This window comes from Callithrix jacchus, chromosome 10 (assembly GCF_049354715.1).
Source record: "Callithrix jacchus isolate 240 chromosome 10, calJac240_pri, whole genome shotgun sequence".
Classification (NCBI taxonomy): Eukaryota; Metazoa; Chordata; class Mammalia; order Primates; family Cebidae; genus Callithrix; species Callithrix jacchus.
The window spans coordinates 117,880,836-117,989,679 of NC_133511.1; the positions used below are offsets into that span (position 1 = coordinate 117,880,836).

Below are 108,844 nucleotides of genomic sequence, written 5' to 3' on the forward strand. Positions count from 1 at the left end.
TTTCCGCGTGGGGAACATGCCCTCTTTTCCGCCCACCCCAGCACCCAACCCACTGAACCACAGACAGGATCGTGTGTTTCTGGTCTGCACACAGACCATGTCAGACCGTGGTTAAGCCACACTCCGGCTGCAGGCCTTAGTCCCTAAAACACAATCTCCTCCAAGGCTTGGAACTCAACTTCAGAGCCAGGAAGAATGGAGGTCGGGTCCCTTGCTGGGACTCTGGGGCCAGATTGCCAGTGTTTGGATGCCACTGCCACTCCCCAGCTATGAGACCTTGGGCAAGTAACTTCACAGCAGTAAAATATGAACTTTAAAAGCTGCTCCTTCTGCCAAGAAGGGCTCCAGTCCCAGCCCCAAGGGACAGGGTTTGGGGCCCAGATTTCTCTTTAGACTAAGAAAAAGAATCACCCCTTCTCCACCGCCCCGCCCCACCCCACCCCACAGACACATCTCAGCACCAGGGCATCAGGCTTGAGATAAGGCACAGCCCTTCCTCCCGATCTCATCCCACCCCTACCCCCTCCACTGGTGCCCTTGTGCAGTGAACATCCCACACAACCTCTCCTGGCAGCCCTGTTGAGATGCTTCTTTTCTGGCTAAAAAACCCTTACTCATCTGCCCCTTCTCAGCCCTTGTTTCCAGTCCTGTAATCACTGCTGTGGCTCATGTCCAGACCTCTCTGAAGAAAATTTATTGCTAAATAAACAAAAAAAAGTGACTAAGCTTAATGAAGTTACCAAAACAAACCAAAACAGTACTCCAGATGAGCAGGACCCAAAGGCATTTTCTGAAGAAGAAGAAGAAGGCAGTGACGTTCTCGGGCCTCTGGGATGTACTCCCAGTGGAAATGGCCTTCCCACACGTATTCAGACAATCCTGAGTCCCACAGCCTCCACGGTGGAGGACACCAAGGGCAGGAAGTCCGGGGGGCAGGATGTAGGCCTTGCCTCCACCCCTGGGGTTCCAGAACCGAGAGCCAATGCTTGGTCCTCGGAGAGGAGGGGAAGGGTTTTGTGAGTGAACAGCAGCAGTAGGGACCCTGGGCCAGGGCTCACTGGCTGGGAGCAGAGGACAGGAGCCTCCAACCGACCAGGTCACACCTGCTCAGCCTGAGTCTAAGAATAAGAAAAGCAAATCGGCACCTTTGTGGCTATCTCCAGGTGTCAGGCCTGTGCTGGGGATACAAGAAAGGCACCAAGACTGACTCCTTACTCTCATTTGCTGATCAAGCTGCCTGAGGTCACCACCGTCCCTTCAATCTCAGCACCTAATAGATACTCATTAAAACATGTTAAGAACTTACTATCCCCATATCAAGGCAAAGGCACCTCGCATAGGATGGACAGCACAAGCGTCTTCCATTTAGACCTAGGCTTAATGCAGAGCCTAGTAAACTTGCTGAGAGACTCCCATCAGGAGTGGGAAATGGGCCTCACAGAGCTCAGAATCCAGAGGAGGGTGACCGGGCCTTGGACAAGGGTCCCAAATACACAGACAAGGGATTTTCAACTTGAATCTGTATCCAAGTCACTTGCAGGGTTGTTAAGCCCCAGTTGCTGAGCCCCAATCCCAGAGTGTCTGATCCAGCAGGTCTCAGTAGAGCTGCCTGGGAATGTACATCCCTACCAAGTTCCCAGGGACACTGATGCTCCTGACCAGGGACCGTACTGAGGACTGAACCACTAGAATGGAGAACGGTGGGGTCCTCGGGTCTGGGGAACTGCCGTCTCCACCCTGGTCACCAGCAGGGCTGTTTAGCCAAGGAGCCTGCACGACCACCTCCGCTCTCTGAACCTGTGCCCTCGTCTCCACTGTGAGGATTAGAGATGATAAGCCACATGCTCAGCTCCGGGCTAGGCACAGCGTGAGGACCCACGTGCCAGCTGCCATCATTATTTTTTCTTGGGGTCTTCTTTCAGCAAGGACGCTGATGGGAGAACATCAGTGATAAGAGGTTGAGCCTCCCTGGAGCAGTGAGAGAGTAAGTGGGGAGAAGATGACCCAAGCCTTGGGCCTTCTGATCTGAAGAGTAGGCTGGGCTGGGCTGGCCTGAGTGCCTGCAAAACCCTTCAGCCTGGCCTCTCTGAGAGATGGGGGAGAGGGCAGGGTCTGATCTTCATCCTGAGCCATGCCCTGCCTTATCCCCTGCCTGTGTCCCTCAGGACTGGGAGAACGATGCAGCCACACTCAGGCCCTAGTCCCTAAAGCACAACCTCCTCTAAAGCTTGGAACTCAACATCAGAGCCTGAAACAGCAGAAGTCAGGTCCCTCACTGCATCAGCACCATCTTCCGCCACAGAGGAGACAAATCTGAGCCTGTCACTTCCTGGCACAGGGACCTCTGCTGCATCTCTGTTGTCCATGGGAGCTGTCCAGATTCCCAACCTAGCACTGATGGCCTTTCAGGATCCAGTCCACCAACCATCAGTCCCAACACGCCCTTCCTCATGTCCACAGCTACCCCATCCTTTCTTTCCCACCTCCATGCCTTGGCACGTGCTGCTGCTGCTGCTGCTGCTGCTGCTGCTGCTGCTGGGAATGCCTTTCCCTCCACTACTCATCCTGCAGGACCCCTTTCTGAGACCATCAATGTCACTAGGTTCTCAGAGGATACTTACAGCATCAATGTTTAACAAATACAGCCAAGGGAGCGAGGGAGTGGAGAAGGGACTGATGGCCCCCCAGGCACAGGGCCCAGTCCAGATGGGCTTTCTTCTCCCTCTGGCCCTACCTTAGGAGGAGGATTTTAATGTTCCTTTCTGGCCACTTTAAAGAAGTCAGTGAAACAGGAAGTGAGAGGCAAGGCAGGAAGCAGGGTGAAGCCTACCCTGGGATCCTCCAGCCCCTTGCTCAGAGGCCCTCGGGCTACCCACACCCAGCAGAGGAGCAGCATGGCAGGGCCCCAAATGACACCTTGGGGAGGCCCAGGTTGGGTTCCCTGGTGCCACCGTCACCCACAGGACTCGTCGCATGGCCAACAAGCCCCTCGGTGATCTGTCCCACCCAAGCCTCCCCCAGCATTACTGCTACTCCCAAGTGTCAGCCTGTCATCAGCCAGCACTCACCACTGTCCCCTCCTGTTCTAGGCACACCAGGCTGTTTCTGTGCCCTAGCTTATGCTGCCTGTACTCTGCTCTGGAATGCCTTTTCTTCCCTTGGCCTCTCAGTGAACTCCTATTCATACTTCAAAACCCTGGTTAGAGGTTGCCTCCTCTGGGAAGCCTTTGCTGATTCTCTCAGACAGATCCACATGCTGTCCCTCCCTCCCATATCTCCACTTCACTTGACCTGCAGCCCCTTTGTCCTCCCTCGTAACCATTTTTCACACAACTGTTCACCACCCTCATGAGCCACCTGAAGACACAGACTCATTCCTACTTTATCTCCTCACCTCCAAAAGCAAGCAGAGGGCCTGATCCCAGCAAATATTTGCTGAACAGAATGAATCTCTAAAATTGGCTTCCATGTGCAGACCCCAAAGGACCCCCGTCCCTCAACATGACCGATTCTGGAACCTTTTTTTTGAGACTGAGTCTTACTCTGTTGCACTGTCTTGACTCACTGCAACCTCCGCCTCCCTGGTTGAAGCAATTCTCTTGCCTCAGCCTCCCGAGTAGCTGGGACTACAGGTGTGCACCACCACGCCCGGCTAATTTTTGTATTTTTAGTAGAGATGGGCTTTCACCATATTGGCCAGGCTGGTCTCGAACTCCTGACCTCAGGCGATCTGCCCACCTCAGCCTCCCAAAGTGCTGGGATTACAGGCCTGAGCCACCATGCCCGGCCCCATTCTGGAACCTTTCTTGCCCACGGTCTGGTGCGTTCTCCATGGCTCTGTCTTCACCGGCAGTGGGTACAAACTTGGGGATGAATAACTTTATATTCGGAAGGAAGACAAGAAGGCAGAGCAGACAGAGGCAGCCCTGGCCTGGGCTCAGGGACACACGTGTGCCAGGCAATCCTCACAGAAGGTGTACTTGTTTCCTCAGGCTGTCAGAACAAACTACCACAAACTTGGCAGCTTTAAACAACAGAGACTTATTCTCTCACAGTCTGGAGGCCAGAGCCTGAAATCAGATTTCAGCACTTTCTCCAAAACCTCTAGAAAATAAGCCCTTCTTGGCCTCTCCAGCTTCTGGTGGTTCTGGGCGTCCCTTGGTTTGGGGCTGCAGCCCTGTGATCTCTACCTCCTCTTCACCCAGCCTCCCGCTTCCTGTTTTCACGTGTCTCTCAGAGTACTGAGCACTGGACTTAGGGCCCATCTGGGTCATCCAGGGTGCTCTCATTTTGAGATTCTTAAATCAATTACATCTGCAAAGCCCTCTCATCCAAAGAAGGTCACATTCACGGGTTCCAGGGGTTATGTTGTGGACATGTATTTTGAGGGCCACCATTCAACACACTGAAAGCAGTAAGAGCTGCCAGGCGCAGTGGCTCATGCCTGCAATCCCAGCACTTTGGGAGGCCAAGGCGGGCAGATCACTTGAGGTCAGGAGTTCAAGACCAGCCTGGCCAACATGGCAAAACCTCATCTCTAATAAAAATACAAAAATTAGCCGGGCATGATGGTACATGCCTGTAATCCCAGGTACTCAGGAGGCTGAGGCAGGAGAATCGCTTGAACCTGGGCGGTGGAGTTTGCAGTGATCCAAGATTAAGCCACTGCACTCCAGCCTGGATGACAGAGTGAGACTCCATCTCAAAAAAAAAAAGAATTACAAGGCACTTACTATGTGCCAGCATAAGGCTGGGCTTTTCTCATGAATTAGCTCATCAAATATTCATGCCCACCCTCTGAGTTAGGTACAACTATCCTCATCACTCACCAAGGGGAAAACTGAGGTTCAGAGAGCTTAAGCAAGTCTACCAAGGCTGCTCAGCCAGGGAGCAGAGGAGCTGGAGTTCAGAGCCATGTGGTCCAGCAGCAGAGCCCAGCTGTTCCCAGCTGATGAGATTCTCTGAGGTTCTTTATTCCCTCAGGGGAAGCAGGGCTGCCTGTCTGGAGCTAAATGCGCTCCAACAGGCAGGCTGGGCGCAGTGACTCACGCCTGTAATCCCAGCATTTTGGGAGGCCAACATGGGTGGATCATGGGTCAGGAGATCAAGACCATCCTGGCCAACATGGTGAAACCCCATCTCTACTAAAAATACAAGAAAATAAAGAAACAAACAAAAATAGCTGGCGTGCTGGTGCATGCCTATAGTCCCAGCTACTTGGGAGGCTGAGGCAGGGAAATTGCTTGAACCCAGAAGGCGGAGGTTGCAGCGAGCCGAGATCACACCACTGCACTCCAGCCTGGTGATAGAACAAGACTCCATCTCAAAAAAAAAAAAAAAAAACCCGAATGCGCTCCCACTGGTTTTCTGGGAGCATCTCTGGAGTATAATCTGTACACACACACAGCTGGTACTGCCCCTGGGTCACTGCAGGCCCCAGAGTGAGGCAGCCTGCTCCCTGCTGGTTTCCTGGCATGCGTGGATCCCCTGAAAGGGGATCTCATCTTTCCAGCCTAGAGAGGCTCCATCCTCCTCTGGCACCCTCCCTGTGTCCCTGGACTCTATCTGCAAAGGAGACAGGGCAAGGAACTGACAATCTCACAGCACCCACTTAGGTTGACTGTATTCTTGGTCCCATTTTACAGATTAAGAAACTAAAGTTTCATTTAAAAATTTTTTTCATAGGTTAAAAACAGAAGGAAAGAAATGAACAAACGGGTTTACAAAGAGGCCAGGTGGCCAGGTGTGGTGGCCCATGCCTGTAATCCCAGCACTTTGGGAGGCTGAGGCAGGCAGATCGCTTGAGCCCAGGAGTTTGAGACCAGTCTGGGCAATATAGCAAGACCCCATCTCTAAAAACTAAAAAAAAAAAACAGAAGCCAAGTAGGTAAAGCCAAGATTCCAAGTCAAGTCACCTCCGTCTGACCCTTTCTCCTTATCAGTAAAAATAATCGTGGTAGTAACGGCTATCGTGTTCAAAGGATGACCATATGCAGACCCTTTATGCCTGCTTCACATGCTGTTAAATGAGGAAGCATTTTATAGATGAGGAAGGCAAGTCACACAGCAGGGAAGGGACTTTCCCAAGGTCTCGAGTCAGTGAGCAGAGGAGCTGGGAATCGTCCCAGAACAATGAACCTTGGTGTCCATGAGTCTTTGCAAGGACGTAGAGTTGTAACTGAGGGCTCAGAGCGTGCACTCTCTCTCAGTCTGGCACCCTTTTCCCAAAGGTGTTCTGCCCTTGGCCCTGAGGAAGCACCCCTTCTCTTTTCCTGCCCACTTCCAACACTTGGGAGCTGCGCTCTCCCCATGGGTCCATGGCAGGTGGGGAAACACCTCTCCATGTCTTATCTAATTGCATCCCCACCATAATCATTCTTATCCTTACTCCAGATGGAGGAAAAAGGCAAGTAAGTGAGGCCAGGTGCCATGGCACACGCCTGTGGTCCCAGCTACTCAGGAGGCTGAGGTAGAAGAATCACTTGAACCCAGGAGGCGGAAGTTGCAGTGAGCCAAGATTGTGCCACTGCACTCCAGCCTGGTGACAGAGCAAGACGCCAACCCAAAAAAATACAAATAAAAAAGGCAGGTAAGTGACTTCCCAGGGCCCCCGTGCTCATAAACAGTGAGCACCAGGCCAAATCCAGGCCTCTCAACCACTCCAGCTGATGCTTTCTCTGGCCCCTAAAAGCCCCGTTAGGGAAAGTTCTCTGTTACCATAGAAAGCAAATTAATGCCAGGCACAGTGGCTCATGCCTATAATCCCAGCACTTTGGGAGGTGGGTGGATCACGAGGTCAAGAGATCGAGACCATCCTGGTCAATAAGGTGAAACCCCGTCTCTACTTAAAAAAATACAAAAAATATAGCAATAAGTGCCCATATGAGAAGAGTGGAGAAATCCAAAATTGACACCCTATCGTCAAAATTGAAAGAGCTAGAGGACCAAGACCAAAAAAACTCAAAACCCAGCAGAAGACAAGAAATAACTAAGATCAGAGCTGAACTGAAGGAGATAGAGACACGAAAAACCCTTCAAAATATCAATAAATCCAAGAGCTGGTTTTTTGAAAAGATCAACAAAATAGACAGACCACTAGCCAGATTGATTAAAAATAAAAGAGAGAACAACCAAATAGATGCAATAAAAAACGATAAAGGGGAAATCACCACAGATTCCACAGAAATTCAAATCATCATCAGAGAATATTACAAACAACTCTATGCACATAAACTAGTAAACCTAAAAGAAATGGATAAATTCCTGGACTCCTGTGTCCTCCCAAGCCTAAACCAGGAGGAAGCAGAAACTATGAATAGACCAATAACAAGGTCTGAAGTCGAGGCAGCAATTAAGAGCCTACCACACAAAAAAAGCTCAGGTCCACATGGGTTCACAGCCGAATTCTACCAGACACACAAAGAGGGAATCCTTCTGAAACTATTCCAAATAATCCAAAAAGAGGGAATCCTTCCCAAATCATTTTATGAGACCAACATCATCCTGATACCAAAACCCGGCAGAGACCCAACAAGAAAAGAAAACTTCAGGCCAATATCCATGATGAACATAAATGCAAAAATCTTCAATAAAATACTGGCAAGCCGATTGCAACAGCACATCAAAAAGCTTATCCACCATGATCAAGTAGGATTCATCCCGGGGATGCAAGGCTGGTTCAACATACACAAGTCTATAAACGTAATTCACCACATAAACAGAACCAAAGACAAAAACCACATGATTATCTCAATTGACGCAGAGAAGGCATTTGACAAAATTCAACAGCCCTTTATGTTAAAAATCCTCAATAAACTCGGTATTGATGGAACGTATCTCAAAGTAATAAAAGCTATTTACGACAAACCAACAGCCAATATCATACTGAATGGGCAAAAACTGGAAGCACTCCCTTTGAAATCTGGTACTAGACAAGGATGCCCTCTTTCACCACTCCTATTCAATATAGTACTGGAAGTTCTAGCCAGAGCAATCGGGCAAGAAAAAGAAATAAAGGGCATTCAAATAGGAAAGGTGGAAGCCAAATTGTCTCTATTTGCAGACGACATAATAGTATACCTAGAAGACCCATTGCCTCAGCCCAAAAACTCCTGAAACTGATAAGCAACTTCAGCAAAGTCTCAGGATATAAAATCAATGTGCAAAAATCACAAGCATTCCTCTACACCAATAACAGACTTAAAGAAAGCCAAATCAAGAACAAACTGCCATTCACAATTGCTACAAAAAGAATAAAATACCTAGGAATACAACTTACAAGGAACGTAAGGGACCTCTTCAAAGAAAACTACAAACCACTGCTCAACAAAATAAGAGAGGACACAAACAGATGGAGAAACATTCCATGTTCATGGTTAGGAAGAATTAATATTGTGAAAATGGCTATACTGCCCAAAGTAATTTACAGAATCAATGCTATCCCCATCAAGCTACCATTGACTTTCTTCACAGACCTGGAAAAAACCACCATGATCTTCATATGGAACCAAAAGAGAGCCCGCATAGCCAAGTCAATTCTAAGCAAAAAGAACACAGCGGGGGGCATCACACTACTGGACTTCAAACTATACTACAAGGCTACAGTAATCAAAACAGCATGGTACTGGTACCAAAACAGAGATATAGACCAATGGAATAGAACAGAGGCATCGGAGGCAACACAACATATCTACAACCATACAATCTTTGATAAACCTGACAAAAACAAGCAATGGGGAAAGGATTCCCTGTTTAATAAATGATGTTGGGAAAACTGGCTAGCCATGTGCAGAAAGCAGAAACTGGACCCCTTCCTGACACCTTACACTAAAATTAACTCCAGATGGATTAAAGACTTAAACATAAGACCTGGCACCATAAAAACCCTAGAAGAAAATCTAGGCAAAACCATTCAGGACATAGGAGCAGGCAAGGACTTCATGAACAAAACACCAAAAGCATTGGCAACAAAAGCCAAAATAGACAAATGGGACCTAATCGAACTCCACAGTTTCTGCACGGCAAAAGAAACAGTCGCTAGAGTGAATCGGCAACCAACAGAATGGGAAAAAATTTTTGCAGTTTACCCATCTGACAAAGGGCTGATATCCAGAATTTACAAAGAACTAAAACAGATTTACAGGAAAAAAACAAACAAGCCCATTCAAAAGTGGGCAAAGGATATGAACAGACACTTTACAAAAGAAGACATATATGAGGCCAACAATCATATGAAAAAATGCTCATCATCACTGGTCATTAGAGAGATGCAAATCAAAACCACATTGAGATACCATCTCACGCCAGTTAGAATGGTGATCATTAAAAAATCTGGAGACAACAGATGCTGGAGAGGATGTGGAGAAAAAGGAACACTTTTACACTGTTGGTGGGAGTGTAAATTAGTTCAACCATTGTGGAAGACAGTGTGGCGATTCCTCAAGGCCTTAGAAATAGAAATTCCATTTGACCCAGCAATCCTATTACTGGGTATATATCCAAAGGACTATAAATTGTTCTACTATAAGGACACATGTACACGAATGTTCATTGCAGCACTGTTTACAATAGCAAAGACCTGGAACCAACCCAAATGCCCATCGATGATAGACTGGACAGGGAAAATGTGGCACATATACACCATGGAATATTATGCAGCAATCAAAAACGATGAGTTCATGTCCTTTGTAGGGACATGGATGAATCTGGAGAACATCATTCTCAGCAAACTGACACAAGAACAGAAAATGAAATACCGCATATTCTCACTCATAGGTGGGTGATGAACAATGAGAACACATGGACACAGGGAAGGGAGTACTACACACTGGGGTCTATTGGGGGGAATAGGGGAGGGACAGCGTGGGGGCGGGGAGCTGGGGAGGGATAGCCTGGGGAGAAATGCCAAATGTGGGTGAAGGGGAGGAAGGCAGCAAAACACACTGCCATGTGTGTACCTATGCAACTATCTTGCATGTTCTGCCCATGTACCCCAAAACCTAAAATGCAATTTAAAAAAATACAAAAAAAATTAGCTGGGCATGGTGGTGCGCACCTGTAGTCTCAGCTGCTCAGGAGGCTGAGGCAGGAGAATCACTTGAACCCGGGAAGCGGAAGTTGAGGTGAGCTGAGATCGTGCCATTGCACTCCAGTCTGGGTAACAACAGCAAAAACTCCATCTCAAAAAAAAAAAAAAAAGAAAATTAATGCAAAAGGAAATGTGGGGTTAGAGAGCCACCACCCACTCGGCAACCACCACACTCTCTGGTGAACATCTGAAGAGGAGCAGGATAATTACACAGTCTCAAAGCATCTCCTTATAACAATCCTCATGAATTACAAAGAGACACATCATTACTTTCCAGTGGAGAAACTTGGCAGACACCTCCTTAACCAAGCAATCAGTTACATCAGCAGTAACAGGAGGAGCCAGCGGGCTGTGCTCCAGATAGGATGCACTGAGAAGGACACGACATCACTTCCACAGTACTCCTGCCTGTACAGGCTGAATTGTGTCCCCCCCAAAATTAATATGCTAAAGCCCTAACCCCCTGCCCCCGTCCCTCAGAATGTGACTGTATTTGGAGCTAGAGCTTTTAAAGATGTGATTTAAGATTGAGGCCCTTAAGTGGCCCTAATCCCATCTGAGTGTGTCCTTAGAAGGAGAGGAAATTTGCTTTCCTTTTTAAGACGGAGCCTCACTCTCTCTGTCAGGCTGGAGTGCAATCATACCGTCTCTGTTCACTGCAACCTCCGCCTCCCAGGTTCCAATGTTTCTCCCACCTCAGCCTCCCAAGTAGCTGGGATGAGAGGTATGTGCCACCACGCCCAGCTAATTTTTGTATTTTTAGTAGAGACCAGGTTTCACCATGTTGGCCAGGCTGGTCTCAAACTCCTGACCTCAAGTGATCCACCCACCTCAGCCTCCCAAAGTGTTGGGATTACAGGAGTGAGTCACTGCGCCCAGCAAAGGAAGAGGAAATTTGAACATTCAAAGAGGCACCAAGGATGCACCAGCACAGAGGAAAGACCACGTGAGAACTTAGTGAGAAGACGGTCATCTGCAGGCCAAGGAGAGAGGCCTCCGGAGCAACCAGACCTGCCGCCATTTTTACCTAGAACATCCAGGCTCTGGAACCGTGAGAAAATCAGTCTGTTAGGTAAGCCCCTCAGTCTGCATTATTACAGCAGCCGAACTAAGACACTGAATCTAATGCAATCAGGAGGGAACACCAGACAAACCCAAACTGAGGGACATTCTGCAAAGTCATCAGGCTGTACTCAAAAATGTCAAGGGTATGAAAGACGCAAGAAGACAGAAGGGCGGTCCCAGATCGGAGGAGGCCAAGAGGCACACGAGCGAGACTCTGATACTGCCTTGGATCCTGCAGACTCGCAAAACCGCTGTATTCCTTTGCCATGAAAGGCACGGTTAGGACAGGTGGTGGATGTTGAATAATTGATAGAGCAGGAGCACTGCCGTGTGGGACAAACACCGCCACATCAAATTCCAGCTCCCTGTCTAGCCTCCTGCATTTCAAGGAAATCACTTCTCTTCTAACTACAAGCACCCAGAAAGAGCAGACAAGAAAAAACAGATAAGACAGCTCGGGCACAGAGGGAGGTGGGGGAAAGTCTCTTCAGGAACTGCCAAACTTCACCCTCATACAACGGGCCCCAGGAAAACAGTGGACCTTAATAAGCACATTCCTGGCCGGGCGCAGTGACTCATGCCTGTAACGCCAGCACTTTGAGAGGCCAAGGAGGGTGGATCACTTGAGGTCAGGAGTTCGAGACCAGCCTGGCCAACATGGTGAAATCCTGTCTCTACTAAAATTACAAAACAATTAGCTGAGCATGGTGGCACGAACCTGTAATCCCAGCTACTTGGGAGGCTGAGGCAGGAGAACTGCTTGTACTTCGTAGGTGGAGGTTGCAGTGAGCCGAGATCGCACCACTGCACTCCAGCCTGGGCCACAGAGGAAGACTCCATCTCAAAAAAAAAAGCACATTCCTTTCCCTTCAGCTGCACTAAGATACAGAAGCCAAAAAGCAGACTCAGGGAATATGCCTGCAGCTGCAGAAAGGTGTATGTGAACAGACACAACCCTCCCTCCCAGTTACCCACAGCAGACACGGGAGCGGTCCAAGCCTCTGCTAAATTCTCCCACCCTGAATCCTTAAAAACGCTTAGTCTGTACCACAGTGGGGCTCTGACCTAACTCAGCCAGCCGGCCCTCTCAGGTTGATTCAAAATAAATCTGTCCCTGTTGACTGTCGAGCGCCCTTTCATGTTCCTGTCCTCTTTCTTTACTTCTTACAGTAATGTCTGCAGATTAGATCGTTGTGTTTATACCAATGTTGGTTTCCTGAGTTTGATCATTTGACTGTGGGGGTAATTTGCGTTTTTAGGAAATATATACTGAAGTCATTAGAGGTAAAGGGGAATCCATCATTTCTGCAACAACTCTCAAATAGTATGGAAGTGTGTGTGTGTGTGTGTGTGTCTGCACGCATGCACAGAGAGGGGGAGCTACAGCAAATGTAAAAAGTGTACATCTGAGGAATCTGGGAGGAGGCTATATGGAAATTCTGCACATCTGAAACGATTTCAAAATTAGAAGTTTAAAACTTCCATATTGTCCCTCAGGAAAAATCTAATCCACTCCTCCGCCTGCCTCTTTTCCCTCCCCTCCTAGTCCTTCTCTCGCCAGCACCCCCGGCCTGCCTGGAGTCCCTGTCCTGGACCTCCCCGGCCTGCCTGGAGTCCCTGTCCTGGACCTCCCCGGCCTGCCTGGAGTCCCTGTCCTGGACCTTCCCGGCCTGCCTGGAGTCCCTGTCCTGGACCTTCAAAATTATGAGAACGTATGGACACAGGGGGGGAGCACTACACACTGGAGTCTATTGGGAAGAATAGGGGAGGGACAGCGGGGTGTCCAGGCAGGGGAATAGGGGAGGACAGGGACTCCAGGCAGGTCGGGGGAGCTGGGGAGGGATAGCATGGGAAGAAATGCCAGATGTGGGTGAAGGGGAGGAAGGCAGCAAATCACACTGCCATGTGTGTACCTATGCAACTATCTTGCATGTTCTGCACATGTACCCCAAAACCTAAAATGCAATTAAAAAAAAGTTTAAAACTTCCATATTGTCCCTCAGGAAAAATCCAATTCACTCCTCCCCCTACTTGGCACCTCCCCCTCCCCTCCTAGTCCTTCCCCCGCCAGCACCCCCGACCTGCCTGGAGTCCCTGTCCTGGACCTTCGTGTGACCTGCTTCCTCCCTCCTCCAGTCCTGCTCGCCCCAGATCCCCACCGCACCAGCCCTGTCCTCCCCACCTCTGCTCAGGACCCCATTTCTCCAAAAATCCTTCCATGTCCCCCACCCTCAATGCTGTGTTGAGTGCCTCTTCCCACTGTGCTCCCAGAGAGACCCCCATCCCGCCCCACCAAGCTTTCCCAGCATTTCTCTAATCACAATAGAAGTGAATTAGCACCAAGCATTAAATCATGACCGCATCTGGTGCCCATGCCTTGTCTCTTTGTGTCTTCCTGTCCATCCTGCGGGCAAGGAAAGCATTATCACCCCCAATTTACAAACAGGAAACCTGAGGCTCAGAACAGACAATGCATCTGAGTCACAGCTAAGAAAGCGGTTTGGGGCTTTGTTTTTAAAAACAACTTTTATTTTAGGTTCAGCGGTACTTATGCAGGTTCATTATACAGGTAAACGCACATCAAGAGGGATTGTTGTACAGATTATTTCATTGCCCAGATACTAAGCCTAGCACCCAATAGTTATTTTATTATTTCTGCCCCTCTTCCTCCTCTTACCCTCCACCCTCCGATAGGCCCCAGTATGTGCTGTTCCTTTCCATGTGTCATGCGTTCTCATCATTTAGCCCCCACTTACAAGTGAGAACATGCGGTATTGGTTTCTCTTCCTGCATTAGTTTGCTAAGGATAATAGCCTCCAGCTCCATCCATGTTCCTGCAAGAGACATCATCTCATTCCTTTTTATGGCTGCATAGTATTCCATGGTGTATAGGTACCACATCTTTATCCAGTCTACCATTGATGGGCATTTCAGTTGATTCCACGTCTTGGCTATTGTGAATCGTGCTGCACTGAACATATGCACACATGTGTCTTTATGTTAGAACAATTTCTATTCCTTTGGATATAGACCCAGTAATGCGATTGCTGGGTGACATGGTAGTTCTGTTTTCAGCTCTTTGAGGAATCACCACACCGCCTCCCACAATGTTTGAACCAATTTACGATCCCACCAGCAGCAGGTACGCATTCCTTTTTCTCTACAACCTCACCAGACCCGGGCTCTTAGCTACCAAGGTGCTTGCTCTCCCCTCCCAGCTGCTGCTAGTTATGATAGCCACATTTCCTAATGTTTGCTGAGTGCAAACACTGCTGGGCCCCAAGCTAATAACTCGCAGGAATTAGTGGTGACCTGGGGCTGGTGGTAGTCCCTCCCGCAGGGGATGTTCAGGAAGCATGTAAGGAGCTAAACAGCAATGCCCGGCTCTGTGATCATGGCAGATCGCAGGCCATTCTTGTTGTTTCCAGGTACTTTTATGTCTTAGAACTGTTCTAGATTTACAGAACCACTGAGATGATAGTACAGAGAGTTCCCATATACCCCAGGTCCAGGCTGGGCGCGGTGGCTCATGCCTGTAATCCCAGCATTTTGAGATCACACCAGGCTGGAGTGCAGTGGTGTGATCTCGGCTCACTGCAACCTCCAGCACCCAGTTTCAAGGATTCTCCTGCCTCAGCCTCCTTAGTAGCTGGGATTCCAGGTGTGCGCCACCATGCCCGTCTAATTTTTGTATTTCTAGTAGAGTATTTGTTTACTTCATAACTGATCTTACACAAGCACATTTATTACAATGAATGAACAAACCAATGAGGACACATTATTATTAACTAAAGTCCACTTCCTTTGCTTTCGCTGCCTTTTCCTGCTCCGTGACCCCATCCAGATGCCACATTACATTTCGTTGTTTGGTTTTTTTTAAGACAGAGTTTGCTCTGTCACCCAGGCTGGAGTGCAGAGGCGTGATTTCAGCTCACTGCAGTCTCCGCCTGCTGGGTTCAAGCCTCAGCCTCCTGAGTAGCTGGGACTACAGGCATGCGCCACCATGCCTGGTTAATTTTTTGTATTTTTAGTAAAGATGTGGTTTCACCATGCTGGCCAGGCTGGTCTCGAACTCCTGACCTCGTGATCCACCTGCCTTGGCCTCCCAAAGTGCTGGGATTATAGGCGGGAGCCACCACGCGTGGCCTGTTCTTGCTATTTTTTATTAGTAATAGTCATCGTCGTACTTACCGGCTAAATCCTCGGGAAAGCCCTGGGAGATGCTAGTGGTCTGTTTACTCACCTGCAGCCCCCATTCTGCTACCAGCTGTGAGGGCTGTGTCTTGTGTCCTTGCTCTACCGCCCCCAAGGCCCTGCCCGAGAAGCCGTGACTGCACTGACCAGGCCTGGAGCCCCCAGCGGTGCCTGCCGAGGCCTCAAGGCAGGAGGGAGGTCCTGCAGAGTCACACCATCCCTGTCCTTCCCACCTCCTCCCACCTCTGCTCAGAACCCCATTCCTCCAAAGTACTTCCCTGTTGGGGCAGGGAGGGAATGTGGAAAGGCTGGGGTGGGAGGGAGATAGTGGAGGGTCTGCAGGGCCACCTCCCACCCCTGATCCCTCCCCACAGCCCACCTGGAGCCTCAGTTTCCCAGAAAGCTCCCTCCTCCCTTCCAAAGCCACAGCTGAGGGACAGAAACCCAGGGTGAGAGGCCACATGCATTCCTGCCTTCCTCTGCCTTTGGAGCAGGAGTTTCACCACAGTCCCTGGTGGCCAAGTGGGCGCTCCCCCAGGTGGGCGCTCCAGGTGGGCGCCCTTTGCCCTTAGGGGCACCCACTTGCCACCTCCTCCATATAAGACCTGGGTCCTGCTCTAGTGGTGGTGGAGTAGGGGTGTTGCAGATGTCTGTGGTGTCTCATGGCAGGAGGAGCCTCAGCCAAGACACAGCTAGGACTGTGGGATCAAGGGAATGCAGCTGCTGGTGTTCCCCAGGCCAGGCCAGACTCTCCGCTTCAAGGTGGTGGGTGAGTGGTGGGTGAATGCTGGGAGAGTCCCAGCCCCCGCCTCCCTGTCCACGGGCTGCTGCCAGGAGGGAGCTGGGACCCTTCCCCTGGAAAAGGAGCAAGAACAGAGGTCTCCCTCTAGCCTGGGGGTGGCCAGCCCCCAATCCCCTTACCACAGAAAATGGCAAGGAAGAGAATCGTCACCCAGGAAAGCTCCCACGTTAGTGTGCATGGGAATTACCTGGTTGCCTTGTAGAAATTTGGATTGTGATTCAATCAGCATGGGACAGGGCCAAGACTGCGTTTTTTTGTTTTTTTTGAGATGGAGTCACTTCTTTCACTGCAACCTCCGCCGCCCAATTCAAGCAATTCTCCTGCGTAAGCCTCTTTAGTAGCTGGGGTTACAGGCGTGCATCACCATGCCTGGCTACTTTTTGTATTTTTAGTAGAAACGGGGTTTCCCAATATTGGCCAGGCTGGTCTCGAACTCCTGACCTCATGTGATCCACCTGCCTCGGCCTCCCAAAGTGCCAGGATTATAGACATGAGCCACTGAGCCTGGCCTAGACTCTGCACTTCTAACCACACTCAGTCCATACCGTGGCTGAGGGTCCATAAACCACTTTCAGCAGCAGGACCCTAGTGGGTGTGGCCCGGTATGGGTTTGGAATCGGGGTTCGGATGTGCAACTTCTAAACGGTGTGATCTTGGACAATTAACCTGACCTCTCTGAGCCTCTGCTTCCTTTTCTGCAAGATGAGGAAGACGAACTGGGCTGTGTTCATGGAACAGAGGCATGGGGGCATGCCCACACTCAGAGAGTGCCCAGGCTGTTCTGGGCCAGCAAGGGGAATGAACACCTAGGAGGTGTCTCTGAGTGACTGCAGCAGCCAGTTAACCTGACAAATGGGCTCAGGTCTTTCTACAAAGCCCATGATTCGAAACCTCATTCTGCCACCCATTGTGTGCACCTGAGAAAGCTCACGCACCCTCCCTCCCCCAGCTGCCTCCGCCACAGGATGTGAATAAGCTTAAGAAAAGCGATGTGAGGCCGGGCGGTGGCTCACGCCTGTAATCCTGGCACTTTGGGAGGCTGAGGCGGGTGGATCATGAGATCAAGACCATGCTGGCCAACATGATAAAACCCCATGTCTACTAAAAATACAAAAATTAGTCAGGTATGGTGACAGGGGCCTGTAATCCCAGCTATTCATGAGGCTGAGGCAGGAGAATCACTTGAACCTGGGAGGCTGAGGCAGGAGAATCGCTTGGGAGGCAGAGGTTGCAGTGAGCCAACATTGCACCACTGTACTGCAGCCTGGCAACAGAGCGAGACTCCATCAAAAAAAAAAAGGCAATGTAAATAGCCCAGTGCCTGACCCTGAGACCTTGTGTATCCCTTCTCCATCTCATCTTTATGGCTGCCTGCTGCTGTGTACTATAAGCAGGGAACCCTAGCTAGAAAGATCCTAGGACCACCCCCCATCTCCTTACAGCTATGAAAGCTGAGAGCAGAGAGGGGAGGGCTTGCCGGAGACCACACAACAAACTAATAGCAAAGCTAAGGCAAGAACCAGGTCTCCTGCCTGCTGAGTGGGAACTCCTTCCGAGACCCCAGCAGCCTCTCCCTGTACCCTTCAGCATAGCTGGGAACTCCTTCCGAGACCCCAGTAGCCTCTTCCTGTACCCTTCAGCATAGCTGGCCCCTCCTCTTCCCCACGGCAGATGAATTTGGGAACTGATTTGATGTGAACAACTGCCCCATCTGCTACCAGTGGGTCACCTCCAGGCCTCAGGAGCCTGCAGTCTTCTCGGCTGATTACAGAGGCTGCCACGTGCTGGAGAAGGTAGGGTTCTTCATGCTCTGGCACAGGAGCAAGCTTGTCATAGTATCGTGTCAGGCTGCAGAAGGCCCCTCATGGGCCAGACAGGAACCAGAGCCCAAGATCTGTTGAGTTGGTGGGTGAGGGAAACTAAGTCCTGGAAGGGACTTTCTGGGGTCCACCATGAATCCAGCTGTCTGCCTAATGGCCATCTTAGCTCTCGGGGGGCCATTCTCTGCCTGGGATGCTAGGTGGCCTCACCTTGTTGCTCTCTGGCCTCTCACCTGCAGGATGGGCGTTTCCACCTGAGGGTATTCATGGAGGCTGTGCTGCCCAATGGTCCTGTGGATGTAGCACAAGATGCTACTCTGATCTGTCCCAAACCTGTCCACCCTAGACTCTGGACTCCCAGCTGGCACCACCCGCCATGTTCTCTGTCTTGACCCCACAAACCCTTCCCTTCTGCCCCACCTCTGGCCACACCTCCGCAGGCTCTGGCCATGCCTTTCCCAGCCCACTGGACCCAGGGCACAGCTCCGCCCACTCAACCCCTGCTTTACCATTCCCTGGACCTGGACCTGCCCTAGAAACCCTGGCTCAACCTCACTGGGGCCCCATGGAATGCTGGGATGTGAACAAATCAGATTATGTAGGTATGCAGCACATCTGAATGTTCGTACCCTCCGTCTGGGGCCCTCTGGAGTCCAGCGTGGCCGAACAGCCTTTTACTGGGCTCTAAGAAGCCATTTCTTTCTTTTTTCTTTTTTTAGAAAACCATGATTCTTTGTAGTATTTGGAAAAACAGCTTTAAACATGTACAAGTATACTAAAGCTAGAAGAGATCTCGCTAATTTATTTCTGCCTAAACTCACTAAAACCATTGCCAGGAACACCCGGTTCTCAGAAAACATTCTCTTGAGATTTCAGTAATATGCACTTTTCAGGGAGAACACTTAGTGTGCTGGTTAAGAACACAAACTCTGGGCCAGGTGCAGTGACTCATGCCTATAATCCCAGTACGTTGGGAGGCCCAGGCAGGTGGACCCAGAGTCAGGAGTTTGAGACCAGCCTGGCCAACATGGCGAAACCCCGTCTCCACTAAAAAGACAAAAAATTAGCCAGGCATGGTGGCAGATGCCTGTAATCCCAGCTACTTGGGAGGCTGAGGCAGGAGAATGGCTTGAACCCAGGAGGTAGAGGTTACATGAGCCAACATTGTGCCACTGCATTCCAGCCTGGGCAACAACAGTGAAACTCCAAAAAAAAAGAGAAAAAGGCACAAACTCTGCACAGGTTCCCAGGATTCAATTCCAGGGCCACGATTTGCAAACTGTGTGCCTTCAGCCTCATCGCTCTGTCCCAACCCTAGGTACCCACCTGAGGCAGGAGCAGTGCCAGGTGGCCTCGGGGCACCTCCCCTGCCTCATGAGAGGAACTTCAAAGGAAGCCTGTAAGCAGGCTGGCTGCTGCTATGACAACACCACAGAGGTTCCCTGTTACTATGGCAACACAGGTACAACCTCCCACACCAGCACCATCCTGGTCCCCGGGATTCTGAAGCAGGACAGCCACCTCCTCCAGCTGGTGGAAGCTGCTTCCCATCCTCCTCCTGGAGAGCCCAACTCCCAGAGCAGATGGCAGAGGAGACCTTTAGATGAGGCAATCATATGTCCCAGCTGGCCTTATAACAACTGTCCCGGGGAACTATTAATAGATCTACCTTTACACACATCTACCTGTACTTTCAGATCGAAAACACCCTGGTTTGGATGACAGATTCTATGGTGAGGCTACTTTTGGAGTATAGTTCAACCCATTTGTCTCATGGATGAGAGAGTCAGACTGTAAAGGGTTTGCTGGGGCCAGCACCGGCCTAAGTGGAGAGTAAGCATCTAGACTCCCAGGCCAGCACTTAAAGCCTGGCTCTCACACAGCCATCCCGTCTCTGCACTGGGTGAACACCAAATCCCAAGGCCCTCATCTGCCTTTGTCCCAGCTACTGTCCAGTGCTTCAGAGATGGCTACTTCATCCTCATGGCGTCACAAGAAATAGCCTTGACACACAGGATCACACTGGCCAATGTCTGCCTGGCCTACACCCCCCACCAGTTGCTCCCCAACACAGGACAGATGCTTTCGTGGTCTTCCAGTTCCCTGTCACCCACTGTGGAACCACAGTGCAGGTAGGGGTTGGGACCACAGGCTGGGGCCTGGTCCCCCAAGAAGGCCTCACCCAGATGTCTCTTCCCACAGGTGGCTGGCGACCAGCTCGTCTATGGGAACTGGCCGGTGGCCAGCATTCACATCTGAAAGGGGCCACAGGGTTCCATCACGTGGGACAGCACCTTCCAGTGAGGGCGGCCCTCCTCCAACAGGCGTGGCTGGGGGCTGGGGTGTCAGGGCACAGGAGAGCTCAGAACAGTTTTTGGAGCCATCTGGGTCCAAACCCAGGTTCTGCTGTTACCTGGTTATGTGACCTTAGGCAACAGGCCCACCTCTTCCCAGCCTCTCCTGTGGGGCAGGGGAAATGTCCTTTCTCAGGGCAGATGTGTTAAGTGGGGACTTTCCATGCCTGGCCTGCAGGGCTCAGCTAGAAGCCCATGGCCAGTCCTGAGAGAGCGGGAGTTCTGAGACAGCCCTGTCTTGGTCTCTCCAAGAACTAAGCTCAGAGCAACTGAAAGCATCCCCTTCCAGGTCCCAGGAAGAGGCTGAGGTTATGCCTGTTGCCCCTCCTAATGTTAGGTTAAGAAGCCACAGATGAAGCTGAAGATACATTGGGCTGAAGCTGTCTGAGGATGTGGTGGAAGAGGAACTGGGCGGGGGAGGAACCCCTCATTGTTAGGGGCCTCCTGGACCTGCCAATTCAAGAGGCAAAAACCAAGCCAGGTGCTCAGGATGCCCGTGAGGGTGACCTGAGGGAATGTGTCTGTCATACCTGGCTCTGAACCTGTGTGGCCAGGTGCAAAGCACCTACCCTTAGCCAGTTCACCTTGTGGGACACAGCCAGTGCATTAGCCGTGACTTGGAGAAACCCTATGCTTGTTGCTGCGTGGATGCCCAGGCATCTCCTTCGCCCTTCCCTCCCTGCCATGAGGGTTGGGGAGCAGGGAACTGCATCACAGTTCAAATGTATTTGGCTTTAAAGCTCTAAGTACCACAGAGGTGGTAGCTCACGCCTATAATCCCAGCACTTTGGGAGACCTAGGTGGGAAAATTACCAGAAGTTCAAGACCAGACTGGGCAATGCAGTGAGATCCCATCTCTATTTTTATTTTTTTTTAATGTTTAATTTAAAAAAAAGCCTAAGTTCTTACAGCCAAGTGGCGGGGGACAAGTCTGGGTCGAGCCCTAGACTCTCTGATATAAAAGCTATGGGAGTCAGCCAGAGGCCAACACAGTGACTAGGGATTCCTGGAGGGAGGCACAGGTCGGGGAAAACAGCTGTAGCCAGCAGGACTAGGCCAGAGGGCTCCTCAGAAACAAGGCCTTCAGAACAGGGGCAAGCCACTTATACTTGCTTAGCATCTCCTTGGTGCCAGGCCTCTGGGGTACTGAGAGGTTGTGGGTCCCAGCAGAGTGTGGAAGAGCAGCCCCCAGGCCCTTAGGCTGGTGAGAAAGATGCTAGGCACTGTGGCCCTTAGGCTGTGGCAGAGCAGCGGCAACTACAAGGACAACGAAGAGACGGGGCAATGAAGATGACATTATCTTTGATCTCATTGTCTCAGAGCCCTCAGAGGGAGGCAGTCATGGCCATTTTACAAATAAGGACCCTGAGTTTTAGGTGAAAAAGCCTTGCTTGTGGTCTCAAAGCCTGTAAATGTTAAGAAGATTCAAACCCAGGTCTGTCAGGAGGTGGAGTGCCTACGCCCACTTGCAGGCTCGACTGTCAGGCTCCAGGAGCCTTGAATGGCACAGCAGGCAGCTGTGGGTAGCCAGGGCAGACCCAACAAGGTGCCAGCCCCCCAAGGACCCATCTCCATCCTGCCGTATTCTCCCACCAGGTGCAGGGCCTGGCATAACAGGCTTGAACCAGCCCAGGGAGACAGGATGGGGCAGGTTGAGCTTCCTGAGCCCGCCTTGAAAATGCTGAGTGCTGCTTACGCAGCATCCATCTGCCTTGCTGGACAGTACCGTTTGTTGCATCCAGAGTTGATACCTAGTTTCTAACATGAACAGGATGCTCTGATTCTGTGTCTTCTCCCCCACCCTCGTGCACTTCAGGCTTCATGTGTGCTGTGTCTTCAACGCCAGTGACTTCCTGCCCGTTCAGGCATCCATCTTCCCAACCCCGATGCCTGGCCCTGTGACCCAGCCTGGCCCCGTGACCCAGCCTGGCCCCTGCGGCTTGAGCTACGGATCACCCAGGGTATGCTATGCTATCCCTGCGCTCTTCAGGCCCCTGCTTCTCTGACGCACAGCCCACCCTGGCTCATGAGTCGCTCTCCCTGCAGATGAGACCTTCAGCTCCTACTACGGGGAGGATGACTATCCCATTGTGAGGCTGCTCCAAGAACCAGTCCAAATGGAGGTCCAGCTTCTGCAGAGGACAGACCCCAAGCTGGTCCTGCTGCTGCACCAGTGCTGGGGTGCTCCCAGTGCCAACCCCTTCCAGCAGCCCCAGTGGCCCATCCTGTCAGATGGGTTAGTGCCCCCAGGCTCCCCCCACATGCTCTGCCTCCTATAAACAGCCCCTCTGACTTCTCTTTTCACATGCCCTTTTGAGGGTGACAGCTACAGAACCCAAATGGAAGCCTTGGACAGGGCCACACCTTTCCAGTCTCACTACCAGCGATTCACTGTTGCCACCTTTGCCCTCCTGGACTCGGGCTCCCAGAGAGCCCTCTGAGGACCGGTAAGAAGCCCCGGCTGCCGCATGCCTGGCCCCATGTTAGGTGGGGAGGAGCTAGTCACCGAACCCCTCTGGCATCTTGTGAGCTTATATGGACAAAGTTCCGGGGATGGGGCTTGACTTCTACCAGGTGTCATGGAAAGCAGCTGGCTTTGCATCAGCAACAGGTAACCCATAAATGCCAGCAGGAGGAAGGAAAAATGCTGCCTGAGCTGCAATCAGCCCAAAATCTGAACTCTGGCCGTGGCGTTCTAGGGGAGCCTCGCCTCACTTCTGATTCTAGAAATGATAATGTCTTCCACGTAATTCTGCTTTGAATTTTCTTTAACTCAGCAACTTCTCCAGAAGGTAAAAGTAGATAAACTTTAGGTATACTTAGGTTTTCTACATAATACGCAGATGGCCCCAGAGGCAACAGATGCCCTGTAACTCCTGTCTTGTTCAACGACCTTTCACATCGCATACACCAATCTCTGGATGCTAAATCACTGTCTGTTATTTTATGTCACATGTAGACTGATTTCACTAGTAAGCACTGATTAGTTAGGGTGGCTTTGTTCTCATCTCTGCTGAGTGCTGCCTCCTGATCCAAGAGATGCTGACCTGCCTGGATGAGGGGCACCCCTGGGTGAGGCCTCCTGGGTGCTGGGTCGGGTCAGCTCCTCCTGCTTCTACTCCCATAGGGCACTGCCCCTGCCCTGGTGTATCTGGAAGCAGTGGTAATCCGCCCTCCCCTCTTCCCCCAGTCACTGGTCTCCAGGGGTCACAAAGGGAGGGCAAACATCTATTCTCCTGCTGCCTGGTCAAGCCCCACCCCCTCGGAACTTGCTGTCTCCCTCAGTAGGGCAGGTGGAAGGGAGCAATCCAGCTGCCTCCCGCGAAGGGCTGGGGTTCTACAAAGTGCAGTGGCCCCATCTGCAGGGCACGCCACTGCAGAATTGGACCTTGGGGAGGAAGGAAGGTGTGGATTTCGAATCGGGTACACATTCAGCTCCACACTCCCTCAGCATGGGCGGCAGTCATAGTATTGGTCTGCATGCTCAGATTTCCCCCTGCCTGGCCAGCAGCCAGGGGCCCAGCTAGGGAATCCCATGTCCCTGCCTCTGTCCTTCCTGCGCGGTGGCGCTGAGCCAGCCACTCTGATGTTCTTCTCCTTCCACCAGGTTTGCTTCTTCTGCAGCGCCTCTGCCTGCCACAGCTCAGGGCTGAAGACTTGCTCCACCGCGTGCCGCCCTGGGACGGCAAGTGAGTCTGGGGTGAGAGTGGATTTGTTATTTCATTAATCTTCGGGCCTATGTTTGGCTTGGAGGTCACAGGGGCCAGAGACCAGCCCAAGACTTCATTCTTCCCCTGGGCGGGACAGCAACAATCCTCAGGTAATGACACTGCCAGGCCCCAGGACATGCTGAGCTCTCCGGGGACCAGTGGGCTTTGAGGATTCTTATGGGCAGAAGCCCACAGGTATGAGGGCTTCTGGGTGGGCCCCTCAGGCCTTACCAGCTCCCGCACCCCCAAGACTGTGCTGACAAAATGGGATGCTCCAGCCATCGCTGAGGGCAAGAGACGGTGTAGCTGCAGTCAGTGGGGAACTAAGTGAAGACACAGTCCGCCTTACCTGCAGAAAGGCAGCTTTAGCTCTGCCCAGTGTGATACAAAGGTCTGGGGTGGAGGAGCGTGTTGGAGGGGCCTCACCCAGCCTTACCTTTCCCTTCTCTCTGACAGATTTCAATGGGAACTCTAGCCTGAGGCCTCTCCTTTGGGTGGTCCTTTCACTGCCAGCGGTTTCCCTGGTCCTTGGGTTTGGTGTCTTTGTGGGCCTGAGCCAGAAGCTCTGGGAAACAACAGTGAACAGGCTCAATAAATAATCCTTTCAAACCTACTGAAAGCAGTTGTGGAGAAGTTATTCGTGACAACTAGAACAGAACTACTTCGCATGTGAGAAACTTCCTCCAAGTCCGCCCTGTCCTTCCAGAACTGTGATGTCAATTACAAATACTTCATATGTGCCACACCCTGCAGAGGCCAATGTCCCCCAAGGCTCAATCAGGAGACTCAGCCTCTCTGCAAGGAATGGTGGCATTTCAGGCAGAGCAAATAGGACAAAGATACTGGAGGGTAAGACCTTGGCAGTCAGAACAGCAAAAGCTGGGAACTGGGCCCCTGGCAGGAATGAATGGCTTGTGAAGTCTTGTCACCTCCCCACAGACACAGGAGTTCTGATGAGGGCACACTCAAAGCACTCTGAGCAGTTGTGCAGGGCGGATAAGCAGAGCTCTAAGGCTGAGTTGAAGGAGCACTCTGCAGACCCCCTGAGCTGCCAGCCTACTGCAAAAGGCTGCATTTATCACCACAGCCTCCTATCCCCTCCCCTGGCCTCCCAAGACTAGTCCATGCAGGAAGGGTTGGCACCCAAGGAATGGGAGCCTGCTGGCCCTGACCTGCCTGCCACTGTGGGCATGGCCACCAGACAGGTCCGTGCCGGTGCTAGCTATGCTGCTGAGCCCGGTTTTCCCACATGTGGCATGGGCCTTCATCTCTGACTTGGCAGCAAAGCCCTTTCCAGACAGACATGTGGATCTTCTGGTGGAGGGATGGGCAAGGCACTAGGATTCAGCCTCAAGGGGACAGGGAGAAGTATCTGGTAGGGAAGCCTGAACTTGCTTTCAGACACCTTTCTGGGCCTCAGAGCATGAGCTTAGAGAGCTGTTAGAAGGGGAGCAAAGGTGCTTCAGTCAGGCCCGTGGCCTCCATACTTCGTGTACCCCCTACTCACCTGGCTCTGGGCTACTCAGCCTTTCCTGTCTTCAGAATACTGGCCAAGCATGTGGACTCCAGAGCTGGCTTCTTACTAGCTGTGTGGTATTCAGTGAGTTACTGAACTTCCCTGGGCCTCAGATTTCTCATCTGTAAAATGAGGTTAAAGTCTATTCCCATAGACATTGGATAAAATGAGTTAACAGATAAGAATGCTTAGAATAGTACATAACAGCCAACAGTAACTGGGTGCTATTAACTACTAACTAGAACTTCATTTCCTCTTGCCCAAGCCTAATGCTTACCTCGTTTTTGTTGTCAATGTTTGGTTTGGTTTTGTATGCACAAGTCTATATGCCAATGTGAAGAGGGGCTCGAGGACACTGCCGTCTTTGGCTTTTCTAGCTAGAGGGAGAACATAAGAGGGGTAAGGCTCAAACACTTGCCATGGAAACTAAGTGGCTTCCCCTCTCTGGGCCTGTCTTCCCATCTATGGCCAGCAATGGCCAGTCTTGCCCTGCCCAGCTTCCTGGCTTGTACAGGGGGACATAGGATATATTCTGCAGTGTCAGTGTGACATATGTGAGGATTCTTAGCTTGGCTGGTTGGAGGAGCCAAGCTGACTTGCTCTTACTGGCCTGGGTTCTGGTTCCTTCCAGCATCATCTCTTCCTCCTTCCCCTCCCTCCATCATACAAACTCATGTAAGGATTTCAAACTTCCAGAGGTACCAATTGAAATAACACTGTGTAACTGAATTTTCTCTTTAACAAAAGGGTAGGTGTCCTGTGTCAGTTCCTATCATTTCAGATTGATGTCTTCTCTAAACTGTGGTTGAACTATGACGTTTGATCTGTTGATGGGGACCATGTGGGTTAAGGATGACAAGCATTGAACACAATTAAGTACATAGTTCTTTGTGTATTTTCTCGAAAGACAGTCTTAGCACTGCTGGGTCAAGACCACACCTCTTAAGACTGTAGGGCTCTAGGGCTGTCCGAGTGTCTCCCCACGCAGCCCCGCCATGCAGCCTTGCCACCACAGGCCAGTAACACGCTAAATCTTTACCTATCTGAGCAGTGTAAGGCAAATGGCATGACTGTTTCGAAGGGGCTCTTTGATTGGAAGCCAAGCATCTTTCTAGCCACTTGTGTTTTATCTATTCTCCACTCTCTCATCTGTAAAAAGCTTTCACAAATCAAGGGGTCAGCATCCTCATTTTACAAATTTGCCATCTAATTGGCTATTGGCTTTTCTCCACGGGGTTCTTTCATCTTTGAAAGCATTATGTAACAATGAATTTTTCCCTCTCATTTGTAACTTTGAGTATGGCAAAGACTTTCCCCTATGCTATAGAATCATCAAAGTGTCCACCTGTTTTGCTGCGATACTCCAGGAATAAGGCAATTGTTGATCCCCTCCTTCCTAGTGTACACAGGTGCATGATTTCGGCAACTGATAAACTGTGCATCTATGCTGTCAACAATTCTATGTCAAAGGAATCTGTTTACTGAAACAAATGTACAAACTGAATGAACAATGAAGTTCATTGCAGCGCTAGGTTTCTCTCTCAGATTGCGAGAGGAAAGCAATCTAAGCTTTGGCTTTCCTAGGTAACTATCAAGTCTATATTTTGCCCAATGTAAAGCTTTTTTTCCTCCCTTTTTCCACCTCCTGATGTGAGCAGGCCCCTGCTGGGCCTTGAGAACAACTCATCAGACCTGATGGGGGCAATAACCACTTTTGCTGACCAGTAACACGCTATATCTTTACCTATCTGAGCAGTGTAAGGCAAATGGCATGACTGTTTCGAAGGGGCTCTTCGAAACAGAGCTGCTCGTGGCCATCAGGTTTTCTCTCTTCCTGTCCTTCTGGGAGGTGAGGAGGGGCAGAGGCTGTGGCTCTATGTAAGAGCTAAGGGAATCCCCTGCCTTTCCATTCTCCGGGCCCCCACCAGCTCCCATATACTTACATTGTACATTGAGAGTAAATTCACTTCGTGGTGCTTGGTTTTTAATAAAGGGGACAGCATACTTCACCACTTGTTCAGCTGAAGTAGAAATCAACTCCTTGTCTGGACACTTATGTGAGAGCATTTCATGGAAAACTACCACTTCTTTTCCAGCTATAGAAACACCAGATATTCTAATCAACCTGAAGTAAACAACTAAACTGCCAGATTATAAATATTTTTAAAATGCTTGGATTACTGTTGAACTAACATGGGCGGCAGGGGGGTCAGGGGGAGGCATGCAAATAGGCCAAAAATAAAAATAAAAAGCAAAAACTCTGGAAAGTTAAACTCAGCTTCTGTTGTGGGAAGTTCCATAGAACCCTGGAGAGCTTGACCTTCTGCTTTGATGAGATCAAGCCCGGAGCCCGCAAAGGTGACAGGTCCACATGCAGGCCTCCTTTAAACTGGAGCTCCGGAGGGCCCAGTCCTCAGTGTAAGAGTGAAGGAGAAATAAGCCCCTGGCACAGAGCCAGCAGCAAGGAATCCTGCCTATTTTTATCTCGGGGCTGGATGTATTGGAAAAAAACAAATCACCCTGAGAATGAAAAGTGTAATTCCCTCTTCTCTGGTGTGTGCAGTAAAATCCTCAGACCGAGGGGAGAGGAGAAAGGAGAACCCCTCGGGTTCAATCTGGGAAAAAACCTCAAGGGCTGAATTTAATTTAAAGTGATCCCAGGTGAGGTGATAATTAAAGTGGTTCCCAGGCTTCAGGAAGAAACAAATGCAGGTCCTGTCTCAAAGAATGTGATTTCAGCCAAAGCCTCAGAGAATTCTGACAGATAAAGGTACAAATACGATGAGCACCTCGCAATAAGAAATCACAAGACACAATAAAAATAGTGAAGAGTCAGGGCACAAAGTGAGAAGATAACTGCAATACATTCTTGACAAAGGATTACTATCCAGAAAACAGCTATGTTTAAAACTGCCGCCAATCAACAAGAAAAAGATAAGACAAGCAGGAAAACAGGCAAAGGACACTAACAGGCATTTCACAAGAGGAAAAACTCAGATGGTCTGCAAGTGGCAGAAAAGATGCTCAACCTCAACAGTAATCATGAATGTGAAAATTAAACTTGGAGATACTATTATATACCCAGCAGGCTGGCAAAAATTAAAAAGCCAGAAAATACTAAGCACTGGTGAGGGTATGAAGACAGGAGCATTCCACCAATGTTAATCAGAATATAAACTGGTATACCTACACTGAAAAACTGCCATTCCCTAATATATGTCCTCTCCTAAACATCCTAGAAAAACGCTTGCACCACAGTGTCCACAGGAACACTCTAATAGCAAAGGAAAACTAGAAAGAACCCACATGTCCATCATGAACACTAGAACCTATAAATACACTGTGGTATATTCCTACAATCAAATTCTACAATGAATGAGAGATAAGAGTTAACCTGTTTTTCCCTTGCAGGCTGGCCTCCCAGGAAAGGAGTTGGCCTGTTACAAGGTGCCATGGAACCTAGCCATTGCTAAGTGCCTAAGACACTGATCAATTACAAGGTTTGGACCCCAGCCCTTTAATCATGTCAGAGGAAGGGCTGATGCTTCTCCAGCCATGAACACAATTAGGTTAAATCTAACTGCTGGCTGACCACATCAAATAATTGAAGCAGCAAAACTTAGACCCTAGAATCCTGATCACAGTGGGAGGAGCTGTGCTTCCTAATCACGTGGCTTAAAAGCCCCATAGCCCAATGCCAGGGTCCCTCTCCCAGAGTGCAACGTCCTAGAATGAATGGTGACACAGGACCGGCACATCCGCAGCTATTCCTACCTTCAACAAATGCTGTCACAGTACCCTGGTGTGAGTTCTGTTTGGCCATTTTCCTTTGTTTTCTCAATAGTGAATGAACCGGGGCTACACATGTAAATACAGGTAAATCTGAAGCACGATGCTGAGAAGATGAAATAAAAGAAACTAGACTGAATGACTTCATCTATATAAAATTCAAAAATCAGTTCCCAAAGCCCCAGTGTAGTAAAATTGTACAGAAAAACAAAGGAATGCTCAGCTCCAATTTCAGGGTAGTGGTTTTCTCTGCAGCGGGAGGGAGGGATGCATTCACTGAAGAACACACCGATGGCCCCTAATGCTTGCTTCAGCTGGCTGGTGGATACAAAGATGTTTATTATTCTTTAAACTGTATGGGTTCATTTTAGACACTCTGGTGTGAATATTTCAGAAAACTTCTAACTTCCTGGCCTGCCTTTCTACAGTCTGCTGGGCCTGTCTCCAACCACAGCACTGCTCCTACTTCCCCGCTGCCTGTTCCCTCACACCTGACTTCTCACCCCTCCTTACACCCCTCACCCAAACAGTGGGGCTGCCAGCGCCTCTGCTCACACCTGCCACCCCTACTCTGCTCCTCTGTCCTACGTCCACCTAGGGAACTTCCATTTCAAAATGTGGCTATCACCTCCCCCAGGTCCACCTGACTTCCTAAACAGTCGCACGCCCCGACCTCTGCACCGGCACCTCTATCAGAACTCTTAGCGCCATATCTGTATTGCTCTGTTTACTCCTGCCTTCGTGCCTGGATTATGTTCCAGCCACTTTGTGTCAACAGCCTTACGTTTACTAATGCAGCAGAAGGCAGTCAGACCAAGCCTTTATATGATAGGTGTCGAGGATCACCATGACCCTGGCTACGTGTCAATACAGTTAAATCTCAAGGACAATGCCAGTGCAGATAGAGCAGGGAAAGTACATGGTAGTCAACACTTACAGAGTGCCTCGTCTCTACATGTATCAGTTCACTTAATTTTCAAGAGCCCTACAAAGTAGGCACCAGGAACTTATTTTTCAGAAGCAGCTGAGACATAGAGACACACATCACAGAAAGGTGTGCAGCTGGGATTCAAACCTGGTCTGCTGGCTGCAGAGCCTGCATTTAACCATGACTCTACCTCCTGGAAAGCTGTGCAGTGGGTCATCAGCTGCCCATGCCTGTCTTAGCTGATAAGGGTAACCAGCTTGGTCTCTGAAGCCAAGTGGCTTAAAAACCCTAGCTGCAGTATTTATTGGGTGGCCCAAAGCCAAGTCACTTCTCTGAGCTTGCCTTCTCATCTGTAGAATGGGGACACCACCACCTGTCTGGCAGGGTCATTCTGTGGTACTCAAATATAAGGAGCTCCGGCTCCATCGTGGCACCAGCATTACTGGGGAGACTGGTGTGACTACGCTGCCCCCAGGTGGCCTTCTTGATCAGTGCTCCAAGTTCAGGCCCAATAAAGACGCTTCCTCACCTTCAACAGTGGAGGGCTAAGTGGTGCACAAAGGCTCAAGTGCACAAAGGATGCAGCAAGCACCGATTACACCACCGAACAATCTCCCTTCGGACACCTGGGACTACTGACGCCGAAACTCACTGGCTAGGCAACACGGGTGAGTCCTTTAGAATCTTTTCTAAATTGTAAATCTTTTCCAAATTCACCCCCTCAACCAACATCTACTTCCAAAAGGTTCACCTACAAGGCAGCTGAGCCAACATCTGGTGAGCTGTGGCATGGGGTGGCAGCTCTTCATTCATTTTGGCTGATACAACTAACATTAGGTCAAGCTCTCTGCGTTTACTTATCGAGGAAGGAGACAAACATTGCCTGGGCTTTGGACTGAGCCGCAAGGTTCAATCTCTCAATCTACCACTCAGCAGCAGTGTGATATGAGCTGAAGAGGTGAATGGCAGCAATGGATGCACGGTCCTGTCCTTGAGATTAAAATCTAGTTAAGACAAACGCCTTCAAGGTAACACAGAGCTATGCTAAAGGTGTGAATCATGGGCTCCAGGAAAGCTCACTCACCTGGCAGGGCAGCAGTGGGCTCCAGAGGCTTCCAGAAGGATTTGGCCTGTCTCTGGGGAGGGCAGACTCCAGACAGAGGAAACAGTAGAGTAGTAACAGTAATAGTAACAGCAGCAAGTTTAAAAACATAGAGCATTTATGATGTGCAGTCCCTATTCTAAGCACTTGTCATGTTCACTTAATCCTTGCTGTACCTCTGTTAAGTACACTGTCCCCATCTGGATGAAGAAACTCAAACAGAAAAAAAGTTAAATAACCTGTCCAACGTCTTGCAGCTACCAAGTGCCAGAACTGAGAGCCAAAACCCAAGTCCGGCGCCGGGACTATGTTCCCACCTGCTGCTCTGTTCTGCAGAGGAAGAGAGGTATCAAGGCCCACGTGCTATACAGGGACCAAGAATCTGCTCAGAGTTGCTGGACAGCAAAAGGCAAGGTTGTTTTAAGAATTAAATGAGCAAATGTAGGTAGAGGGCCTGCCGCTCTTCTGCTAATCCAACTGCATATATGGAAGGCCAGAGATGCACTGTGGAGCCTCAGGACCCAGACAGTAGGCTCTGGATGCCAGGACAGCACCAGGTGCCAGTTCTAGGGCAATGGTTTGGAACTGGTGAGAAATACAGATTAGTCCCTCTGAGATATAAACTAGGGCTCCCCTTCTCTAGAAAAATGTGCATATGCATAGATGTGCCCCATGCGTCACAAAACTTTAGGATGACTATAGCATCCCCCCAACCCATGGATCCCCCAAGAACCTTTGTCCTTCATTATCTCCTGCTTACTTTTCCTGAAAAGGAAGGCAGAACCGAAATATGCACATTAATACCTAACACCAGAAACTGTTAGAGGCTTTAGTGCTGTACTAGCCCTGAGGTCCCACTTAGCGCTAGCACGTCCCCCAGCCATGCCCTTAACCCTCTCCCATTCGAGTAACCCACTCTACCACCTGCAAACCATAGCTGTTGTTAGCCCACCTTTTACTAGGCAGTTGTCCTAACTTTTTAAGTCTGCCTGCCTCGGGAGAACTGTATGGTCTTTTCTTAATAATACACACTGTGTAAGTTAAGTGGTTTCTATTCAACTTGCATAAGCTAAGTAGTTTCTTTACTGCAGGGTTTTTCAGCTTTCTCTAGCTAGTAGGCATCCTGACCCTCCCAGGCAGATTCGGCATGCCCAAGCTTCCTGACAACAGAACCCTTCCCCAGCAAACATACCTGGAGGTCTCCTGTTGCCGCCACAATATGTGCTACCATACTTTGCCCCCAAAGCTCCCCTCTTGGTAACATCCCATTTCTCAGCTCACCTTCTCAGCACTGCATTTTGTCTATAATCAGATTCCCACACTTCCTCACCTCATATCCTCTCACCCTACTCCAGGCAAGCGGCCAGCTCCGACCTTCCACTGGGATGGCCATAGTCAGGGGACTGTCAATCACCCAGGCTGCACGCCAGGGTCCCCACCCTTAGCCACTATGACCTGCTTCCTGTTCCTCCATACGGCTTGCTCAGTCCAGCCCTAGCACCTGCTCTCTGCCTGCTACACGCCTCCCCTTTTAGGTCCTTGTCATCCCAGCTTCATCGTCACCACCTCAGAGGTCTTTCCTGACCTGCAATCTAAAGCAGCCACATGACCCTACAGGAATTCCCTATAAGGCATATTCATTATCAGATCTTTGTCCCCACACCCGTCCAGTCTCAACTTTTCCATCACCACAGTCAATAAAATCTCCTTTTTGACTTACGCCAGCTGAGAACAGGCTTTCTAGCACCTACAGCTAAAGAACCCTGATGGAGATGCTCAGGCCGCCTCACCAGCAAGATCCAGCCCATCTTCCCTGCAGGGCTCCCTCCCTGCCAGGCTTGTGTAAGAAACCAAGTCCACAAGGCAAGTGGCAGCACCAGTGACTTGAGGCCCTTGAAACAGAAGGTCAAGAACTGCAGGAACATGGCAGAATACATCTGCAGATTTTTTATTCCGCTGTGAAAGCAAAGGAAGATGAGCTTCCCAGAAGCCAATGGCCCACTGTGTGCTCCCTCCCCTTGACCTTCCCGGCCCAGGGTGCTCCTGGTGCAGACAGACACAGGGAGGTAGTTATGTTTATTTTCTTTTTTTAATGAAACTAGATCACTGCTTACAAAACCCTGCAGAAGCCCACCTGCCCTCCCCTTCACAGTTCCCTTGGCTCAGCCTCTCCTGTCTCACAGGAACTGCAACAAAATGGGTGTGGAACAGCCACCACCACGGCCACTGAACGACAGGAAGGGAGAGGTCCTAGGCACCGACCCTAGGCCTTTAAGACGGTGACAGTTCTTCCTTCCACGTCCATTCCCATGGGGCCTGGAGGTGCATGGATGAGGGTGATCCATGCCACCATGGTTCTCATGCCACCATGGTTCTCAGGCCACCACTCAGACCAGAGTGAAATGATGTGAATGTCCCACCCCACAGAGCCCCCTCCCCCCAGAGATTCCCCCCAACCCCCCCAAACCCTAATTCTACCCCTCTACTGAGATGAGGCCCAGCTTCCATCAGAAGGGCCGGGGCCTACAGGCTGTAGAACTTGAGGCTTCTGTCCATGCCTGTTGAAGCGATAAACTTGGCATGATGTCCGAAGGCCACCCCTGTGGTCAGGCCGCTATGCTCTGAGGAGAGAGATAAGAGGCAACTGTGAGAAGGCTTTTCCTCCTTTATCCTCCTTTAGGCTGAACACGGATCCCCGATAACCTGCTCCCATACAACCAGGCCTTCCCTACTTAGCGTTTATCACACTGCAGGCTCCTGTTTGCACTCCCTAGTCTGACCTACACACTACCCCCAGTGCCTCCCTCCGTGCCTGGCACTTTTCACTGGTGGGATGAATTAATAAAGCAATGCCAGCCCCCTTCTCACCTGAGCTTTCTGGGTAACTGCAATTCAGCTCAGTTTAGCTGAAAACCTCAGTGCTCACCTTGTTTATCCCTAGTGCTCACCTTGTTTATCCCTAGTGCTCACCTTGTTTATCCCTAGTGCTCACCTTGTTTATCCCTAGTGCTCACCTTGTTTATCCCTAGTGCTCACCTTGTTTATCCCTAGTGCTCACCTTGTTTATCCCTAGTGCTCACCTTGTTTATCCCTAGTGCTCACCTTGTTTATCCCTAGTGCTCACCTTGTTTATCCCTAATGCTCACTCCCTGCTCCTAAGTGGAACAGTCCATGGGCACATTCCAGCTCATACAGTTCCAACTCCAGTGCACTCAGGCCCCTAACACAGAGCAGGACCAGATAAGGGGCAGATGAGGCTGGGATCATGGGATTGGGAAATTCATGAACATCTTGCCAAACTCCTTCTAGATTTAGGATCACATCTGGAGTACACTAACTCCCCATTAAAAAGCTCACTGGCCGGGCGCGGTGGCTCAAGCCTGTAATCCCAGCACTTTGGGAGGCCGAGGCAGGTGGATCATGAGGTCAAGAAATCGAGACCATCCTGGTCAACATGGTGAAACCCCGTCTCTACTAAAAATACAAAAAATTAGCTGGGCATGGTGATGCATGCCTGTAATCCCAGCTACTCAGGAGGCTGAGGCAGGAGAATTGCCTGAACCCAGGAGGCGGAGGTTGCGGTGAGCCAAGATCACGCCATTGCACTCCAGCCTGGGCAATAAGAGTGAAACTCCATCTCAAAAAAAAAAAAGCTCACACTGTATTTTGAGCTACCTAACTCAGCTCCAAATCAAAACACCAGGTACAGTATAGGTGAAAACCAGCGAGCCATATAGTTAGAATGGACACCTTTGTTACACAAACACACTGAGCAGGGCTCAGGAGAAACTAAGGCAACAAGAAGTATCTTGTATCCTGCTCACAACCTGCTAATGAGGATGAGAATTTCATCAACAGAGACAGCAACTCCCATTCACACAGCATCTGAAATGAGCCCCAGGCACCCTGTTAGCAGCATATTAGCATGCCACCTCCACAACAGCAGCTGTCACACTCTGCAAAGCCATGCCAATATTCCCATTTTCTAGATGAAGCAGTAAAGCTCTAAAAGGGAGAGTCACATAGCCACAGCCACAAGTGTTAGGTAGAAACCATTTTCCATTCTCTCAGCAGCTCATACTTTTCTTCTCTTGCACTTTCAACTGCAGTTAAATGTGTGTGTGAAATCAATCTACATTTGCCTTCCTAACCTGACCATAAATTTCATCAGTGTCCAAATTGGGTCTGTCTTATTCACTGCTCTGAGACACAATGCTGAGTAGGAACTGCAAACCCTGACTATGTGGCAGGCACTGTTCTAACCTACATAGTCAGACAGTCCCCGATTTACCATGCCTTGACGTGCACTATTTTCAGCTTACGATGGATTTATCAGGATATGGCCAAGCGTATGTCAGCAAGCACCTGTATGTATTTTCATCTAAGCCTCAACAACCCCACTGAGTCTGTACAGTCATCATTCCCACTTTTCTGAGGCTCCAGAGATGTTAAGTAATGTTGGGTCTCAGAAAACAATACCCCAAAGTACGGTGGTTTGGCATGCTGAGGGCTGTGAACCAAGGTCTCTATGACCATGTCCTGCTTGGTCTCTCACCCTCTTTCCCTTATCGAAGGGCAGATCATCTGAAAGGAACATTATGAAGCCCCCGAGAATCTCAACCAGGTAAAATGAACTGGTATCACAAGAGAGAAGACAAGAGGCCAGACACCGTGCCAGCCAGTCTTTGTCACAGACTATCATGTATTATTTATCTAAGGTCTGCTCTGAGACAACTTTTATTACCTGAGAGATTTGGAGTGCATTCCTCCTCACACCCTCACAGAAATTGTGTCGCCACCACCCCCTAGGAGCCTCAGGCCCCTACTCCCTTCTGCAGCTCAGGATGCCATAAGGTCGTGTCACATAATGACATGTCAGCGATGGACCACAGAAACGATGGTCCCGTAAGATTACAGTGGAGCTGAAAGATTCACTCCACTGGCCAAATTCCTTCTAGATTTAGGATCACACCTGGGGCCAACCAACTCCTCCTCCACCAAATGATGTTATAGCCACCATCATGTCACAGTGCAATGCATTACTCACATTTGTGGGGATACAGGTATAAACAAATCTACACTACCAGTTGTACAGAAGTTTAACACAGCCGGGCGCGGTGGCTCATGCCTGTAATCCCAGCACTTTGGGAGGCCGAGGCAGGCAGATCACAAGGTCAGGAGTTCAAGACCAGCCTGGCCAACATAGTAAAACCCCATCTCTACTAAAAATACAAAAAAAAAAAAAAAAAAAAATTAGCCAGGTGTGGTGGCATGTGCCTGTTGTCCCAGCTATTTGGGAGGCTAAGGCAGGAGAATCGCTTGAACCTGGAAGGCAGAGGTTGCAGTGAGCCGAGACCGCGCCATTGCACTCCAACCTAGGTGACAGAGCGAGACTCTGTCTCAAAAAAAAACTGTTACACAATTAGTTACAGTACAGAATACTTAATAATCACAAATAAAACTACATTATGGTTATTGTACAGGCATACCTCAGAGATATTACTGGTTCAGCTCCTGACCACCAATAAAGCAAATATTGCAATAAGGCAAGGCACACACATTTTTTTGGTTTCTCAGTACATATAAATTATGTTAGCCAGGCACAGTGCCTCATGCCTGTAATCCTAGCACTTCGGGAGGCCAAGGTGGGTGAATCGCTTGAGGTCAGGAGTTCAAGACCAGACTGGCCAACATGGAAACCCCGTCTCTACTAAAAAGACAAAATTTAGCCAAGTGTGATGGCTGAGCGCCTGCAAACCCAGTTACCTGGGAGGCTGAGGCAGGAGAATGGCTTTAACCCAGGAGGCAGAGGCTGCTGTGAGCCAAGATCGTGTCACTGCACTCCAACCTAGGTGACAGAGCAAGACTCCATCTCAGAAAAAAAAAAAAGTTATCTTTATACTATAGTCTATTAAACGTGTAATAACATTATGTCTAGTAAAACAATGTACATACCTCATCAAAAATACTTTCTTACTAAAATATGCTAACAACCATCAAAGTCTTCAGTGAGTTGTAATCTTTTTCCAGGACCCACCGGGGGGGGGTCTTGCCTTGATGCTGATGGCTACTGACAGGGGTAGTGCTTGCTGAAGGCTGCAGTGGCTGTGGCAACTTCTTAAAATAAGACCACAGTGAAGTTCTCCACATCATCTGACAAGAGTTCTCTGATGGCTGCTGTTTGAGAGCATTTTACCCACAGCAGAACTTTCAAAACTGGAATCGATCCTCTCAAACTCTGCACCTGCTTTATCAACTCAGTTTATGTAATATTCTAAACCCTTCTTTATCATTTCAACAAGTTCATGGCATCTTCACCAGGAGTAGATTCCATCAAGAAACCACCTTCTTTCCGCATCCCTAACAGCTCCTCGGCCATTACAGTTTGAACACGAGACTGGAGCAATTCAGTCACATCTTCAGACCACCTCTTACTCTAGTTCTCTCAGCATTTCCTCCACATCTGCAGTTACTCCCTTCCCGGAGGTCTTCAATCCCTCAAAGTCATCCATGAGGGTTGAAGGCTTGGAATTAATTTCTTCCAAACCCCTCTTAACGCTGGTAGTTTAACCTCCTTCCGTGAGTCATAAACGCTTTGAAGGGCATGTAGAATGGGGAATCCTTAACAGGTTTTCAGTTCACTTTGTCAGATGCATCAAAGGAATCACTACCCATGGCAGCCATAGGTTTACGAACTGTATTTCTTAACCAGTAAGACTGAAAAGTCAAAATTACTCCTTGATCCGTAAGCTGACAACTAGATGTGATCTTAACAGGCATGAAACATCTCCATCTGAGCTTTAGGGTAATGAGGTGCACTGTCATATTTTGAAAGGAATCTATTTTTCTGAACAGTACCTCTTAATGGTGGGCTTAAAAAACAGTCAGTAAACCATGCTGTGAACAGGTACGTTTTCATCCAGACTCTGTTGTCCCATTCACAGGCGCAGGCAGAGTAGACTTAGCCCTACAATCTTAAGGGCTCTACAATTTTCTGAATGCTAAATGAGCTTTGGCTTCAATGTAAAATCACCAGCTGCATTAGTCCTAACAAGGGAGGCATTCTGTCCTTCGCAGCTTTGAAACCAGGCACTGACTTCTACCTGTGAAAGTTCTAGATGTCACCTTCTTCCAACAGAAGGCTATTTCGTCTACACTGAACATCTGACGTTGAGTGTAGCCGTCATCAATTATCTCAGCTAGGTCTTCCAGATAACTCACTGCAGCTTCCACATCACCATCTGCTGCTTCACCTTGCACTTTTCTGTTACGGAGACGGCTTCTTTCCTTAAACCTCATGAACCAACCTCTGCTAGCTTCAAACTTTTCCTCTGTAGCTTCCTCACCTGTCTCAGCCTTCACAGAATTCAAGAGTTAGGATCTTGCTCTGGATTAGGCTTTGGCTTAAGGGAATGTTGCGGCTGGTCTGGTCTTCTCTCCAGACCACTGAAATTTTCTCCAGATCAGCAATAAGGATGTTCTGCTTTCTTATCATTCGTGTGTTGTTCACTGGAGTAGCACTTTCAATTTCCTTCAGTAATTTTCCTTTGCATTGATAACTTGACTAATATTTGGTGTAAGAGGCCTAGTTTTTGGCCTATTTGGCTTTTCACATGCTTCCTCCCTGAGCTTAATCATGTCGTTTAATTTCAAGTAAGAGACATGGGACTCTTTTCTTTCACTTGTTACACTTAGAGGCCATAATATGGTTATTAACTGGCCTAGTTTCAATACTGTTGTGTCTAAGGCAACAGGGAGGTCTGAAAGGGAGAGAGATGGGGAACAACTGGTGGCTGGAGTGGTCAGAACACACACACCCCATTTCATTTATCAATGAAATCCAACATCTTATATGGGCACAGTTCATGGTGCCCCCCCCCAAACAATTACAATAGCAACATCAAAGATCATTAATCAGAGATCACCATAACGGATACGTATCACGAAAAAGTTTGAAATGCTGTGAGAATTACCAAAATGTGACACACAGACACCAAGTGAATAGACACTGTTGGAAAAATGGCACTGACAGACCCACTTGGGGCAGGGCTGCCAAAAATCTTCCATTCACAAAAAACAAAGGATCCACAAAGCACAATAAAGCTGAGTGCAAAAAGACAAGGTATACCTATACTGTACTTTTTGGCATTATTTTAAGTATATTCTTTCTACTTACAAAAAAAAGTTAACTATAAAACAGCACCAGGCAGGCCCTTTCAAGAGGTATCCAGGAAGAAGGCATCATCAAAGGAGATGACAGGTCTATGCGTGTTAGTGCCCCCTGGGACCTTCCAGTGGGACAAGATGTGGAGGTAAAGACAGTGATGTTGGTGATATGGCTGTGCCCCCACTCAAAGCTCACGTTGAATTGTAGTGCCCATAATCCCGACATGTTGTGGGAGGAACCCGGTGGGAAGTAATTGAATTGTGGAGGTGGTTACTCCCATGCTGCTCTCAGGATACTGAGTTCTCAAGAGATCTGATGATTTTATAAGGGACTTTACCCCCTTTGCTCAGCATTTGTCTCTCCCGCTGCTGCTTTCCCTTCTACCATGATTGGAAGCTTCCTGAGGCCTCCCCAGTCACTGTGAGTCATTAAGCCTCTCGCCCTTATAAATTACCCAGTCTCAGGCAGTTCTTCATAACAGTGTGAGAACGGACTAATACAGCTGGTGTTCCTGACCCGTAGGCCTAGGCTAATGTGTGCTTGTATCTTAGTTTTTAACAGGAAAAAATTAAAAAGTAAAAATATTAGAAAACAGAAAAAAGCTTATAGAACAAGGATGTAAAGAGAGACAATATTTTTGTACAGCTGTACAATGTTTGCTTTAAGCTAAATGTTGTTACAAGAGTCAATTTTTTAAGTTTATAAAGTAAAAAAGTTAGCTAAGGCTAATTTATTACTGAAGAAAAAGCGTTTTATAAACTTAGTAGAACCGAAGTGTACTGTGTTTACAAAGTCTACAGCAGTCAGTGTATGGTAATGTCCTAGGCCTTCACATTCACTCACCACTCACTCACTGAAAGCCACTTCCAGTCCTGCAAGCTCCATTCATGGCAAGCACCATTTCCCAGTGCACCATTTTTTAACAATCTCTCATACCTTATTTTTAACTGAACCTTTTCTATGTTTAGATCTGTTTAGATACACAAATACTTACCATTGTGTTATAACTGTATTCAGTACATTTAATACACTGTACAGGTTTGTAGCCTAGGAGCAATAATAGACTCTACTAAGGTTATAGCACTAGCCTTGGTGTGTAGTAGGCCACACCACTAGGTATGTGTAAGTACACGCTATAATGGTTGCACATGGCGAAATGGCCTAACAAGATATTTCTCAGAACATATCCCCATTAAGGGATGTGACTGTATGATCTTCAATCATCTGACCCTCTGCAAGTCTAATGTTTTGTGGGACTCTCGTGCACAGAGAATTAAAATGGCTTTCCTCCTGTCACTCTGTCTAATGTCCATTTATTTCAGATTCAGTTAGCAAACCTTCAGAGGGAGGAGTCTTCTCTTCCTCCAGCAACCTGCCCAATGCCACAAGGCATGGAAGTGGCAGAGCTGGTACTAGCATTTACTGCCATGCAGTCTCAGTCTGCTTCCTTAGCTATAAAGCTCTGCCTTAGGTGGTAACCGAAAGCTGCTTAGGTAAATTCATGCAAGCCTTAGAGATTCCTAACCCAGTGAGGCTTCCCTCCAGGCCTGGGCACCTAGAGACCAGCCTCTACCTGTAAAGTGAAGAATCTCCGTCCATTGTTTGCAGATGTAGATCTGGACATCCGTGCCCCCAAGGGCCAGGTAGGTACCACTCTGGTCAAAGATCAGTGACTTTACCTGTTAGAAACAGAAAGGTCACACGAGGGGAACAGAAACTATGGGGCAATTGCAGATAAGCAGAAGCAATGAGATTAATTCAATAATCAACAAATAAGGAGGCACAATGGGAAGCTGGGGAGGGAGAGGGGCACACCTCGAAGTTGCTATCCAGCTGCAACGTCTTAAAGTTCTTAAGCTTGCGCAGATCCCAAAGCTTAACAGAGGAGTCATCAGCCGCTGTCGCCAGGTAGTAACCATTCTCAGAGAAGGCAATGCTGGTGATGGGGCCCGAGTGGCCAGGGAAGTTGGCCACATTGGTTCGTTCCTACAGTGGCGGTGGGGAGTAAAATATGTCACCCATACATCACGAGAGGAAGAAAATGGGGCTCAGCAAACTCCTACCTGAGATGTCCACCACTGTCCTTCCAGGAAGGACAGCCAGCAGGATGCCACCCAGACCACACCATCATATCACACATGCACAGCCAGTGTCTCTCCACCCTCAAGGCCAGGTGCCACAAGCACCCAATCAGCACTGCACTGTCACAGACGCTCCCTCCAGCCCGGGGCCTCAGATGGAGGCCTACCATGTTCTCCTACCTTCAAGTCCCAGATCTTGATCTGAGAGTCCATGGTTCCCGTTCCAAAGATGAGTCCGTCAGGGTGGAACTGTGCACAGGTGAGAGCTGTGGAAGAGGGAAGACAGACCTGTGATTAGAGCCCACCAGGGAGAGACTAAGAGCAGCAAAGGTAGGTTCCTTGTTCTTCACATTCGTCAGTGCACCCAGGACAAAGCCTGGCACTAGACAGGTGCTGGTGGTAAATGTATCTTTAGAACAAATAAGCAAATGACTAAATAAAACATAAAAATAAATGATAAACAGCAAACAAAAAGCTGAGTGTCTACAAGGCAACTTACAGCAGCCGGAGGTCTCATCTGTCACCTTGGTAAGCACACGCCCTGTTTGGATGTCAGAGAAAGCCCAGTACTGGAAAAAAAAAAAAGAGAGAGAGAGAGAGAGACGATGGAGTCAGAGAGAGAGTGGGTCCTAGGCTTTGGTGGCCCTTCAGGAAGGCAGAGCCCCTGGTTTCGCAAACCCTGGCAAACCTAGCACCTCCCAGCAGAGGAAACATTCCCCTTTGAGGTTCTGGGGAACCACCTGGGGTGGGAAGATGTTCCTGCCACCCAGGATGTTCAAGCTTGGGGACCAGCAGGCCTCTCCAGGGCACTGGCTGGGACCGCACCTGATCATCGGAGGAGCTCAGGAGATAGTCACCAGTGGCATGAAGGCTGAGGCCGGTCACAGCACTCTCATGGGCCCGAACCACCTGTACACAAGACGCATTGGGGACCGACCAAATCCTAATAGTGGCATCGGGGGAAGCAGAAAACACCAGGTCCTAAAAGGAAAACAAATATCAGAGAGTATCAGTCAGAAAAAGGATATAGATCCTAACAATCTTATAAAAGGGGGCTGGGGATGCCCACAACTACCAACAACTGCTTCTCCTTTCAGCCCTGCCCTCCCTGGAACCACCTACCCACCCAATGGTGCCCAAGACAGCCAGTGGTAAACGCTATTAAAATGGTAACTCATACAGCATCAGGACTTGTGTAGGAGGCCTCGCCATCTAGTGGTAAAAAGGCTAACTGCAACATAGAGCGATTTTCCCACCCCATTTCCAGGACCAGAGGAGGAAACATGTAGCTAGTACCATTGAGGGTTTAAATTTTTTATTCTATTTCATTGAAATTTAAATAGCCACATGTACCTAACTGGTACTGTACTGCATGGCACAGGTCTGAGCAGTACTGGGACTGTAAGGGGCTGCACAGTGGTATTTCAGCACATCCCACATTTATGGATTTCCACCGTAAGTTAATTTTCCAAAAAACTTGGGCAGGGAGAGAATTTCGTGTCACTTACCGATTTTTTTGTTTAGTTAGGACATTAAAAACCATGAGGTAAAAATAACTACCATCTTTTTTAGCAATACAATTTCATGAGACATAACTATTGACATCCCATAAGCAAGAAAATAGTGCTTTGGATTTGAATACATTCAGTCATGAAAAATTCACCATGGTATTCTTACATTTCTCATTTCCCTAAAGTCCAAGGGAGAGCTTGACTGGGAAGCACTAACCAACCACCGTCCTGCAGCCCTAAACCCAAACTGTCTTGGGCTTAAAATTCGAATCCCATAATATCATTCTTCTGGTCCCATGAGTTTCCTTTACTCTGTAAACCAGACTTTCTGTTGACAACCCACACCATTTTCAATAGCCAACATGGTTTTTACATCTCTTGGAGGATCATGGGAAAGCACATGTATCTGTCTTCCTCATACCTGTGAGTCGAGACTGTGCTGAATGTTGTTTTCTGTAGTTTGTATTATGAACGCTATAGGATTTTTTTCTTTCCCTAATATAACATTTAAGTGAATATGCTTGTCAGACTACACATTTCCTTTCTCTCCCTGGTTGAAAGACCACTGCTTTAGAAGGTCTCACGCAGAGTTAAGAGCAATCTCCAGAACTCCAAAGTGAAGCCCCTCCAGGTGCCCAGTCTCAGGAGTCAGAGCTCTTTCTCAGCCTCGGTTCACACAAAGACAGCAGGGGACTCAGGGACAAACAGCAGCCAAGGAAAGAAGAACCAAGGGTGGCTAAGAGAAGCCCTTACCTGGGAAGGGTGAAACACCACGCTGGTGACCTTCTTGGTATGGCCTTTGAGGGTAGCCAGGATTTGTTCAGAACTTTTGTCAAACACAACAACATTTTTATCTGCCCCACCTAGAGGAGACACAAAGAGACCAAATAATGAGTCAGGCCCACCCAGGCCCTTTTGCTGAAGTAAATGCTTTGGTCCCGTGCCCATGAAGAGGACAACGAGCATGCGTCTTCCCTGCCACTCCTCCCCACTTTGGCCTGCTGGGCTAGGCCCAGATTCTCACCCGTGAGTATCTTGTTGGTGTCAGACGGGCAGAGGTCCAGGGCCAGGATCCCAGGAATGCTGGCACTGTGCAACCCCTTTGAGAGACACACACCAAACCCTGTCACAGCCAAATCACAGCAGGCCACAAAGCCACAGACCTCCCCTACTGCCATCCCAGTCACTCATGTTCTCAGGGGAGTTCCATTCCTTATCCATACCTCTTAGCTATCTGCCTGGTGTGGCAATTCCCTTACTGCATCGCTGGGAAACCCACAGCCAGGCAGGAAGGGGAGCCCTGACAACCCAGCAGCACAGGTGAGAAACAGTGCCAGAAGCCCGGGACAGCTCTCCACCAGCACTCCCCATGCTGACCTGCCCCTCCAGAAACAAAACAGAAGGGCTGTCTCCAAGACAGTGGAGACCCAGACACTCACCACGTGGGACGCCACCTGTCGGTATTTGCTGAGCTCTTCTGGCTTCACCAGCTCCTCAGGCACAGTCTTCCCCCTCTGAGAAAATGGAAAAGCCCCCAAGGAAGGGCAACAGTGAATCCAAGATTCAGCCATGCCCCTTTCACCTAAGGGGTCAACTGCCTCCCCCCAGGCCAGCTCCTTCTCTTGGCTTCAGAAGAGAACTCACCTTCTTGCGCTCTGTAGTTAGCACAGTGGCCTTGTCTTGAAGCTAGAGAAGAATAGGCTCAATGTGAGAAAAATTATCTTGCAAGGAGAAAAGCACATTGAATGCTGGTCACACCTGTGCTTTCACAAGCATCACCAAGGACTTGTTATCTGCCAACTTCTACATTACAGGTTTACAAGCATTCTCTCTTTTTACTTCCATCCCAGCTTTATGAGGTGGTTGTTGATGACTGTTTTACAGCTGAGGAAACTGAGCCTCAGAGAAATGAAGTCAATTACCCAAGGTTGCAGAAGTGCTAAATGGCAGAGCAAGAAGATAAGCCAGGACTGCAGAGCTCCCATAGGTCTATATGCCTCTAAGACAAGGGCTCAGACACATGCTCATAATTTGAACTGCTCGGAAAGATACTATCAAGCCCTGCAAATGAGAATTCTGCCTCTTAAATGTGCCTTTCACCTGTAAAATAGAGATTATAATTCCTGTCCTATCGCCCTCATAGAAAAAAAGCAAGAAAACATATAACAAAATAGTTTACTAACTGCAAAGAATCCCAATAACAATAAGAGCTAAAAGGTACACTTATCAGTAATTAAATCTTTTAAATTCTCACAACAAGCCCATATAGTGGATATCATATTCTCATAGGGAAATGAGACACAGAAGGGTTGGCTAAGTAAGCCAAGGTCATAAAGCTTCTAAGTGGTGGCATCAAAATACAAACCCAGGCAATCTGGTCCCAGGGTCCATGCTCTGCACCACTCAACTCCCAAAAGCATAGCGATTTTAGTCTTGATGGACTCCAGACAGATGGTGAAAAATAAGCGCCCATCAGCAGTCCCACCAGGAAAGAGCAGGACTTACCTTCTGAATAATCTCTGGGGTCATTCCCACCAGCTCACCCAAATCCATTGGCTCACCTGCACCCTGAAGAGAAGAAAGGTGAAGGTGAGGGGCACAGAGTACCAAAGACACTTGCATGAGGACAGCTCTGTGGGCCACCGCACACAAATGGGCTGCTGGTACGGAAAGGGGGACACTCACCACAACACTTGGTTGGGAACTTGGCACAGCCTGGGGCACAATGAGACCAGCCTGTGGTTTCAGGGTAGCCAGAGCTGAGAGAAAAAAAACTACGTTAGAAATGGGATACTACAAAGCAGAACCAGCCCAGGGTGGGGGATGGCAGGGAAGAGGCTGCACCTTCTCGGGCAGCAGTGACTTCCTTGGTGAGACGGGCAATGACACGGCAGGCGGCATCGTGCTGGTACAGAGCGTGTGACAGCTCCTGGCGGGTTGTCTGCAGCTGCTGGCGCAGAGTGAAGCTGTGAAGCATGACTGCATCCTGGAGGAGGCAAGTATCATTGTGAGGGGAAGTGGGGGCAGCAGGGAGCACCCAGTGGAGTCGGTACTTGAGGAGGGGATGCTGCCTCCTATCCCACAGCCTAGCCCAGTACCGGTGACCCAAATGACATCCCAGCAACCATGAATGTACCGGCAGATGCTCTTGAGCTCCTACCCCAAGCCAAACACTGGCAGAGAGACAGGACGGGGAGCCAGCTCTTTCCCACCCCACCTTCCCTAGTTTCCTGGAAATCCCAGCTGCCATGCCGTCAGCTGCTGCTGCTTATTGATTGCCCTCGCTGTGTCAGGCACTGTGCGCAGGATGTACTCAACCATTCAATTCATATTCCTACAGCACCTACCACGTACCCGGTACCGCTCCCAGTGCCGGGGATACAATGAAGAATAAAACAAGTTCCTGATGTCACAAAGTTTACCCTCTGAATAATGCTCCATCCTTCCCACCCCCAAGTCCTAGCCCAGCGATGCATTCTCTTCAAGTGGGGAAGATGCTGATCCTCTTGCAGGAACTCACCCACTCATCCTGCAAGGCTTTCAGAATGGCCGGGATGCTGGTGGCTGAGGGAGGCTTGGGCCGGATTGGGTGAGCAACTGCCGAAAGGAAAAGCAGGTATGAAAAGCAGAACCCAGGGGATGCCCCCACCATCACATCTTTTCCTTTTAGCCATTAACAGCCCACCATCTCTTCTTCCGGTGCACTCACACCACCCCACCTCCCGTCCTCTCAGGCTCTGAGCTAAGATGGCCCTAGACTAAAGCAGCCAATAGGCACCTTTGATGTCAATGAGCTGCTCCTCGGAGAGAGGCTGGTTGTTGATGGGGTCAGTGCCATTCTCTGCAATGTACTTCTCAATGAGCCGCCGCTCATAAACATGATTAGAGACAGGGGACACACATGGGTGCTCCGGCACTTCATTAGAGACTGTAGAGAAAAGGCCGGCAGTGAGCTTGGAGTGAAGGCAATCTTGCTGTTACGCCCAACAAGACTAAGCATCCTCACAATCAACTAGCAGGAAGCAAGACATCTGACCCTAAGCCAGTTCTGTACTGGCCCCAGAATGCTTTCCAGCTATGGAACTAGCTTCTCCATTAGTCTCCTGACAATCAGTCAACAAATAATCATTAACAACTACTATGTGCCAAGCACCTAGAGAACAGCACTCAATATCCCCGCCCCTCTCATTTTTGAACAATGATCTATGAATACAGTTTACTCCATGACCTGGAGATACACATGAAGCTATTCTAATGCCTGCCATCCATCTTAGTCTATAGCTCCAGAGGGATTATCAAAGAAATTATGAAGTCTGAGAACATAGGAATAACAAACTCAGTCTCTCCTATTCTGTCACAAAACAAAATATTTCTGTGACCTCGGATGTGACCGTCTGGGTGTCCTCCAATTCAATTCTGACACCAGGTACCTGGAGACAGCGTCAGATCACACGGGTTGAGGACTTAGTCCCACGAGACTCCCCTGCCCCTTCAGACGCCAACTGTGATTCCCATGTTGTTTGACCTGTTCGTCTGATCAACCGGCAGTAAATCAGGGTCCCATGACCCCCTTTTTGGGTTCAATTAATTTGCAACAGTGACTCATGGCATTGTGGAAAACACTTCCATTTACCAGTTTATTATAAAGGATATTACAAAGGATACGGACGAAGAGGTGCATAGGAGGAGGTATGGGAGAAGGGTACAGAGCTTCCAACGCCCTCCCTGGGCGCCCCACCCTACAGGGACCTCCATATGTTCTGCTATACAGAAGCTCTTTGAATCCTGTCCTTTTGGATTTTCATGAAAGCTTCATTACAAAGGCATGATTCATTAAATCATTGGTCACTGCTGACCAACTTAACCTCCAGCTCCTCTCCTTACCCAGGTTAAGTGAGGGGTAGGACTGAAAATCCCAACCTTCTAATACCTCCTTGGTCTTTCTTGGTGACTAGTCCTCATCCTGAAGCTACTGAGGGTCTGCCAGCTACTAGTCAACTGATGAGCATACAGACAGACATTTATCACCTGGAATATTCCAAGGAGCAAAGTGGCAATCACTAGAATAAAAATATTTACATGGCACATTACACTGCCAAGCACAATTCTAAGCATACCGTACAGGAATTCGTCCTCACAACAACCCGCAAGAGAGGTATCATTTACACGCTTGCCAGCGTAGTCTGTGCACCCCTTGAGGATAAGGATTACAGCTGGTCTCTCCCTTCCAATATAATGCAGATGCCCTATGGGCACTCGGTAAACATCTAACAAATGAGTGAACCATGCCAGGAAGGACGGTCCTGGGGAACGTAAAAGAAAGCTTCTCCAAGATTGGAAGGAAACAATGAATGTGAAAGTACTTTGCGAGCTGTAATTTCTTCACTGTGAGGGATCCTTTTCCATCATTTCCCTTCCTTCTTCCCCCTCTTTGGATCAATGTACAGGTTCTGAGAAGAGAAGGAAATGAATAGCAAAAGGGAAGGGAAACGAGTAATCTGATGAAACAACGAAAAGTTAAAGGGAAACGTCTGAACGTCATGATAAAATATCAAAGGGAAAGGCAGTGGAAGGTATGGAAAAGGCATGGATTCAGGGTCCAAGCTCCATGTCAGCTAACTACGTCACCCAGCTCTGACACTGACTGACTACGCATCCTTAGATAAGCCCCGGCTCTTCCTGAGCCTTGCATCCTCATCTGCAAAACCAGGATCTTTATTTCTCCTTTAGGGAATTCTTGTGAGGATAAAATGAGATCATAGACTTGGAAGCGCGTTGTAAACCAATAAGGGCTTTATAAATGTGCGACTGTTTTTATCAGTCATACAGTGTAAGGCCGAGAGCCAGAAACCTGGCTGCCAGCCTTGCCTCTGCCTCTAACTCATCATGTGACCTTTGCAAATTGCAAAAGCTCCGACCATCCGAGCGAGACCTCGCAAAACAACCAGTGCAATGCTCCTCAATTTTGCAGATGGGGAAACCAGGGCCCAGAGCCTTAAGCCAATTCACAAAGCCAACGGGAGGCGGACCCTGGAGTTTCCAAACTCCTACATCAAGGCTGTTTCCCCTGCACCAGTTCTCTCTGTCCAGGCTGTTTCCACTCTGTAGAACAAGGCGATTGGCCTCAGTAATGCCTGCGGCAATAAACCTCAGGCACTATGTAAACTGCGGAGCACTGCGCAAACGCATCCCGCTCCGAGGGGAGGGCTGCGAGGTTGACAGGCCTCCACTATGCCTCCCGGGCGCCCCATAACCGCCTCCACCCCGGCCCGAGCGCCGCAGCGGCCCGCACACGGTCCCGCGCCGCTCTCCGGCCTCCTGCGACCCGCGCTCGGTCGCAGTAAACACTCACTGGAGCAGATCAGGGACATGGCGCCTTCGCCGCGCTCCGAGACGCCACACGCCGGACTCCGGGACTAGTTTCTGAGCCTCCGGCACTAGTTTCTGAGCCTCCGCGAGCCACTTCCGGTCCCCCGCTTCTGCCGGGACTGCTCGGCGGCAAGCTGGGAGCCGCTCGCAGAGCGATGCTAGCGTAGCGCTTCACGTGGGAATGGGAACAGCCGCGCGCCACAGCCTTCAGCACCTAACGGAAATTGCCCTTTCCCAGAATGCAGCCGGGCAGGAAAAGGCCAGCCGCGAACACTCGGTTATTTCCGGATTGACTCGGCTCGTTCCGTAAAGCGCCGGCAGAGTGGCGGGGACGTCGGGAGAGAGGAGACTCGAAACTACATTTCCCATGATGCAGTGAGAATTTAAAACCAAATCAGTTGGACAGCACTTGTTTTGACAAGTGTGATTTGGGGCAATTCACATTGACTTCCCTGCCCTTTCATCTTTGTCAAAAGACAAAATCACAACAAATTTAAAGTTTAGTTTAATTTTTTTTTTTAAAGAGACTGGCAATGTTGCCCAGGCTGGAACGCAGTGGCTATTCACAGGTGCAATCACAGCGTACTACATCCTGGAACTCCTGGGTTCAAGTGATCCTTCTGCTCAGCCTCCAGAGTAGCTGGGATTACAGGTGCAATTCTGTAGAACTGGGCGGCGCTCCTCACTATAAAATATAATGATTAGTCCAATGAGCTGAACAGGCAAGCTTGTATTTATAGACCGAAAAGGACTGAGGAAAACAGAACCAGAGACAAAAAAAGCAGATTGGTCGTTTGGTCATGTCAAAATTACTTTTCCTGTAAAGGTTAAAGTGGAGGGAACTTCCTTATCATGCCATCTAAAACTAGCCTGTTTCGGAATTTGGCTATTTTCTCTCTCTCCCACACCTTTTTCCCTCTTTCCCTCAATTTCTCTCTCCTACTCAGAAGATCATAAAGATCCCCGTTTCAGCTCATTAGCATGGAACTTCAGCAGGACTAACTCTTATTGGCTTGGTATGTTGGGCCTAGTGCAAGATCTCAGTCCAAACCAATGGCCTCCTATAAATTTATTTTATATTTGCTATTTCTCTTCCAGCTCAGATAGTGTATGATTCTTTGCAGATATCTGTAAGATAATATACTCTCAGAAATCATGCAAAGGACATGTGGTGTGGACTAAAAGGTATCCAGACAAAAGGGCGGGACGAACAGGATGTGTAAGCAAGAGGAACTTTGACAGATGGGCAGTATTCAGATAGAAGAGCAGGAGAACGAAAGACGTTCCAGAAGGAGAAACAACATAAGCAAAAGCTTGGAGAGAAAAATAAAAGTTACACTTACAAAAGGCAGTATGGCACAGGGGCCAAGGGCATGGACTCTGAAGCCAGACTGTGTGCTAGCACCACCCAGGTGATTGGCTGTATGAACTTCTCTATGCCTTAGTTTCCTCATCTGTAAAACAAAGGGAGCGATGACAAGGGTAGAATTAACTCACTGAACTCTTATGAAGAGCTAACATCTCTCTCTTGCACCAACAAAGTAGCTTCTCACTTGTCCCTTGCTTCCAGCCTGGCCTCCTTCTAATCTACTTTCCACAGAGCAGCCAGTGATCCACTTTCAATGAAACATCTATTCATGTTATTCCCCAGGCATTTCATTCATCCAACAAATATTGATTGGGTGCTTCCTATGTGCTAAGCCCTGTTCTGAAAACTGGAGATAGAAAAGGTCAACAAGAAAGACACAGTTTCTGCTCTCCTGGAGCTTACATTCTACTGGGGGTGGTGGGAAAACAGACAATCAACACATAAGAAGAAAATTCCATAGTAGTAAGTGCTAGGAATACAACAAATCAGAGCAAGGTAGACAGGGGTGCTGGGGATTGGAGGAACCACTTCTTTAGGCAGGGGATTTAGAAAGTACATCTCTGAGGAGCTGATATTTTTGCTGAGAACTGAATAAGCGTATGAAGCAAAAAAGTTTCCCCTCTGCCCTCTAAAGATTTGCTGAAATTAACTGACAATTCACAGAATAACAAGAGAAAAGGCATAAAATTTATTAGTGTGCAAGGGTGCACAGGAGCCATACAAAATATGAGGCTCAAAAAAGGGTCAGGTGGCTGATGCTTACTTAAATGGCACCCAGGAAAGAGGGAGAGGGGAAAGTGTAGGCAATTTTGAGGGGTAGTTAAGAACAGACAATTTCTTGGGACAAAGTTCCTATAAGCTCTGGAGGAGGTGACAACAAACTGTGGGAAGGCGAGGGGCAGAACTCCATTGTGAACAAAGGTTGTCTTAATATGCACATAAAGTCTCCCAGGTAATCTGCTAGAGCAGCCCTCAGAAGAATAGATTAAAAGTCTCTCTAGGTGTGGTGGTGACTTGGTTTTTAGTTTTTATTCTTCTCCAGTTGTTAATCTTTCCTGGTTATTTGATGAGATTCCTGTGGAGGGGGATTTGAGACAATTGCATTTCTTTTGAAAGAAATTTTCTCAGTCAGATAAAGGAACTTCTAGAGAGAGCTTCTCCCTGCACTTAGGGTGGGAGTCAGGGAGCAAGAGAAGGTTAGAAAGTCCCTGGTTCTAAGGCAGCTTCTAAGACCTTGCAATATCTTTTCATTCAAAAGTACTCAGCATGCTGTAACCTCAGGACCAGTCCAAAGTGGGCCTACTCTTTTGATAACAGAATGTCATGTTACTTTGTAGGTATGACAGAGCCAAAACTCCAAGTCATGTCAGCAGAGCATGCACAATACAAAATGCTTTGACCTCTAATAACACCCAGAACTGATGATTCCTCCCCATGGTACCAAGAAGACCTGGACATGACCAGAACCTAAATGCTAGAACGCCTCCAGGAGCAAAGGCGTTTTAGCCTTCTGTTGACCAGAAAGACCGAGGGCTAAAATCCACCTCAACATACTCAAGTAGCCAAATTTGAAGCCCTCCAGTCAGACCCTGCCAAGCCAAAATTCCTAACACTTTTCCTTGCCCTATTAGTCTGTTTTCATGCTGCTGATAAAGACATATCCAAGACTGGGCAATTTACAAAGGAAAGAGGTTTAATTGAACTTACAGTTCCACATGGCTGGGGAAGCCTCCCGATCACCTTGGAAGGCAAGGAAGAGCAAGTCACATCTTACATGGATGGCAGGAGGCAAAAACAAAGAGCTTGTGCAGGGAAACTCCTGTTTCTCAAAACCGTCATATCTCATGAGACTTATTCACTATTACAAGGACAGCACAAGAAAGACATGCCCCCATGATTCAATTACCTCCCACCAGGTCCCTCCCACAACATGGAAATTTAAGATGAGATTTGGGTGGGGACACAGGCAAACCATATCACCCTCTGCCCCTTAAAACTTGACCCAGATTCCAAATTAGGGACACAGATTTCAGCCATGCGTCCAGTCTGCTTGCTGGGTCACCCTGCAATAAAGCCTTTCTTTTCTCAAAAGCTGGTATTGGCTTCTATCTGCATCGGGCAGTCAGCCTATTTGCTCAAAAACAATACTAAAGCACCAAACTTTGGGGTATCATTCTCAGAGCCCAGGGATCATTCCTGAGGCCATCAATGAGGGAGAGAGTTTCTGGCTGAGGAAAGTTGTCCCCAAGTCTTGTATCATCTGGCCCATGCTGACTGTCACAGTCTCACTCTCCAGACACACTGGCCTTTCAGTTCCTTAAACATACCTGCTCTGGCTGGTTTCGGAACGTCTTCCTGGACCACTTTCCTCCGCCCCCTCCCTCTTCTCCCTCCTGTCTCAAACTCTCTAACGTAAACTTCAGTCTCACCTTAAATGTCACTTCCTCTGGAGCCCTTTTCATGGCCCCTGGTTTCAATTTAGTCCACACAGCAAACTGTAATTGTCCTCCAAACCACTTCAAATAACTGTAATCACGTAATGATGTATTTATAAGTATCTGATGTCTGGGTTCTCCACTAGACTGTAAACTTCATGATGGCAGGAACCATGATGTTCTGGTTACTCTTGCTCTCAGAGTGTAAGAGTGCCACATTGTGCCTGGCATGTAGCAGGAACTTTGTAATGATTGTTGGTTGGAAGACAGGTTGCCTGACAGGCCAGGCTTCTCAAGTACTGTACTTGGATATGTGGTAGGAAATAAAATGGATCCGTTTAGAAGAGGCCTTGAACGCAAGCTGGTTACAGTTGGGTGGTCACTGGGCTGGCAGCAGAGCATGTGTCTTCACATTTGATCTGGGGTGATAACCATACTTTCAGAAGTTTCCTCTGGAAGACACTTACTGGATGGGTTGGAGTGGGACGGACTAGAAGCAGGGAGACTCAGTAGTTAATTGTTGGACCAATCTTTATTGAGTACCCATAGCGTGTCAGCCCAGCACAACGCTGGGTTCTGGTAATATCACAATGAGTCAAACCAGAGGTGCCCTCTACCGGGGAGCTTCTGGCTATGACAGCAGAATGCAGGAAAAAGGAAGTCCCTTTTCAGTTTCATAAGCCAGCCTACAGGGAATAGAAAAAATTCAGGGCACTTGATTTTGGAGCAACAGGGAGACTTAAGGGAAAAGAGATACATGCATTGGTGTTGGTGAGTCCCTGAGGAGGGAACTCTGTGCCTTGTTCCCCCTTGCTGCCTGGGAAGCATGGGGACACATTGGCCAAACACCCAGAAGAAGTTCAATTTCCCAGGTAGGTTCAGTGGCAATCGGTGTGGATAAGGCAGGGACATTAGGCAGGGAGAAATTGCCAGCTTAAACAACTAACACTGATAATTAGATGAATTTTCTTTTTTCTTTTTTTTTTGTTTGTTTTTTTGAGACAGAGTCTCACTCACTCTGTCATCCAGGCTGGAGTGCAGGGCAGTTCTCCTGCCTCAGCCTCCTGAGTAGCTGGGATTATAGAGTACACCACCACACCCAGCCAGTTTTGTTTTGTATTTTCAGTAAAGTTGGGGTTTCATCATTTTGGCCAGGCTGGACTTGAACTCCTTGATCTCAAGTGATCCGCCTGCCACGGCCTCCCAAAGTGCTGGGATTACAGGCATGAGCCACTGCCACCGGCCAGGATTAGATGAATTTTCGCCCCCCGCAACTTTGGCCCTATGTTCGTTTTCCAAAAGGCATGTACAACCTGAAAACCAAGGAGGGGAAGAACCCTAAACTGTCTACGATTGTTTCTACCACCCATATGGAAAAGAGAGTTGAAAAGAGATGAATTTGTCATTAAAAGCAAAAAAAATTACATTTCTTTCCCAGGAAAGTCTGTGACCTGAGATTGGTAATCCTACAAATCACAAAGGATCTCACAAGCAAATGTAAAATTGCAACTGTTAGAAAAGCCGGAAGGTGAGGTTCAGGATGCTACCAGAGCCTATTCTAGAAGAAGGACTCTTAGCTGAGGGGCAGAAAGTGACAAGAGCGGAGATGAAGATGGATGAATCTGAGGAACATCTGATGGAAAGAAACAACTGGGTGAGGTGACAGATTGGGAGCCTACAGAGTGTGTAGTCTGGGAGGCAGGCAGAATTGGAAGGCTGAATGATTGGGGGTGGGAGGGAAGAGTTACGTTTTAGAGGGTTGAGTTTGAGAAACAAGTTTTAGCATCAAAAGGAAGCTCTCCTATGACAACTCTTGATGGTGATAAAAACATTCAGTCAGCAACTTGGATTTTTTTTTTTAATGTTCATGCTTGCTACTTCCTTGAAACTTCACGCCTACTGTGAAGCGGTATTTTTAGGTCCTTTTTAGTTCTTGAACGTCAAGCAATGAAGGCCCAGAGAAATGAACTGGTGTGCTCAGGATCACACGACAGGCAAGAGATCGCCTCATTCTGAAGCCCTGCTCTTTCTTTTTCACGGTACCGCTGAAGCGGGATATTTCCCTGACTCCTTCACAGGACTCACAACAGGGGTGCCCTGTTGACTCAGCCCGCTGCTCTCAACAGCCCGCGAGAGGAAATATGCAAGCAAAGAGGAAACTGGAGTGCCCAAGTGCTGGAATCAGGCAGCCGTTTTTCGGCACGAGTGGGATCAAACTCCCCTCACTCAGATTCACTACGTTCCACCCTTCATTGGAGGGAGCATGCAGGTAAATGGATGTAGGAGCTGAAGCGGGCCAGAGCAAACTCCACGCAGGCCCCGTGGCAGCGTCCAAGCGGGTGCCTGAGACTCCCGAAGCCCCAGAGGGCTTGTTACAGTGCTCTTTGGGCTCTGCCATCCGTGGACGCCTTAAGTGTTAACAGCTCAGTGGGCCCACAGTTGCCCTTCACCAGTGAGGGCAAAGGGCCAGCATGACAACCTTTGTACCCACACTCGTGACTCCCAAGCTCTTGTCCAGCGTCCAGGAAAAATAAAGTTGCACGAACAAATTAAAGGATGGTAAATCCCAGGGATTTCATTGCTGACGAAAGTGGCTTTCAGCCGGAAGGGGAGCTGAAAAGGGGGGCAGGGCAGGCGGGTATGCAGTCCAGCAGTCTGTGGCTAGATTCTTCTCCAAAGTTATGCCTCAAGCTGTCCCTCTGAAGACAAGCTGCTTCTCTCTGATGTCTAGCCATTGTCATCCCCTCGTCCAGCGGCTTCTCCTCTCTGCCAGATGAGTCCGGGGTCTTTATAGGCACAGGATGGGGCAAGGCAAAGCCGTAGGTGGTTTAGGAAAAGGCAACATTCGACTGGAAAAACAGGGATAGAAGTTATCACTTTGGGCCACAGTTTCAGGCTTTTTGGCTTGACGGTGGGGTTTCACCAGGGACCTGCCCTTTTCTTTCTAACATTTATCTGATCCCCTGTCTCTACCAGCGCCTTTGTGGCAGAAAAGGAGAGTAGGAGTTGGTTCCTCTCCTTCTCTAAAATTCTGAGCTAACATTTAGGAGCCGTCTGCAGTGTTCAGGTATGAATTCGCTCTCTGGGGGAGCGCATGCGTTTTCCTAGCGCAGTGTGCCTTTAATTGCTCCTTTAATACCTTTCTCTTTTGAGCCTTTTCAGCGCGAAAAGTTTCCAGGAAAACCAGGTACTGCTAAGCAGCCCAATTAGAACTACATTTCCCACAATGTCCCAGGGAACATTTGTAGCCCCCCCCCCAGAACTACATTACCCAAAATGCCAGGCGGTGGCAAGAACGGGAATAGCTTCCACCCTGATATCAAACGTCCAGTTTACCCACTTTACAGCTCAGATATAGTCACTTATTTCCCCTTTCCAGCCAGAGACTTCCGTTCCTAGCTGGAACTTCCGATCCCATTCTTCTCTCGGTGGGAATGCTCGCGTGGGGAAAAAGAAACGCAATAGATAACGCGAGGCGCCTGCGCTTCCGGCACCATCGGCTGGGAGGGAGGCCGGCTCGTCTCCGAGCTCCTCCCGCCTTGTGCATGCGCAGACGGTAAACCAACGCCCCGCGTCGAGGCGCGGGTTTGGTGGCGCGTTTTAGCGAAGTCGCACGTGAAGGATAGCAGTGGCCTGAGAAAGGTGAGTGCGGGCCGAGGCCGGAATGCGGGATAGCACGCGGGAAGGGTCGACAGCAGCCGCTGCAGGCGGGACCAGGCGGAGTCGCGAGGCCTGGAGCGTCCGAGTGGGGAGGGGTCCGCGCGCCCCACTGGCGGAACGAACCGGGGACCCGGAACCTCGTTGCTATGCAACCGGGGGCGTCGTTTCTAGGCAACCCGGAAGGCGCACGTTTCCGGGGAGAAGACGGTTGCAGCAAGGTTCCGAGATGCGGCGGCTCCCTGGCGTGGGGACCAGGCCAGCGCCAAGCCCGAGCCCCCGAACCCCGACCCACCGCCCAGCCTCCTGCAGCCTCGGCTCGAGCCCCTTGGGGGGTCCCGAACTCTTGGGTCGCGCCTTATTTCTTGCCAGCGACGCCACCCCACAGCGCTTGGCAGGGGACGCGACGTTCGAAATAGCACATGCCACTGACACCGTCTCCGGGAGGTTGGGCGCTGGGAAGGGCGCGGAGCGGCCGGGAAGCTGCCCCTTTGCTGTCGCCCTGCCCCCAAACAGTTGCTCGGCAGCAGCTGTCAGGGGTTTAGTGGGAGCTGCCCCCAACCTGCCAGGACGCTGACTTCATTCTCTGCGGTGGCGGCTTCGCCCCGTTTAGTACCTTCCTGTAGACTCAGCTGTGCTTCTCGTGTGGCTGCTGTATATTTGGATCTACTATTAAAATAACCTCCCTCCTCACCTCTCCATGACTTTCTCTTTCTACCCTCACGGTTTCTTGGCGGGTCGCTAATATTCATTTAACAAGCATTTATTAGTCATCTTTTCTCCTAAGCACTGGGGATTCCAAGATGTTAAATTTAACCGGGAGGTGCTCAGTCTAATTGGAAAGGCAGGTTGATAAGCTGCCAAATTATGCTAGTATATATAGTCAGTGGTAATAGTTTACAAAACGCTTGCTGCAGAAATATCTTAACTCCTTGCAGCTACTCTTAACCTGGCTTCACTCCCTTTTACGTTTGAGGAGACTGCAACTCGGGAGGGTGAAATAACAGGCGTAAAGGTAGTGGCTTCTAGTCTGGCACACTTGAGCCTGGAACGGAAGTCTGGAGTCCTTTATAGCTGCTGTACTTTTGAAGCTTTGCTTAGAGTAGACTTTTCCCTGAGGTGCTGGCTATGCATCAGAAATTCCTAGGGAGCTTTGCAAAACAAAGGGCTGAGCCCCTCTCTGGAAGAGTCTGAGTGAGTGGCCCTGGGTGGGGCAGACATCCTCGTTGAACTGGCTGCGCAGCCAGTTCGGATGGGCAGCCAGAGTTGAGAACCGCCGCTCCTTAGGGGCAGCTGTGAGCAACGGCGGGACAGTCAAGAGCCGGCAGAGGGCACTTTTTGCAGCCTCTCCTGCCACCTGGTGATTCATAGTGTGAAATGAAACTAACAGAAGGAAAGAGAAGAGGAGGAAGGAGCCTTGATGGGGTGGGGGGCGGGGGTTGGCGCAAAATGCTCCACCCTACCCTTGCAGCAAACCACAGTAAACATATGCAGTGGTGCCTTCTCACTAACACAGTAAGTAAAGCTGTTTCCCCAACGGGGCTGGGCTCTCCAGACCCACCTGAGCCATATTGCAACTGCCGAGCAGAAGTGACAGGTTTTATCCCCCACCTTCTGTTCTCCTCTCATACCTCTTGGTACAAAACCATGACCTGTAAGCGCAGAAGGCGGATGATCTCCTGGTATGTGTTCCCTCCTGAGAGTCTGGATGTCCTTCCGCTTTGAGCTTGTTGATGAACTTCAGCTCCTTGAGGGCAGGGACTGTGTCTTATCAAGGCAGGAGGCGGCTATGGGACAAGCAAAAAGGCAAGATTGAGATCCTGGGTACTGGAGTCAAGTGCCAGCTCTGCAGTGTGAGCTTGGATGAGTCACTCAACCTCTCGAAGCCATACTTTTCTGAGTAAAATGAAGAGGGTAATACCTTAAAAGATTGTTGCTAGAATTAAACGAAGTGATGAAGTAACAAGCACTTTGAAATTGTAAAGTACGTACAAAAATTATTATAACATATATGTATACCATTTTATAACATACATGTATACACTTTTTATTATTAGTTGTTATTGAGTGCCTCTTATTTGTCTGAGGCCGGGCATTGCAGAAGGTGAAGAAGCTTAAGACATGCTTCCTCCTCTGAGAGGCTGAGACTGTTTCTGCGACTTTAGTCAAAGTATTTGATTAGGCCAAAATGAGGAGGCATAATAGCGGTGTGTCTATACTGCCTGAGATTCACCTGGAAAAAAATGAGAAGGAAACCTGTTAAAACAATTTGAGGCCGGGCGCGATGGCTCACGCCTCTAATCCCAGCACTTTGGGAGGCCGAGGCGGGCGGATCACGAGATCAGGAGTTTGAGACCAGCCTGTACAATATGGTGACACCCTGTCACTACTAATACAAAAGTTAGCCTGGCATAGTGGCAGGCACCTGTAATCCCAGCTACTCTGGAGGCTGAGGCAGCAGAATTGCTTGAACCGAGGAGGCAGAGGTTGCAGTGAGCCGGGATCATGCCATTGCACTCTAGCCTGGACAACAGAGCAAGACTCCATCTCAAAAAAAAAAAAAAGAAAAGAATTTGAAGAAGCAGACCAGCCAGCCGCTCTCCACACTCATTATCTCCACAGGGTACACCACACAATCCTGTTTGATTTGGTTTCTGGTGCACTTCAGAACATCAGCTGGCATGACAATGCCACCCTCACTGGTAGGGGGCTTATTTCAAGGTCTCCTAGCTCCCTTAACTGGGGCAGGTGGCCACTGGAAGGTTGAGGCTGGCACAGAACAAGGCAGGCTGCTGTGGGAGGAACAGCTCATGGCACCCTAACCTCCTGGGGCAGAGGAGAGGACATGTGATCCCTCTTGGTGGAGGTCCTTGGATAAAGGATCCAACCCAAGATAGCAACCCTGCTCTTTAAGTCTCCAGCATGGTCATGACCCAGATAGCTCAGGAATGACCAGTGCTTTCCTCGTCTCTGACCACGGGCAGGCAGGAACCATCTGGTTCTTGATTTGTGCCAAAGAGAGTAGAAGCTTTTCCCAGCCTGAGGGCCTTCTCATGAATTCCATGTGTTTCAGCCTTGCTTGACCCTCCAGGCCTCAGGAGGGGCTTCGAGCTGCTGTTTCTGGGCCAGAAAGTACCCTAAATGTAGTATTTTTAGAACCCTTTCCTAGACTCCTCCTTCCCACTAAGCAAGAATGGGGACAGCCTTCTTCTCCCTGTCTTCCATCCTCATGGCTCTGGATTTATGGTCAACTCCCTGAGTGCCTGGGTAATTGCAAAAACTTCCAAAACCTGACTGCTCCTACCTCCAGGGCATGGCTTAGCCTCTGATCATCAGGTCTGAATCATGAAAACTCCTGGAGCTCCAGGTTCCTTTCTGAGCCTGGAGGAGAACAGGGAATTTGCTGGGGCTGACGTTTCTCAAGCACAGTGGCAAATAGAAGGTGAACCTGCGTACTTTTTTCTTGGCTGATCCTTACCAGCTTCGATGAGTTGGTACCTGTGGCGTCTTAACTTGTCTGTGGCACTGTGTTACAGTCGAGACCAGAGCAGAGCACAAAGTTTTTAGGTAGTTTTCACCAGTAATTCACCGAGATGCTTGGTAGATGCCAAGTTTATTTTAACTCATGAATAATCTGTTGAGTGATTTTTTTTTTAAGAGTCTTGCTCTGTCGCCCAGGATAGGGTACAGTGGCATGATCACAGCTCACTGCAGCTGTGACCTCCTGGGCTCAAGTGACCCTTCTGCCTTAGACTCCCAAGTAGCTGGGAGTACAGGCACACACCACCATACCTGGCTAATTTATTTATCTTTTTTAAACAAAATTTTATTTTATTTTTTTAATTATTTTAATTTTTTATTGTACTTTAGGTTCTGGGGTACATGTGCAAATCATGCAGGATTGTTGCATAGGTACGCACAGGACAATGTGGTTTGCTGCCTCCATCCCCCTGTCACCTACATCTGGCATTTTGCCCCATGTTATCCCTCCCCAACATACCCCCCCACTGTCTGTCCCTTGGCCCCCCGCAACAGACCCCAGTGTGTGATGCTCCCCTTCCATGTGTTCTCATTGTTCAACACCCGCCTATGAGTGAGAACATGCAGTGTTTGATTTTCTGTTCTTGTGTCAGTTTGCTGAGAATTATGGTTTCCAGATTCATTCATGTCCCTACAAAGGACACAAACTCATCATTTTTTATAGCTGCGTAGTATTCCATGATGTATATGTGGCACATTTTCCTTGTCCAGTCTATCATTGATGGGCATTTGGGTTGGTGCCAGGTCTTTGCTATTGTAAACAGTGCCACTATGAACATACATGTGCATGTGTCTTTATAATAGAATGATTTATAATCCTTTGGGTATATACCCAGTAATGGGATTGCTGGGTCAAATGGAAATTCTATTTCGAGGTCCTTGAAGAATTGCCAGACTGTCTTCCACAATGGTTGAACTAGTTTACACTTCCACCAGCAGTGTAAAAGTGTTCCTAGTTCTCCACATCCTTTCCAGCATCTGTCTCCAGATTTTTTAATGATTGCCATTCCAATTGGTGTGAGATGGTATCTCAGTGTGGTTTTGATTTGCATTTCTCTAACGACCAGTGATGATGAGCATTTTTTCATATGTTTATTGGCCTCATATACATCTTCTTTTGAAAAGTGTCTGTTCATATCCTTCTCCCACTTTTGGATGGGTTTGTTTGTTTGTTTCTTATAAATCTGTTTTAGTACTTTGTAGATTCTGAATATTAACCCTTTGTCAGATGGGTGGATTGCAAACATTTTTTCCCATTCTGTTGGTTGCCGGTTCACTCTGATGATTGTTTCTTTTGCTGTACAAAAGCTCTGGAGTTTAATTAGATCCCATTTGTCTATTTTGACTTTTGTTGCCAATGCTTTTGGTGTTTTAGTCATGAAGTCCTTGCCTATGCTTATGTCCTGAATGGTTTTTCCTAGGTTTTCTTCTAGGGTTTTTATGATGTTAGATCTTATGTTTAAGCCTTTAATCCATCTGGAGTTAATTTTAGTGTAAGGTGTCAGGAAGGGGTCCAGTTTCTGTTTTCTGCACATGGCTAGCCATTTTTCCCAACACCATTTATTAAACAGGAAATCCTTTCCCCGTTGCTTGTTTTTGTCAGGTTTGCCAAAGATCAGATGGTTATAGCTATGTTGTATTGCCTCCGAGGCCGCTGTTCTGTTCCATTAGTCTGTATCTCTGTTTTGGTACCAGTACCATGCTGGTTTGATTACTGTAGCCTTGTAGTATAGTTTGAAATCAGGTAGCGTGATGCTTCCAGCTTTGTTCTTTTTGCTTAGGATTGTCTTGGCTATGCTGGCTCTCTTTTCGTTCCATATGAAGTTTCAGGTGGTTTTTTCCAGTTCTGTGAAGAAGGTCATTGGTAGCTTGATGGGGATAGCATTGAATCTATAAATTACTTTGGGCAGTAGGGCCATTTTCATGATATTGATTTTTCCTAACCATGAGCATGGAATGTTTCTCCATCTGTTTGTGTCCTTTCTCATTTCATTGAGCAGTGGTTTGTAGTTCTCCTTGAAGAGGTCCTTTACATCATTTGTTAGTTGTATTCCTAGGTATTTTATTCTCTTTGTAGCAATTGTGACTGGGAGTTTGCTCATGATTTGGCTCTCTGTTAGTCTGTTATTGGCGTACAGAAATGCCTGTGATTTCTGCACATTGATTTTGTATCCTGACACTTTGCTGAAGTTGCTTATCAGTTTAAGGACATTTTGTGCTGAGATGATAGGGTCTTCTAAATATACAATCATGTCATCTGCAAATAGAGACAATTTGACTGCCTCTTTTCCTAATTGAATACTCTTTATTTCTTTTTCTTGCCTGATTGTTCTGGCTAGAACTTCCAATACTATATTGAATAGGAGTGGTGAGAGAGGGCATCCTTGTCTAGAGCCAGATTTCAAAGGGAATGCTTGCAGTTTTTGCCCATTCAGTATGATATTGGCTGTAGGTTTGTCATAAATAGATTTTATTGTTTTGAGATATTTTCCTTCAATACCTAGTTTATTGAGAGTTTTTAGCATACAGGGCTGTTGAATTTTGTCGAAGGCCTTCTCTGCATCTATTGAGCTAATCATGTGGTTTTTGTCTTTGGTTCTGTTTATGTGGTGAATTATGTTTACAGACTTGCATATGTTGAACCAGCCTTGCATTCCTGGAATGAAGCTTGCTTCCCTTTTCTTTTTTTATTAATCTTGGTTGTGATGGATAAGGTTTTTGATGTGCTGTTGCAATCGGTATGCCAGTATTCTGTTGAAGATTTTTGCATCTATGTTCATCATGGATATTGGCCTGAAGTTTCTTTCTTTGTTGAATCTCTGCCAGGTTTTGGTATCAGGATGATGTTGGTCTCATAAAATGATTTGGAAGGGATTCCCTCTTTTTGTATTGTTTGCAATAGTTTCAGAAGGAATGGTACCAGCTCCTCTTTGTACGTCTGGTAGAATTCAGCTGTGAAGCCATCTGGACCGGGACTTTTTTTGGGTGGTAGGCTATTATTAATTGCTGCCTCAACTTCAGCTCTTGTCATTGGTCTATTCAGGGTTTCAACTTCTTCCTGGTTTAGGCTTGGGAGGGTGCAAGTGTCCAGGAATTTATCCATTTCTTCCAGGTTTACTGGTTTATATGCATAGAGTTGTTTGTGGTAACCTCTGATTGTATTTCTGTGGAATCAGTGGTGATATCCCCTTTATCCTTTTATATTGCTTCTATTTGATTCTTCTCCCTTTTCTTTTTTATTAATCTGGCTAACGGTCTATTTTGTTGATCTTTTAAAAAAAAAACAGTTCCTGGATTTATTGATTCTTTGAAGGGTTTTTTGTGTGTCTATCTCCTTTAGTTCTGCTCTGGTCTTAGTTATTTCTTGTCTTCTGCTAGCTTTTGAGGTTTTTTGCTCTTGCTCTTCTAGCTCTTTCAGTTTTGACGATAGGGTGTTGATTTTAGATCTTTCCTTGCTTCTCATGTGGGCATTTATTGCTATAAATTTCCCTCTAGACACTGTTTTAAATGTATCCCAGAAATTCTGGTATGTTTGGTATGTTGTGTCTTCATTCTCGTTGGTTTCAAAGGACATCTTTATTCTGCCTTCATTTTATTGTTTATCCAGTCGACATTCAGAAGCCAGTTGTTCAGTTTCCATGAAGCTGTGTTGTTCTGAGTTAGTTTCTTAATTCTGAGTCCTGATTTGATTGTGCTGTGGTCTAAGAGACTGTCATGATTTCCCTTCTTTTGCATTTGCTGAGGAGTGATTTACTTCCAATTATGTGGTCAATTTTAGAGTAGGTGCAATGTGGTGCTCAGAATAATATATATATTCTGTGGATTTGGGGTGGAGGTTTCTGTAGATGTCTATTAGGTCCGCTTGGTCCAGATCTGATTTCAAGTCCTGGATATCCTTGTTACTTTTCTCTCTTGTTGATCTGTCTAATATTGACAGTGGAGTGTTAAAGTCTCCCACTATTATTGTGTGGGAGTCTAAGTCTCTTTGTAGGTCGTTAAGAACTTGCTTTATGTATCTGGGTGCTCCTGTATTGAGTGTGTATATATTTAGGATCGTTAGCTCTTCTTGATGCATCGATCCTTTTGCCATTATATAATGCCCGTCTCTTTTGATCTTCGTTGGTTTAAAGTCCATTTTATCAGAGACTAGGATTGCAAATCCTGCTTTTTTTCCGCTCTCCATTTGCTTGATAAATCTTCCTCTATGTCTTTATTTTGAGCCTATGTGTGTCCTTGCATGTGAGATGTGTTTCCTGAATACAGCACACTGATGGGTCTTGACTTTTTATCCAATTTGCCAGTCTTTGTCTTTTGATTGGGGCATTTAGCCCATTTACATTTAAGGTTAATATTGTTATGTGTGAATTTGATCCTGCCATTTTGATGCTAGCTGGATGTTTTGCCTGTTAGTTGACACATTTTTTTCATTGTGTTGATGGTCTTTACCATTTGGTATGTTTTTGGAGTAGCTGGTACTGGTTGTTCCTTTCTATGTTTAGTGCTTTCAGGAGCTCTTGTAAGGCAGGCCTTGCTTGTCTGTAAAGGATTTTCTTTCTCCTTCACTTACGAAGCTTAGTTTGGCTGGATATGAAATTCTGGGTTGAAAGTTCTTTTCTTTAAGGATGTTGAATATTGGCCCCCACTCTCTTCTGGCTTGTAGGGTTTCTGCGGAGAGATCTGCTGTGAGTCTGATGGGCTTCCCTTTGTGGGTAACCCAACCTTTCTCTCTTTCTGCCCTTAGCATTTTTTCCTTCATTTCAACCCTGGTGAATCTGACGATTTTGTGCCTTGGGGTTGTTCTTCTTGAGGAATATCTTTGTGGTGTTCTCTGTATTTCCTGGACTTGAATGGTGTCCTGGCTTGCTAGGTTGGGGAAATATTCCTGGATAATATCCTGAAGAGTATTTTCAGCTTGGATTCATTCTCTCCATCACATTCAGGTACACCTATCAAATGTAGATTAGGTCTTTTCACATAATCCCATATTTCTTGGAGGCTTTATTCATTTCTTTTCACTCTTTTTTCTCTATCCTTGCCTTCTCATTTTATTTCATTGAGTTGATCTTCAATCTCTGATATCCTTTCTTCTGCTTGGTCGATTCAGCTATTGAAACTTGTGTATGCTTTACGAAGTTCTCATGCTGTGTTTTTCAGCTCCATCAAGTCGTTTATATTCTTCTCTAAGCTGTTTATTCTAGTTAGCATCTCATCTAACCTTTTTTCTAGGTTCTTAGTTTCTTTGCATTGGGTTAGCACATGTTCTTTTAGCTCTGAGAAGTTTGTTATTACCCACCTTCTGAAGCCTGTTTCTGTCAATTCATCAGATTCCTTCTCCATCCATCTTTGACCCCTAGCTGGTGAGGAGTTGTAATCCTTTGGAAGAGGAGAGGCATTCTGGTTTTTGGTGTTTTCATCCTTTTTGTGCTGGTTTCTTCCCATCTTAGTGGCTTTATCTACCTGTGGTCTTTGTAGTTGGTGACTTTCGGATGGGGTCTCTGAGTGGATGTCCTTTTTGTTGCTGATGAAGTTATTTCTTTCTGCTTCTTAGTTTTCCTTCTAACAGTCAGGCCCCTCTGCTGCAGGACTGCTGGAGGTCCACTCCAAACCCTACTTGCCTGGAGAATCACCCATGGGGGCTGCAGAACAGTAAGGGTTGCTGCCAGTTTGTCTTCTGTTATACCCAGAAGGGTACCTGCCAGATGTCGGCCTGAGCTCTCCTTTATGAGGTGTCTCTTTGGATATATGGGAGTCAGAGAGCTGCTTTAGGAGACAGTCTGTCCCTTATAGGAGCTCAAGTGCTGTGCTGGGAGCTCCGTTATTCCATGCAGAGCTGCTGAGCAGGTACTTTTAAGTCTGCTGCGGTGGAACTCATAACCACCTCTTTTCCCACGTACTCTGTCCTAGGAAGGTCGGCCTTATTTATAAGTTCCTGTCATGCTGCTGCCTTTTTTCTCAGATGCCCTGCCCCACACGGAGTAGTCTAGTCACAGTCTGCCAGCAGAGGTGTTGCCGAGCTGCCGCAGGCTTCTTCCCACCTGCCGTGTGATCTGCCTCGGTAGTGGTGGTCACCCTTCCCCGCACTGAGCAGAACCGTCCTGGGTCCAGCTGCCCTTGCTGCGAAACTCTCAATTCAGAGCCTTTCAGATTGCTTGTTTTGTGGGGGTGGTAGCCGCCGAGCCAGATCGCCTGGCTCCCTGTCTCTGCCCCCTCCCTTTCAGTTGAATGGGTGGCTCTGTCTCCCAGGTGTTCCAGGCACCAGTTGAAACAGCCACCCAGATTTGTGTGAGTTTCTGTGCCCCAATCCAGCACCGGCTGAAACCGCTGTGCTGAAACCTTGTGGTGCTTTTCGGCCTGGGAATATGTTGGTCTGTGGGCAGTGAAAATTTGTTTGGAAATGCGGTGGGCACTCATCCTCTGCATTGCTTTGCTGGGAACTGCACTCCAGAGCTGTTCCTATCAGGCCATCTTGGATCATCTCCCTGGCTAATTTATTAATTCTTTTTTTTTTTTTTTTTTGGTAGAGACAGGATCTCTCTAGATTGCCCAGGCTGCTCTCAAACTCCTGGGCTCAAGCAGTCCTCCCACCTCAGCCTCCCAAAGTGTTGGGATTACAGGAGTGAGCCACCATCTGTATGACTTGCTAAATCACTTCTGAGACTTAGTTGGAGACAATACAGTAGAGTTGCTATATGTGAGGGGTCCAATGTCAGATGTACCTGGATTCAAATGCTGGTTCCCCCACTCATTACTTAACCTGCCTCAGTTACTTCATCCATAAAATGGGGGATAATAGCAACACCTACCTGATGGCCTGTTGTGGCCATTAAATGAGCTAGGTGGTGTATGGCAGGACCTGGCTGAATGTTAGCTTTTTATTAATAATATCTTTCTTTAAAGGTTGTTCATTATACCTTTGCCTACTGTCCTAGTCCATTTTCTGCTTGCTATAACAGAATACCACTGACTGGGTAGTTTATAATGAACAGAAAGTCATTAGGGTCACAGTTCCAGAGGCTGAGGAGTCTAAAGGCATGGTGCTGGCTTCTGGCAAAGGTCACCATAAGGCAGAAGGCACAAGGCAGAAGGCAGAACCCAGCACTTGAGACAGAGAGAGGAAATCAGGCCACAGTCATCCTTTTCCTCAGGAGCTCCACTCCTGTAATAACTAAGCCACTCCAAAGATAATGGCATTAATCCATTCATGAGGGCTGAGCCCTCGTGACCTAATCACCTATTGAAGGTCCCAGCTTTTAATACCATCGTTGTGGCAATTAAATTTCTTTCTTTTCTTTTTTTTGGTGGGGAAGGGGTCAAACTATTTTACTGAGGGGGATGGGGTGGCAAAGAAGTGCTGAGGACCATGAGATCCAGCATCCTTGGCTGGGCTGGGAGCTCCCAGGCTCTGCAGGCAGTCCAAGGACAGTTAAACTTGAACATGAGTTTTGTTCTTCAAACCGTAGCACCTACATTGGGGGTTGGGGGGTGAGGTCACTCTGTATCAGTGGTTCTCAACTTTGCACGTGGAACCACCTAGGGAGTTTCTGCAAGTGTAAGGCTAGGCCACACCCAGACAATGACATCAGAAGCTCCGGGCTTGGACACAGACATCAGTACTTGTGAAGCTTCCAGGTGATTCCAGTGAGCAGCCACTGTTGAGACCTGTGATATAGCTTGACTCCTAATGAAGATGGGATTTGGAAGCGGATGCTTGGGTTGAGATCCTGACCTTCCTGTGTAGCCCAGTGACCCTGGGAAAATGCTGAACTTCTGAGTCTCAGTTTCTTCTCACCTGTACCAGTAGGGGCGAGGAGGATGAAAGCCGCCTCACCTGAAGGCCCTGCAGAGAAGATGGCGTATGTGCAGTTGTTCTTGGTGGAGCACGTAACTGAGCACTTTGCTTTATACCATTACATGGCAGTAATCCTACTTGTGTGCTATTTTTAAGTTGTTTTTTGTATCAGCTTTATCTTAAGTAGATCATAAGCTCCTAGGGACAGAACCTTTATCGAGTCTTGTAATTCTTTTATGCCCATAGCACCTAAGATACAGGGACAGGCCCTCAGATTTTTAGAACTGGCACAAACCTTAGATCTTCTCACCCACTCTAAAGTGTTGAATAATACTTGCTAGTTAATTAACATGCAAGTGGTAAAGAATGTGAAAGAGGAACCTGTGAGTCAGGTGGTTGTGCCCGGCTTAAATGGGAAGGCCCAGCCCTTCCTCTCCCAGCTAACAGCGCTTTCTTTCCAGCGCTAGCTTGGTGCTTGCTGGGGGCAGGTGTGGAGAAGGCTGTTGGGATCATCAGAGCTGGGAGGGTGAGAGTGTGTACCATGGCACTCAGCTCACCATGTGCTCCTCTTCTGGCAGACCCAGTCATGGCAGCTTCCGGCATCCGTTCACCATGGGGAAAGCATCTGTTCAAAGCCATCCTGATGGTCCTCGTGGCCCTCATCCTCCTCCACTCAGCATTGGCCCAGTCCCACCGAGACTTTGCACCACCAGGCCAGCAGAAGAAGAAGAGAGAGGCTCCAGTTGATTTCTTAACCCAGATAGGTCGGTCTGTGCGGGGGACAGCGGATGCCTGGATTGGGCCGGAGACCATGCACGTAGTAGCAGAGGTAAGGAAGGTAGTCCCTGGGTGACTGCACACATTGAGGGAAAATCAAAGAGAGGCTGGTGTCGGCCGCCTTATCTTGCTTCCACATCTTCTCTGGTCCAGAGAGTCCCAAATTCCACAAAAAGTAGCCACACAGCCTTTGTCTTTGAATTCCTCATTATTTTATTTCCGTCCTAGGGCCTTTTAGCTCCATCCCTATCTTTTCCTGACTCCTGCCCTTTCTTTGCCAGAAAGGCTGGGAAATGAGCCATCTTTATAAACCATGTTACTGGGTGACTGTAGAGGCTCACTTTGGTCTAAATCTGACCTCGAATCTTGAAATGGCAAAATACCAAGTCCTCAATCCATTCCTTTACCTGTAGAAGTGGGGTGGGCTTATTGGGAGCCTAAGGCAGGGTTATGTTTTTTACCTAGCGGCCTCCCAAGCATGGTTTCACATACTTTTGAAAGGCTGGACCGAAGGGCTGAGGCAGTCATTTATTAAATCTGTAATCTAGTCTAGCTGATAGGCTCTTTTTTCACTGAAACATCCTGTCCCTTTACAGATGTTCTCCACGCACCTTCATGACTCCCTGGACAGCTAACAGGGCTCCAGTTTTATAGGGTGACTACTGAAAGTATTTGATTGTCTCTGTCATTCACACACAAGTACACATACTACTCCCTCCAGAGTATCCCAGCAAAGCAGTTAAACTAAGTCCCAGATGCCCCGGTTTCCCATTCAGGAAGGAGAGATGGCCTGTTGGCCACCACTAGAAGGTGGATGTGGAAGGGACCCCTCAGCCAGGCCCAAGGCCCGTCACCACTGGGTGAGAAACAGGTCTGAGACATTCCCGCAGTCCTTGCCCGGACAACAGTGATCAGGCCTGAAGGCAAGGAGTGTTGTTAATTACGGTCTCACTCCACGCTGTTTCCACAGTCATCGTCCCAAGTCATGTGGGCCATGTCATCAGCCATTTCTGTGGCCTTCTTTGCTCTGTCTGGGATCGCGGCACAGCTGCTGAATGCCTTGGGGCTAGCCGGTAAGTGTTGGAGCACTGGGTAGTCAGCCAGAGCTTTGCCTGTACTTTGCTACTTGTGGGAGCTCATCTTTGTCGGGGTCTAGCCTTTTCCCCAAGCTGCTTTACCCTTCCCAGGTTTCCACAGACATGGCCTAATAGCAAGCCGAGAACTACCATGGCCAGGTGTGGTGGCTCACACCTGTTATCCTTGCACTTTGGAAGGCCAAAGCAGGAGGGTCACTTGAGGCCAGAAGTTCGAGACCAGCCTGGGCAGTATAGTGAGGCTTTGTCTCTATAAAAAAAAATTAGCCAAGCATGGTAGCGGTGTCTGTGGTCCCGGCTACTTGGGACCTGAGGTGGGAGGATCGCTTGAACCCAGTAGGCATTGCAGTGAGCCCAGATCACACCACTATGCTCCAGCCTGGGTGACAAAGCAAGACCCTGTCCCACCCAGACCCCCCCCAAAAAAGAACTACCGCCACCACCACCATGTGCCCGTTGCTCGCTTCCTACCAGGCATCATGCTGAGCTGTAGTCTCTCATTAAACTGCCGGCCACAGCCCAGGGAGGCAGTAGAACTGTTCCCGTTTAGTAAATGAAACTGCAGCTCAACAAAAGCTAGTCATCTATTCAAGGTCTCCGCCAGCAAGAATCAGAGCGGAGTCCAACCCCTATTACTCTAAGTCCGCAGGGACAGCCTGTTCCTTTGCAGTGTGGCTAGTACCTCCCAGCCTTTTAGCTCTGGCCCCACTCTCCCCTCACCACTCCTCCAGGTTGGCTGACTCTGTGATTCTCTTGGCTTCCAGGTGATTACCTCACCCAGGGCCTGAAGCTCAGCCCTGACCAGGTCCAGACCTTCCTGCTGTGGGGCGCAGGGGCCCTGGTCATCTACTGGCTGGTGTCCCTGCTCCTCGGCTTGGTCTTGGCTTTGCTGGGGCGGATCCTATGGGGCCTGAAGCTTGTCATCTTCCTGGCCGGCTTTGTGGCCCTGGTGAGGTCGGTGCCTGACCCTTCCACCCGGGCCGTGCTACTCCTGGCCTTGCTGATCCTCTACGCCCTGCTGAGCCGGCTCACTGGCTCTCGGGCCTCTGGGGCCCAACTTGAGGCCAAGGTGCGAGGGTTGGAACGTCAGGTGGAGGAGCTGCGCTGGCGCCAGAGGCGAGCAGCCAAGGGGGCCCGCAGCGTGGAGGAGGAGTGAGCAGGATGCCCCACGCACTCCCTGTGTCATACCAAAGAGCTGAGCTGCTTCAGGGCCACACAGCCCTCCTGCCAGCCCCCTGCCCTTTTCTTGCCCTGTCTCCGAACCTTCGGAACCTTGATCCCTGCCCCAGCCCGCCTAGCCAAGAGAAAAAGAGAAAGGCCATTCCCCTCACCAGTCCTTTTTCAGCCCTGTCTTCTGAGGTTCTCTGTCTGGGTTTGGCTCTCTTACCCACTCTCTGCTTCCAGCCTGCCTCGCCAGGGAAGGTTGGAGGGGCCTCCCTTCTGGCTTCTGCATCTGCGCCAGCAAACATCACTGCCATTGGTCTCTTGTGACTGAACTGGCTTCCCTCTGCTGCTGCCTTGGCTCTTGCTCTCCTGTCCTTCTGAAGTTGCTCCCTGGCCCAGTCTCCAGCTCCCTTCTTGTTTTCCTCTTCCTCCTACTGTACTCCCACCAAACCACAGTCCTTTAAGGCATGCTCCTGTCCTCTTCATGGCCCAGCAGTGGGAAGGGGCAGGGGTGATGGGACCTGAGGATAAAGTGGGGGGAGAGAAACAGGGTCCCCTGAAGCCTGCGGGGGCTGCGGGGGGAGAGGAGGATGTACCTTGTGTCTGTTATAAGTGCCTTAATCCGAGCCAGCAGGGCCCTCTGCTTGCCCGCTGCCATACCGTCTGTAGGAAAGTGCTCTGTGGCTGCTGTGTGTCAAGAAAAGAGCAGTCACTCTCAGAATCTTGATTCCCCGTCAGCCAAAGCCAAAGGTGGCTGCTGCTTTGCAGGCATGTGCCTGCAAGTGGGACCTTGCCGGGCATCATATGCCCTGTGGGGGTTTCAGAGACCCTGAAGGAGGAAGGAGGACCCACCCACCTTCTTGTCTGCACAACTGCATGTAATTCTCTCCCGTCGCTCCACTCCCTGCAACCGACAAGGGGCTGCTGACCAGTGCTCGCCCCAACAGCCCAGGAGGAACGCAGGCAGCTCCTCTTCCTTCGAGTGGTCTGCGGAGAGCAGGGTGAGCTGCCAGCTGCCCCTTTCCACCATGGTGCCCCATCTTGGTGGTCAGGAGCCACTTCTTCCTTTGAGGCTCTGGTGGAGGTGGGTGTCCTCCTCTGCCAGGCCTGTCACATGATGTGAAGAGTAAATGCCCAATTCTTACTGTTCAGGTTTGATGTGGAATCACAGCTGCAGTGATATATATTTTTATCAGCGCTTGGTTGGTTTTAAATAAAGTGCACGCTATTTTATTATCTTGTTCTGAATAAAATGTATTTACTCCAAGTCTGGATTGCTTCAGTGTCTCCTCTACTGCTAGACCCATTTCTGTAGTTCAGCTCCGCCTCCCGACTTCTCCTTGTGGGGGCAGTGTGAAGCTGGCAAAGGGGAAAGCTGAAAAGGCAGGCTGGTACCAGGTACCCTTCCCTCCAGCAGCAGGAGGAATGAGGAAGGCATGCATCCATTTCAAAACATAGGAAGGGCAAGCACTGCTGGAAATGTGTGTGCTTGCTGGGGAGACGGGGCTCCCCTTCACCACCCAGCTGAGGACTTTCCTGCACCAAGGTTCCTAGTTGGCCCACAGGCTGGATCAGTTTTGCAGAGGGCAAAAGGTTTTTCTTTGTAAGCTGCCCAGGCCATGAGAGTGTGCAGCTGGGGCCCCTGCTCTGGGCCTCTCCCCAAACTGCCTGCCAGGACCCCTGAGGCCGGCCTTCCCTCCTGAGTGTTGAGCAACCTCCGAAGTCCGCTCCCCAGGTGGGGCTGGGCAGGAGACTAGAGCTGCCCACACCTAGAGCCCTTCCTCCATGGCGGTGGCCCAGGGCTCTGTCAGGGCAGGCTCAGGTGGTTGGCGCCTGCCCGTTTGGCCCCCTCCCTTCTCTCCTGTCCCTGCAGCTCCCATCCCATATGCCCCTGAATTCTGGTTCTGATTCAGGTGTCAGATGCCTTCACAGGTGAGCTGCTTGTGGGGGTGAGGCAGAGGAAGTGGCTTTTTCTTCCCTGGTCAGGAGCTTCTGAGAGGGAGCCACAGAACTCACCGAGTCCCTCCTGGCAAAGGCAGTCCCCTCTGTTGCCTCCAGGCACGTGGCCCTCTTCCCGACCTGGGTCGCCGGAGCGCGCTGGGGTTGGGGATCCGTAGGGCACTAGGACCCGGTGGGGCGGAGGGGGCAGCCCATGTGCTGCGATTCGCTCCCTCCCACCCCACTGCTCCCGCTCCATTGTCTGGGAACTGCAGCCGCGGGGCGGGTGGCGGCGGCGGCGGCGGGGACACAGCGAGCCAGGTGGGGCCGGCGCGGAGCGGGCGCGGGAGATGCCGGGCGGGACCGGGCCCACCTGAGCCGCCCGCCTTCCGTGGGAAGGATGTGCGCCTGGATGGCCGGGCGCGCGGCAGCGGCCCCTGGGGGGCCCTACGGCCCCTGGCTCTGCCTCCTTGTGGCCCTCGCCCTGGAAGTCGTAAGAGGTCAGTGATAGGGGAGGGCCGGGCGGGGGACGTAGGGCGGGGGGCGGCCTGGCCTGGCTGGGCCGAGAGGGCGCAAGTGATGCCCGGGAGCCACGAACCTTCGGATTCTCGGAGTGAACCCTGAGCCGGGTCTCCCCGCAGCGCCCTGAGGGTCGGAGAGGTCTTGACCTCGGGAACCTGTCCCAGCTGCTCGCCTCTAAGGCTTCCTTCCTGGCACGACTCGGCAACTCCTTTTGACCCCGGGCAGCCTGGCGCAGGGGCTTCCCGGTTCCACACTGTCTCTGAGGGGTCCCTCAGCCCGGCCATCCAACTTGGCGGCCTGGGTCCCGGGCGCCCCAGCGTCACCCCCACTCCTTCATCTGTGGTCTGCAGCGGTGCACCCTCCTAGCCGCCTTGCCCTACCACCAACCCACCCCACCTCGGGAGTGGAAAGCAGTCCCTTTGCCTGGGACCTGCGAGATATGCAAGCCCCTCCTACCCCTCCCCCAGGGGCTCCCTGACCTTGGCGCCTCCAGGGATGCCTCATCCTTGCCTTCCAGAGCCCTTGGGAAGATTTCTGTCACTGAAGAAAGGGCAGCAACTTCCTGTGCATCGGGGTGGGGGTCAGACTCCCTTGGCCTGGGCTTGGGAGCCGGCTGTGGCTGCAAGGCAAAGGATGCCACAGAAAACGGACAGTGAAACATTCTCTGCCCTCCTCCCCACCGACAGAGCCCAGCGCTGGGTGATGGGAGTCCGTGGGAGTCGGGCTAAGAGCATCTTATAATTATGGAGGCAATGGAGTGGGAGGCGAACCTGAAGCCAGTGGCTGCCCCCAGGGAGCAGTAGTCACCTGTTATGCTTCGGGCAGGGGGCAGGGAGAGCTCTCAGGCATATGCTCCTTGGTGGGGAGGGCCAGGAAGGAGGTTGAAACCAATTCCCCCACCCCTGACCCACAGTCCAGCTGTGGTGCTGAGAGGGAGCTAGCTGTGGGGTTGCTTTCAGCCACCTGCTCCCCACCCCGAGGGACCCTGTGGGATTCCTAACAGAGAGAAGGAAAACCTTGTCAAATCCATTACACAGCAGGAATAATGCCTCCTCCCTCCAGACAGCGCTCCATAGTGACACAGCCCTCCCCTGTCCAGTGTCACCTAATGCTCCTGCCCCTTTTACAGATGAGAAACCAAATGTCAATATGTCAATGACTGACCCAAGTTTCATCCTTTTAAATTCAGGTCTCCAGGCTCCCAGGAAGTCCTCTCTAGGGAGAGCTTCCCAGTTTGGAGGAATTCCAGGATGAGCAAGACAAGGTCCCTGGTTGATAGGAAGATGACTAATTCCAGAGGAGGCACCCAGGGTTGCAAAAGACAGGAGACTAGTGGGAAAGCACCAAGGAGGGCTTCCTTCAGGAGGCAGTATTCGCTCCTGGCCCTGAATGAGGAGGGAGGAGCCACCTGCAGAGGGGAGGAAAGGAGAGGCAGTCCAGGCAGTGAAGGCTGCAGGGTGCACCTTTGAAGTGGAGAGTGGGGAGAGAGGTGGCAGGTGGAGACAAGGGGTGGTCTAGTGGCTAATGCCTGGAATGGACTTCCAGCTCCTCTACCCTCCAGCTGTGGAACCACAGGCAAGCACCTTAACCTCTCCACCTAATTTTCTATGTCCAAAAAATGGGATTCATCATAATAGAACCTGGTTCACAGAATTATTACAAAGACTCAAAGAGTTAATACACATATAATATTTAAATCCTCACCCCTGCAGATAGCATTCAAAAAATGCTGACTATTGTTAGAGTTCATAGTGCAAACCAATATGGCCTTAGTGGTCCTTTGTCCTTCTGGTCGTCTCCCCAGGCTCATGGTCCCCACCCCACCCCCAGGGCAAGCAAGTGGCTTCGCAGACCTCTTCCCCACCTCCTTCTGCACGCACCCATCCCACACTTGCATTCGATACCAGTCAGTACGGGGACGAAGGGAGCAAGCTTGGAAAGGTGGTGCAGGTTGCCATAGCAACGATGGGGGAGGAGGGGTGGATGGCCCACAAGCCTGGCCAAGGATTCAGGGCAGAGAAAGCTCACTTCTTTGCCATCTTTTACCACATTAGTCCAGTCTGGGGAGAGCTGTCCCCCAGAAATGCCTTGGTATCAGAGGCGAGTAGAGAGAGGGGAGGAGTGGGGAAAAGGAGGCATGGAGAAGGCTGCATTGGAGAGAAGGCCAAGGTCTGTGGGAAGGAAAAGGAATGGCTGGGAAGCATCCAGTCCTGGACTCAGATTCAAATCCTGGCTTTGCTACATACTACCTGTGTGAGGTTCTTTAGGCCTCAGTGACCTCATCTGTGAAATGGTGGTGAGAGGAAAAGGGACATTACAGCCTTTTTCTCCCTCCCCTGCCCACAACCACTGTTCCCCAGCATGGCACTTAGGTCAGCCCCTGCCAGCTCTGGAGCCATCATCATCTCTCCCTCTTATCCCTCCTCAGTGGACGGTGGCCAGGCTCCCCTGGACCCTGTCTACCTGCCGGCAGCCCTGGAGCTCCTAGACGCCCCTGAGCACTTCCGTGTACAGCAGGTGGACCACTACCCACCTGCCAACTCCTCTCTGAGCTCCCGATCTGAGACCTTTCTGCTCCTGCAGCCCTGGCCCAGGGCCCAGCCACTTCTCCGGGCCTCCTACCCACCTTTTGCCACTCAGCAGGTAAGGAGGGGGCACCAGGGACTCTCAGGCTAACGGGACTCAGGACCTGAGGTCTGCTGGGTATGGCTTGGGAGTCTTCCCCAGCCCCTGCAGTGATCCTCATATTCCAGAGGGAGACACTGAGTCCCCATGAAGGTTCTCTTCTGCCAAGCTGGGATCCCATCTTCCTAGATCTTCCCCTGAAACCTCTTTTGTTAAGCCCTATCATTCTCCCTCTAGGTGGTCCCCCCTCGTGTCACTGAGCCCCACCAACGGCCAGTCCCATGGGATGTGCGGGCTGTTTCAGTGGAAGCAACTGTGACACCAGCAGAGCCCCACGCCCGGGTTCTCTTCCACCTCAAAGGACAGGATTGGCCACCAGGGTCTGGCAGCCTGCCCTGTGCCCGGCTCCATGCCACACACCCTGCTGGCACTGCTCACCGAGCCTGCCGCTTCCAGGTTAGTGGACAGGCCCCACCTTGGCTGGTCCTGCTGCTGCGTCAGCCAGGTGGTGGTCTCGTGGCAGAGAGGAAGCCCCACTCCTGGGATGGGTGGGGGTTGTGGACCACCCAACTCCCCTTCTGCCTCACTAACTTTCAGTGCTGTGAAAAGGTTATTTAGGGTCCGAAGGGGAGTTCACTCCTTGGTGTGTGACTTTGAGCAAGTAACTTAATCTCTCTGAGATTCAGTTTCCTCATCTGAAGAATGGGGTAATAATTCCTACCTCATCTGAAATTGGAGTAGGAAATAAATGGGATGAATATCAGAAAGCTTATGGCAGAGTAATCACTCAGCCAGTATGTTTGCATAATTATTAGTATTACTTTTACAATTGCTATTTCCACTATTCTGGAGTCTAGCACAAGAATCCATGGGAGAGGCGTCTCTTGGGCATTAGGATTCTGAGAAGACTGGATTCTAGGCAGGCTAGTGCTGGGCTTGGTGAGGGTGAGGCACTGGGGTTGGCTTAGTTTTACTTTGTAGTAAGACCTTTCCCAAGGGCCGAAGAGTGATCTGCGGATGTGCTCTTAAAACTTAGACCTGGTTCAAGCCCCGGCCATGTCGCCAGTTTGCTGTGTCACCAAGCTGGCCCTCCCTTTCACGAGCCCCTCCAGCTCTGGGTTTTCTGCCATGGGTGCTGGGAATCCTGTTCCTCTCCGGCCCCCACCCGCATGTCAATTACTGCTGTCATGTCTTCACAGCCATCCCTGGGTGCCTGCGTGGTGGAGCTGGAGCTTCCCTCGCACTGGTTCTCCCAAGGCTCCACCACAAGGGCCGAGCTGGCCTATACGCTTGAGCCTGCAGCTGAGGGCCCGGGGAGCTGTGGCCCCGGTGGGGAGAACGACCCTGGGGAGCAGGCCCTCCCAGTGGGGGGTGTGGAGCTGCGCTCGGCAGATCCCCCACAGTACCGGGAGGTACCTCTGGACGAGGCTGTGACTCTGCGGGTGCCCGACGTGCCAGTGCGGCCCGGCCAACTCTTTAGTGCCACCCTCCTGCTTCGGCACAACTTCACAGCCAGCCTTCTGACCCTGCGGTGAGCACTGGGCCATGGGGATGGGTGAGGGTAGGAACCTCTGCAGGAAAACTAGGGATGGCTCCTGCTCCTCTCACAGTCTGCTGGAATCCTTGACCTCTGCAAAACATGTGTCCACCAGATTCCTTCCAGGTAAAGAGCTGTGATTGTGCATGGTGGGATCCCATGATGGGCACAGCCCTAGAATTAGAATCAGAAGTAGGAAGCTGCCCCTCTTCCTGGCACCTCCCTGAGATTCCTTTGTCCAGTGGGGCTAACATGGTCCACTTTCAGGGCAACTGCAAGGCTCCAGGGAGGGGAACCCGCATAGGGCTTAGAAACCAGAAAATGCGGTAACTAGGCGTGGGCTCTTAGTCCAGTGCTCCAGAGAGGGATATTTGCCCCAATCACGTTCACCTGCATTCTCTCCCTCCTAGCCACCCTAGCAGGTCCCTAGCCTTGGGACAGAGGCTGCTCTTCCCCACAGGAAGGCCCTCATTCTTTGTGTCATTTTCTGTAATAAGTTCCCCTAAAGCAGCCCCCACCTACCTACCCAGTTCACCCAGCAAGGACTTGCAGAGTGTGACTTGCTTTTGGAGTCTAGCACAGGAGTCCGTGGGAGAGGCCTCTCTCAGGCTTTAGGATTCTGAGAAGAAGCCTGAGTTCTAGGCAGGCTAGTCCTGGGCTTGGTCAGGGTGAGGGACTGGGACTGGCTCACTTTATAATGAGACCTTTCCCGGGGGCTGCAGAGTGGTCTGCGGACAGGCTCTGAAACCTACACCTGGTTTCAAGCCCCTGGCGTGGGTTTGTGTGTGTCCCGTCTCTGTGTCTCCCCATCTCCCACGCCCTCCTGTGCACACTCTTATTAAACAGATCTTTCCTAGACACTTACAGCCTGCCAAGCCCTGTGTCTCCACTCTGCAGATCCAAACATGAGCAAGGCCCAGTCCCCATCTGGCAGAAAGTGGCCCACAGTGGTAGGGAAGGGAGCTGGGTAGGCATCAATTGGATTAGAAGGCATGTGGGTGTGTATGCGCTGAGGGAGGTCCAAAATGCCGCAGAGGCTTGGGTCAGTGGGTGCCGTAAGGGGGAAATTCTTCCCAGCTTTCCAAAGGAAATAGTCTGTGAGTTGTTGGAGGCTTAAAGCATCAGCAGGTAAAGGAAGGTAAAGGGCAGAGCAGACTGATGGTCACAGCCTGGGCAGAGGCTTGGAGCCAGGAATGGGTGCTGTGTATGTGGGGAGGAACTTGTGTGTAGCTGAAGCAGAGATTGCGTGGAGAGATGTTACAGCCGAAGGTAAGGCTGGACCAGACCCTGGAGGGCCCCCGAATGCCAGGCTAAGGTTTGACCTTATGGGCAGAGGGGAGGCGTAAGTGGTTTCTGGGTGGGGGAGAGCTGTAAGGTGTGAGCTGTACTGAGGTGAGGTCCTTCTGGGTTGGAGGATGGTGAAGAGGAGATTCAGACTGGAGCCTGGGAGTTCAGGCGGCTTTGGCCCCCTGTCTTCCCCCTTCAGTCCAGCCTACAGTTCAGCATCCACCTTGCCAGAGCCTATACCCTCTTATTCCTCAGAATCAAGGTGAAGAAGGGGTTGCATGTGACAGCCGCCCGCCCAGCCCAGCCCACGCTCTGGACCGCCAAGCTCGACCGCTTCAAGGGCTCCAAGCACCATACCACCCTCATCACCTGCCATCGTGCTGGGCCCACAGAGCCAGATTCCAGGTGGGTAGTTTCCCTCCATCCAGGGGGCAAGGGAGGGAGGGCTGGTTATAGAGTGGAGGTGGGCAGATTTGGTGACTGCCGTGCTGCCTCTAGATCCCCAGGTGAGCAGACCCAAGGACAGACCTTTTCAAGAAAGCAGCGCAGAGCAGGCATGATCCACGCATTCATTCATCCATCCAGCTACTATTTTCCCAGCCCAGCCATGTGCCAGGCATAGCAAGTGTCTGTGATTCTTATTCTAAGTGATATAACCAATCCTGTCCCCCAGGTATAGCCCTCATAGCCACTACCCCCCGCACCGGCTTCCACCAAATGATCCTTTCTCTGGGACATTCACATTCCCCAAAAAGCCCAGCTGCAGTTCTCAATATTTGCGAACTCTTCTTATTCATGCCCAGACTTGGTAGCCCATTTGAATTCTGGTTCTGATGCTCTTGGAATGGGCAAAACCTTGGGCAAGCCAGTTAACATTCCCCGACCCGAGCCTCAGTCTCTTCACTTGTGAAACAGGAATCATAATGCATCCCTTTAGTGCTTTCGAAAATGAAATAAGGTACCGCATATCAAGCACGCAGGACAGTTCCCGGCACATAGTTTTTTGTTTGACCAAAGGAAGCTTATCATTTAGAGGGTCAAGTGACTGGTTCTGGGACCTGGAAGTGAATCGTCCTCATGCCACCTCAATGGCTGTGGAAAGTGGAAGTCTGGGTGAAGAGGGTCCAGGCAGGCAGGGAAGCCAACCAGCTTGCTGGGTGGGAGGTGGTGAGTGGCTGCAAGGATCTTAGAGAGGCCAAGAACGGGTCAGAGCTTGGGGTCTGGAGCGAGGATGCTTGGGTTTAGATCCAAGCCCCGCTACGTTTTATTGCATGTTCTTAAGTGAGCTACATAATGTCTGTGCCTCAGTTTCCTCCTGTGTAAAACGAGGATAATCGCGAATGCAGGAAGTGCTGAGGCCATGCCTGGCAGCTAGCAAGCACTTGGCTTCTCTCTCTTCTGGCCAGCACCCCCCGTGAACAGTCTGAATTCCTATGGGTGGACTTCGTGGTGGAGAATAGCACTGGCGGGGGCATAGCGGTCACTCGCCCTGTCACATGGCAGCTGGAGTACCCAGGCCAGGCCCCTGAAGCAGAGAAGGACAAAATGGTGTGGGAAATCCTGGTGTCGGAGCGGGATATCAGAGCTCTTATCCCACTGGCCAAGGTAAGGAGACCTCCCTCTCTGCCCGGGAAGGCTGGAGGCCAAGTCCCAGGAGCCCCATAAGCTGAGGGGCCTGGGGCTGAGCCCCTCCTCCACCCCCCAGGCTGAGGAGCTGGTGAATACAGCCCCACTGACTGGAGTACCCCAGCATGTCCCCGTGCGCCTTGTTACCGTGGACAGCGGGGGGGCCCTGGTGGAGGTGACAGAGCACGTCGGCTGTGAGTCGGCCAACACACAGGTCCTGCAGGTGAGTGGCAGGTCCCCAGCTCACGTGACTCTGCATTTGTGTGGGCACAGTTAACACACGCACACCTTTCCTCCTTCCTCATGTGTGTCCCCAAGAGAACAGCTTCTTCTTGAGACCAGAAACCTCATGGGAGGAACCAGAGCTTCAACTTCTGCTGTTCCAGCTACCTCTCTCCTGAGTCAAGTGGGAGCTACGTAACCCTAACAGCCCCCCCCCCCCAACCTTAGACACTTTCACGCTCATTATTGCACTGGCAAACGAGCTGGCCTGATACAGTTGAGAGCATGTACTTTGGGAGCAGAAGGTTTGAGTTTGAAACACATCTTTGTTGTCAACCAGCTGGGTGATCATGGACTGGTCTCTTAACCTCTCTGAGCCTTGTACCTAAACTTTAAAATGGGAACATATCTTTGGGTTGTTGTAAGAATTAAAAGCAGGACAGGTTCGGTGGCTCACGCCTGTAATCCCAGCACTTTGGGAGGCCGAGGTGGGCTGTTCACTTGAGGTTGGAAGTTCAAGACCAGCCTGACCAATATGGAGAAACCCCATCTCTACTGAAAATGCAAAATTAGCCAGGCATGGTGATACATGCCTGTAATCCCAGCTACTGGGGAGGCTGAGGCAGGAGAATTGCTTGAACCTGGGAGGCGGAGGTTGCAGTGAGTCAAGATCTCACCATTGCACTCCAGCCTGGGCAACAAGAGTGAACCTCCATATCAAAACAAAACAACAAAAAAAGAATTAAAAGCACTTTAAGACAGTATTTGGCAGATAGCAGGAGCTGAAACAACATCAGCTACTGCTGTCATATGATGTAATAATTATATAATGGTAAAATTTATTATTATTAGTTGAGATTGTGAAGCCAAAAAAAAATGGAGTAGGGCAATTTTCTCTTGAAGTTCTAGGAGGGGAAGCATGGAACCCGCGTGTTTGCAAATCCCAGCCACCTGAATGGAGGAAGTGCCTTTCCCCACTCATGGCACCCTTTGCTCAAATGAGTGTGGTTCCCGCTGGAGGGCTCTCGGTGGGGAGCTCAGCCTTGCCCTACCTCTGCCTCCTTAGCTGTAGCTGGTTGCCAGGTGGCTCCAGGAGCAGTGTCAAAGGCCAGCACGAATAAGGAGCCAGAGTTATGGCTTCACACCCCTGCTCTGCCAGGGGGAAGACAGGTATGCAATGACCAGTTTCCCCGACTGAGCCCCAGGGGAACTCAAAGATTGGCCCCTACCGTAAAATCTTCTTAAATAAAGAACAGCAGCTTCACCAGCCGTCCTGCTGCAACATGCATTCCAGTGAAACACAGAGCTGAACGCAGTGGGAGCCCGGCCTATGGCCTGAGGTCAGGGCTGCTCTCTTCTGGCCCAAGCTTGTCTTCCTTTCTTTCCTTCTTTCCTTTCTTTCTCTCTCTCTTTCTTTTCTTTCCTTTTTAAAATCTATTTATTTACTTTGAGACAGTCTTACTCTGGAGTGCAATGGTGCAGTCCAGCTTACTGCAGTCACAGCTTCCCAGGCTCAAGCGATCCTCTCACCTCAGCCTCCCCAGTAGCTAGGACTACAGGCATGTGCCACCACAGCTGGCTGATTTATTGTAACTTTTTTTTCCTTTTCGACATGGGGTCTCATTCTGTTGCCCAGGCTGAAGTGCAATGGCATGATCTCAGCTCACTGCAACCTCCGCCACCTGGGTTCAAGTGATTCTCCTGCCTCAGCCTCCCGAGTAGCTGGGATTACAGGCATGTGCCACCTCATCCGGCTAATTTTGTATTTTTAGTAGAGATGGGGTTTCACCATGTTGGTCAGGCTGATCTTGAACTTCTGACCTCAGGTGATCCGCCCACCTAGGCCTGCCAAAGTGCTGGGATTATAGGCATGAGCCACCGCATGTGGCTGATTCACTGTATATTTTGTAGAAAGGGGTTTTGGCCATGTTGCCCAGGCTAGTCTCAAACTCCTGGACTCAAGGGATCCATCCACCTCGGCCTCTCAGAGGGAGGGGGCTATAGGCGTGAGCCACCCACAGGCCCAGCCTCACACCTGTCTTTAGTGGCTTAGCCCGCCTGCCTGCCTTCTGCTCCCCCACAGGTGTCTGAGGCCTGTGATGCTGTGTTCGTGGCTGGCAAGGAGAGCCGGGGTGCCCGGGGGGTGCGGGTGGACTTCTGGTGGCGCCGGCTCCGGGCCTCACTGCGGCTGACCGTGTGGGCCCCACTGCTACCGCTGCGCATCGAGCTCACGGACACCACCCTTGAGCAGGTCCGCGGCTGGAGGGTACCTGGCCCTGCCGAAGGGTGAGTGGAGGCCTGAGGAAGCTGGCAGGCCTTAGCGAGTCACACTGGGACGGAGAGGGCGCAAGGGACACAGCCATGGGCCCAAGCTGGGGTCTGAAAACTGCCCTGTTGCTTGCAGTTCCTTCTGCCCGCCTCCACCCTGGACCACCCAACCAGTGACTGCTTACTGTGAAATTGCTGACCTCTGTGTCCCTCTCTTCCTTCCCTGCCTCACTTCTCCCCAGCACCCTCCACTTCCTAATCTCCATCCTTTCCACACTCCTCCCCTGAGAATGTAAGCCCCTTGAAAGCAGGGTCCGTCTATGCCAGTCACTGGTATACTCTCAGAGCCTAAGATGGCACAGAGCTCAGGAAGTGAACACCCTTGGAAAGGGCTCCCCAGAACCCAGGCAAGGCAGCCCAGGCCTCTGGAATCTAGCTTCCAGGCCCTCCAGACAGTGAGCGTGCCCAGGGTCCCCATAAGAGAGTATCTCCCCTAGGAGATACTTTGGGAGCAAGAGTGGTGTGGTCTGGATTGAGGAACAGTGCCAGTCAGGAGTGGGCTGGGGCGGCTCGCCTGCATGTGGAAGGGCCTGACGCCAAGAGGGGCAGATGTCTACGTTTGAAAAACAGAAGCCACTGGTGATTAGGAGCCTCCGAGGAGGAGCTGGAGGTCTCCAGCAGCTGGGCCCAGGGCAGGCTGGAGCTGCACAGCGCTGATGGCCAGTCCCTGTCCCCGCCCCCCCGCCTCCTCCACCCTGCAGGCCTGTGGAACCTGCTTCAGAGGCGGCAGATGAGGCCGAGCGGCGCGCCCGAGGCTGCCACTTGCAGTACCAGCGCGCCGGCGTGCGCTTCCTCGCCCCCTTTGCAGCCCACCCGCTGGATGGTGGCCGCCGCCTCACACACCTGCTTGGCTCAGACTGGCTGCTGGACGTGTCCCACCTTGTGGCGCCGCATGCCCACGTGCTCGACCCGCGTGTAGCCTTGCTGGAGGACGGCCGCGTCCTTGTAGGCAGGGAGCCTGGGGTCACCTCCATTGAGGTAAGTAGCCAGCCACCAGAAGAGCAGACCCCCTGAGAAGGGTGTAGGGGCCCCCAGAATGTTCACGGGCAGGAGAGAAGAGTGCGGAGAGCTCAGGGCATGTGTGGGGGTGTGTGGTCTAGGCTGAGTGCAGTGGGATTGGGGATGAGCTCCGAATGGGGTGGCCACATAAGAGGGGAGCCCTCTAGCTATGAAGGCCTAAGGTGTGGGTAATGTGGGGACCAGGTCTTAAGGGAAAAGGGAACTGTCCCCTAGGTGTGCGATTGGGGTCCAGGTATGCACTAGGGTGCAAAGAGTGGAGGAAGAGCAGTCTGTGGGGTGCTGGGAGCACCCAGTTCCCTATGGGTGGGGGCTGCCTGTGCAGAAGGTCCCCCTACCTTGAGAGAGCAGCCTATGAGGGTATTGGGAGCACTGGTTCCCTCTGGATGGGGGCTATCTGTGTGGAAGGCCCCCCACTTCTGGCCCCTTCCCACCCTCAGGTCCGTTCCCCGCTGTCTGACTCCATCCTGGGGGAGCAGGCGCTGGCCGTGACAGACGACAAGGTCTCGGTGCTGGAGCTGCGGGTGCAGCCAGTGATGGGCATCTCGCTGACCTTGAGCCGGGGCAAGACCCACCCCGGGGAGGTTACAGCCACGTGCTGGGCGCAGTCAGCCCATCCCGCCCCAAAGCAGGTGACAGCTGGGGGGTCGGGGGGATGAGGTCAGCATCTCCAGATGGGGGCTCATGGTAGATGGGGATGGGAGGAAGGGGACCCTGGCACCTCAACCCCTTACCTTAGGGTTTTCAGAGTGAGGACTGACTTCCCTGTGAGGTAGTGAGCTCTCTGCGGCTGGAGGTGATCAAGCAGAGGCTGGAGTGTGGCAGTGGGAGGTTGGTTAGATGGCTCTGAGGACCCTCCCAGTAACTCAGACCCAGGGGCTGAGTGGCAGACAGGTGATTGACACGCGTCCCCTCTCTCCCTGTGTTTTGTCCATCTGCCTGTGTCTGTTTTCTCTCTGGTCTCTCCTCCGTGTGGCCTGTCTCTGTGGGAGTGGTTTCTCTGTGCATGCGTGCGTGCCCTCGCTTGTCTCTGCCTGTGTCTGTGTGCTCCACAGGAGGTGGCCCTCTCCCTGTGGCTGTCCTTCTCTGATCACACTCTGGCCCCAGCTGAGCTGTACGACCGCCGTGACCTGGGACTGTCCGTCTCAGCCGAGGAGCCAGCTGCCGTCCTTCCAGCTGAGGAGCAGGGTGCTCAGCTTGGGGTGGTGGTGAGTGGGGCAGGCGCTGAGGGGCTGCCGCTGCATGTGGCTCTGCACCCGCCAGAGTCCTGCCGCCGGGGCCGCCACCGTGTGCCTCTGGTCTCTGGCACCGCCTGGCTGGGGCTGCCCCCTGCCTCCACACCGGCCCCTGCCCTCCCATCCAGCTCTGCTTGGAGCCCACCAGCCACAGAAGCCACCATGGGTGGTGAACGGCAGGTAGCAGGCAATGTCGGGGGCAGCATGGGCGTGAGGGGCAAGTTTGAGCGGGCAGAGGAGGAGGCCAGGAAGGAGGAGACTGAAGCCAGGGAGGAGGAGGAGGAGGAAGAAGAGGAGGAGATGGTCCCCGCCCCTCAGCGTGTCACCGACCTAGAGCTGGGCATGTATGCCCTGCTGGGAATCTTCTGTGTGGCCATCTTCATCTTCTTGGTCAATGGTGTGGTCTTCGTCCTGCGCTATCAGCGCAAAGAGCCTCCTGACAGCACCACTGGCCCCACCTCCCCCCAGCCCCACAACTGGGTCTGGCTGGGCACTGACCAGGAGGAACTGAGCCGCCAGCTGGACAGGCAGTCCTCTGGCCCACCCAAGGTGGAGGGAGGCTGCCCCTGTGAGAGTGGGGGAGGAGGGGAGGCCCCGACCCTGGCCCCTGGCCCTCCTGGAGGCACCACTGGCTCCTCGAGCACCCTGGCCCGAAAGGAGGCTGGGGGACGGCGGAAGCGGGTAGAGTTCGTGACGTTCGCGCCTGTCCCTCCAGCCCAGCCACCTGAGGAGCCCACAGGGGCCCCTGCTGTGCAGTCCATCCTGGTGGCGGGTGAGGAGGACATCCGCTGGGTGTGTGAGGATATGGGGCTGAAGGACCCAGAGGAGCTTCGCAACTACATGGAGAGGATCCGGGGCAGCTCCTGACCCTCTGCAGCCATCAGCTGGGGCAGCGAGGGTGGAGGTCCCACCGAGCCTCTCACCTGGCCCCCTGCTCATCCTCTGGCGCTTAATCCAAGTCCCCTGCCTGGTGCCCCGAAAGGACTCCCACCCAGGCCTCCTCTACCCTGCCCCTTGTCATGGACCATGGTCGTGAGGAAGGGCTCGTGCCCCTTATTTATGGGAATCATTTCATTCCAATGTTGGGTACAGAATAAACCGAGAAGGAAGCCACTGCTGGGACTGCTTCTGTCTGTCTGGCGGAGTGAAGGGAGGGGGCTGGAGTGGGGTGTGTTCAGCCCCTGTCCCGGCTGAAACCGCTGTGGGAGGCTGGGCCCTGGGTTGCCCTCTCGTAGCTTCCAGCGATCCAGATAAATAGGAGGGCCGTGACGGCCTGAATGCCAGCCAGCAGGAAAAAGTAGAGGTCCATCCGGCAATTGTTGATATTCCCTGGGGGAAGGAGGAGTTGGATTTGAGTCAGGACAGGGATCCTCTGTCCTGCATGGTCCCTGCCAGTGTCCCTGGGCAGTGCAGCAGGAGCTGTGACACTGGACAGAAAACCGCTAATCCCTGGCTTCCTGAAGGTCTCCAGGGGTGCCTGCAATTCCTCTTCAGCTATTCAGAGGAGGGTGTGAAATACAAATACCGTGAGAAAGGTGACCCTCCAGCCAGAAATGGCAGAGTTCCAGAAGCCAGAAGGAGCCTTGGAGGTCCACTCAGTTCAAAAGTTGGGGAAACAAAGGCCCAAGGAGGGAGGCTGTGCTGTGGGTGACTGGCCAAGCCGGGTGTAGAACCCCATTCTCCCAAGGCTAGCCCTCTGCTTGATTCTGCCCAGAGTCAAAACACTTAGCAGTTGCCACCTTCTCTACACAGCTCCCTCCACCCATGTCCCATTCCTAGGGAGGCTCCCCTACTCACCAAAGTCCTCAGGGCAGTGCAGCCAACCCCTGGGCAAGGACAGCAGTGCCACTAGGCTGGAGCCCAACAGTGAACCCACTCCCGACAGGCAGAAGAAGATGCCCATGATGGCACCCTGCATGGAGCGTGGGGCCTCTGAGTAGGCAAACTCCAGGCCTGCAGAGAGGGAGCAGAGATCTCAGGGGCCGGTGCAGGCGCAGAGAACAGGCCCGGGCCCTACCTGCTGCCCCCAACTCTCTCCCCACCAAATCGCCCTCAAGGCTTCCCCTGGATGCCTGTCCACTCGGTGGCAAGGACAGCTCCTAAGGGTCAATGTTGCTTTCCCCTCTGCCCTGCTCACCTGGCTCCTGGCTGACCCCTGTACCTGGGTGCTCCACTAGCTCTGTCTCCCCTCCTCCCCTTCCCGCTGGGTCTCTTTCCAGTGACAACACCATCTTTACCTCCTCTCTCTCCCCTCCCTCTCTGCCCACCTTCAACATCATCAAATCATTTTGATACAACCTCTAAAATCTATTCTAAATCGATTCTAAATGTATGTCCTTCTCTTTGTTCCCTCTGCCCTGGAGGTCCAACCCCCCCAGCCCTGGTCATTTCCCACAAATTTTTTTTTTTTTTTTTTTTTGAGATGGAGTCTTGCTCTGTTACCAGCCTGGAGTACAATGGTGCAATCTCGGTTCATTGCAACCTCCACCTCCACGGTTCAAGTGATTCCCTTGCCTCAGCCTCCCAAGTAGCTGGGATTACATGCAGGTGCCACCATGCCCGGATATTTTTTTTGTTGGGGTTTCGCCATGTTGGCCAGGATGGTCTTGAACTCCTGACCTTGTGATTCTCCTGCCTCGGCCTCCCAAAGTGCTGGGATTACAGGCGTGAGCCACCACGCCTGGCCCTGCAAATGCTTTTTAAACTCCCCTGACTCCTCACCTCCTCACACAGCCAGGATCTGTCTAAAGCATCTATGATGGAGTCCTTTCGGGGCCAAAACCCCGTGGAAGGGAGGGGCGCTGTCGCCTTCAGGAGAAATTCCAAAGTGCGGGGCTCAGCCCACAAAGCTCTTGGAGACCTCCATTCCCTACACCTCCCAGGTCTCTCCAGCCCTATCCCCCACACTTCCTGCTTCCCGAGGGTTTGGATCTTTGCTTATGCTGTTCCCTCTGCCTGTAAGACCCCTCCTCCTACCTGCTCGCCTCCCCGCCTCCCTCCATGCTTCAGCGCTCTCACGGCACTCTGCCCTGACTTCTCAGCACTCCACTGGTTCACTATTTGCATGACTCTCTCCCCACCATCTGAGTGAGCACCCAGGGTCAGTTTTCTCTTTATGTCTGACCCAGCCTAGCCCTGGGCCTGCAGATGAGGAAGCCCTTGCTCCTTTGCTGACTGAAGGGTCTGCCCAGCCTTGCAGCTCTAGCTCCCAGCCTGGGGAAGGGAGTTGGGAGGGTGGGGCGGGTAGGACATAGAAATGCATTATTAAGGCCAGGCAGGATGGCTCACGCCTTTAATCCCAGCACTTTAGGAGGCTAAGGCGGGCGGATCATGAGGTCAGGAGATCGAGACCATCCTGACCAACATATTGAAACCCCATCTTTACTAAAATACAAAAAAAAAAAACAGCTGGGCATTGTGGCATGAGCCTGTAGTCCCAACTACTCGGAAGGCTGAGGAAGGGGAATCACTTGAACCCGGGAGGTGGAGATTGCAGCGAGCTGAGATCACATCATTGCATTCCAGCGTGGTGACAGAGCAAGACTCCATCTAAAAAGAAAAAAAAAGAAATGCCTTATTGTGACACAGAGTACTAGGTGCTACAATAGAGATGAACGCGGGGTGGGGAGGGAGGACCCTTTCTGCCCAAGGACCTTGGTATTTAGGCTCAGGATTGAAGGGGAAATACGAGTTCACCTTCGGTCTAAGGTAGAGGCGACAGCAACTTCAAAGACACAGAGTGTGGAAAGCCTGACCCTCGGGGAACACGTGGAAAGCTGGTGTGGGAAGTGCCTTGCTCACCTCCCAGTCCCAGTGTCTGTCATACTGGCTGACTTGAACCAGGTGCTAACAACAACAGATCCCCGCTGGGTGAATGCCGTCCTGGTTGGAAAACACTGCCTTCCCCCATGCTTCCTCCATGGAGGCCGCACCCCTGCAGCCCAAGACTTGGAGGCGCCACCAGGCAGAGCCCTCACTGGTGCAGGAGCAGGGGAGGGTATCCGAGGTACCTGGGATGCTGGCAAAAATCTCGCTGACCCCAATGAGCAGGTACTGAGGGATCTGCCACCAGATGGACAGTGGTGCCGCGTTGTACAGGACCTCCCCAATCTGCTGGGACACCGTCTCGTTGCGGTGGATGTAGTGTAAGCGTTCCATCTCCAGGACTCCTGGTGCAGGAGCAGAGGGGAATTACAGTCAGGCCCACCCCAGGCAGCTTAGCCCACAGCAGAGCTTGTACATAGGCTTGGGGAGGTACTCATTAAGTAGCCAAAGATTGACAGAGCAGCAGCAGGTAAGGTAAAGAATACTGGACTGGGACGGGGGAGTGGGTGGAGGGGAGGCCAAGATTTGACCAACTCCGCCCTTTTTGTCTTGGCTGCTAGGAAGCTCAGAGCTAAGAGTAACAGCTCTCATTAAGGGAGAACCCATTATGAGCTAGGCATTTGGTATGCATCCCTCCTGGTAAAGAAAGTGAAACAGGTTAAGAAACGAGCCCACGGTCGCACAGCCGTTCAGTAGTCAGGTCTGGATTTGAGCCCTGGTATGTCTGGTTTAAAGCTGACCTACTTTCCGTCACATCACACGACTTCCCTACTGCAACGTCAAGCATTTCCGTAGCATTTCTAACCTGGTTTTCAAGTTTAACTATGTTATCTCCTTCTCCTGCATTGCTTGGGAGATAGCTGTGCTCTAATGGAATGAACAATAAACACGGAGTTAGAGGCCTAGGGTTCCTAGCCCGGCTAGCTGTGTGACCTTGGGCAAATCACTTAACCTCTCTGAACTCAGTTCCCTTATGCAAAAAGCAGGAATGCCATTCCCAGAATTATTGTGAGGATAAAATAGGACAGAGTGCTGTAAGGATATAGCTGGGAAAAAAATCTAGTTTGGTTTTCACACCTTCGATACAATGTCGTTTATGGAGGTTTCATTGCTCCAGCTCATACTCGTGATCCAGGCACACGGCTGAGTGCTTTGCAAACTTCATCTCTTTTAATCCTCCCAACACCCCCATCAGGCTGAGCTCCATGGGAGCAGAGCCCTGCTCAGGATCTGAATGACACCTGTCCCCATTTTTTTTTTTTTTTTTTTTTTGAGATGGAGTCTCACTCTGTCTCCCAGGCTGGAGTGCAGCGGCACAATCCTCGGCTCACTGCAACCTCTGCCTCCCGGGTTCAAGTGATTCTCCTGCCTCAGCCTCCCGAGTAGCCTGGGATGACGGGCGCATGCCACTGCACCCAGCTAATTTTTGTATTTTTAATAGAGGCGGGGTTTCACTATGTTGGCTAGGCTGGTCTTGAACTGACCTCAAGCTATCTGCCCGCCTCAGCCTCCCAAAGACCTATCCCCATTTTAAAGATGCAGCTCAGAGACTGAGTAACTTCGGGGTCATAAAGTTATGAAGTAAAAAGGGTTCAGGTTTGTGCAAAAGGTGAAAGACTTCTTTAGCTGAACACCCCCCACTCACCCCCCACTTTGCAGCCAACAGCTTCAGATCCTTTTGAAATGGAGGAAGGAAGAGGATTTTTTTTAAGTCTTCATTTGCCACTAAGTGCAAAATTCTTTCAACACTTTTATTGCGGGCTCTCGTGCATGATTCACAGGAGTGAATAAAAAAGAAAAAAAATCTCTGCCTTCAAGGAGCGTATAATTCACTGGGGAAAATATCTGTTCCTCTCTTGGCCTGAGTTTCCTCTTCTGCCAGAATGAGGGGAGGCTGGATTAGTTAGGAGGGTCTCTTTCAGCCTGCAGTTCTGGGAAGATGCCCACTGGCTACCACTTCAGCACCAGCCAGCGGTGGAGCCAGCCCCCCCAAGCCCAGACCAGGTCCGGGCCCCTGCCCCACACCCCTCTACACACCTGCCACAATGACGGAGGTGAAACCAAAGAACATCCCCAGTGCCATCTTCTGCAGAGCAGAGGGCAGCAGCTTGCACCGCAGCAGTAAAGGGTCGATCAAGTGGTCCTTCAGGGGGACCAGAATCAGCACCACCACGACGTTGGCCAGGAGGAGCCAGGCTTCCGGGATCTGGGCAGGAGGAAGTCATGAGAGTCAGGCTAGCAGAGTGGAAGGAGCCCACTGCAGTCAGGAGATCTGGACTCTAGACTGGCCCGGGTGACCCAGGGGTTCAGCTCTTTCCTGTCTCTGGAACTCAGGCTCCTCAGCTATGTAACCAGGGAGTGGGATTATATAGAGATGGCAAATAGGTTCCTCTTGTATTCTAACTTTTATCAATTGGTAGTGGCTGATTGTGGAACATTCATGGGTTCAGCATAAAAAAAAAAAAGTCATGATGGACTAGTGATGTCTGCCATGGGCAAGGAAATGGAGTACAACTGCAAATTTCTCATTTATCTGCCAGCTCTGCAGATCATTCACTTCATGAGTCTCTGACATGCCAAGGAACTGGTTTAGAAAGTTCTGGGAAAGGCAGAGATCTAGGTATCTAAGAGTCCCAGGGAAAGAGGGGACAAGGAAGAGCTGAAAAGGGGCCTGAGTGTGCTTGATCTTAGGGTGCAAATTAGGCAGTGAGGCCTGCTTCAGAGCAGCAGCATGGGGGCGAGCAGCTGGCCTGAATTCTTCTGAGCAATGAGCATCTTGGCAGGATGCCTGTGCCGTGGCACAAGTCCACCCTCCTCCAGGTGCTTTTCCTGTATACTGAGGTTGCCTTGCAGCCAGGAAAGAAGAGTGTGATGGCAGTTTCATCCTCCTCTTCTCAGAGGAAGCCACTACCTGGGCTGAACTGGGTGCTGAACACATGCTTTATCTCTCACCGTGTAGTTGCTGCCCTGGGCTCTCAGGGCCGTGGAGATGTTGGCTGGGTTGGCTGGGAAAATGTTTGGGATGTGGAGGTGAAGACCCTGCAGGACGTAGGTGGACTGCATCTGCCAAAAGAGATAGGGGTGAGGCTGGAACAGAATCGTGCCCCTCCCAGCTCCCGGGTGGCATTCCTCAGCAGTAGCACAGGGCAGCTGGGCAGCTGTCCCCTCTCCCAGTCTCAGGGAAAAAGTCACCTTTCCACCGTCCTTTCTCCGAGGTAGCCGGGCTGGACAGGGAGCATCCTGTGCTCTGCTCTCAGGCCTGTGAGCAGTGTGCAGCCTTATCCCAGAGCTCAGGCACAGCTGGTCTGATTCATATTTGTGTCCCCAGGGCCCAGCAGAGAGCAAGCATGGATAAATGTTTGTGGCAATGGGAAAGATAATGGCTGCCCGCACAGGGAGTTCTCATCTGACACTGGAGCCAAGCTGAGTCCCACAGGTTGACACAAGAACTGCATAGACACGGACTTGCCAGAGTGGCTCCGGACACAGCTGCAGGAGCAGGGCCCAGGGGCCACCTCCTGTACCAGGCATTGCCTGTTTAGTTGCTATATAAATGGAGTGGGATCCAGGAGACTCCACAAGAAGGGCGGGGGCGGGGGAGGGCATGTGGGCTGCTCTGTGTAGCAGCCGTTTGCCAACTGGTATGGAAGGAGGTCAGTATCTGACTGGTATGACCGAGCATCAGCCATGGATACCCTCCCCCCACCACACGTCCCTGACTCATCATAAACATACTCTGTGCACCTCTAAGTAGCAGGCTGGGAGTGCCAACAAATGTTCCTATGAAGGCGGTATGGACGGCAATGACCTTATGACCTGGGGGCTAACATTAAGCTGCTGCCCACTCTCCTACCAATCTCACACACACACACACACACACCTCCCCACTGGGGAGTAATATGATGAGTGGGAGGCAATAGTTCTCAACCCTGAGTATCAGTATCATTTGAAAAGTTTCTTTGTTTTTCTTTTTCTTTGTTTTTCTTTTTTGAGACAGAGTTTCACTCTTGTTGCCCAGGCTGGAGTGCAATGGCACAATCTCGGCTCACTACAAACTGCCTCCCAGGTTCAAGTGATTCTCCTGCCTCAGCCTCCCGAGTAGCTTGGATTACAGGCATGCACCACCATGCCCAGCTAATTTTTTGTATTTTTAGTAGAGATGGGGTTTCTCCATATTGGTCAGGCTGGTCTTGAACTCCCGACCTCAGGTGATCCACTGGCCTCGGCCTCCCAAAATGCTGGGATTACAGGCATGAGACACTGCACCCAGCCTGACACAGTGTCTAGTCTTCTTAAACTAGAGACTTCCCCAGCAATTCTGATTCAGTAGCCTGAGGTTGGACTTGGAATCTGTTTTTAAAACAGAAAGCATGTTTTTAAAAGCTCTGCAGGTGATTCTGAAGCACAGCCAGGTTGGGGAACCACTGCTGGAAAGTACTCCACACACAGAGCTTGCCCTGACCTGCCTGCCGTGGGGCCTCGGGCAACCAACACACCCTCTCTGGGCCTCCGGTACCAAGTCAGACAATCTGAATGCGGCAGAGCTGGAAAAGCCTCTCGTTTAAGCCACCTGTTGCACACATGAGGAAACAGGCCCAGAGAGATGGGGTAAGTTATTCAAGGACCTAGCCTGGCACAAAGCCACCCCAGTAATTCAACTCCCCCAGGTGGTATAGAGGAGGAAGCCGCTTCCAGGGTTCCTCTTACTGTGCCACCCAAGGGAGTTGGATTGCTGAGATGGCTTTGTGCCAGGCCTAATGCTAGCTGGTACAGGGGAGCAACTTGCTTTATTCCCCGGCTTTCCCCCTTTCCACATGCCCTGGGCCTCTGTGTGTGAGGCCATTCAGGTGGCGACTGGGGAGCCAGGCCCCCAGAGAAAAAGGGCAGGGCTGCTCACCTGGAAGTAAACCATCCAGTAAGGCACCAAGGTCACCATGACGGGCAAGATCTTCACCAGGACCTGGAAGTTGGCGATGTCATCTTGCGGGGAAGGCCCAGGCTGGGGAGACCTCTGGTCAGGCAGCAGGCGGGCACCTTGAGGGTCTCTGTGGGACCCCAGGGATAGCAGATAAAACAGCGGCCAAGGCTGGGTGCAGTGGCTCATGCCTGTAATCCTAGCACTTTTGGGAGGCTGAGGTGGGTGGATCACCTGAGGTCAGGAATTCGGGACCAGCCTGGCCAACATGGTGAAGCCCTGTCTCTACTAAAAATACAAAAATTAGCCGGGCATGGTGGCATGCGACTGTAATCCCAGCTACTCAAGAGGCTGAGACAGGAGAATTGCTCAAACCCGGGAGGTGGAGGTTGCAGTGAGCCGAGATCACACCCCTACACTCCAGCCTGGGCAACAGAGCGAGACTCCATCTCAAAAAACAAACAAACAAACAGAAACAGCAGCCGTAATCCTCCCCACCGCCTCAGCCACCGTCTTCACTTCCATCATCATCCCCTAATTGAATCCTCCTCCCAGTATTGGGACGTCTCTGAAATCAGCGCCCTCCTCCCCTCTGCCCTGCTGTTAGCATCACCTCCACCATCATCACCACCATTGCCAAAGCCAGCATCCTTACTGTCATCACCTTTAGTAAGGTGACTGCTGTCAGCAAAGCCATCCTCTCCACGGAGCCTCCAATCCCATCACCATCACTCTTTTTCAGTGCTGGCACTGCCACTGCCAATATTATCCTATCCTCTCTTTTGTTGCAAAGGTGCCTAGCTAAGACTCATTCCACTCTAGAGCTGTGGCCCCTCTGGGTCCTGAGGGAAGTAAGACCAGAGACTGTGGCAAAAGGAGTCAGAAGGGATTTTTTTGGCTCATAACATCAATTCGCTATGGGAACCAGGGGAGTCCCAGTCCAAGCCTGACTCAGAGAGAGACGGTGTCACAGACTGGATACACCAAAATCTCCCCCACTTGCTGTCCCGAGACCATCCTCCTCAACAGTCCACGTGACAACCTTCTGCCGCTATGACAAGGTAGGTGACAGGATTGATCGGTCACTGCTGCAACCTCTACCCTTTGCCCTTTTTTCCTGGGAGCTTTCCGACCTCCTTTTGTCCGAGACCCTTGCATCGTCCTTTGAGACTCCAAAAGGGATAATACTAGTGTGGTCATCTCTAAAGACAGCCACCATCAACTCCACCCTTCTCAGCGCGTGCTGCCGTTCTGCCACCAACAGGTGGAGTCTATTTTCCCAGCCGTTGTTTCCCTGCTGGCCTTGCGGCAGCTTTGACCTCTTAGAAAGAAGCAGAAGTGGTGGTCTGGGACTTCAGCGCCTCTTAAGCGCCTTAAGAAGACCCATAACTTCTGCTTTCTTCCCCCACCGAACATTCATTCTTGGAATGCTCCCTCCTCTTGCAGCCCTCACAAGGTGATGTGAGAAGCTCAAGCCACATGGTAAGACCACATGAAGGGGAACCAAGGTGCTCTGGCCAACGGCCCACATTCACTGGCAGCCATGTAAGTGAGCAGACTCAGATGTTCCAGCCCTTTCCAGGTCCCGGACGACTGCATCCCCAGTGCCATCACGAAGACCAGAACTGCCCGACTGAGCCCGGTCACTCACAGAACTGGGAGAGGAGATAAAAAGGTCATTTAAGTCACTGCACTCTGGTGTGGATTGTTAGGCAGTGATAGATCATTAAAACCACCACACTTCTTTGCTCCCGACAACTATACTTACAAACCTCAAGCAATAATACGCCAGATTGGGGAAAGCATTTTCTTGAACTCCCAACCTCAGGTGATCCACCCGCCTTGGCCTCCAAAATGCCTGGATTACAGGCATGAGCCCACCACGCCCAGCCTGTAGGAAAGCAATTTCTTCACCTTTTTCATCTAGATCCTGTTGACAGGAGCCGTAACTAGCTGCAAGGTCTGGAGGCAGATTTGCTTCCCATAAACAGACACTTAATTTAGGAAGGTGAGGGGCAAAAGGAAGTCATTCAGATCTTTCCTCCCTTGGATATCAGCCAATGCGGGAGCAAGTCTGGCCGAGTTCCTAAGACTCTGTGATAGGTAGTAACAGGGTAATGTGCAATTATTCATATTGCATCCCAACGACCTTCACCAGAACCATCATCCCCATCATCCCCTCCTTTAATGTCACTGTCCTCCCCATTGCCAATGTCTGTGCCTTTAATGTAGACACTAATGCCATCATCCTCATCCTTATTACCATCAGCACTGTTGAGACGATGATCAGCCTCACAGTTTTTCTTTTATTTCTGCTCTGTCACCCAGGCTGGAGTGTAGTGACACCATCATAGCTCACTCCAGCCTCAACCTCCTGGACTCGATTGATCCTTCTATGTCAGCCTCCCGAGTAGCTGGGACCACAGGCACATGCCACCACACCCCATTAATTTTTGTTTTTTGAGATGGTGTTTTGCTCTTATTGCCCAGGCTGAAGTGCGATGGCATGATCTCAGATCACCACAACCTCTGCCTCCTAGGTTCAAGTGATTCTCCTGACTCAGCTTCCTGAATAGCTGGGTTTATAGGCATGTGCCACCATGTCCGACTAATTTTGTATTTTTAGTAGAGATGTAGTTTCTCCATGTTGGTCAGGCTGGTTGAACTCCTGACTTCAGATCCTCCTGCCCCAGCCTCCCAAAGTGCTGGGATTACAGGTGTGAGCCACTGCGTCCAACTAATTTTTGTATTTTTTTTTGTTGTTGTAGAAACGGGGTTTCGCTATGTTGCCCAGGCTGGTCTCAAACTCCTGGAATCAAGGCAGCCACCAGCCTTGGCTTTCCAAAATGCTGGAATTAGAGGCATAGCCGCTGCGCCCAGCCCCATCTACATACATTCTATATGTGGATGGCCTCCAATAATACCACCACCGCCACCACAACCTTGACCTTCATTCTCAGTCACAGAGGGCAGCTCTAGCCCACTGGGGAGCAGATCATCATATAAACCTATCACTGCAGCTGAAACAGAACGTCTGGCACCTGGGCCAGGCCTCCCCAGGAGCAGTCCAGCACTTCTCCAGGCTTGGAGGCTCGCTGCACCCAGAGCCCCTCCTTACCTGGCCAAATGTCGTTGCCACAGCCAGGGACAGCAGTTTTGGAGAGCGAGCTTAAGCATGGAGGACACTTGGCTGCCCATGGGGGGCTTGGTGATGAAGATGGGGGTGGCAAAGAGGAAGATGAAAAATGCCAGGCCCACACAGCCCACGGGGATGCTGTAGCCCAGCAGGAAACTGATGTTCTGCTGAATAAAAGCCACCACCAGCAGCGACAGCACAGCACCCAGGTTGATGCTCCAGTAAAACCAGTTGAAGAAGCGGCGGGTGGCGTCGCGGCCGAGATCCATCACCTGCCAGTCAGGAAGGGACGACTGTGAGGGCCCAAGGGGTCCGGGACACTCTCCGTACCCGTACCCCTCCCTCCTACAGAGACAATTCTTGGGTCAGTGAGTGGTGGGTGTTCTGACACTTTCCTAGTCTCTGATCAGTAAATAGATGCTGGATAAATATTTGCTGAATGAATGAATGAATGAATCCTTCTCTTGAGAGTCACTTGCTAAAGATCAGGACATTTGGCATAGCTGCTTTTGCATACCCATGACACACATCGCTTTTTTATTGTCACAGAGAAGCCCATATAACAGATGTCTCGGGTGCCACTTGTTCATTTCTGGTTGATTTATCCCTTTGTCTTTGACTGAGCAACCTACACTACTCATTACTTTTATCATCAGAAGAAAGAGCCAGTAAAGATCTCTGTTTTGTTGCACATTATTAAAAATGATGTACACACATTACTGAAAGAACAGGACTGTGAGTGAGGATTTCCTGCAGTTCGGAGAGGCAAGCAGAGAAGCCTACTGTGACCCATCCTTTCATCCAACTTTTGTCCCTCTGATATAAGGCAGAGATGGTCCAAGGCACAGCCCCAAGAGCGAGTTCCGGGCTGATGAAAAAAAACATTTTTTTCAGGCCTCCCAGCAAGGGCAGATGGGCTGAAAATCTTTACCCAGGATTTGGATCAATCAGCAACAGCCAGGCCCCAGGCCCCTTCTGGTCCGTTAGCTCCGGTCAGCTGCACTGGCTGCCCCCAAATCTCGCAGACCCAGGTGTCAGATCCTGACTCAGCAGGTCTGGGGCAGGACCTGGGCATCTGCATTTACAAAAGCAGTGAGGACTGGGGGCCGTTTTAATGGAGAGAATAAATGCTTCTCTACATTGCTAAACCAGCCACCCTTTCGATACCCCTGCAAATCTCAGGATTCATTACTGCCTTCCACCTAGAGATTTTTAGCTCCACTAGCTAAGGAGATTTTGTCATACTTTACTTTCTGTAGTTGCATTGGGGAAAAGATAAGTTTTTTTCTTCCCTTTTCAAATGTAAAATCATAGTCTACACAGACGCACTTAAAACTGCATTCCATTGGAGATTCTGAAGGGTCCTTCTGGCAATGGGGCGGGAAGGGCATGCCAGCTCGCTGATAATTCTTGCTGTAGACTTTCAAGCAGAAAAACTAAATAGGTCCCATTAGAAGCAGCCACTTGAATTTATTAATTGGAAGTAAATGAATATGACTATTGTAACTAAGGGGGAAGACCAGGCAGCCCATTCAGGATATAAATGAGCTCTTTTAGGAACGAGCAGACACTTTGTGGAGAGTGATGGATGATGGTCTTTCTGAAACCAGCAAGTGTGTGAAACATGCAGCTCCTGGAGTATAGCTGTTGCCAGATGGTACCAGTCCCACCCGCCCCCACATCCCCCATCTGACTGCCCCCCTGAATCCTGCAGCAGCTTCCTCCCTGTTGTGAAACATCCACTCTTGTTAACCCATACGCTGTCTACACTGCAGCCAGAGCCATTTTTGAAGAACTCACATCCAGTGATGTCCATTCCTGCCTCATACCATTTCGGTGCTTCCGCACTGTCCTGGGGTCAGGTCCTGACTTCACCAGGCAGCCTTGCAGCCTGCCCCTGCTCCACCCAAAGCTCCTGCCCAGCCAAAGGGAGAATGTACTGCTGCCACTGTTGGTGCCATGAGAGGCTCTGCTCAGTGGCCTGGCCTCCAGAAGACCAGTTTTGCCACAGGGGGCACTGGATGGGTGAGGCTCTCTGGAGGTCAGTAGGGTCAAGGACAGGTTAAGGGTACTGGATTGGGGGTGTTAGTGGCATATCAATGAAAGAATAGGATTAAGGGAAGAGATTCCCATTGACAAATATTGGGGGTCTCTAGGTCTGAAGAAACGTCAACAAGTAAGAAATGGCCAGGGTTGGCCGGGTGCAGTGGCTCATGCTTGTAATCCCAGCATTTTGGGAGGCTGAGACAGGTGGATCATCTGAGGCCAGAAGTTCAAGACCAGCCTGGCCAAGCAGTGAAGCCCCGTCTCTACTAAAAAAAATACAAAAATTAGCCAGGTGTGGTGGCAGGTGCTTGTAATCCCAAATGCTTGGGAGGCTGAGGTAGGGAGAATTGCTTGAACTTGGGAGGTGGAGTTTGCAGTGAGCTGAGATGGCACCACTGCACTCCAGCCAGGGCAACAGAGCAAGACTCCATCTCAAAAAAAAAAGAAGAAGAAAAAGACCAGGGCTGTTCCGGGGCACAAAGTCATCATCATCAAAGGATCCTAAACAAGCTGGACAAGTGACTCCTTGTCAAGGACACTGAAAACTGCTGGGTGCTGAATTGTGGGTTCCAATGGGATGAAATGATCCTCTTGAAAAATGTCCCTTTTATGAGTATAACATATGCAATCAAAGAACATTTAAAAAACTGAGACAATTAAGAGAAAAGTGCAATGTGTCCAGTGTCCTGACCGTACTACTGTGACGGTCTTTCTCGTTTCCTTTCGTGGACACCTCGTCTTTCCACGCGGCTGTGCTCCTATCTGTACGAGGACCTGTATCCTGCTTTTGCTCATTCACACCATATGTGGTCATTTTGATACTATTACACTTTAGTCGAAATGATTGCCTAGTATCCCACTGGGCACAGCTATCAAAATAGAGCCGTGTTGTTGGCATTTACTCATTTACTGAGCAGATATGTATTAAATTTCTTCTATATACCATGCTCTGTCCAAGGCGGAACAGAGGGAGGCTCAGAAGTTGAGCTATTTGCCCATGTGCCTCCAGCTAGTGAAGGGCAGAGCTGGCATCTGAGCAAGTTGGCCTGACAACCTCCAGCTCTGCTAGTGGGAAGAGGCTGGCTGGCTGCTGCCCTGCACTCACATCCCCATAACACACCGAGACGGGGCTCATGGTGGGACCCGGAGTCCAGCTGCCCTGACTCGGCTCCTCCACCTGCTCTCCAGGTTACCTTGGACAAGTTGATTAATGCCATGAAACCCCTCAGCGTCTTTCTCTGTAAAACGGGCATAATAATTCCTACCTCCTGGGTAGTGAAGAGGATTGAATGAGTTAAGCAGTGAAAGTGCTTAGCATAGGGACTACAAGCAGCTCAAAGAAGACCAACCAGCCTGGCACAGTGGCTCACCCCTGTAATCCCAGCGCTTTGGGAGGTGGAGGCGGGCGGATCGCCTGAGGTCAGGAGTTCAAGACCAACATGGTGACACCCATCTTAAAAAAAAAAAATACAAAAATTAGCCAAGCGTGGTGGCGGGCACCTGTAGTGGTAGCTACTCAGGAGGCAGAGGCGGGAGAATCGCTTGAACCCAGGGAGGCGGATGCTGCAGTGAGCTGAGATGGCACCATTCACTGCCGCCTGGGCGACAGAGGGAAACTCCGTCTCAAAAAAAAAAAAAACCGGCCATGGTTGTTCCCACTGCGGTTGCCATGTTCTGCAAGGGCTAGCACCCCTCTTTCTTCAGGAAACCAGGCGCAGGCAGGGGAAGTGGTGTGTGCCGGGTCACGCTGGGGGCCAGCCCTCCTTCCCTCCACACCCGCGGGAGTCGGCCGGGGCAGGCCTCCCGCCACCCACTCACCTGGTCGGCCCCGAAGGAGGTGAGGTTGCTCCGGACGGAGCTGGCGGCCAGGCCGAGGAGCAGCAGCCCCGCGTAGAGGACCGGCGCGCAGTAGAGGCTGGGTGAGGCGCGCGGGCAGCCGGGCGAGGGGCAGGCGGGCCCCAGCGGCGACGCGGGCATCTCTCCGCAGAAGGAGCTGCGGCCGTCGGGGAAGGCGGTGGCGGGCAGCAGGCCCGAGGCGGCCAGGTAGAGCAGCAGGCTGAGCGCCACCGCGCGGTAGCGGCCCAGGTACACGTCGGCCAGCCAGCCGCCCACGGGCGCCAGCAGGTAGGAGGCGCCCAGGAAGACCAGCGCGGCGCGCGACGCCTGCTCGCCGGTCCAGTTGAAGTTGGTGCTATTGAGGTAGAGCACGAGGTTGGCGGCGACGCCGAAGAAGGCGGCGCGCTCCAGCATCTCCACCAGCAGCACCGCGGCTCCCGCCGCCCGCCGCCACCGTCGAGGGCCCCGCCTGCCGCGAGGCAGCAGCGGCCGACGCTCCCGGGGCACGCGGGGCTGCTCCCCCAGGGCGCGCGGCGCGGGCATCCTGGCTCCGTGCTGGGCCCCCCGTGGCTCTCCTCTCCTCTCCCCCACCCAACAGGCTGGCCCTCCTCTCCCACCGCTTTGGCCGGCTCTCCTCTCCCACCGCTTTGGCCCACCCTCCTCTCCTGTCCCCTCTCCCTTTTTTGCCCTACCCTTCTAGTCCTTCTCTGCTCACTACCCGGGCTCTACCACTTCCTCCCTAATCCTCAACCCCCTCCCCTTCCCCCACCCCTAACCCTTCCTCTCCGTGCTCCCCCTCTGCTTCACACTGCCACCCTGACTGCTCCACCTCGAAGCCCCTCCGCCTCCTCTTTCCCCTTGGCCTCCCCGTCTGTTGCCCCTTCCTGTTGTCCCCTCTCCTTATGACACCTGGCCTGCCCTGGGGTGGGGTGGGGGCTCCCTCTACCCCAGCGACCCTGCTGCCCCTGCCGTCTTCTCGACCTCTCCCTGTCCCCCTCACCCCCACTGCCTCCACTCCCCTCCCAGGCCCCTCCAGCGCTCCCTCCAGGTTCAGCCTCTGTCCCTCTCTCTGCTTCTTGAGAAACTCTGGGCTCCCCCGGCTTCCCCTTTCACTGGCCCTATCTGCAGTCGCCGGCCTGCATCACATGGCGCAGTTGGGTGTTTAGGAGAAGTGAAAGCCTGGGTCACAGAGCTCCTGCCCGGTCAGCTTTCTAAAAACCTCCCTCCTCCTCTACCTCTGCCTGTTACTCCAAACCCCCTCTGCCGGCCTCCCTAGAGCCAGGAGGAATTTTTTCTTTCAGTTTCACTTCTCGCCAGGATCCCGCTGTCCCTTCATCCTCTATCAATCAAACTCCAAGGCGCCATGGGTAAAAAGAAGTGGAAAGGCTGCCTGCATCATTTGGACGCGCTCAGCCACTTCACAGATGCAGAGACGGAGACCCAGTGCGGGTGAGGGCAGGAAGGTGGGGGAAGATTGGTTCCTGGTAACCGAATTAGGGGTCAAGCCCTGCCCAGGCTCCTGAGTGACAGGGAAATTCACTATGCAATTCGGATTGCGCAGAGGCTGCTGTGAGGAAGGAAGTGGGGCACTTTCAGCAAGCCTGCGGGCTATATAGAGGACCACAAATGAGTCGGGATTGAGAGGGACACCGACCTCAGGCTAAATCAGAGTCAGCCTTAGCACTCGTACAAGCCAGCCTCACCCTGACCTAGAAGGCCAGGGGGATCTGGCCTCTGCCCTCCTCTGACCTCATCTCAGCCCCACTTCACTGGAGTCCAGCCAGCCGACCTTCCAGGTTCCCCTCCCATGCTAAGCTCCGTTCTGCCTCAGAGCCTTTCTCTTTGCTGACCCCTCTGCCAGAACTGCTCTCCCTCTAAATCCTTGCATGGTTGGCTGCTTCTCTTTATGGAGGTTTCAGTAGATATGTCTCCTTTGTAGGGACCTTCCCTGATTTTCCCATGTAAGTAGTTGCCTGCTGGATTCTCAGCATCCTCTGTCACATTGTCTTGCTTTACTGTCTTCAGCAGAACAGGCCCTCCGTTAGATCAGAGGCCTTTCCTAACTTTTCACTGTTTTATCCTCAATTGCTGCCCAGTACTTGCCAAATAGGTGCTCAGTAAGTATTGGCTGAATAAATGAATGGACAGAGTGTCCCCAGGCAACATTTGTAAGAATGATATCAGGAAGGCTAAAAGCTAAAATAAACGAAGTCTATCTAGCAAAAGCTATAGATTCCAGCAAAAAAAAAAAAAAAAAAAAAAAAAAGCGCCATAGATATCAGCAAAAAAGTGAGTTTTGTCACCCAGGCTTGAGTGCAGTGGCGCAATCTCAGCTCACTGCAACCTCTGCCTCACCAGCTCAAGTGATTCTCCTGCCTCAGCCTCCTGAGTAGCTGGAATTACAGGCACCTGCCATTATACCTGGCTAATTTTTGTATTTTTAGTAGAGACAGTTTCACCATGTTGTTCAGGCTGGTCTCGAACTCCTGACCTCATGATCCTCCTGCCTTGGCCTCCCAAAGTGCTGAAATTACAGATGGGAGCCACCGTGAGTTTTTAACATGTTAGAGAAGCCAGGCAGAGAGGATGGTGAGAAAGCGGAGCTCTCCACCCCAGGTCTTCTTTCCGTCACTGTAGTCAGGGCCATGTGCTCTCCGTGAGGCAGGCAGAGCCTGGAGGAGAGAAGAGGAGGCTTCAATGGAGCTGCACCACCCCTTGAGTTGGAGGAAACTTAGGTCACCAGCTGTGACGGTATGGGTGACGAAGTTCAGGTCACAACAGACCCAGTTCCTTCCTCTCTTGGCCAGATCACTAGGCTGGCAGATGAGACAAATGCCATCCCAGAGAGCTGAGAGAGTGCTGGCCTGCTGTCAGTGATGTTCGAGGGGTGGTAGATGAAGGGATAGACTTCTAAAAGCAGTGTGGCCTCCAGAGAAAAGCCCCGGAGAGGAAAGCAGCAAAGCAAAGAGGCGTGCAGCGTCTTTCTTACCTCCCAGCCTCCATCTCCAAGGTATAGGGGGCAGGGCCTGGGCTGGTTCACTGGGGAAAGTCCCAAGGATATGTTTATCTGGGGAGAAGGTAGGGGTGACTTGCCTTTTGCAGATAGGGGAAGTAATGTTCCAAAAGTAGATGTGACTGTCACTCAGGGCACAAGTCACAACACTGATGACCAGTGGGAGGGAGCTGGAGAGCAGAATCTTAGAACTGAGGAGCCCAGAGCTGGTGAGCCATGGCCATGACCTGCAGACTATGTGGTTTGGCTCTGATGGAGTTTAATCACATGGTGTTGAGTTTTTGTTGTAGCCTTTGTTATTGTTTCTCTTTTCTCTTTTCTTTTTTTGAGTTGGAGTCTCACTCTGTCACCCAGGCTGGAGGCTGGAGTGTAGTGGCATCACCTGGGCTCACTGTAACCTCCGCATCTGGGGTCCAAGCAATTATCATGCCTCAGCCTCTTGAGTAGCTGGGACTACAGGTGCCTGCCACCATGCCGAGCTAATTGTTGTATTTTTAGAAGAAACAAGTTTCGCCACGGTGGCCAGGCTGGTCTCAAACTCCCGACCTCAGGTGATCCACCTACCTCGGCCTCCCAGAGTGCTGGGATTGCAGGAATTAGCCATATTGTTTTTTCATTTAATAACATTTTTGAAGTTTTCATTATCTCCTTAAAATATCAGAAATATTGGCCGGGTGCAGTGGCTCATGCCTGTAATCCCAGCACTTTGGGAGGCCGAGGCGGGCAGATCACCTGAGGTGGGGAGTTCAAGACCAACCTGACCAACACGGAGAAACCCCCTCTCTACTAAAAACACAAAATTAGGCGGGCATGGTGGCACATGCCCGTAATCCCAGCTACTTAGGAAGCTGAGGCAGGAGAATTGCTTGAACCTAGAAGGCGGAGCTTGTGATGAGCCAAGATCATGCCATTGTACTCCAGCCTGGACAACAAGAGCAAAACTCCGTCTCAAAAAAAAAAAAAAAAAAATCAGAAGTATTGGCATGAAGATCCGGACTTTTGTCTACTCCTGAAATTGCAGAGGGTCTTGCATCTCCGGGGCTGCATGCCCACAGAGAGCCAAGGGGCAGCAGCACCGTCTGGTGTGGTGGCATGCTAAAGTGTCCCTGCAGATGCCTTGGTTGGAGGCTGGTGAAAACGGGCCTTTTTACCTGTGCCTCTAACACAGCTACTGTTGAGTGTGGGAAGCACAGAGGCTGCATCATCAGCAGGCGTTCTTAGAGAGATCACGATGAGGATGTTAGTGAAGTGGCTTCTCGAGTCTCCTAGTTTCTCCTGATGGCGCTCTGCCAGGGTAGGGCGAGAGATGTCAGGTTTTAGGAAGTTCAGATGTACGACTTGATTAACCTGTTAGGTCCCCAGCTCCACCTTCTAAAACCCAGCACAATTACTTTATGTGGTTGAAAAAAGTGAAGCAATGAAACCTTGGTCTAACTTTCAGTTTACAGATACAGTTTCATAGTAACACCCTGGCACCATCCTGCTACATTGCCCACAGGTTTTATAGTCACAGGTGAGCATCGAATACACGCAGCCTCATCATGACTCCGCAAGGAAGACTGGGAGGTGGTCCCTGCAGCTGGGGCAAGGTTATCTCCCAGATCCAGCCAAGGTCAGCCTCACACATGCAGAACAATTTGGATTTCTCTTGCACCTGGCCAACCTACTCTCTACCCCTATATGGTAATCCTGGGCCTGACAATAGGTGGAAATAAAAAAATTGAGCCACCTTGATGAAAGCGTAATAGCCACAGAATGAGAATGAAGAGAGGCAAAGCAGAGGGAAGGACAGTGACTGTCTCGGGGAATTTTTGGACCTCTGTGCAGGCATTCATCTACACAGCTTCTCATGCTGGAGTGGCCAATCCCATCATCCTGCTCACGCCAGGGTGGTCCGTCCCAGCATGCCTTGGTGTGTAGCAGGTGTACCAGGAATTGCAGGTAACCTGCCGCTGAATTGTCCACACAGCATTCTCATTCCTGCTGGATGCAGGTGGCTGCCCGTGGAATGTCATTTACTTGTGGTGTGGCAGGACAAGGTTGAGAACTGCTGTTTGACTCCATCCCCATGACTACCAGGACAGCCAGGTGACTTTAAAGGAGTAGGACAGAGCAGACACCTTTCCAAGCCTATGGGACCAGAATGAATCAGCAGGACATTCCCAGGGCCACAGCTGAGGATGAGGCACAGACTGTGGGCTGGCCTGTGGAGGGCCACGGCCCCCAGCGGGGAGGATGACAGTAGAGGATGCATCCTCATATTGTCTTCCCTGTCCCCTCGCACCCAGGAGGAGTGAGGCCAACCACAGACTGGGATCTGGAATGGGAGGCAACATTTTACCAAAGATAGTTTTTTCTTATTATATCATTTTATTACGTGTTCATTCTCACCAACCTTTTAGAAAACGAATTGCTGTCACGCCTGCCTGCTGTTGCAGATATCCCCAAAGGTCCTGCCCCTACGTTCCACTGATGTTGCCTGGCAACTGTCTTTTGTGTCCACCCATCTCTCTCTCACCTCCTAACGCGGCCCCTGTTTGGGCAGCCAGCATTCCCTACCTGCCACTGTAGTAGCGCCTTTTGGTTCACGTTCAGCGCTGCAGCCTTGAAACTCTACAAGGACCCCGTCCTGGTTCTGGATCATCCAGAACAGACTCCCAGCTTCTCTGTTCCACTTTACAGGTCCTCCAGGATTAACCCCCACCAACTCCCAAGCTCATCTCTTACCTCTTTCTCTCCACGTCTCCTGCTCCCACCCTGCCCCCAGCCAAAGTCCACTTCCAGCTCTTTCTCATCTGGAACTTGGCACATGCTGCTCCTCCAGCCCAGAACTCTCCATGAATTGATCTCTCGGGACTTGACTCAGATGTCACCTCTTCTGAGTGGTCTCCCCTGATTTCTCAAGGCCGGGTTCCTGTGTTAATCTGTTCTTCCATGGCCATCAAGAAGTACCTGAGGTAGAAAAGAGGTACCAGGTGCCATGTCTCATGCTTGTGATCTCAACACTTTGGGAGGCGGAGGCAGGTAGATCACGAGGTCAGAAGTTCAAGACCAGCTTGACCAAGATGGTAAAACCCCATCTCTACTAAAATTACAAAAACTAGCTGGGTGTGGTCGCGGGCACCTGTAATCCTAGCTACTCAGGAGGCCAAGGAAGGAGAACTGCTTGAACCCGCTGGTGGATGTTGCAGTGAGCTGAGGTTGTGCCACTGAACTATAGCCTGGCCAACAGAGCAATTGGCACCATTGACATTTTGGAGTAGACACTTCTTTGCCATGGGGAGCTGTCCTGTGCGCTGTAGGGTGTTTACCAGTGCCTCTATTCACAGGATGCTCACTGCACGCCATCCCCCACAGTTGTGACAATGAAAAATGTCTTACCCATTACCAAATGTCCCCTGGGGGCAAAATTATTCCTGGCTGAAAACTGCTGCTGTGAATCAATGTCTGCTGAATGGTGCCTCCCCCACAAAAGTGTATGTCCACATCCTACTCCCTGGAACCTGTGAATATTACTTTGTAGGGTGAAATATTTGCTGAAACTAAAGATCTTGAAGAGGGGAGCTTATTCTCAATTATTGGATGGGCCCTAACAGCCTCCAGAAGTACCCTATGAAGTGACACAACAGCTTTGGGAAAAAATTAAAATAACAAGTGCCCAAACAAGAAAAAGGCAGAGGCAGATTGGATAGACCCTCACAGAAGAGAGGCCACAAGCCAAGGGATGGCAAGGAACGCCCGCTGCCACCAGGAGGTAGAAGAGGCCAGGAACAGATTCTCCCCTAGCAACTCTTGAGGAAGGCAGCCCTGCCAGCACCTTCATTTCAGACTTCCAGCCTCCAGAACTGTTAGAGAATACATTTCTGATGTTTTAAACCACTGAGTTTGTAGAAATTTGTTACAGCAGCCTAGAAAGCAAATACAGAAGGAATACACCATCAGTACCGGTGGTTTCACCATCAAAAGTTGTAATACAAGATTCAGATTCCCATGGGGTGTAGGAGGGCACCAAGGGGAAACTTCCCTTTTGCCCTTTGAAGGTTCACTGAAAAATCACGGGCAAGAGGCAGATAAATAGGAGAAAAGGCATACAGATATATTTAACGTGTATACACGGGTGTCTTCAGAGTGAAGACCCAAAGATATGAGGAAACTTGTCCACTTTTATGCTTAGGTTCAACAAAGTATGGAGAGCCATGTAGATACAGATTTGAGCAGGCTGAGCTCAGTATCTCACGCCTGTAATCCCAGCACTTTGGGAGGCCAAGGCGGGTGAATCACCTGAGGTCAAGAGTTGGGAGACCAGCCTGGCCAACATGGCGAAACCCTGTTTCTACTAAAAATATTTTCTAAAATTATCGAGATGTGGTGGTATGCACCTGTAGTTCCAGCTACTCAGGAGGTTGAGGCATGAGA

At 50.6% G+C, this 108,844-nt stretch overlaps 5 protein-coding genes and 1 long non-coding RNA gene across 8 annotated transcripts; 3 read left to right on the forward strand and 3 right to left on the reverse strand.

Moving 5' to 3' along the window:
* The first annotated feature begins 12,514 nt into the window (after nucleotides 1–12,514).
* On the forward strand, nucleotides 12,515–24,752 carry ZP1 (zona pellucida glycoprotein 1). Its single transcript, XM_078339146.1, is given in 19 exon segments — nucleotides 12,515–12,543; nucleotides 12,699–12,864; nucleotides 15,721–15,795; nucleotides 16,016–16,115; nucleotides 17,820–17,941; nucleotides 18,208–18,301; nucleotides 18,304–18,570; nucleotides 19,287–19,430; nucleotides 19,914–20,017; nucleotides 20,019–20,041; nucleotides 20,043–20,100; nucleotides 20,171–20,268; nucleotides 22,139–22,235; nucleotides 22,238–22,283; nucleotides 22,369–22,769; nucleotides 23,930–24,022; nucleotides 24,130–24,183; nucleotides 24,185–24,227; nucleotides 24,489–24,752. Coding segments are annotated over 19 exon segments (2,157 nt in total). The 3' UTR covers nucleotides 24,632–24,752.
* Nucleotides 24,753–33,437: 8,685 nt separating this feature from the next.
* On the reverse strand, nucleotides 33,438–49,721 carry PRPF19 (pre-mRNA processing factor 19). 2 transcript variants are annotated; one of them, XM_009008263.6, is made up of 17 exons: nucleotides 49,479–49,721; nucleotides 48,490–48,576; nucleotides 46,905–47,054; nucleotides 46,647–46,723; nucleotides 45,971–46,112; nucleotides 45,812–45,885; nucleotides 45,632–45,694; nucleotides 44,771–44,812; nucleotides 44,566–44,640; nucleotides 44,151–44,226; nucleotides 43,880–43,989; nucleotides 42,441–42,596; nucleotides 42,115–42,184; nucleotides 41,796–41,881; nucleotides 41,350–41,520; nucleotides 41,108–41,213; nucleotides 33,438–33,988 (listed from the first exon to the last, which is right to left on the reverse strand). In XM_009008263.6, exons 5-17 carry the CDS (start codon nucleotides 46,101–46,103, stop codon nucleotides 33,891–33,893), a joined length of 1,260 nt encoding a protein of 419 aa, XP_009006511.1. In that variant the 5' UTR covers nucleotides 46,104–46,112; nucleotides 46,647–46,723; nucleotides 46,905–47,054; nucleotides 48,490–48,576; nucleotides 49,479–49,721; the 3' UTR covers nucleotides 33,438–33,890. The 2 variants fall into 2 exon arrangements, with proteins under 2 accessions (XP_009006511.1, XP_002755428.1); XM_002755382.7 differs by lacking the exon at nucleotides 48,490–48,576.
* Nucleotides 49,722–53,812: 4,091 nt separating this feature from the next.
* On the reverse strand, nucleotides 53,813–56,821 carry LOC144578159 (uncharacterized). The gene is made up of 2 exons (XR_013523451.1): nucleotides 56,571–56,821; nucleotides 53,813–56,148 (listed from the first exon to the last, which is right to left on the reverse strand). It is a non-coding gene; the product is annotated as an uncharacterized LOC144578159 (long non-coding RNA).
* Nucleotides 56,822–56,848: 27 nt separating this feature from the next.
* Nucleotides 56,849–72,587, forward strand: TMEM109 (transmembrane protein 109). Its single transcript, XM_002755383.3, has 4 exons — nucleotides 56,849–56,941; nucleotides 68,864–69,114; nucleotides 70,033–70,135; nucleotides 70,921–72,587. The coding sequence occupies exons 2-4, from the start codon at nucleotides 68,872–68,874 to the stop codon at nucleotides 71,310–71,312; spliced, it is 738 nt and encodes a 245-aa protein (XP_002755429.1). The 5' UTR covers nucleotides 56,849–56,941; nucleotides 68,864–68,871; the 3' UTR covers nucleotides 71,313–72,587.
* Nucleotides 72,588–73,515: 928 nt separating this feature from the next.
* TMEM132A (transmembrane protein 132A) lies at nucleotides 73,516–86,770 on the forward strand. 2 transcript variants are annotated; one of them, XM_002755384.5, is made up of 11 exons: nucleotides 73,516–73,758; nucleotides 76,209–76,423; nucleotides 76,643–76,861; nucleotides 77,605–77,936; nucleotides 79,485–79,634; nucleotides 80,636–80,834; nucleotides 80,935–81,078; nucleotides 83,161–83,363; nucleotides 84,107–84,383; nucleotides 84,863–85,054; nucleotides 85,478–86,770. In XM_002755384.5, the coding sequence occupies exons 1-11, from the start codon at nucleotides 73,659–73,661 to the stop codon at nucleotides 86,522–86,524; spliced, it is 3,078 nt and encodes a 1,025-aa protein (XP_002755430.4). In that variant the 5' UTR covers nucleotides 73,516–73,658; the 3' UTR covers nucleotides 86,525–86,770. The 2 variants fall into 2 exon arrangements, with proteins under 2 accessions (XP_002755430.4, XP_035118730.3); XM_035262839.3 differs by lacking the exon at nucleotides 80,935–81,078.
* On the reverse strand, nucleotides 86,691–102,503 carry SLC15A3 (solute carrier family 15 member 3). Its single transcript, XM_002755385.6, has 8 exons — nucleotides 101,398–102,503; nucleotides 97,516–97,805; nucleotides 94,380–94,527; nucleotides 92,435–92,545; nucleotides 91,520–91,688; nucleotides 89,668–89,826; nucleotides 87,455–87,610; nucleotides 86,691–86,986 (listed from the first exon to the last, which is right to left on the reverse strand). Exons 1-8 carry the CDS (start codon nucleotides 101,956–101,958, stop codon nucleotides 86,832–86,834), a joined length of 1,749 nt encoding a protein of 582 aa, XP_002755431.3. The 5' UTR covers nucleotides 101,959–102,503; the 3' UTR covers nucleotides 86,691–86,831.
* Nucleotides 102,504–108,844: the final 6,341 nt, after the last annotated feature.

Bases quoted from the DNA above. Each gene is read 5' to 3' on its own strand.
- PRPF19 (XM_002755382.7), bottom strand. The intron at 45,886-45,970 runs GTGCAGCCTCTT...TTTTTCTCTCAG, and splicing joins AGTCACTGCTGCCCGAGAAG to CTCTGGCTACCCTGAAACCA. The intron at 44,227-44,565 runs GTGAGTGTCTGG...TGTCTCTCAAAG, and splicing joins GACAGGTGGCGTCCCACGTG to GGGTTGCACAGTGCCAGCAT.
- SLC15A3 (XM_002755385.6), bottom strand. From the start codon at position 101,958: ATGCCCGCGCCGCGCGCCCTGGGGGAGCAGCCCCGCGTGCCCCGGGAG. The intron at 97,806-101,397 runs GTGAGTGGGTGG...CCTGACTGGCAG, and splicing joins CCTCCTTCGGGGCCGACCAG to GTGATGGATCTCGGCCGCGA. The intron at 86,987-87,454 runs GTGAGTAGGGGA...TCCTTCCCCCAG, and splicing joins GCACTGCCCTGAGGACTTTG to GGAATATCAACAATTGCCGG.
- TMEM109 (XM_002755383.3), top strand. From the start codon at position 68,872: ATGGCAGCTTCCGGCATCCGTTCACCATGGGGAAAGCATCTGTTCAAA. The intron at 69,115-70,032 runs GTAAGGAAGGTA...CTGTTTCCACAG, and splicing joins CCATGCACGTAGTAGCAGAG to TCATCGTCCCAAGTCATGTG. The intron at 70,136-70,920 runs GTAAGTGTTGGA...CTTGGCTTCCAG, and splicing joins GAATGCCTTGGGGCTAGCCG to GTGATTACCTCACCCAGGGC.
- TMEM132A (XM_002755384.5), top strand. From the start codon at position 73,659: ATGTGCGCCTGGATGGCCGGGCGCGCGGCAGCGGCCCCTGGGGGGCCC. The intron at 79,635-80,635 runs GTGGGTAGTTTC...TCTTCTGGCCAG, and splicing joins CCCACAGAGCCAGATTCCAG to CACCCCCCGTGAACAGTCTG. The intron at 80,835-80,934 runs GTAAGGAGACCT...TCCACCCCCCAG, and splicing joins CTCTTATCCCACTGGCCAAG to GCTGAGGAGCTGGTGAATAC.